This window comes from Stegodyphus dumicola, chromosome 1 (genome assembly GCF_044657685.1).
Source record: "Stegodyphus dumicola isolate Sdum_Otavi_A_Nest chromosome 1, ASM4465768v1".
NCBI classification, from domain to species: Eukaryota; Metazoa; Arthropoda; class Arachnida; order Araneae; family Eresidae; genus Stegodyphus; species Stegodyphus dumicola.
Genome location: NC_140768.1, coordinates 205,080,060 through 205,206,238, shown reverse-complemented (window position 1 = coordinate 205,206,238; position 126,179 = coordinate 205,080,060). Strand labels below are relative to the sequence as shown.

General features: G+C 32.9%; 1 protein-coding gene and 1 long non-coding RNA gene across 2 annotated transcripts; one reads left to right on the top strand and one right to left on the bottom strand.

Annotated features, from left to right (window-relative positions):
- The first annotated feature begins 12,432 nt into the window (after nt 1-12,432).
- Nucleotides 12,433-124,592, top strand: LOC118193062 (uncharacterized). The gene is made up of 2 exons (XR_015039690.1): nt 12,433-12,853; nt 124,367-124,592. It is a non-coding gene; the product is annotated as an uncharacterized LOC118193062 (long non-coding RNA).
- LOC146999447 (uncharacterized) lies at nt 45,645-56,109 on the bottom strand. The gene is made up of 2 exons (XM_085812180.1): nt 54,993-56,109; nt 45,645-45,730 (listed from the first exon to the last, which is right to left on the bottom strand). Exons 1-2 carry the CDS (start codon nt 56,107-56,109, stop codon nt 45,645-45,647), a joined length of 1,203 nt encoding a protein of 400 aa, XP_085668306.1.
- Nucleotides 124,593-126,179: the final 1,587 nt, after the last annotated feature.

The window sequence follows — 126,179 nt, the reverse complement described above, 5'->3', positions numbered from 1 at the left end:
TATTCACAAGAACGTCAGCAAGATTAAGTAACGCCACTTTTTCAGGAATTCAGAAACAGGAATGGGGATTTAAGGAATTTCACCACCCTTGTCAGAAGACAGCTTTTGATCAAAGTGATAATTATCGGCTCCTCAAACTGAAATTTGATCTTCCGCGAGTGAGATTTGACGACCATGATCGCGTGAAAAAATGTGCTGGAAAACATTTTGAGGAGAAACCCTTCCCATGGTTTTCCAGAGGCACAGAGTTGCTTATTAAACGACATGAAAAGTATATCGATTTACAATAGGATGATGTAAAAATATACTATTAAGTTTCCTTATTTCTTTTAGAAATACGTAAGACCGGACACTTTTCATCTACTTAGAGTTTGGTTTGGTCTGGTTTACTTGATTACGGCAAAGCGAAGGCTATCTGCCTAAGGAAAAGGATGCCTTCGTGGGGAGCGTTCTAAGGAAAACTGCTCACGTTACACATGCGAAAACACCCATGCAATCAGCCGGCTTGCTGGGATTCGCACCCCGGATCCAACTACCAGTGTTCAGCGACTTTAGTGTTCGGGTGTTAGTGAGTCTTGATATACTTATGTATACACTATTTGGAATGCATTTTTTGAATATTAAAATATATAAAGCTTAATAACAATCGCACAATATAAATCACTTGATTTTACCAGAAAATTATAGATTATATTTTTATGGCAATTGTTCATACTATCTGTTTTCTTCAACTTCAGAGTTTCCAATTAAGTTGACTAAAGAATGATGCGAATTACAACCGCTGTCGCAATTTTAATCAAAATATGTGATGAAAAGTGCATTTATCATAAATGTTAATGACACCTTTAACATCAGAAACGTCCTTGATGAAAGCTTTCCAAAATTGTTGATCTTATGCGTAATGAAGCGTCACGCTACCCCAAATATATCAGCACCTCCCTTGAGCGTGCGTTGCCACTGCAATATGTTTAACTTAATTTCTGCGAAGCCTGGCGCTTAACAATTTTCCGAAATGTTGCCATTCGGCAGAACATAAGACATTTAATTTATATTTAGAGTTTAAAAGCTTGTAACCGCTTAACAAACTGAGAGATTTAAATGCAGTACTTAATTTTTTTGCCCCAAAAGGGCTATTAGTCTCCAAATAGGATTTTGCATTGGTTTACTATAAATGGAGTCTAAGTTTTCAAATTGTTTCTCCCAAATATCCTTTCTTTGAATTTTTTTTTAAATAAATTAAATAATGAAGAATCTTTAAGTATGTATGTATGTTCCTCGCATTGTGGAAAAGACGACTATATCTACAGCCATCCAGTTCTGAATAACGTAGTCCTCAACACGAATATGTGCATCTCGAAGTCTGGATTTTGAATTTTTTTATTATTTGTTTTTCATATTTTATAAAACTTTAATGAACTTCTGATTAACAAACTCAATAATGTGAAAACAAGCAAAGGCAACTCGAAATTAGAATTTTTTTTCCACTGCGCGATCGGGAAGTTGTAAGATATTTATCTTTAAATTTAGTTAACAAACTCGGTTGTATGTAAGCAATATGTTGCCACTGGCGGGAATAAAATACATTTATCTTCCGCGCTCCAACGCATTGCCATTCAGTAAAGGCTAAGTTGCTTCGAAATTTAGTCTGAAATATTACTGAGCGATTTTAATAGGTTTAATAGCAAACAGTTTATTTTTTCTGGTTTTTAATGGGATTGAGTTAAATCAGGATGCATTTTAAAATCATAAGAAGTCCAGTTAGAAATATTCAATGTTATCATGAAATAACAGTAGGTAGACTCGTTGAAATCATTAAATACCTTTTATTTTTTTATTAGGGCTGTTTTGGGAGGCTAATTTATAAAGAAATAAAATAGCAAATATAAGAATGCGTATGGTAATCTCTAACTCCCTTTGCGAAATTTTTAAGAAGAATGGTGTTTTTAAATATTTTGTGATTTTGCTGTTGAATTTTATGTGGCAAAGAAAACAATGCTTAAAAATAAAGCTAGAATGATAAAACAAAAATTGGGTTAGCAGAAGTGAATGCAAAAGCAGACTGACAGACTGCGACTTCAGCAAGAGCGTAGAAAACCTTAACAAACCCTTTTGGTCGACGGTTAAAATCTGAAACCTTTCAGATTTTTTTTATTTCTTAATTTTTTAGATATGCTCCTTTTATTTATTTTTTACCAGAATGTTTTTCAAGCGTTACACACTTTTGGTACAGAATCCTTTTTTTTTTTTTTTTTTTTTTGGTTGCAAAATTTTCACAGCATCATAGACTTTTATTTACACTTTGCAGAAGTATTTCAAAATATTTTGAGAAACACAAAGGAAGAAAAAAAGATTAGCGATTATAAAAATAAATTATACCTTTTCTATAAAATGCAAAATTCGTTCACACTCAGTCCATTAAAAGTGAAAAATTTCAGATATCTTAAAGATAAGAAATTGCTGAATTTGGTGAAAACATATGGACTTTATCTCATTAACAAACGTATTGTAAAATATTACTTCGAACATGCAATTCATTCATTTCCGCTAAATCATAAACAAAGCAAAACAAGAATAATCTTATTAAATCTATGTTAAATAGACGTATGAGCATATATTTATACAGAATTTAAAATAAAATTACATCGTTATAAAAAGATATATGATATGTATTTAATATATTTATGACATGATTCAGTACTTATTTGTGTCATCGAATATAATTTTTAGTGAAACATAAATGGCAATTCAAATATTTTGTTATTTACAGAGCTTAAGCCTACTTTTGAGACTTATTTAGTTTTGTCTACTAATCAGCTTTTTAAAAAACTGACCGCAATTTTGTTCTTTTCTTGAACATTCGCAGAAACTGAACTAATTTATCACTTTATGTTATTATTAGTTTTTTGTTAAATTTCATAAAAGCTTTCACTCTAAAAAATATTATGAGATTTCTCCCTTCAGTTTACTTACTCTTCATAAAGTTTAGTATTTCACAATCAAAGGTGTATGAGAGTCTTGGCATTTAAGCCCTGATTATGAAAATTCTTAAAATTCTAACGACCCACCAGCGACCGAGCGGTAAAGACCCTGAACAATGGTAGTTCGGTTCGAGGTTCGAGCCCGCGAACGGGCTGGCTGCATGGGCGTTTCCGCAGTTTTCCCATGTGTAACGTGCATACGAGCCAGGTTCCTTTAGAAAATCCTCCACGAAGAAATCCCTCCCTTTAGGCAGATATCCCTCGTGTGCTTTGCCCCAATTAAATAATACAGTCCAGTTTCTTAAAATTCTAACATTAAATAATATCAAAAGAAATACCGTTAACAGTGCTGATAAAATCTGAAGATAAGTTGCTTATAGTTTTTGTCGTTTATCAGGAAGGCAATTTTTAATGCAATGCGTTATATTACTTCTCAAATTCTTACAGCAGGTTTGTTGAGTATAAGTTTCAAATCAATACTTAAACTCTTTAAAATTCGTTTTTAACCTTTTCTGGTTGTAGTAAAGCAAATCTTGTGTATTTTTGTAATTTATTCTCTGTTTGAGTTAGGATCATATAATTTCCTGATACTATCTAAACTATTTTAAATTGCATTATTCGAAAGTCATTTTTCAGTGTATGCTAAAATGTCATGGCTGTATTTTAACACTTACAAATGCACATAAAGATAGTATAACGGTTTAAAATATACTGAACTATAAATATTTTAATAAATTTGTAAGTTATATTATGAAGTACCAACAGGGAAAATCTAAAGTTATAAGCTTGACTCCGTTTTTGACCGATTTTTATTTAAACTAAAACTCTCGTGCACATTCTCTCAACTTTCTCATAACATCATGCGCGGAATAACGCATGCATTAAAGTTCGCAGAAGTTTTATCAGTTGATCCCGAAACAATAATTTTGCGCATATATTGTTAGTCATTTCTGGATAAAAGGGAAAGAAAGAAAATGTAAAAGAATCCAGATTTTGATGTCGCACAAAAATGTTTGTTAAAATTTCTTACGATCTCTTTAAGTTTTCAATTCATCCATCTGCTCTTGGACTCCTTCCTGTCCGGATTTTTTGAAGTCTGTATGTATGTACGTATGTTTCTCGATAAATCAAAAACGATTAGCCGTAGAATGTTGAAAGAATGTTGAAATTTTGTATAAAGAAGGCTATAACGTCTAGTTGTGTCCCTCCTTTTTTTATTGCTGTCGGCAGTATCAGATATTAAAAAATTAGAAGCACTTAGTAGGAATACTGAGACGTAGGAAATGCGGAAATACTGATGGCGTAGATACTTGATAGCTTAGGACGTAGATCCATATTAAAGACGAAGAATTCTAATTTCGTAGAATACTAAAATGTTGATTCCATGATGACTAGGAAACATGGCAGCCGATTAAGATTAAATATTCATTTTTATTTCAACTCACATTTGTGGTCACAACTTACTTACCACTCTAATTATGGCTATTCAAGAACATTTACATTTTTGAATACTATTGTAGTAGGAAGAAATTCAGCTCGTCAATGTCTGAACAGGCTGTTCAGACATTGACGTGGTGTTCAGAACAGCAAAGAGAGCTAGAAGCAAAGTACGCAATTATCCAGTATGGAGATTCACCAAGAGAAAGGTTTTTATTTAGGTTCGAAGGGTTTCATTTCTCGAAATGTTTAGTTTCCGAATTAGTCACGTCAACAGCGTTATGCAAGCCATGTGATATAGATTAATATAAAAATAGGGCAGTCGTTAAAGTTATTACTACTTTTAGAGTACAAAGAAGAAATACCTAAATTAAAAATGAGGACCAAAAAGCTATAACTAAATTAAATTATAAAGCTGAGTCTTTTAAATAATAGCTTTATTAGGCACTTTTCTTCATACTTTGCCTAAACAGCATCTATCATTCTAAAGAATATCTAGATATTATATACGATGCCTAGGCCATTTATGCAATAATTCTTATATTTCACAATTTGCCTAAAAACGACATGCATTATATAAAATGCCTAGGTATTCCATAGAATGCCGCATTTTCAAACTTTTCCAGCAACATATATATATATATATATATATATATATATACCTCTATATATATACCCTCTTTATCCTACTTAGTATACTTTGCCCCATCTTCGCAATCGTTAGTCATAGTGATATACTTCCAATCACAGAAATGTTTTAAATGACGAAAATGCTTATGATTTGGCAATGTGAAATTTAAAATAATTAATTGTGGACAAATAACAAATTTAACTTTTAATGTTGTCTCTTGGTTGGTATACTTATATTGATAAATTTTTTTACTAGTTATAAAAAAATAAAAATTATGAAAAGTTTGAATCCGGTACGACGAAAACTGAGCGGGATATTTAGTTCCAAAATTCGCAGTTTTTTAATGTTATTTTCAGCTTGGCTTGAGGGATCGGTTTAAAAGTTTAAATGAAGTGTAGCAAAAATGTGACTAATTTAATATACGCCGTACAAGGAAGTTATACGGTATTCACATCAGATATTTTTGTTAGGTTTCGAAAGAAGTCTTCGGGTTATTTCAAAGAAATTTTTGTTTTTGCTAAATCTGTGTTATTATAGAGGCTTTTTCTAAACAGGATAGTCTAGAAAACATTGCTTAAAAGATTGAGTTATAGTATACATATATGTAAGAAGCACGGATGGATAACAATTTATGAAACACTCTTATACTTATTATGGTGTTATAAATAACTAACTGTAAGTTATTTATAACATAGTTAAATAAATTATAGTTATTTATAACACAATAATACACAGTAACAAGAGTGCTTCATATTTTAGTATAAGACTATAGAATTAGTGCAAAGAATAAAACAGAACTTCATAGGAGGTATTTAAAAGAAGTAGTTCAGTAATAATATCATCAAAAGTGAATATAAAAAATTAAATATCATAGCAAAGTGGGCCGTATGAAACTTTCGGTTTCCTGACGTATGTAAAACTTATAACTGCGTGAAAGAATATAAGATTCTATATAAACATAATATTTTCGTTCTCTTGTCATTTGTTTATTTTCTCAAGTAGGATTTTTAATTTTGAAAAGCCTTTTTTTTTTTTTTTTTTTGCATTCTAAGCTTGGTTAGCTATAACACAACACAGAAGACCATGTTTTCAGCCTCTTTCAGGATTCGACTAGTCTTCTTCTTAAAACTTAATTATCTCTATCATTTTATATAAAATATTAGAAACTGGAATCTTCCTTCTGTTGAACATTTACACAGAGCTGCAAATTTAATTTTACTTTTACAACAATCTTATTGCTTGAAATATTGCGAAAAATAGCTATCTGTTTAATTTAGAATTTAAACAGCAAAAATCAGCGTTACATTTGGAAATTTTTACAGATTTTTCTGTGAAATTTTTCTATGAAAATTTGAAAATATAACGCTGAATTTTATTGTTTAAATTCTAAATTAATACTTGTTCGGCGTGGTATTTTATCTTAGCTATCTGTTTATGTTTTGTGCATATAAAATTTATCGAAACACCGTGTTTTAGAAAGAAGAAATTCATTCATGATTTTTAACAATTATAAAATAAAATTAAACAACTGTCTCTTCAAGAATTAACTGTACTAGATTAATTATATCTCTTAACAATTTTAGATCACCGTTCGATATTATTCAGACTCATTTTGGCCTAATAATAATGAAAAGATTTTAAAATATTGTGTCAATAACCAGAATTTGACACAAAAATATAAAAAAAAAATGTATTTTGAGAATAACACCTATCAACTGTCGGTTAAATGGGATAAAGCCACAAACATTACTAAAAGCAAAGTGTCAGAGAAGCAAATGTTCAAGAAAAGCCTTTATTTTACGGTCGTTATCTTTTCAGATTAATGTTAGACATTAGGCTTGAATATTAACTTGAAGGAAAGCTTTTTTTTGACCCGGGTCATTGTGTTTTATTAATCGTACTGATTACCCGTGATTGAAATAACGGTGGTGTACATTTGTTTTCTTTACCTTTCTACTTTTTTATTTCTTTACTTTTCTTTCTGTGTGTAATAGCATTGCAGCTCTCATACTTCTTTGTATTATTCCTACTTAGGTATAAAAGCAAGCCATTTCTTCCAGCTATTATTACTGCTTTGCACCTGTGACATATGGTGGTCGGTTAAATAACCTTATAAGAAACAACCAACACTGCCTGCAATAACGGACCAACTGGGAGGAAGCTAACACGAAACGTCAAGGGGTATAGAAGGTTAATTAAGTAATGGTGTATAGCAGTTTTAGTTTTATTTAATACGTCATGTCCTCTTCCTCAAAATAACATATGTGAATCTGATTTCCTAGACAAAAAGTACACTGATATGAATTTTTATTTTTGAGTTGATAAATCTATATAAATATATACGAGCGTCCGTGTGTTTGTCTTTGATACAAATCTACAGTTTTATAATGATTTTCCGATCTTTATGTGATGAAATTTGGTAAACGTGACCATTAAAATAAGCGGAAGGTCACTTCTATATAAATAAGATTTCTGAAAAACCTTCCTTCGGAATCCTCACCATTTATATACATATAAATTATGTATTAGGCTAGTATAAAAAAATCGGTTAAAAACTCAGCAATTTAAAAGCTTTGTGTTGCCATTCTGAAAAGAGTAAAATATATACTTTCAAATTTAATTTAAAAATGCCTCAGTATAAAAGAAATGTATTCTCACTCGAGTAAATATTTATTCATCACCACGAAGGCATGCCGGAACCATGCTACCATCACACCACGAAGACATGGCGGAAGCGGGGAGGAAATACCTTATATATTTTAATATAGCAATCTACTTGTTCTCCATTCAATTTTTTTTCTTGTAAAAGCATTTATACAAATTTATTGTATTACAGATAGTGATACGGTCTATTTTATCAGTTTTTCTTTCTCGAAGGTATTATTTTAGTGAATATGTAACTTAATTTTTTCTGTTGCTTATTATGTACATCTAATATTTGTGACACATTTTTCAGTGGATAAGAAAAAGATTTTTTCACCTTGTAAAATGTAATTGCTCAAATCGTCTCAGATGACAATAAGTTTGAGAAGAGGAAAATGACTGAAAAATTCAATGTTAGTAAACACAATATTATGGGCTTTAGTCATAAAAAAGGAGAATTGTAGAGACATTAGGTTATTTCAAAAGCAGGAGAGATGAAAAATGAACAATACCCTCGAGGGGACTCGAAGACCTCTCGAAAACGCGTCGAGCGTGCTGACCATTACACCACGAAGGCATGCTAAGAAGGCGGGAGAAGTACCTTATAAAATAATGTCTAAACCTGGAAAAGGAAATGCGGCAAAATAAGTTGGCACCAGGTTAGGATAAGTTAGGTTTAGTGATTAAAGCAAAGCAACTCGAGCGCCAACCGCCTAAGTGAGAGATGCCTTCGTAGAGGACTTCTTAAGTTAAATTGGCTCGTATCCATTTTACACGGGGAATTTCACGGAACCAAACATGTAGTTAGCCCGTTTCCTGAGATTTGATTCAGGTCGAACTACTAGCGTTCAGTGACTTAAACGCTCGGCCACTGGTGGTCAATCAATACAATACATATGATTAAAAATCTACGAAAATATGTTTATTAAATAGAACAGCATCCATAACAATGAACGTTCATGCGACTGGAAATATCAGACGCTACAGTGAGAACCATTTCATTTAACAATGTATGAGTAGTTTGCAGATCTAGAAAAGTGGTTAAAATTAAACCCATAGTTAAAGAGATATCTATTTATGTATTGAAAAAGGGATGGGGTATTTACCGAAGGGAATAAAATACGTAAAATCCACAAAGATACTTTGTTACACCTAAATCATTATTATTAAATTTTTGTTTGATGTTTCTACTTTTAGTTTTATTTAAAATTCTCAATACGCCTGTGTATTTTCTCGATAAAAATCAGGAAAAATGAAAGTGATTTTTTAAAATATGCTTTGGCGATTGTTGATTTTCTCTGGTAGTTATGAGTTTTATACTTAGCAGGTGACCAGAATATGATGTTATGTTTATACTCAGCAGACCTAAACATTCAACACCGTGATGGTCAGGAGTGTGATGATATTGCAGATTTAGAACGTTTATATATTATAGAATGAATTCTGAGACACGAACAAGACATCAATGTACTAAAACATTTGACCTGAGCTAAACCTGAAACTTATGACCTAAACATAAGATTATGATTTCAGAAAATGTTCCTTTCGTAAATCAGAGCGAACTATGTTACAAACCGAAAAATGTCTTTTTTGGCTTTTATTTCAAATATAAAAATATTTCCTTGTCTAACAAACAGTTCAGATATGAACCCGTTGGGAAATTTGCAGCCATTTGTTGAAATAAGGCCCACCAGAGGCCGAGCTGTAAAGTCCCCGAATACTGGTAGTTCGGTCCGAGGTTTTAATCTCGTAAACGGGCTGCCTATATGGGAGTTTTCGTGAGTTTCTCCATGTGTAACGTGTTAATACGAGCCAGTTCCCTTTCGAAAGTCCTCCACGAAGGAATCCCTTCCTTCCGTGTAGTGTTTTAGGGCAGAACATGTACACAGTCATAATAATTTGTTGAAACAAAACCGAAGCAAAAGATAATAATCCATTAAGTGGAGCTCATCTAAATTCATATTGAAATATGGTAGCATGACATGTTTATTGAAATAATTAAAAATTTCAAAAGACTTCCATACTAAGTATTTTTATTACATTGATGCATTTGAATTTTATATGCTAAATTTAACAATTTTGAAAAAATACATTTTTATTTTAATAAACTTTTCTTATCTGCACATGAAAGTAATTGGTATTTTTTAGTTAATTTTTTAATTCTACATAGAACAATAAAATGTCTGAATTATTTAAGCTAACTTGATAAATATTCATGAGTAAAGATGTTGAAGCTATAAAAACATTGAATAATAATAATAATAATGAGATAATGTGAATTAATTAAGTCATTAAATGATATTAATGAATAAGAATATTACATAACTCTACTTACTGCAGTCATAGCAATGCACTGCGGACAATAACTTAGTTTTTATTAATACAACGTATCATCATTTTAATAACCTAATTCAATTATTTATTTTCAAAGTAAGGTCACTATTAAGCGGCTCTGTTGGAAAATAAAATGAACTGTTCAATTAAAGTTATTTCCGGGGAAAAAATTGTTGTCTTTAATTTACTAAGATTCAGAGAACTTAATTAGTTACACTATTTCATAAAAGTAATATTTTTAATCGTAAGGGATCAATTAACAGCACTACAGAGCCTTAATTGCTAAATAAATATGATGTTTCTATAAAATAGAACAGCAGATAAGAAATTTGATGATAAACCTACTATAACAAATTCTATTAATTTATAGTTTATAAGGCATTTCTCCCGCTTTCTTAGCATATCTTTGTGGTGTAGTGGTTTGCACGCTGGGCGCGTATACAGAGATCCGCGGTTCGATTCCCGGCGAAGGCGTTGCTCATTTTTCATTTTGCCTGCTTCCAAAAATACCTAATGTCCCTACAGTGGTGACATCGAAAACGATGAAAATATGTGTCCGCGAACAAATCTTGAAAACAGGATTAGAATATGCATACGGAAACATCTATGCATACGGAGTTAGAAACTAAAAGATTACTAAACAAATCTCCAAGATTAAATACTAATTATATATATATTAATATTGTACATATATATTCCACTGGTGTCTGGACAGCATTTACTTTATATAATATCATTGAAGCTAGTTTATTCATAAAAACATTTATTGATTTTTCAAACCGTACTCTCTAATGGCCTATGCAATGTATTTTGGAAATCGTAATACTTTCACATTGAGTTTGATTTTTAATCCTTACATTACTTTTCATCAAAAACATTTCTCTCCATTTTCAAGTACAGTAATTTTTGGTTACAGCACTGTTCAGTGTAACGCGATATCGGATATTATACATGGCCTTATTTAAAATCACATGACGCGATCATATTACGCAATCTGGGAAATATAAGAGTTAAAAATAACTTAATAACTAATAACTGGTAACGAAACTTTATAAACTAGGAAAATAAATGATGAGAAAAAAAGAGGTAAGTATTTTAAGCTAAAAACTTTGAAAACGGTTAATACGTCGATGCAGTTTCTTGAACTAAAGTGAAGCACTTATATGAGACCAAATATCTAACTTGGCAAAATGGTTAAGAAGTTAAAAATTTAGAGAAAATTTCATCAAATATAATTTTATAAAGGCAGTTACAAAATTTATTTTACTAATGCAAAATGTATGTTTGATTTGCATAGCCATAGTCAGATAACGTGCTACGTATTTGCGTTTCAGATATTAAGATATTATTTATTCCATTTTATTACTCTTATTCGCTATTTTTGTCTTGCTTAGTTCATTTTTTAACAAAAATGTATAAAAAAGGTTTCTAAAGTATAATATGCGTACGTAGTTTGTAAATACTAGTCAAATGCTTGATTTTTTAATTGAAGATTCTTTCACTTTAATTATAAAGCGGATCTCTTTAATTGTGGTACCTGAAAAAGGTTTTAATTTTTACCCCACCACCCATGCATAAACTGCACTTATGTGTATATAAAATATGCATATGTATATGCGTAAGAGATATAGTCACGTCACTGGTATTTTCGTCATAAATAAATATAGTCTCTCTGTCTATATTTATTTTCGTAATAAATAAATATAGTCTCATTTAGTTTACTGGTAAAATATGTTAGCGAAATATCTCATTGAACTTATATTATAATAGTTTTCAATATTGTGTGTGGCTGATATAATAACGAACAAATTAAAATAACAATTCATATTTATAACTTTCTTTAAACTAATCTGTTTGTGTTTTAAACTTCGGTTCCGCACGAATTCTATCTTAGAGTGCCAGTAAACTATAGCCTGAACCATAAATGTGCCGAATATATAGAATACGTGCTATTATGCTGCAGAGACTATCATTAGTCCTTTACAGTGCGAACCAACAATCCTGGAATATTATCTCACGAACATTCTCTGGTCGAGACATTTTGACTACCAGAGATGACTTTCTCATTCCATCCCAAACATCGCTAGATAGCATCGAAAACCTATTACATATCATCACGTCCCTAATCGCCCCATCACTACGGAAGAACATTCCCTCTTCCTTCACTCCACCGGCATCCTTTAAATGAGCCACAAGTTTCCCGGGATCAAAATCCCCGACTTAATCCATCCCGGAATCTGAGCATCCCTACTACCCCATTCAAACTTCCGCGTCTCACCGCAGCACCTCTACTCTACTCTGTTTGGGTTCTCCACAAAAATGGTTCTTCTGTTCCTTCCTCCACACCGTCCCTTCTCAACCAGCGCCCTGTCGCACAACGCCACCTTTCGGCAAAGAACAATCTTCTCCGAAATCCCCCGTCTCTCGATCCGGTGTTCAAGCAGTCGGCATCCTGCCACACAACTTCTAGGATCTCGGCTAAGTTGAGTCCGGCCGGTGCACTGTTGCCAACAACTTAAACAGAGAAGCCACCTTTTGCCGGGTCCGGTCGGATTTTCTCAGTTGTCATCGGTGTCAGTTTTCCAAACGTTTGCAAAATTACTTTTAAGAAAAGTTTCGATGACTTGTGACTTATGACGTTGTAGTTGTCGAGTAGGATTCTTCACTTAGTGATTTTTGTATTTGTTTGTTAGAGAGTTGGTTCTTTTTCTGTGATTGAAGATGTATGTCGACTCACGGAATATAGGACCTTTTCTTGTACTGAAGATCATTTTCCTCGTGGTTTGCTGGGCTGGACTTCACACCTCCAGTGTCGTCGCTTCAGCTGACGGTAAGTTTCTGGTATTTTTATTTCGAGTTCACATTTTTGCGTCACAGAATTCAGTCAAACTTTTGGCAAGAATCTGGTTGCTATTTTAGCTGACGCGCTGAGTTTTTTCGGATGACATAAGTATTAGTTCCTGACGCCAGTTAAAAAACTTTCATATATAGTAAATTATTTGCATACTACTTTAGAAACTTTAAACATCTTTTGTTTTCTGCAGTTTTAGGAGAGTTTCAGCTAATGTGATGCAAAGATTTGTTTATTTTGATGTGCTGGTCTCTGAATTAAAAAAGAATTACATACACTAGTTTCACAGAATAAAGCCTATATTGTTCTACATCAACTGAAAAGATGCTTGACTGGTTTCCTTAATTTTGATTGAACTAGTTGAAGCAGTTTACTTTTTTTAACTCATTGTCAAAATTCGATCATTAGCAAAAGCATTTACGTTGTAATTTTAAAATATGTATTGATCTGCTGTTGTGACAAACTGTACTCCGAAATTTCCTTTTCCTATCCTGCATCTGTTTTCGAATTTTTATATGAAATGCATTAATAGATTACACATTTTCAATGGTACTATTCCGTACACTGTAAAACCGATAAATACTTACATATTTGTGGCAATGGTTTCAAGATTTAAGTCCGTTCGCCAGTTATGATTTTCAGGTTTTAAAAACTGTTTCTTCATTTTGAATTTATTCGGTATTTTATAATAATACGCAATATTTGGAAATTCAATTTTAGATCTAATTATAACTCGATTTAATTGCTGATAAAAGTACTTTAATATTCCTCCCCCTAAAATGCGATTTTTAATCAAAAGATGCTGAAGTTTCAAAACTGCAAATGATTCGAAGCATTTCAGGCTTTTGATTACGAAATGAAATTAATTTTAAAACTCAGTTAAAATATTACTGATTCAGAACTCTATATTATTTTGCAATGTCTTGTGACACATTGAATGTGGCTTTAAAATTAAAGCACGGTACAAATTTAAAATCCCAAACTATGTTACTCTGAATTCCTAATAATTTCAGTTTTTTTTATACCTTAATTGACTTCGATTTGCGGTTACGCTTGAATTTTCTGAGACACTCATCAGCCATGCAGCATTTCATAAATTTTGAGAAAGGAAAACGAAGCAATGTGAAAATAAATGACAGAAATAATGGATTGGAAAGCTGGCAAGAGTTGATTAAAACGTATTAAAAGAATTTAAACCTGTATAGGTATGTCAGATTAAATTATAGCACTAATTTATTTAGAATCTCCTTTTTAATTTGGTTATTTTTCTTTTTATATCCTTATAAAAGTAAAATGCTTCTAATATTATATATGTTTGTAATCTAGCATAAATGCTAATATAAAAGGTGAAGTGCGTCATTTCCAAATTAATGGTGGTTATATGACTCTCACATTATGTGGAAGATGTGTGTATTAATATAACGTCATAAATAAACTGGAGTTTGTTAACCAACAGTATAAAATTTAAGACTCTTATAACCTATATTAAAGACTTTACTATATTCATTTATTAAAAAATAAATTACTTTTACCATTCTTATGTAACGTCAAAGTTAGATAAGTCTTTTCAGCGAATACAATCTTTTTCTTTTTAATTCACCTTTTTTCATCATTCTTTGCGGACCTTTTAATTAATGTAATCTTGTTCTTTTCACGCCATCGTTCGGTTAGTTAACATGTAGTCTATTGCCTCGCTTTATCATCGTTTTGCAAAACAATTGATATGTAAAACTTGTACATTTCGAAACTGTTAGATAAAAAAGTTGTTTCTTGCTCTAAGTATTTTGAATGCATTTCAGTTTACATTAAACAGATACATTTTTTAAAAATAAAATAAAAACTAAAGTAAAATTTTAGAAAATCTTCTCTTGCTAATGAATTTCTAAGTTCAAGAAATGGAGAAATAATTAAATTTAAAAGATAAATTAAAGCTTTACGATTTTTCGAATATTAACACTGAGTATCGTAAAGAGTGCAGAAAAGAAATTAAATACGCTATTTTATCCGCATTGGAAACGTTTACGAAAGTGAGCGGGTGATACACTAGCGGGAGCTTATGTAAGGTAACGGTCCGTAAGTTTTGGAAATAGTTCACTACGGATGTTTTTAATGTCAATGTCACCGATTCTGATTTCTTGGCAACATCTGCTAGATTGTATTTGAATAAGTATTGAACATGAAAAATTATCCATAAAGTGCAGGAGTTGCTATGTAATTATTAGCATATATTTATTTTCTACTTTATTATTAGTCCGAAAGGGATTTATCCCTGAGAGACTATTATTTTCGTTTTGCGATTTTGCGTCGAATCACTCTCAATGTCCATTTTACTTTTCAAACTGTTGCCAACAAATATTATCGCGCTGTATTATATTTCAAGAAATTAAATAAAGAAGAATCTGGATAAATGTATGTATGTTTCTTTCATTGTGATAAAACAACGGCACCTAGAGCCATCAAATTTTGAATGACGTAATCCTACTGCGAGTATGGGTGCCTGGAAGTCCAAGTGTGAAAATTGGAATTTGTTTTGTTGTCTATTTCATATTTTGTAAAACTGTAACGAATTTTTGATTACCAAACTCAAGGATTTCAAAGCGAGCAATGGCAATATTGTACAGAAAATGCATTTTTAACTCCAGCGCGCGAGACTGCGCATCGGAAATTCTAAAGATATGCTCAGTTTAAAATTATTTTGTGATATTGCTCTTGAACTGAATTTTATGATTTAAGTGCGAAGAACGTGATATTTGATAAATAAAGGTAACACACAGAATGTTAAAAAACGGCCCTTTGGACGTAATTTAAAATCTGAAACTTAGATTAGAAACTAGATCTGAATCTTAAATCTGAAACTTAGATTTGAAACTTAGGTCTAAGCTTCATATTTAAGACAGAAACTTAGAAAAGAAACTTAGATCTTAGATTTTTTTAAAATTATTTTTTTGATTTACAATTTTTTTGTAGAGCACTGAATCTCACTTCGACACATTAAAATTTCAAACTTAAAAAAAATAACGGATATTTTGAGCTAATTGCTTTTTGATGTGCTGTCACGCTTAAACAATATTTTCGTATAATAATTTCGTTTATATCTGAAATTCGATAGGCAGTAAATAATTTCTGTTTCTATTTCGATAGTCTCGTTTCATATCAAAAGTACTTCCAAAACATATATAAAAACATATTTTACATTTAAATATTAAATATTTCGAATTTTATGAATTCGTATCTTCTTTGATTAGTTTATAAGGGCTGTTGATTTCGCTTTGGCATTTTGCATAGGTTAACTATAAAAGTCTGAATTACTTTTCAAATTGTTGCCTCCAAATATTAGAGCCCTGCATTATATTTAAAGAAATTAAATAATGAATCATCTGCATGAATGTATGTATGTTTCTTGTATTGTGAAAAACAACGGTACCCAGAGACATCAATTTTTTAATAACATAGTCCTCCACCCAAATCTAGCCCAAATCTGGTATATGTAATTTATTTTATTATCGATTTCAGATTTTGTAAAACTTTAACGAAATTTTGATCAACAAACTTCACGATTTTAAAGCATTCCATTAACATTAACATCGCGTGCATTTTCAAGCTCGGATATTTTATGCGCGAGGTTTCTTTACATTTCTTACTGGTATTATGTTGGTAGCGTAGCAACGCAAAGACGTGACAATGTCTATCGGCATTTTGCGTCAAATGACTTTGAATGTCTGTATCACTTTTCAAATCCCATTTCCAACCCCCTGTGAAAGGAACCGCCCATTTGGTGCTTAATATAAAGCCTGAAAGCTTTCAGATCGCACTTTTTTTTTGTTTTACTGTGGTTATAAAGAAATTAAAGAATCTAGAGCTATCAGGAATATAGATTTTGAACATAAAGTAATTCCTCTCAAATTCTTAAAGCCGTAACTTTGACACTGAAAAAACAATATTAATAAAATTTTGAAAAAATGCAATGAATAGAATACAAATTGGCAATACTACTTCTCCAGTTTTTGGAGATTGTTTGAAATGTCTACGAGCAATGATAATTTTATGCAAAATGTTTTTAAAACTGACATCTCTCTCTTGAATTTCGCAAAGAATGTCACTGTAGAGACATGTAGTTTATAGAAATATTGTACATCTAATTTATCACTTTAATTATGTTACGTTTCATTAGAAAAATTTTCTGTTATGTGGAATACCTAACAACAGTTTGAAAAATTAAGAATTTAAAAACGAAATAAAATGTTTCAGTTTCAAAAGTTAATTTTAAAAGTTAAAGTTAGTTTTAAAAGATAATTTTAAATATTTATTTTTTTAAATTTAGTTAATTACTCTCCTCCACCATCATTTTATAAAACATGAAACATCGAGTTATTCAAAATTCATAAATTCTAAAAGATAATATTTATGCATCGTATGAGTTGATTAGAACTTTTGTATGAGCATAATTTCGGAAAAATCATATATTCTAAAATATAATACTTATTCCTGTTATGACTGATTGAATTTTTCACATGATTTAACATCATTACATTTTGTGATAATCATCCATTTCGAAGCACTTTCTAAATGCGCATGTTTAGATGGGTACATCCAGGTATTTATATATTCCTATGGAAAATGCAACAGCATTTCTGTTACTTTTATTCCTGTAAGAATACAAAAAATTCAATTTCTAAGTTCATGGATTTGAAAGAAACACGATAGCTTCAGAAATAAAGGAAAAGCTTGATGCGTTTCTTGTCAATTTCAGTTTTATACTAGGATCATTTTTGAATTATTTCAGATGTTACAAATCCTTTTAAATCCAATATTGCCTTGAAAAATTTGTTATCAGATGACTTTTTTCCAAAATGCAATTTTGCAAAAGAAATAAACTCCCATTCTCTTCTATCTAGTCCGCATTATTTTTAGGGTGATCCATTTTAAAATTGTGCAGATGATTAAACTACGTTGTTCGTTTCAAGCGGCAAAAGCGTTTGAAGGAAAAGCTGTTTCACAAGTGGACTTCGTAAGTTCCGTAAAAATATTTTCAGAGCACACAGTTCTTAAATGACTAAAATTCTGCAAAGTAATGTAATTTTCTTCCGCGCATCGAAACATATCCGTTAATGACATACTCATGTTAGCTAACTGTTAGCAATCCTGATAAATGGAAATTGAATTTTCATGATTATTCAAGATGACTAAGTTATTCATATTATTCTAGTAATAAAAACGTCATATAATAACTGCAAAATTATTTTCGTATGATTTGTTTTAATACTGCTTCAATCTTAAACTCAAAACTTACTTTTTAGTTTCAAATTATATCTTCTTGACTGGTATAGATGATAGTAGAAGCTAACACTTCAGACGAAACCGAGGGTATCTGCCCAATATCCATCTTAGAGTGGCTGTATTTATGAGTTCGTTCCCCTTTTGAGGGTTACCTAGTATTTCCTCTGACTAAAGTTATCGGTGATGAGAAGACTAAACAGCCTATTGCTTCGGCCATTTCTCATGAATGTCTTCCAGCAAATGGTAGGTATTTGGGAAAACCTTAAAATGAACTGAGAGTAATTCAAATATGATATTAAAAGGTAACAGGGTTATTATTTCACCCAACAGAAACTCTTAAATATACTGTGCATTTTTGCAATTCTTTCATCAGTCGTTTTAAGTTTGTTGTTTCATATTCAAATATATATATGTATATACATGTATGTATTGACATTTTTCGCTGAAGATTCCAACTTCTGTTAATGTAATATTCTAATATTTAAGCATTCAACGGTCTTATTAAATTAAGAATTGATAAAATAATTTATCGAATTGTAAAGAAATAGTTATTTCGTAAAGAATCGGAATAACGTTTGAATGAAGATTTTTTTAAATGTGTCTTCATATAAAGAATTTTATTTGAAAACCAGTTTTTTTTCTTCATGTTAAATGTACTTAAAGAACATTTTGAAATATTTGAAAAGTATGTAGAGTGCGATTCGAAGTAAGTTAATTTTTAAAATGTAAATAATTCAATGACCTTTTATTATTTACTAATTCAAACGTAACAAGTAACATAACATGAAATAATGGGTCTACTCCTTAGGAATTTTACTATGCCTCTTTTAAAAAGTTCTTCATAAAAGTCGGTGAAGTTGGGTAGTCACCAAGTACCTGTTATTTCAGGTATTTTTATAACTTTATAAGTTTATAGAGACCGTATTCCTATCCAAGTGAAAAGACTATACATAAACAAGATTAGAGTCACCAAAATTTCGAACTTCACTAAAATTCTGAAGTTCTTGCACCAAGACTTTACGAAGCACCTTGGCACGAAAAATATGTATACTTTCGGTAAATGAACATGTTATATCCTTTATTCTCCAATAATATACATGTATTTTCGGAGCCAAGTTGCCAGAGTATTTTTTCCATTGAGGGAAAAAATACATTTCCTCGTGCATCACTAAGTATTACACGAGGCTTACATAAACGTAAGCAAAAAAGATACATCAACTTTAAATAACACAATTAATTCAAATATCTCTGACTAAAAGGAACAAACACACAAGTAAAAGAAAAAGTAATGTAGAAAAGAAAATCATTTACAACATTCAAAATAAACATTGATAAAGTTAATAAAAGCATGGTAGGACGAGGGTAAAGAAACAAAATCATGACATTTCGATTGCCAATAAATTCCAATTAGTTTTAGTCTACACTTTAGTGAATGTCTTGCATAATGAAGCAAATGGAAATCAAAAGATAGATGGAAGACTGCTGAACGCCGAGATCACAAATTGTAAGACGTCAGCTTAACCATCCAAGACAAAAACTAAACTTTCCATGCCCAGACAGAAATTGCGTAAAGTTAAAATTGAGAAATAAATTCTTATTTTCAGTCTTTCAAAGATAGTTGGAAAAAAAACTGCCTTATAATATTTATTTATCAGAAGCGATGTGATCATAATTCCATTGTTCAATCATTTTAGCTTTGAATGTTTTTTTAAATACGATTTTAGAATATTTACTTCAATATTAATATATTGTTTTAGTTTCATTCTTATCAAGCCAATCAGCTCTCTCGTTTCCATGAGTGCCGGTATGACCACGAACAAATGTAAAAAATAATAAAAAAAATCTGAAAGCTTTCAGATTTTACATTACACCCAAAGTTTAACGTTTTGTGTGTTACCTTTATTTATTAAATATCATGTTCTTCGCACTTGAAACATAAAATTCAGTTCAACAGCAACATCGCAAAATAATTTTAACCCTTAGAGCTCCGTTGGCTCCGGACGCTGTTGAGCAGTCCGTCATTTGTTCCGTAACTCCGTAGGCTCCGCTGCGGACCCCACTGTTTTTATCATAATTAGACTTAAGATGTTACGGAATCGTCGGCGTTGGCAATTGTTACCTGTAGTTAAAACGTGATCATTCTCGCTACTGTTACGATTGAAACATTATTTGACCTATTTTATGGTTAGCAACATGGAGAAAAATAATTATTGTGATGAGAATATAGAGTGATAGTGAAGAATGTGTTTGATTTTTCATTGTTAGAAGATATTATGGAAGACAATGTTAATTATAATTCTGACACTTCAAGTAGTGGTTCTGAATTTATACTACCAAAGAGACGACGAATGGTAGTTACTGAAAGTGAAAGCGAAGAGTTGCCGGAAGACTTAGATGAATGGCGCGAAGTCACGGAAGAATTAGATATTCCTGATAGAATACATTTTAGTGTATCTCCAAAGGTCACTGGACCCCAAATTCCTACAAATATTGTACAGCCGACGCAATACTTGAAATTAGTTTTCACAAACGAACTGGTAAATGAAATTATAAAAGAAACCAACAATAACGCAGAATATGTTCTAAAGGAAAACGAAATATCTAGTAATTCTATTTGGAAAACGTGGCGTGCAGTGGAAGAGGATGAGTTTTGGGCTTTTATTGGAGTTATTATCAATATGGGTACGATAACCCTGGCGAATATGCAGGATTATTGGCCTTTAAGGAGAATAGTTACATCCCTTTCTTTAGTAAAGTATGTATAAGAAAGAGATTTATGCAGATAATCTGGATGCTGCATTCAGCTGCGAAAATCTGCCGGAGTTTCTGGTAGGCAGTGGTAGAAAACGTGTGAAGTGCTAACTGTTAAAATGAGCACAGTTTTAGAATTTCCGAAACAGTCTCGCGCGCTGAAAATAAAATTTTTTTCCGTACAGTGTTGCCATTGCCATTTGAAATGGTTGAATGTGTTAATCAAAAATTCGTTAAAAGTTTATAAAATATAAAATAGATAATAAAACAAATTCCAAATTCCCCATTTGGGCTTCCAGATGCCCGTATTCGAGTGGAATCGTTCAATATTGAAAATTCGATGGTTTTAGGTACCGGTGTTTCATCACAATGCGAGAAACATACATACATTTATGCAGCTTCTTCATTAGTTATTTTCATTAAATAAAATGCAGGGCTATAATATTTGGTGACACCAATTTGAAAAGTGAACCGACATTTATTGTGAACCAACGTAAAATGCCAAAACGAAATTAATAATCCATTTGGACAAATTGCCCCTTTTGACTAAAAAGACTGAAATACCCTTCAGTAGATTCCCGACAGACTTCTGTATATTAACAATAATATCATTACATGATGAGATATTTTAGAAGGGTGGAGAGAGAATTTCTGCAGATTAAATAGGTGGAAATATGTCCATCCTGGTTTAGTATCCATCTAAATGCAAAATAAATACAGAGACGTTCAGGAATATAAACAGTACATTCATTTCTAATACGAAATTGGTGGTGCTCAATTTTTAACACTATTCTCAAAGATGACATAAGCCAGACCAACTCTGTCATCAATTTTACTACCATCCGTAGAGCAAACATTTGAGAAAGAATTTTCATCAATATCCATACTATCCCAAATTTGTGCTGGTTATCTTGTAGATGAATGAGGAAAAGAAGACAAAAGCATAGATGATCATAGTGAAAACTGGAGCAATTAAGAAAGATTATCCTTGTAACCTATGCAAAACAAAATAAACATATCCAACAGCGGAAATCCAGCAATAACCAAAACAGCATTTTAACTAATAATTCGATAATCATTAATAACACGTAGCAGAACATTGCCAGGGCAGAAAGCTCTTTTATTACTTACAGCATTACAGCAAGCGTTCATAACTAAAACCCGGTATATACTTTCAATAAAAAATGTTTTAAATTTATTAACTTTTAGAAAAAAATTAAAATAAAGATAAAAGGTTTTTTTTAATTGCATATTTACTATCAAAAATTAATTTGAATAAGAAATAAAGCTTATATATAAATTAAATATCTTATACTTCGGACAAGTTAAATTCTGCCACGAATTTTGCTGCTGACTCTGCGTAACTTTAAAAATTGGATTCTTGCAGAAAGAGTGCGAATCGAATATTAATCGATTTCTCTTCAGAATTTCAAGTATTTCTAGTTATTTATCATGCGGTTTCCTTTTGTTTTCTGAGCTGTCATAACTTTAAATAATGCTCTCTCACTACGATTCTTTCAGCGGTTTCTTTTGTGTTTTAAGTCTTGAACAAAAGAATTCAGGTAATGTTTAATTTTTCTGACAATGTATAGATCCAGTACATTTTCCATTGTACTGAATATTAATCTAATAAATAAATACAGCAGAATATCATTTCATTATGTTGTGATAAACAATGAAACGAAAATATCTATTGAATTACAATATGTGCATTCTGTTTGCGGGATTCGATTTGCATTATGTGATATGCACGGGAACAGTTAAGAAAATCGGCTACTTGTCGGTTAGGTTTGGCTTCTTTATTATGTCAAAGCAATCGAGGGCTATTCATATACTTTAGAAGAGATGCTTTGGGGAATATGCTAAAGAAATTTGCTTTGTATTCACTTTATACAAGAGGAAATTATCAAAACAAAATGGTACAAAGAGAACCCATTTCAAGATTAAAAAATCAGGTCCGAAAAGAACTACCAGAGTTTCCCGATTTTATCCACTGAGAAACTTATTATTCTTGCATTTTAATGTTAACGAATAATTTCGTGAAGCGTAATATAGTTAATGATGTATGCTTAGCATAACAGTAACAATATATATGTTTACAGAATAAGGAATGTTTAAATAAATAGCAAAATGCACACTTCAATAATGATAGCGATGGAAAAGAACTACCGAAAAGTTCAAAGAGCATTTAATTTGATATGTATACATTAGGAATTTTTTTGGAAACAGGAGAGATGAAAAATTAGCAACGCCCTCGCAGGGAATCTAATCACGGACCTCTGGAATACGAGCCCAGCGTTCAGACCACCACACCACGAAGGCATGCCAAAAAGGCGATAGAAATACCTTATAGACTATCTTGTTTCATTATTGAAAAGTATATTAGGGCTGTATGCCTAAGGGAGAAAATCCCTTCGTGAAGAACTTTCTAAAGGAAATTGGTTCTTATCCACATTACACATGCTAACGTGAAAACTCTCATGTAGCCGTTACGTCCGAGGGGAGTCAAGGCTTGGTGAACTGCTAGTATTCAGTCATCGCTCGGCCACTGGTTAGTAAAGAGGATTACAATGGGAAGTACTAACAAAACATTTCTTGTTGTTTGGTTGTCATTTGTATTATTAAATGCCACAGGAAAAAGTTGGGTATGTAGAAGTCTGACGTATGCATATAATTTGAATTAATGTTGCTTCACGTGGTTACATTTATTAGGAATTTTATTTATTAAATTATACTGCTTTGAACTTTACTTCTCAATCATCTGCTGGGTATCATATATACACGTCATTGACATTTTAATACTATAAAATGCTACTTTTTATTTCCAGTATTCGTACATTGTACATTTCACTATTAACATCTGAATTAAACACTTTGAATATTGTCTAACATCAAGCTGCTTTCTATAGAGAGAAGATTATAGGAAGCAGTTTGATGTTGAGATGTTTACCTTTGAGCATACTTTGTCATTGACAACTTCCAGAATGCAGAACTTGAGCGGAAATGTAAGCTCACTAGAATACTTTTATGAAGTGCCAAACATAGTAACTAAAACTCTGAAGTTCTTAAACTATTTTAATAGTTTAAGTAAAGAGATTACATTTAAGATGAAATAAATCTAATATATGTGGAGCATGGTTAAAGAGATTAGAACATTTGGGATTCGAAGAAGAAAATTCTTGCAGGAAAGCCTACATAAACAAAATATCTCGTCGTTACCAAAGCAGGAGATTTTTAGGCGCTCCGGTTTTATTAGTTCGAAAGAGTTTATGAACCCAGGGAGATGTACTTTCTAAAATTAACTTGCTTAAACAATTGATAGGAAGAAATTTTTATTAGAGAAATGCAATGAAAATCATCAAAGGGCCTAGAAAAAATATTCAGAAGAATCCAGAAAGCTCCTCATAAACAGATAAATGGTTGAAGGTATACTTTTATTTCATATCATAAAATATGTTGTGGTTCAGATAAGTGACAAATAAATTGTGGTTCAGATAAATGACAAATAAAACTAAATCATGAACTGTAGTTACGTTTATATGAGATATCCCTTTAATGTGGGTTAGTTTAGTTGGTATGGAAAGAAACATTTAGATAGGGCTCAGAGAAAAAATGTTTATTTTTTAAGTTTAATTGCACTTATATAAGAAATAAAGTACTTTAGAACATATGCCTCAGTTTATCTGTTAGGTAATTTAAGAAATTGCTGATAAAGGATTAATTTTTATTGAATTCATTTGTAGAATTTAAGCATCACAACGGAATAGTATAGAGAACTATTTGACGCTTAGTATTCTTCATGGAATTCAGAAACTCCCACTAAAACCATTTATCATGATTGTGAAACTCAAAAAGTGCATTGAGACTTCCATGAGATTTGTATTTTTGTAATTATTGCTGAGCATAATAGAGCTGTCTGTTTAAGAAAAGGGATGCTTTCGTGAAAAACCTTTCTAGAGAAGGATACGAATCTGGGTCGAATCATCAGTGTTCAGCGGTTTTAAGCCACAGATGAGTGCTCTTCGACTAGGATTCGAAAACTGTTTAAACTATTGCAATCCACTGTTTATCAATGACACTGCTGCAAATCAGCTACAGGAGCTAGAATACCTACCTGATCGCAAGCGAAAGTGCTCACGGATGTTTTTATAACATAAAGCTTATTAATATTTGTACATAATGCTTATTTATACTTTAGCACTTTGTTGTCGTCTTGTTTGGCATTATAGTAGGGCAGCCAGCGGCTATAGCAGGTTCGAATCCTAGACAATCCTGTTAAATCAGACCTCCAATGTGGTGCACCATCTGCAATAATCTCCGTGATGGGTCAGATAAATGGACTATGAATTTAGCTATTCCTGACAAATGTTTGAACTAGCAAGGATCTGGTCAATGGAATGAGAAAAATGATTTGCTGCTTTCAGCAATGGGTGATTGATTTTAAGTATGTTAAATCGCACGAGGTATCGCTCGAAACAAGGAATACCTTTATCGAAGATTTATTTTTAAACTTGGAAGTTATGTAACGTTGCACATGGGTAAAAGCTCTGGATCGTCTATGTTGTCAACCCGTTAGGTGGGACTCGAGTCTAGATCGAGCCATCTGTACTTAGAAAATACATCCACTTGCCCACTGGTGGGCACTTTCTCCATACAATGTATTAGAAAAAAATTTTGTCTTTTATTTGCAAATATTGGATGTGGGTATTATTGCATTAAATATTTAAATATAAATTTCAGGCACATGTTTCTAATCCCGAAGTTTCTTATAATATATTGCAAAATTTCAAAATAGCTTTGATTCTGTGAGTGTTAAGATTCTAAGAATATAACTATTAATTTTCTAGATGCTCTATATAGAGTTAAATTGCAGTTCGTACAATATGTACTATGATTTTTTATATATTGAAAACAGAAAAGATGTGTTCCTTTATGAATAAAATTCTCAGATATATTCAACAAATTGAGATATTTTTCGATACTTTTTATTTACCGAAAAACAAGATATTTTTCTGTGTAGGAAACTACGCGTCAAACGTATTCTGCAGAAAGAAGGATACATGCGCATATTAGCCACTGTTAAATTAAACATGGTGTTCCTATCTCTTATAATGATCTTCTTGTTTTCAAACCGCCGCTTTAATGTGTGCCAATGTATTTTCCCCTTTTATTATTAAGATAATTAATCTAAGAGATCCTCTGAAACGATAGGACTGTTTTACCATGGTGTCACTAAGCTGATGTCGAAAGTATGCTTTCTCGATGGAAGCATCAAGTTAATGCACAAATCATTCTCTAGAGAAAAGAGTTTTTATATGTTTTCCTATAACAAATAAGATCCAACTTGCGATTTTTCGAACATGTTTCGGAGCATCTGTGAAGAAGAAGCTGCTCGTTCTAACAATTATCGTTTTTATATTTGATTATAACAGTTATTCTACTCTTCGTGCCATGTGAAAATAGTAAGTACATATGTACGAAAAATTTTCTCATAGAAATATGGAGCGCCTTAAACTTATTAAAGCATGATGAATATTATATAGTTGGTCTTACCTGGTTATGACGAAGAACTCAAGGGCTATTTGCCTAAGGGGAGGAATGACTTCGACGAGGAATTTCTAAGGAACACCGTCTCGTACCCGAGGTACGTCGTTGTGGAGGACTTTCTAAGGAAAACTGGCTTGTATCCACGTTACACATGTAAAAACCAAGAAAACGTTCATGCAATCAGCTATTCACTTGAAATCGAATTTGCCTGAAAGCGACTTTACCGCTTGGTGCTGGTGGGCAAATGTTATACATATTGGAAGATTTATTTTAACAGTATAGAATCAAATAATCATTTAATTGTATCAAAACAGACTAAAGCTACATATTTAAGAAGTAATATGCCTTCTTGAAAGACATTTGAAAAGGAACTGGCTTATAATTACTCATTTGAGGCATGGCAAAACCACGAAAACGCGCATGTAGCTATTTTATTTATTAGGATTTTAAAGTGGATAGACTTAACCTTTACTTAGAGCAGAACGTATGGATATCAGATTTCGGAATTTTGGACTACTATCATCCGCAATCTTGAAACTATTTCTGTAAATGTCTCTATCTTATTTTCAGAAATTTTACAACTGTAAATATTTATTTTAAACTAATATTTGATTTTCTTCAAATATCAAAGCTGAGGCCAACATTTTTGAAGAGCTATTAACCACTTCTGTCTAAAATTCTTTCCCCAACAACACATTTTCCTTCGGGAATTAAATTATGGCTCACGTCTCACTTATTTTGTATCAACAAGCAGTTACGTACTGTTTAAAATGCGAAAGCCGTTCAATTTCTAAGGTAATACAATTTTAGCTTAGAATTCTATTACTAATATTACTGAAGATTACTTTTGTGTAAAAGTAATCTTCAGTTTCAACAGCACAAAATGTTTGACGTGAGAAGCAGCTTAATTACATTTTAACACGTCTACACTTTAAATTATAGTCTTAAGAAAGTGAGCTAATTTAATATCTCAATCTCTCATACCAATCACAGCCGTGGACGAAGGCTTTAATGTAAGATTCTTAAGCAAGAATTAGTCGTCATTTTACATTTTTAAGCTAATGACGGCTAATTATAATAATTGAATTAAATTCAATTTAAGACATGAGAATTTCATATATATTAATATCGCGATATTGTAAGTGAAATTATTAAAAATTACAGTAAAATATCTTCTATGATATTTTTAAATTAACTGTAAGGAGAGACGTAAATTTCGGTCCTTAGTCTGCTGAAATCTGAGCTGAAATTTAAAAAAAAATTAAGATCTCATTCAAACATTTACTAACTTTTAGTAAATACATAATTAACATTATTATAACAAATACGTATATTATCAGTAAAAATTTCAAGAACAGATTTTTATAAGAAATTAAGAACGTATGCGAACATGTAAAATATTTTTACCGAAAAAAGTATTGCTTAGCCACAAGAAACGAATTATTTAACAAACATTAATTTTTTTGAAATATAAAGGTAATTCAATAGTATTAAACAGAAAAAAATATTTTTATCTGACCGCATTATTCAACATAAAGTTAGTTTTCGAATACACTGAGAATTCGTTTCCAGAAAAGCGTATTTGGACAGCTTTCTGTTGCAGATATATAGTTTTGTATATTTTGGTAAGCGCGATAAAGTCATACCAAATACTTTCAAATGAATGCCGATATCTGAAATACGAAAGCAAAAATTTTCACATTTCACATGTGGAAATGTACTTTTCTATTGATACGCATTTTCCTTTTTACTTCCTTGTAAGAAGTAAAAAGGAAGTATTGTAATCGCGAAAAGTTTCAGGCAACATATTTCAACGAAAATATCCATTTTGACCGCTACCGAATGCAATTTAAGGATGTTTTTGCGTGATATCTGTGCGTAAGGACAGAATAAAAGACACCTTTCCTCCAAAAAATTATAAAACTGCTTTAAAATTAATTCTGAAGAGAATTTTTCGTGGCGTCTGTACGAACGTATGTACGTACGTTGCCTACGTACGTACGTACGTTTCTCGCATAATTCAAAAACGAGTAGCCTCAGAACGTTGAAATTTTGTATATAGGACTGCTATAACATGTAGATGTGCACCTCGTATTTTGGTTGCAATCGGCCGCACCAAACGTATATAAATATATTTATATATATCTCCACTCTGTTACCCGGCTCAGTGATCTCAGTATCTTTACTCTTATATGTTTGTAAATTGTACATATTTTGCTTTAAAAATGATTGAATTATGTTGTTTTTATCTTCCCTTTAAAAATGACTGAATTATGTTGTTTTTATCTTCCGGTTAAGGTTTTTATGCCTTTCGTAATTCTGGAAGCAATGTTTGTACAATTATCAACAATTTAAAAGCTGTTTATGTGCGGTTAAGTTTTAAATAACACGGCGGACATATTTGTTTATATTTGAAACAGCAGAATTGTAGATTTGTTACCAATCTAGAGAGACTAAGCTTCGCAACACAAAAATAACGCCTTCATTTATTATTGCGAATTAAATCATGCTTCATCCTTTTTGGAAGTTTTTCGAGGAAATAAGTGTTTAAGATTTACTTCGTAATTTTTAATTCAGATATTTTGAGTTTTTATGTATTTTTGCCTTGTCGCGAAGTGAGAGCTGAATTAATTGAATGAGAAATACTAAATCGTCTGTGAAAAACTGTTTCTTTTCTGCTTTGTTTGCTTAATTTCTTTCATACATCGTTTTAGCGTTATTATAGTATTTGAATAGAACATGTGGCAACGATAATTCTTCAAATGATATAAATTTTGTGCATTCAGAGTGTCGTTATAGTAAACAAATATAGTGAATTTTAAAGAGTGCATTTATTCTATTGTGGTTTATGCGCTGTCGACGAAGTAGATTTAATTCAATCAATTTAAATGAAATTCAAGAAAAAAGTGCGTATAATTTAATATTCCGTACAAGGAAGTCATGTGGTGCACACATCAGATTTTTTATTATAGTCATCTTCTCGCTGGCCACTATAGGCCCAGTAGCGGCCGAGAGGTAAAATAAGGCGGAAACACTGTAGTTGCGACCTGGGTTTGATTTCAGGCAAAAGGCCTGGCTGCAAGGGCGTTTTCGTGATTTTCTTCATGCGTATTGTGAATACAAGCCATTTCCCCTAGAAAGTCCTCCACGAAGGCATCTCTCACCTTAGGCAGATAGCTCCAGTGTGCTTTGCCATAAACTTCAACGAAGCCTGGTCACGGTGCGTTAGTCATTGTTTATATCATGATGTTATACGTTGAACAGTATGTATTTAAAATTATTCTAAAATGTCGTTATTAATAGATTTGAGTTACTGGTTAAACAATCTGACATTTTTCGACTGTATTTTCTTTCGTGTTTAATATAATGCATCAATCTTCATACATAACATAATTTAGTGATTGAAGTCGCAAGTGTATAGAAAAGATTTTAAATTCTACAAAAAGTAAAATAAAATGAAATGAAAGGAAATAAACTTTTACGTACTCCGAGAAGGAAAAATGTGTTTAAAAAATTTGTATGGTTGTTAAAAGAAGTTTGCACACTGTCCATATAAGAAATGCATAAAGTGATTTTATCCAGTATCCTATAACCGTTTTCTGGGCGTCTTTGTCATCAGATTTCTTCGGTCTTCGAAAGAAAAATTTTTCTTTGTTCTTGATGCAAAGTTTTAGGACAAATTTTCGCAATTAGATAATCTCTGGATCCTTTTTTCCACATTGTTTGGCTAATTTAACAATTTTCTGCTAGCAGGATAATTCTGTTATTAGAAATTTCTGAAATGCAAGGTTCAGGCAGTGGATTGAAGGGTCGTCCGATTAAAAAATTAACAGATTTCTATGTTATCGGGATCTGAAGGAACACGCTAAAAAGCACAATAAGAAAAATGTTCTCTTTGTTCCATTTTCTCTCTTTGTTTACAATTAATTAGAATGTGCTTAGTGTGATATTTTGTGGAATCTCGGTATGAAACTATAAAAGAATACATATCAGTTGGGATTACACATTTTTGAAACGACTTCGGGACTTCTTAATGTTCAACTGCAAAGAATATTGCTTTAGATTTTCAATATGATAGACTTTTTTATAGACCTCATCTTGATTTCCATGAAAGAAAAGCATTTCTTAAAATTTCCAGATGTATTGGTTTCCATTGTTTTCCTACTACTTTCCAGAGGACATCAGTCATGTTGGGTTCGAACTGGGATATGCTATTTTCAAGAAACGAAAGCCGCAATAATGTGAAACTTCGCAGGAGCACATTGAGAAGATATACATATGAAAAACCGGTATCAGACTTCATCTGTTCAAAGAATGCAGCGGTGCTTGCAGAAGTATGACTTGTTGCTTTGGTTTGTGGAAGTTTCCCTCTTTGAATGTCACAGGGATAAAGAAATGGAATTTCTTCGGTAATATGGGACATAAAACGTTCTTTGAGATAGTACGCTTAACAGCTTTCCCATTATTATTATTTTAATTTCGCATTGTAAGAGAATCCTCCAATAATCATAATTCCCTTATTGAAACTTTTTTTCATTGACGGAACTAAGTTTGTACATATTTTTCGTTCCTTTTCGATAATAAATAGACATTTTCTGTTGGAGTTATTTTGGTAAACCCATGCTTCACCAAGACTGACAATGTATTTTCATTTGTTTTCTGCTAATTAGCTTTTATACTGGCTTCTACAAAGCGTTTTATGTTAACCACATTCCTCGATAATAACTGATTAACATTGGATTTTATCTTCTCACCAATGACTTAAATTTAGAAACAAAGGAAACAGTAAGTGCCTTTTAGAGCGAACGTTTGGAGTCTTCTTTCCACGTAGAAGTAAAGGTTGACGGTTTTTTCCTTTCCGATTAGTAATGTTGCTTATTTTGCCCTTACAAATTTTAATGCCATGTTTTTCACAATGATTTTGAAACATGAAATAAAAATATTTCCCTTGGGAAAGGGCAAAACATATCCTAAAGCCGAAAGCTTGTTTACATGCGCCATTTTGAAAGAGTGTATAAATTTTAAAGTTCTCTTCTCTCTTTTTTTTTAATAATGGCCGAGCGCTTTATTTAATAGACATTAGCCTTGCGCCAACTGCAGTGATCGGAAATGGTGGCCATTTCATTATGGAAGCACCTAACAGGTGGTACCGTTGCCTCATATGAAGGGACGGGCAGTTACAACCATGCCTTCTCCTTCTCCGACCCATTGCTTCGGCAGTAAGGATTGCTAACTAAATTCTTTATAGAAATCGTTCTAAAATTTAAACATCCTCTGTATTTATAATGTATAAAATGGAATTTTCTATCCAAAATGTTAAGTAAGTATAATGTGCAAAATAGGTTTCTTTAAATACGAAACTAATTAATAAGCAGGTATTTAATGATGCGTAATGTTTTATGTCTTCAAATTGCTCTGTTCTTCCAATATTGTCCAAAATGTTTAGAAATTGTATTGTATACCTTGCGACGTGTAACTTAAAAAAAAATATATAGATAAGTGTTTAGTATGTGTGAAACATGATTTATACTTTGACATACTGTAATGATCTGCGTATCTATGTTATATAGTCTACTTTCCCACGGGATATGTGACCGATAACTTACAGCGGAAGGGTTGCCTATCCCCTGCTTTACTGTTCTGTACATGATTGGATTTTATTTGAGGCATTTATCTAAATTATATACGTATGAAAATTTTTTACAAAGCTTTACTGTATTTTAAACATATTTTAAAACGTATGACAGTTACAAGGAAGGATGATTGCAGTTAATGAACATAAAAGTTTTATTTATACCTTATTTTTAAAATTTAGAACAAGTAAAATAATTTATAATTTTTAAATGCTTAAAATTAAGTTTATTACACTTGAACCTTTGCTCTTTTGAACCGAAATTGCGGAAAATAAAGAAAATGATTCGCCGCTATAGCTAAGTATTGATTGCATCAATGTCAAGAAAAGTTACGAAACAGGTAGCTTTAGCCACGCATAATACTGGAGCCTTTCAAGATCGATATTCATCTTATTTAGTTCGCTGATGGATAAAATAAAAATAAGTGACGCAGATTATTAAAATGTCTTTTTGTTTTTCAATTATCTTTCAAAAATACTTTCAGTAAAATCCAATATTATACAACTAAGATACACAACGCAGTAAATAAAGAAATAAATTTGACGAAATAATTATTTACAACTACAATTTTCAGTTATATATCGCCAGCATTTTCTAAAAAATTTCATCTGGCCGTTTAACATTTTGCTTAGTTTTTGCAGCCCATGCTTTTAGCATATGATTTTCCTTATAAATTCTATAGAAAGTTTTTTAATCCTTTCTGAAACAGATATATTTTTACGTCTTGCGACTAAGTATAATCAATCCTTCTTATGCAATAATTGAGATTTTGTTGGTATTCTAACTTTTCGATCCGCTTATGAATTAAATCATAAAGGCTCTTCAGAAACATGATCTTTTCCCCCAAAACGCTGCAACATCTTAAGAAAACAAACAAAGGGAAAAATGACCTACCTTACTTACTTATTTTTATATAAGAAAATATAAAATACATGAAAAGGGGGAAAAATATGAAATCTGAAAACTTTCAGATTTTATATTTATACTTACTTTCAGATTAAATAATCTGAAAAGCTTTCAGATTTTACATTACGTCCAACGGGGCGTTTTTTTATTTACGTACACATAGAAGTTTCGTGAGCAACTGGGCTAATGTCCCTTTGAGCTAAAATATTTAAAAACAGCATATCTTCAGAATTTCTGATAGACAGGCTTCCCGCGCTTTAAATAAACATGTTTTTTTGTTGTTGTTGTTGATCGTTGAGGTTGTTAATCAAAAATTCGTTAACGTTTTACCAAATATGGAATAGATAATAAAAGAAATTCGAAAATAAAAATTCAGACGTCCAAGTGCCCATGTTCAGATGGAGGATTACGTTATTCAAAATTTGGTGGCTCTGGGTAACGGCGTTTTTTCATAATGCCAGAAACATACATAAATTCATGCAGATTTTTCATTATTTAATTTCTTTAAATATAACACAGGACGGTAAGATTTGATGGCAAAAATTTAAAAAGTGATTCACCGTTTATAGGCCGTCTTAAAACGTCACAAAATGCCGTTTTAATACTAATAGCTCTTCTGAGCTACCATCCCTTTGGACTAAAAATAATAAAGAAATCAAAGGAAAAATGAAAGAAAGCAAAATTTATTTCTATTTTTTATAAAGTTTCAAATAATTTCCTCTCATGCATGAAATCATGATTGGTGCAAAAGAAAAGTATTTTTGTAATATTCATCATAAAAAGAATCAAAGATAATCGGATTACGCAAAAACTATCGAACAGAAGCTCAGAGTTTTAGTTTTACAATTTCTCATGAAGAGCGTTTCAGCAAAATTTAATGCTTTTATATTCTTTGTGATTATAAAAAATTTAAAACCTCTTAAATTCAGCAAAAGTTATAAAAACCAAGAAGAGAAGAGAACCAAAAATAGTTTTAAAAATTAAAGACATGTGGTTGTTCTTAAAGGTAAGCCAAAATCATGTGATTATATTGTTATTGTTTTATTATTAAATTCTTCAGATTTTAAGGAAATATAGAATAATCAGCGAGAACTCATTTTGTTGATTATTTCACAAAAATATCGCACTTCAGTTATTTTTCCCAAGAAATTGCAGCATCATCGAGCTAACTTTTCAGTTTTAAATAATGACACATAACCGTAACATACAAATACGTTGCAACTGCAACAATCTATATATGTAAGGAAGAAAGGTGTTTGGTTGTCCTCTAATAACACAGTCAATACTACAGCTATCGTCACCAAACTTTCTACAATTCTTTTTTGGGTCCTCAAAACGGTCAACGTCCACTTTTTTCAAAAAAAAAAAAAAAAAAAAAAAAAAAAAAAAAAAAAAAAAAAAAGCTATAACCAGAGATATTGATTAAAATCTCGAAAAAACAATCATTTTCGCTCTTATTGTTCCAAACGGTAACAGTTTCGCAAGATGGAGATGAAAATCTGCTTTATTTCGAAAGTTGTTGCCACTGCTCACTTTCAAATCCTAGAGTGTGTTGTTTAAAAACTTCTCCGTTTTACGATGAAATAAAAATAGTATTGCCAAACAGTAAATACATTATTTCCCATTCCAAAAATACGTGAGAAGCCATTTCGGCCCTTCCCACCTTCGTACGATTTTAATCAGCCGAAATATTAATTAAAAACTGCAAAAGCGCTCATTTTCGCACTCATTTATCCGAGTGGCAACAGTCTCGCGCGTTGGATATAAAAATGCTTTATTTAGAAAGGTGTTGCTACTGCTCGCTTTCAAATCGTAGAGTTTGTTAATCAAAAATTTGTAAGTTTTACAAAATTTACACATATAAAGAATGTTTGTTCACGTTATTGATTGCTGATCAATTATGATAAATTTTTTTGCCACATTTAATCGACTAAATCTGAATATAGGTGAAATATTGAGTGGAACTGGAACTGTTCCGAGCGAAAGCGATTAGAAAGACGAAAATCATTAAAAACTGCGTGGCATTGTTGCTGATATAATGAGAGAGAATTAGCTTATTTTTCTATCGATTTTTTATGTGGGTACCATATCGCATCAGACTGAAAAATGTATGACTATGAATTGTATTTTTTGGGTCGTTATTAGAGTAGGTTACAGCAGTATCTCTCTGTTGTTAGATACAATACTCTCAATCTAACTTAACTGGCATCGAATACTTCCTCTAGTAATACATGATGAATGAAGATATATGCATTCGTCGAAAAGCGTTTAATAACTGTAAGACCAATCTTAAAAAAAAACTATTTAGCAGTCTTTCCAAATAATAAGTGACAACATTTATTACTATTACTAGCGGGCAAGACCGCCAGATGAGCTAGTTGCGGCCAAAACGAAACTTATATGTTCTATGTATACCTGCAAAGAAAATGTACAAAAACATTTCAATATGAATGGAATCAGTTCATATATTTTAATGATAATAAATAGGCCGCGCGATTGCATAAAAAATTTTACCCCACCTCTGTTTAGGAAAGACGGATTGCCGTTTTAAAATTCTTACCTCGTACTCACTTCGATGCAGCCTGCCGAACAGTAATGAAGCTAAGCGAAAACAGTAACTTGCAGGGTGCGAAAATTTAGTGTTTTCGAAGTTTTTAATTATTATCTCAGCTTTTTGTTGACTTGTTTATTTTGGATTTCCTTTCAGCTTTATGATAGCTTGACTAACTTCAGCTTTATCTTAGTCTTGACTTATTTTTTTACTGAAGAACCTCCCTGTAAACAATAATTCGAGTGAATACTTTAGAACGAGTGGGTATCAAATGGCCTTGCTTCTCGGTGTCTTTCAGTAAAACACGAATATTGCTCATAGATCAACATCTTGAGAAACCTAAAGCATTCCGTGACTGAAAAATGGTTGCGGTAAATACATTTCGTAAATAATGTTTTATTGCAAAACCAGGAAACAAAAACCTTTGACACTCCAGGTTAGTACGTATGACGTCATGATTTGAATTTAGTGTAATATAACAACGTTTTCTCAATATCAATAAAAGAATTAATGTGGCAATAACATACTGTGTCAGTTATTCTAACCTGAAACAGAAACGTTGCTAACACCAGCTATTTATCTAAAATGCTGTCATTAAGGAAACATTTCCGACATAGGATGACGTCGCATGCAATCGCGGGCTTCTTCACCGTCATATAACCTTATATAATAATAATATGTTTAATATTTGGCAATGCTATTTTTATTTCTTATTTTATAAAACTTACAAATTTTTGAATAAAAAACTCTACGATTTGAAAGCGAACAGTGGCAACACTTTTTGAAATTAAGCATTTTTTAACTCCAACGAGAGACTGTTGCCACTTGGAAAAATGAGTGTGAAAATAAGTGTTTTCAGAGTTTTTTAACTAACATCTCGGGTGATTAAAGTCGTACGAAGATGGGAATGGTCGATATGGCTCCACGCGAATTTTTGGAATCCGGAGTAATTTATTAAATGTTTGGCAGTGCTCTTTTTATTTCATATTTTCTAAAACTTAACAAATTTTGTATTAACAATCTGTACGATTTGAAAGCGAGCAATGGCAACACTTTTCGAAATAAAACAGATTTTTATCTCTAGCGTGCGAGACTGTTGCCACTTGGAAAAATGAGGTCGGAAATTAGCATTTTCAGAGATTTTAATTAATGTCAGTAGTCCCATTAATTCATATCTCGGCTGACTAATGTCAGTAATGTCGGTACGACTAATGTCGTACGAAGATGAGAATGGTCGAAATGGTTTCTCACGAAATTTGGAACCCTGGGGGGGGTGTACCTCTCTCGAAACTGAACTCCCACTCTGGAACTCCACTTTGGGAGAAGATGCTTCCACAAACAGGATGCGCACGCACTTCAATAGTATTAGGTATCTCAACTTGCTTTTCTTAAGATGTCGTTTGCTTACTGTCAGAATTTTCTATGCAGTTAATCGTTTGCTTTGATCCAGCGAACATTTGCTAACATAGATTCAAAAGAGTAGCATTAAAATTTGGTATGCGGCGAGAAAATAATAACAGAACTATTTAAAAAGTGTAATACAAGGATCAAGATAAAATACTTTCGGTTAATATGGACAATTTTATGATGCACTTGTATATATTGATCATACCTCATATAAAGATAAAAATTATATGTAATTCATTGTGAGGAAACAACCTAAACAATGATTCACGCAATAAATAAAAATACTAGTTATTATATCTAGGTAGTTATATTTCTCTTAGAATTTAAGAAATTTTCAGAACGTTAAAGAGTAATAAATATATGCTGCACTTTCATATAAATTAGTTTTAATTTAACAGATTAGTAAATGAAGGTGTACTATACTGTATTGCAAGTTTGTGTTCCTTAATTTAATTTTGTAAAAAAGGATCCTCTATTCTGTCCTTTATTTTCGTTATAAAGATGTCATGCAAAAACATCGTTAAATTGCATTCGATAGTAGTCAAAAATGGATGTTTTCGTTGAAATCTAATACCTGAAAATGTTTGCTATTAGAATACTTCCTTTACTTCGTACAAGGAAGTAGAAAATCAGGTTATTGAAAATCCAGGTTATTGAAATTCCAAAATTTGAATAATGAGAATTCTAATGTACATCAGAAAGTTTCTAACAGATGTAGCAAATATGTAATATTTTTAGGCCTAAATTTATTGCACTTTACTTACTTATGCAGATATTGGTTCAGTACTAAAAATGAAAAGTGAAGAAGAAAGGGATGAACTTTTTAAGACAAACTGACTCGTATTCACATTCCATATGGAGAAAACCACAAAATTGACTATACAGAGAGTCCATTAGTCTTGTATTGTACTCTCAGCACTCTGCGTTCTTATCCACTCGGCAACTAGTGGGGACAAATGTGTATGAGATATTTTATGTATGATTCAATTGTGCTACCACATACATACATCATATGAATAAATGGAGAAAATGAGGCAGACACATAAGACGGTTTAAATAAGATGGTTAAAACATCTGTTTTATTAAAATAATACCTGATCTCTAGTGTTCTGTTGCAGCAGGATAAGTTGTTCTTTAATCAACAAAACAATGGAGGGATCGTCTCATCCTCGAAAGATGAAACAAAGTATTACATGTCAGTCAGAATTCTTATCTACCAGTTGGGGAACCCCCAGTACTTTTTGAAGATATACACCATGATTGGGAATTTCAGTCTGTGGTTTATGTTGACAGGTGCTCGTAGTGTTGATCTAACCAGAACTGTTAACCAACTCGGAATAATTTCAATTTAATCGTAGGTTTCGCGTAAGTGTTCTAAGTCGATGCATTCTTTAAGGCCAGATATATCCCAGCTAAGTGCAATGTTAGGACTTCAAGTCTTAAGATAATTAGGCTTTAATGTAAAACCCTGAGCTCTAACTTGGAGTCTCTATGAAGATCTTAGCTCCAGCTTGGTTTCGTTATAAAGACCTTAGCTCCAGGATAGTTCACAGTATCTCTCTTCCGCAGATAAATACATAGCAACTGAAGTATGTGGTACCCATTGTTCAACTTTATATAAATTCTACTAAGCTATTAGACTACTGTAAGTTAACTTAACTAAAAGATTTTACATGATATTACCGATGTTATTACCACAAGGTTATTACCACAAGGTGTCCTGGATGGTTATCAAAACATTTATCGCAAGAAGGTAACCTCAATGTTTCAAAGAAGAAGTCTTACAGATTATTTCAGCATAAAATTCGTGTTGATCAAACAATTTTCATGAAGAGCTTTAGATTCAACTCTTCAGAATTTTTTAACTGTTAAAGATTCACTAAGCCTTAAAAATCTCCAAATGCCTGTTTAATTAGCAGATATAGATATGCTTGCTCCCATTAAATACGCAGCATTCCACAAAATACTACCTATTTTGTGTAAATGTGAGATGAGCCACTTTATCTCTGAGAGTTTAATTTTGAGTATTGTATTTAACTGAGTAAGAATTATTGTAAATTGTTTAGTTTAATTGATTTAACAATGGCCTGGTATGTATTTAACTTCTGTTTAGCAGCATCTAAATGTATATTTGATTTCACTCCAATATCCATTAGTGTTAATTTAATTTTCTGCATCCGTATTCAGAGTTAAGACAAACACTTTCATCGATTTAAATTACTGTGTGAATTCCGACTGTAATACTATAGTCTTATCTAAACGATATGGGATATTAAGTTTCAATTAAACAACTGAAACTAACATGTTTAAACATCGCATAAATAATTACGCATTTCTGCCAACCATGAAAAAGATTGTTAAAGGATCAACGTCAATCAGTGCGCATTATTGAGAATACATTATTAGTCTCAACTAAATCCCTTGAAACAACAATTTTCCACACTTCTGTTGCTTTGTCAATTGAGAAAAAAATAATTGTTGATTCTGATTCAAGCTTAAAATTCTAAATTAGTAGTATACTTTACAGAAACGCATAACAATTTACAACGTTTAAATAATTAAGTGCATTCATAATTCGGGATGCACTCTAAATCTCTAATTTCCTCGTTTAAATTCCTCGTGGAGCATCTTGGTTTTTCACTTGTTGAATCGCTTGTTGGAATACTTTAAAAATCTTACCACTTGTTGGAATATTTTAAACATCTAATTTCTATTTTTTGAAGTACTTTCGAAATGGTGCACTTTAGAATGAAGTTTAATGTCAGGGAACATAAAATAATCCGCAGAAGTCAAATCAATCTCGTAAAGCTGAAATTCATAAAAGAGTTGCATTTCATTCTACAAATGGAAAACGCTGCGTGACTATAGTCTCATTGGGCAACGGAATATCCTTGGTATTCAGACTCTGAGTTCACAAGAGTAAGCATTGGCTGCTAAACAATCTATCAAGAAAACTTTTATCTAAACACTTTTATGTGAACAGGCTATTCATCGAAAATTAAATTGAAATTCGTTATTAATAACTGCCGCCAGCGAATAAATTTCATTGACATCAGTGACAAAAACTCAGTCTTAAAACTTTGGAGATGAGCAGGCTCTGAAATATTACAATCAAGCATTTAGAAAAATGTCTTTAAAAATTTAGATATTGCTTATAATTATTCGAAACAACTCTATTCTCTAACGAACAACAATTAGCAGAAGATAACTGAATCCATATAACACATAATTTCAGATTATTGTTATTAAATCTTATACAAAAGTTGTTTAATAATATACTTCTCTAAGTATAAAGTGTTATCTAAGGATTTACACAATTAAGTATACTTTAAATGGCTGTTCGCAGGATCCGGTTGTTATTCATGTTGTATCCATATTACATGGAAGAAGGGTTGCCAGAGCCAATTCCAAAGAGAGGTTGGACTTCTATTTTCCACCCCAATTATGAAGAAGAGCATTCTGGGGGTGGTCCGGGGGTCTCCCACCCCGTTCCCCTTCCACCAAACCACACGGACGGACGTTCGGCTCGCCGCATATTTAGAGTGCCCCCGTGCTGCACAGACACTATACATTTACAAACATCCATGTCTTCTCCGGGATTCGAGGTCGGGCCCATTGTTACCGCAGTAGGCTCTCCTAACCACTGTACCGTGACGTAGGATCCAGTGTTAGTTACAATAAAAAAAAAGATAGAATTAAGTATACTTTCATTTTCACGTCGTGTTTTTGTTTAAAAATGAAGGAAATGATGTAAGTACTTTTATGAACCCCGTAGAAAGAAACACATTAGTGAAAAATATATAGTACATCATAGCGAAATGATTACACAAAAAATACATTTTTTTTTCATTCAACAAAATTACTCGTAATACCATCAAATTAGAATTACATACAAACAACGCAAACTATAATACATTACAACATACAAATAGCGCTCAAGTTGCACAATTAAGCAGTTACTGAAGCTACGCAAGTGTTTTACTGTAAATTTTGAAAATCAATTTTTTGCGGTACGAAAATAAATCATGAGAAGTATAGTTCATAAATGCATTATAAATATTGTTTCCTATTCGTATTTGTATAAATATTAAAGTCCAGAAATTTTTATTTTCACACCACAATGAAACTGCTATTTTTCGCTGCTTTTTCCCCTATTAGAGAAAGCCATGTAATTTTGAATTTTTTCGGAATTAATGTACATGTTTTAAAAACTAGTATTTTTTAAATACTTGTAACAGGATACGAAGCTATTTTACAAGTGGAAATATTGAAGAATGTTGTGTGCAAAAATTTCAATTTTGATAAATTTTTAAGATGTTTCCAAACGAAAAAGAAATGCCTTTTTGTATTTAATTTCAAAAATTAAAAAACGTCTCAAAAATAATAAACTGTGAATAAAGAAATTTCTATTTACTAAGATTATCAAATAAGAAAAGTAAGATATTATTTAAAAATGTAGCAAGTCGGAAGAATATTTCTAGTCTTTGTTAATTAAATAAGCAAAAGAGGTAGCATGTAAAAATTTCAGGGAAAAAATACCTTGAAGCGGGAATTTAGAACAATCCCAAATGAGGAAAGGGAACAATTCAAATAATCTAACAGAGAAATCAAACTAAATTGATTAAAAAAGTAAGGATTCTTAAAACGTATAACGATGGTGCATTAAACAGCGTCATGAGAATTGTTTTTGTTGAGAAATTTTCCTTTTTCTTTGGACTTAATCTCATATTAATGGATTTTACTTCACCTTACTGTAGATCCAAGAATTCGCAGCTGTGTTCATTCAAAGCAATCATTTTTTTCACTGTACGCCATTTCAGATTTTTAGCAACCAATTCTCTTGCGTTTAAATGCAAAATAGGATTTTACAATTTAGCTCAAAAATTCAAGACTTCGAAAACGGAAAATAATAGCATTGCATGAAACCGTGAAATATTAAAATAAATGTTCACATTTTTGCATTTTATAGTGGAATGAAGAAATTAAAATTCAGGCGGAACAAATTAATCACATATTCATCATCGTTTTTGACTTACATTTTTGTCTCGTTGTTAATATTTCCAGAGTTATTTAATATTTGATTAATTTTAGAACTTTCGAAATGAATCAATAAATACGTTGCAATGGGTATAAGGATAAAATGTATTGCAATTTGCGTTTTATTTTAATGGAGTTGTAATAAATTCCGTAATTCTGTAACTGGGGGCGTTCCAAATTCCGTAATAGGGGTCGTAATAATTTACGAACCCTGTTACTTAAGCAAGATTATTGACAAATCGTCATTGTATGCAGCAATCCGTTTCCAAACGGCTGGGATTCTTAATCATGGTCATTTATGGTGTACCCATCATGAGAAGATCTGTAAATAGGCAGCATGTTATTACTGTATTTCTAACGTAGCTCCTTTTTTCAACAAAACTTTTTTAAAAAATCTGATGTGTACACCACATGAATTCCTTGTACGGAATATTAAATTATACGTATTTTTCCTTATATTAAATTTATTGGATTCAAATAAATCTACTTCGTCGATTACGCATAAACCAAAAACGAATAAATGCACTCTTTAAAATTCACTATATTTGTTTACCACAGCGACACTCTGGCGCTAAGTTCACTAACACCTCATTCATTTTATAACTCAGAATGCACATAAGATATGTCATCTGAAGAATTATACAATTGTTGTCACATGTTCTGTTCAAATACTATAATAAATCTAAAACGATGTATAGAAGAAATTAAACAAAAAATCAAACAAAAAAAGAAACAGTTTTTAACAGACGATTCAAAATTTCTCATTCAATTAATTCAGTTATCACTTCGCAACAAGGCAAAAATACATAAAAACTCAAAATATATGTATTAAAAATTACGAAGTAAATCTTGAACAGTTATTTCCTCGAATAAATTCCAGAGTAGATGCTTTATCTTTATTGTTGCGAAGCTTAGTTTCTTTAGATTGGAAACAAATCCACTATTCTGTTACGTTTCAAATGTAAACAAATATGTCTACTATAGTAAAAATAATTAGGCTTAGCGAAACTTAAACAACTTTTAAATTGTTGATAATTCTACAAATATAGCATGCAGATTTACTAAACTCAAAACACCTTAAACGGAAGATAACAACATAATTGAACCATTTTTAACGCAAAAAAGGCGCAATTCACCACCATATAAGAATAAAAAACTGAGCTCACTGAGTCAAATAACAGAGAGGGAATATATATACATTTATTTATATAGTACTTTTGGTGCTGCCGGTTGCACCCAAAAAGGGAAATGCACATCTACATGTTACAGCAGTCCTATATACAAAATTTCAACGTTCTGAGGCTACTCGTTTTTGAGTTATGAGAGATACATACATACATACGTACGTATGTGCGTACAGACACCATGAAAAATTCTCTTCAGAATTCATTTTAAATGAGTTTTTAATTCGTTTGTTGAAATATTGTCCTTTTTCTGTCCTTACCTACAGATGTCACGCAAAAAATCGTTCAATTCCATTCGATAGCAGTCAAAATGGATATTTTCGTTGAAATACGGTACACGGAATTTTTCATGATTACAATACTTCCTTTACTTCATGCAAGGAAGTAAAAAGAACTGATCTGCAAAGGAATGTGAAAATGTGCTAAATAACGCTGTTGTCGACGTTGAGCTATTTGGCGACATTCGCGATATATGTTGGCGATTTAGTGATAATCATTTAAGTAATGGCGATCATAATAATCTTGAAGTACGATAAATTCACTTTTTGCCAGGGCGACTATTCTATACGAAGCTGAAGAATGTATAGTGACCATAAAATCTTTTAATCTCAAACTTTCAAGCATTGGTCTGAATATATCTTACTATATATTTTATTACAAGCTATATATTTATTACAAGCTTTTTTCATCTATATGACACGTATCTGAGGCAATATAACTTTCGCTGCTCAATTCCTACACCTCGTGGTTTTGTGCTATTTAAAAAACCAACCAACCATCCAATTCCTACACATAATCGCATAAACGGATTTTTACAAGGAAACATTTTATCGTGCAAATCGAAGGTCTTCTGAACATTATTTATGTCTTTGATATAGTTGACGTAGTTATTAGAGTTGTGGTAAACTATTTTTCATTATTAAGTAACAAAAAAGGGTAGGGGGAGGAACAATGATTTTCGTTTTTCGGATGGCAAAACAAAAATTAACTCAAGGAGCAATTTATTTTACTTCACATCATTTCCTATCATTTGTTTTTCCCCTTAACGAAGGAAGAAGATTTTTTTTATGCTTGAGTGCTCAGTTTTAATCATACTTGTCTGTTTTTCTAAGCTTAAAATTGCTTTTAGTTATCTAATTTTGATTTTTTTTAGTTAGTTACAACACATCACAATACTGAGCAAACTTATTCCCAAATGTTGATGAATAAGACTTTTAATTTACCTTTCAAGTTAAATCATTGCATAAATCGTAAGCGATTTGTTCAATAACAGCATACTTCTTAGGAACATTCTAAGAGTTATGATTTGATTACTTTAGTTATAACTGAGCATAAAAAGTGACTAATTGCCTACGTAGACGGATGCTTGTGAGACAACCTTCTACGGGAACTGTTCTCCAGTTACTTGATATACTGTTAGGAAAAGCACTGAAACTCATGCAGTCAGGTTGTTGGATTCGAATACTTAATTTAGGTTAAAACAGAAGAGGGAATGCATGAACTCCATACGAATTACAACTGAAGTGCCTTCTTGGAAATGGAATCTGATAGATTTTTGTTCCTGTTCAATTACCTTCAGTTTCTGAAGATGGCATTTGACTCGACAGATTTTAAGTATCCATATCTTGTAATAGAATAAGTTGGGATTAAAATCGAGACTAAATGCATGCCATAGTCAAAACGCATGTCAACAAGTTCCGCGTTCCATTAGCAATGCATACCCACTAAAACTTTCTACGGGGAATGACTATTTATTTGGGATAGAAGACCGCTTTTAGTTACTATCTAACGCACCAGCGCACAGTTTTCGTTGCCACATCTTCTTAATCTGTCCCCTTCTGCCTTTACATTTTGTCACATATTATACTTTAATCACCGTTTAAACATGCTATCATAACTCATATATAATTACAAACTTTCAAGAGTCTTGCTTTAATTTAAAATGATTAAATGTATGAACTCTTATTCTTCTCTTAAGTTTCTTTTTTAAAATGATTATGACCCTCTGAACTAGTAGTTGTTTTAAGATTTTGAGAGAGAAATAATACCATAATTAATATATGGATTAGTAATAAATCAAGGTAAATTAAATACAATTGAATAAAAGTACAGTAAATTAACACACCTCTGTCTCTTTGAAAAGATTTGGGAACAAATAGCTTAAAAATTCCATATTTTTCCAAAAATTTGCACGATAATTTAATTGTTAAAAATAAGCTCATAGCTACCTAAATTTTGTTAGTTTCCTGTTTGGTTTGTAAATGGCACTACTTTTACCTTAAAAGGAATAAGTCCTCCCAGTTGCAGTAATACAGTGTGTTTCAAAAAGAATATACGTATTTCGAATGCATATACTTATTAAACTGTATGATATACGAATGTGAAACTTTACACACATATGTACGAACCTCTCAAGTTCAGATTACAGATGTTCAATGTGTTCTCCATCAGCGACACGGACAATATCACATCGATACTCAAATTCCTCCCATACTCGGGCAAGCATGTCCGTCGTCACTGATGTTATGAGAATACGGATCCGGTTCTTCACCTCTTCCAGGTTCTGTGGGAGTGGTGGTACATAAACGTTGTCTTTAATACAAACCTACAGGAAGAAGTCACAGGGTGTCAAATCCGGTGACCGTGGATGTCATCTGAGACATGCTAAGCCGCCAGCTCTTTGACGACCAATTCAGATAATCACGCACTTGGCGACAACAGTAAGGGGGTGCCCCGTCTGGTTGAAAAATGAAGTTCCTTCATGCAGCCTCCGAAACAGTTTTGTTAGATAGCGAGATACTGCTGACCGTTAACCGAGTTTCCATCAAAGAAGAATGGGCTGTAAACAGATGATCGGGATATCGCACAAAACACATTTATTTTGGGCAAATCTCGTACATGTTCAATGGCTACATGCGGGTTCTGTCAGCCCCAAATTGGAACATTGTGTTTATTTGCATGACCACTAACAAGAAAAGTGGTTTCATCACCGAACACGATGCGTTATGCGAAAGTGTTATCATTGTCAATAACATCAATGATCTCGTTACAAAATGCCACACGTTTGCGTTTGTCATCAGGACGCAGAGCCTGTAACAAATGTAACTTGTACGGCTTCATAACCAACCGGCGTCTCAAAACACACCAAATTGTTGTTGCAGACAGTTGTAACTCCCGACTGGTACGACGAGTTGATTTTGAAGGACTATTTTGGAAAGCAGTTTGAATTCGTGCAACATTTTCGTCGGGAACACGAAGGCGGCCAGAACTCTTTCCTTTACATACATATCCTGTATTTACAAACTGTCGATACCATCTGCGAATGTTCCACCCATTCGAATGATCACTTTGGTACCTCAACCTGAAACGTCTTTGCACTGTGATCACGGAATTGCATTTGGCAAACTCGAGAACACAAAATGATTTCTGCTTCGGAGTAGCCATTTTAAACATGCGACGGTTACTACGCAAAACAGAAGACAACTGACATATAGTGGCTATTAATATAAACTAGACTATGTATTCGTTTCGCCAATAGCCGAGCCGAGGCGCAGTGATCGATAGTTTGGACAAAATAACACTTTGTAGTATGCATATTCTTTTTGAAACACGGATAAAAACAGATCTGTTAGGTTCGATTTAAAAACAAAAAGAGTAGACGGGATTTTAGAGGGCGATTTCATTCCCTTCTTTAAAAGAAAATACTGAATAAGCGTAATATATACATCAAAGAAATAAAACAGCAGTGCAATAAACTATGAATAAAATTATTATTTTTATAGAAAACCGCGTAGGTTGAGCTTTGCTCTGTGACCATTGGATTAAAGTGTTTAATTAATAGTGTTAACTAAATAGCGGTTTTGTATAGCAACAATAATTATGGTCTTTAGTAAAGATTTATTTACAAGGGATTTAAAGAAACGTCAAGATTATAATTTAGTATTTTATACTTAGCAGTTAGTACTTTATATTCCGAGTACTACAAAACGAAATTTCAGTCTTAATATTCAGCTCTTATTCTCAAAGCATATTTTTGAACAAAAATGTCTAAGCGAAGTTGTTTGTTTAATTGAATAAGGTAAAGCATACATACATGCTCTCTGCCTAATGAAATGGATGCTTTTCTAGAAGGTTGCCTAACGGAAAATTGGGTCACATTTACATTACATTTAAGAAAGAACACCTGCGCAAACAGCCTAGTTTCCAAGGTTTGGAATATGAGTAATTTATTCACGCTATCTGATGATTACTATTAGCTATATTTGAATAAGGTGTAATAGGAAATAAGAAATACTTTTTTAATTCTTGGAAGTACAGAATGTAAACTGCTTAAAAATTGTTTTGAAAATTTTAGTCGAAATGCAATAAAAATTGGGTAAAAGAGCTCCATGGAAGTAGGTTTAGATCGGTATACTAATGTATTGCGTTTGTGGAATATTTGCGTTGTTATATAACGAAAAGCAAACAAATTTGAAATTTGGAACTAGAAAAAAAAACTGAATTTTCATTAAAACTGCTTACATAATAAAAGCATCTTAAATGAAAGAGAATGACCTTAATTCTTCTTTTTGAACCTTCTTTTTAAACTCTTCTTTCTATTCTGAACAAGCTTATGAGAAATATGTAGCTCAAATTGTAAGGATCCTAAGTTTTACTAACGTTTATTTTATTTTAAATCTCTACTATCACTTCTTATTTTCTACTTCCGCCCAGAATTAAAAGCTTCAACTTATTTATGCAAATTTGTCTTGCTAACGCCAAGTACTTAAGTTGTGGCTTTTTGCCGAGCAAGAGAAAGGAAGGAGTTATTAGAAGCAGGCCGCTTGCCATAGTAGTTTTACTCGGTTGCTGGTTGCCTTCAAGGCCAGAGGTTTAGTCCTCTTGATAATTTCAAACGTATCGTAGTTTTAGCAGCTCTCTGTACTACATACGGACTTTGTTAAATAGCGGCCAATCTTAAAGTTAGGCACTTGTATATTAATCCAAAGTTAGTTTTAGTTAGAGTTTTAGTTAGTAGTTTTATATTCTTACATTCAGACCACAAGTGGTTGGTCTCTGTATTCCGAAGTTCCGGAAATCTCTGTAAAGATAGAAAAATAAAGGGTTTCGTATACCCTTTCTGTGTGTAATGTCTACTTCACAATTTATTGAACATAGCTTGAGTAAGCTCCCTGTTCCGAGTCAGGACAGTTCATGTTTCCAAGGCAAGTAAAGAGGAACACAAGTCCTGATAGTGGCGCCCGACGAAGAAGAATAACCATGGCCGAGTTTCAAGAAGAACCTGTAGTGCCTGCAGAAGGGGCTCAGAATCTAGAAATGCCAGCTGCCGCCCTGAAGGATTTGGGTACATCGTCCAGACCATGTGCGCATCGATGAAACCAGACGCAACCTTCAATGGAAACTCACCGGTAACCAGTTTTTTGGAAAAATTGGATGACCACTTCATGCTGTATCCAGTCCATGAATTCCAGAAAGTCACCTTAGCTACCAGCGCTTTGAGGGGCCAAGCACTTAATTGGTTTAAATGTATAGGCAGAAACCTCTTGGGTCAAGCGGGAAGTCCCACCTATAATTACGAAATTTTCAAGACTGCCTTAGTAAAAGCTTTCCCTGTCGTTGAAACTCTCTCAAGCTTTATTTTAAGAAACATTCACGTCTTTAAACTCTTGTATGGAAGCCGTCCGGATTCTGAGATAATCCAAGTGATTTTGCCGAGGTTACTTCCCCAAGTACAGGACTTTATTGAATTAAGGAATCCGACTACACTGGAAAAGGTATTTGAGCTAGCAATCCAGTTTGAAAGTAGAAGAACGGCGGACATTGAAAGAAGACGCCAGTATGAGCAACGAAGCCAATTTGGTGCGCCAAGACCACAGCAAAGGCAAGAACACGGCTACGGAAGCAAATCGAATCAGTGGGCAAGGAAACCTGAGTATTCAAAAACAACCGGCGAACGTCGACAGTTCAATAGTAAGCCAGAAAAAAAGTCTGAAGGCCAGCGGAAAAAGAAGGAAGGCATGGAAAGGAAGAAGTAAAATTTAAACTAAAACGAATTTCTGCTGACGGGAGGGTGCGGAAAACCGAAGGCCAAGAAAACCCCTCTTCCTTCAAGTTAAATACAGTTATTGTGAAAAATTTGACTCTTCCAAAGATTGAAGTTTTGGTGAACAACATCCCAGCCACCGCACTCCTGGATACAGGCGCGCAGTGCTCCTGTGTGGCAGAAGATTTTTTTAGGAAGTTCTTCCGTAGATACCGAATATATAATTCGGATAATACGACAGTGTTAGCTGCGCAGGGAGAAAGATGCAAATGCATAGGTAAAATACCATTATATATTCGCATTAAGGACGAGCAAGTAAAGATCATGTTTTTTATCGTAAAAAATTTACAAGCACATGTCATTTTAGGGATAGATTTTCTTTCAGAGGCAGAAGGAACGCTGGATTTCAACCAAGCGTCCCTTAAGCTGACCATTCAACCACTTCTGGAAGAAAAAAGAGAACCACCCACAGTAAACCTCAACCACCTGCCTAAGGGAGAGCAACAAAAAATTCGCCAAGTGGTAAGTGAATTTGCTTCGTTATTTAGTGATATTCCCGGATTTACTCAAGTTACTAACCATAGTATCGACACAGGAGATTCACTGCCAGTTCGCCACAAACCGTATCGGTACGATAAGAATAAAGAAAAAATAATACAGTGACACATTCGAGACATGTTACATAAAAAGATCATAACGCCCATCTCAAGTAGTTATGCTAGACCGGTTGTGTTATGTAAGAAAAATAATGACTATCCGGTAACACATCCGAAAAGGTGTCGTTTTGCAATTGACTATCGTAAATTAAACTCCATGACTAAATATCCGGTATATCCGTTACCTATTATTGAAGAAATTTTAAGGAATATAACTTCTACGAAATATATGACTACGTTAGACTTAACGACTGGTTATTTTCAAATAAGTGTTAAACCAGAAGATGTGTCTAAGACTGCTTTTATAACCAAGTCTGGCACTTATGCATTCTTGCGTATGCCGTTTGGCCTTTCAGGGGCACCGGCAACATTTCAGCGATGTATGGACATTGTGCTAAGGCCTGTTCTAGAAAAGACCACATTTATCTATTTAGACGATATCATTATTACTAGTGATAATCTGGACCAACATGTACAGGATTTAAGACAGGTGTTTTCATTATTAAAGGAAGCCGGTCTAAAAGTTAATGTCGAAAATTGCAAATTTGCAGCCCTTCAATTAAAATACTTAGCTTACAAAATATCTCAGAAAGGAATCGAGACGGACGAATCAAAAATAATCACTGCGCAAAAGTATCCGCCGCCAAATACGACGAAGAAGCTCTCTTCTTTTCTAGGACTTTGTTCATATTATAGATCCTTTATAAAAGATTTTGCAGCTATTGCTGAACCATTGTTAAAATTAAAAAGGAAAAAGGCAAGATTCTCGTGGACGGCCGAAGCCATTAGTGCTTTCGAAAAATTAAAGCATGCATTAACGCAAGCCCCTGTTTTGAAATTTCCTGAAAACGATGAGAATTTAGAAATTTCAGCGGATGCTTCGTTTATGCGGTAGGAGCTGTACTTTCGCAAAATCAGCAGCCCGTGGCATTTTTTAGTAGAACTTTAAATCAAACACAAAGAAATTATTCCGCGACTGAGAGAGAGGCACTTGCAGTTCTGTTAGCAGTGCAAAACTTCCGAGTCTATTTTGGAAGGGCGCCAATAACAGTGTATTCTGATCATGCGGCGGTAACTAGATTGTACTCAGGGAAAAACTTATCCCCAAGGTTAATAAGATGGGCACTCAAGTTACAAGAGTATAATTTGGTAATTAAGCACAACCCCGGAAAGGAAAATATCGTAGCAGATGCCCTATCCAGAATAAAAATGGATGAAGAAGGTAATACTGTAAAGGTGGCAATGCTCACAGCATGTACGATACATTCCCGAGAAACTGTAATAACCAAACTGGGTAAGGATCATGAATTTAAAAATATTTATGGTTATTTAAAGGATCCTGAAAATTTTAGCCACCAAGATATTGTGGCGATAAGAAATAGGGCGGCCCATTACGAACTAATAGATGATCTATTATTTTATACAAAAACTACGAATTCCAACAACGAATTTCGACCTGTTATCCCAGCTAGTCTTAGATTAAATATACTGCAGGAGTTACACGACTCCCCCGTTAGCTTCTCATGCTGGTATTCGAAAAACCATCCAACGCGTACGCGAAGCAGTATATTTTCCTGAGCTGCAAAAGTTAACAAGGACGTATGTCCAGTCCTGCCCAACATGTCAAGCAGTTAATTATATTAATTTCCGCCCGGCCGGGTTTCTAAATAGCATTAAATCGGAATTTCCAAATGAAATAATTGGCATCTATTTATTGGGCCCTTTCACAAAAAGTCAGTTAAATAAAAGTCGGTATCTCCTTGTTATGGTTGATCATTTTAGTAAGTGGACCGAAATTGTTCCCTTAAAACGAGCCTCCGCGAAATTAGTTACCGATTCTATTTTAAATAAATATATTTTAAAATACGGGGCGCCCCTAAAAGTTATATCGGATAATGGTCCTCAATTTGTAAGTAATATATTTGAAGACATGTGCCAAAAACTGGGCATACGTCATTTAAAAATGGTCCCGTATCGGCCGCAATCAAATATAGCGGAACGGGGCAATAGAAATATAGTGAAAATTATCCGTAGTTATGTTAAAAATTTTCATAAAAGCTGGGATAACAATGTCAATGAATTAGCTTTCGCCCTTAGGACCGCAAAACATGATACGATGGGCAAAACTCCTGATGAGTTATTTTTAGGCAGAAAGATTATAACGCCGTTAGATAAATTATTTTATGTTCAACAAAGAGCCCCAGAATTTAAAATGTCCGATATAGAAAAATTAATTAAAGAAGCAAAAAAGAACACTGAAGTAGCACAAAGAAAACAGAAGCTGTATTATGATATGAAACGACGGGGAGTAACTTATAAAGTAGGGGATGAAGTGTTAAAAATTAAGCATTCACTTTCTTCAGCACCAGAAGATAAAACTGCCAAATTTTATCCACGATTTGAAGGACCATATGTCATAGAAAAAGTAACTCAGGCTGTAGTGGTGTTAAAAGCCAGGAATGGTGAGCCAGGCACAATCTCCAGAGGTGGAACAACGACAATCACAAGGGCGAGCCATTAGTAGACAGGAGCAATTGAAAAGAAAGTTCCCCCTTGGAAAACTGAAGGTAACAAGAAAAAGAAGCCGTTCCACTGACCAGAAAAGAGAGGGCACGACGACCCCCAGAATGAAGAACGGAGAAGTACGACTAATGCAAAGAGAGCCAGGAGAAATGGCAGCAACTATAACACGGCTCCAAAACGGAAGATCTACCCATCGGATAGGAGTCTACGCAGCAAATGTTGACGAATTGAAGAAGGAAGACCAGCTGCAGATGCAAAGAAGCAAGAAAAATTTGAACAGCCAGCAACGAGATCCAGGCAACAACGAGAGACAGTTGTCCCGGTTCCGCCAAGACCAGCTGCCATCAAACGGCCGAGACCACAGGCAGATGCTAAAAAGAAGGTCTTCAAGGGTTACCGCACTGGAAGAAAAATAAAGCTCATGGAGGAAGGAAACGAAGGACGAACCCGCACAAGAAGGAAGACAAACCAGACGGTAGTCTTCGCTACTTTCCAGGACTGGGCAGAAAAAAGGATGTCTGAATATTACAAAGATAAGTAAAACTTTATGTTACTTTCAAACCTTAAGTTAATTTTTCATTCTTACTGCAAGTGGCAGAATTCAAGAAGTTTTACCTCATGTGAGGCCTACCTTTATTGCCAAAAAGGCGAGAAATGAGTTGTTACCTATTTTGGTATTGTTTTTCAATTACTCGCGAGTAAAAACTAAAATTAATGTATAATAGGAATGTGTAAATACTTGAATATTGTAAAAGCATTGATAACCTTTGAGAAAGGCCCCTTAAGAAAATTGTAAAAATTATTGTATAAAATTTTATTTAAAAGTTTCTGGCAAGAAAGAAGTTTTAATCTGAAAGACTTTTGAAATGTAGTATTTCAATGTAGAAGAAATGGGACTTGCTTGTAATAGGATAGAAGTTAACAATGTACTACTAATGTATGTTTTAAAATGCGTAAAATTAACGGCATGTTAATATGTCCCTATATACAATGTGAGCTGTTATCTTAAAAGTTAAGAAATACTGTGATATGTTAAAAGTGAAAATATTAGAGTAATGCCAAAAATTTTAACTTATTGGTGTGACTGTAAAAAGAGCAAATTATTGTGAATATGTGTTAAAGGTTGAATGAATGTAGTTAGGCTCTCTGACGCTACACTTCAGAGTTAGCCACTTTTCAGGATAGTACCTCAGGCTTTAGAGATGAATATAAGGTGTGTTCTGAGGTCTTGACATGTTGAATTTTAACACGCTAGTGTTTTGATTGCAGGCGGTAGTGTTGAACACTTGTACATAGACACGCTCGTCTTTGGTGTTTTTCTTTATAACACATGTCAGAGAGCACGGGGAGATAATTAAATAACGTCATGAATGAAATAAGAATTTTAAAAGAGAAATATAAATATTCATGTTACTTGCCATTTGATTGTGTAACATTTCATTAAGGGGTCACACGACCCTTGAATGAGTCGAAAGATGAATTTTTTTACCTTTTTTCAATCTTGTGCAACTTTTTTAATTCTTATCAAAAATACTCAATATTTTGTTCATTATTAATTTAATGTCTATTCTTTAATTAGATGTACTTGAAATTTGAAAATTATAATAAAAATTGTAAAAACAAATGTTAAATTATAAGACATTTTTCACATCTAATTAATCTGTACGCACACTGCGCGCACATGTACAAGAAATGTTTTGTACCAAAATGTTTAATTTTTCTTTTTTTATGCAGAAGAATGTTTGAGAATATAACTGAACTAAAAATATTACACAATTCATGCATTTTTAATTTTTTTATGATATATATATTAAATATAATTTTTTTGCTATATTTTGATTTTTACATACCTTATAAAATTGAAACATTTCATTAAAATACCAAAATTTTAGTTTAATTAATTTAGTGTTACATGATAATACTATGGTACAAATTTCAGAAAGATACATTAAAAAGTTTTTGAAATATCATGCGCGACGCATTAAAAAAATACGTTTTGAGATAAAGACCTGTAAAATTTGCATCGCTATAAAAATGAGTAACATTGTGACTTAACGAGTCTTAACTCGTACTATTTGGTACCTATTTTGTATTTTATGCTTTTTGTTTGTGTTTTGAATAAAGTTAATGACAGAATATATATTTATAATAAGGAAACTGCATCTGAAAAACAATTAACAATGCATTGTTTAATGAAAGTGATGACACAGTCAACCGTTATCAAGGATACATTATTGCAGATAAAGATATATTTTTCATATACATGAAAGAGAATGCAATGTGCAAACTGTGTTATAAAACTATAAATATTTCTGAGAATAAAAATATATTAATAATCAGTTTCTTGAACAAGATGTTTAAATTTTTGTCGACACACATAACTTATCACAAAATACTATTACTATTCATAATATTTATATACACAAATTAAAAACCTCCAGGTTCATACATTATTCCTTCTTGATCAATTTGCTGATGTTCTAAACTTGTTTTGGATCTTTTCCTTGCTTTTCGTGCTTCTATAGTGTTTTGCATTGCTCTCTTCTTAGCAGTATTTACACGTTTCATATCACTGCGAAGTTGAGATTTTATTGCATTTATACCTGGATGGATACCCATATGCCTCATGACAGATAGCCTACCCTTTTTGCCCACGTTAAATAAAATTGCTGCTTCATATACAGCAATTTCTGCAATTCGTTTCCCAGATCCAGAAGTTTTCGGACACATCTGCCATATGAGAGAATTAAAAGATTCATTCGGATTCTGAGTGAAGCTACCAAGGCATCGTTTCAAAAGATCTGGACTTGATAAAGCTTTAAAAACAGGTTTTATAACATCCATGACTGAAGATGGCAAAGTCACTTTATGATGAAATTTACCCACTGAGCCATTTGAAACTGCTTGTTGATATTTACACCATGAGTCTGCACCAGCAGGACAAAATGTATGTAACGGTTCAGCATCAGTTGATCTCGTATGAAAATAAACTGCCCAAATACCCTTACGCATTTCATCAACTGACAAAGCATTTGAGCGAATTGCATTTCCATAATACTGAGTCAGCCTATTTATCATGGTGTCTGTCAGTCGTCCTTTGCCTGATAAAGGTTTACCGTCCTCCAGCTTTTTACATCTATAGTCTTGTTTTAGCTTTCTCAGTCGAGTTCCCATTCTTTTTTGTACGTGACCAACACATTCAAGTTTTGAAACAGTTTCATCATCATATGGTTTGCTGTCATGTATAGCAGGGAATGTTCTAGAATCACCATCACCAATATAATTAATATATTTGAGACCTCTTTCAGCTTCTGATCTGTGAAAAATTTTTATCATACCATCGACTTCCATTTCTCCTGAAGAACCGATATGATTTTTCTGACAATTTGGCAAATGTTTCATTTGCCACTCTTCGAAAGCTTTCCCAGATTTTTTTGCTTTCCATAGATCACATCCTTTACAAGTGGACGAGAGAACTTCAACATCTAAAACCTTCCCTGTTTCAGCACCTATTACAGAACATACTCCAATATGTGAAGTATGTCCTCTCGTTTTCCATGTTCCATCACCACTTACGGTGACAGAATTTGATGCAGTTTTGCATGCCTCTTCTTCTGAAGCAATTTTCATACTTTGAATGGCGACAGTTTTTGAAGCTGCATTTATATGTTTGCAGATTTTGTCATAAGCATTCTGTGTCACAGGTTTACCCAGATCCATTACACCACAAAATGTTTCCAGAGGTTCCAGACCTTGACCAATGCATCGCATAGCATAAACAATTCGTCTGTTTAATTCAGGAACATTCTTGTGTTCACCAATCAACTTTGAATTATTGAATTCTGTTTTAAAACTACACTTTTCACATTTCACAGTAATTGTTGAAAATAATCCAAAGGGTTTTCTCTCAGAAATATTGACAGAATTACAGCACAATTTGCACATTACATTCTCTTTCAAAAATGTAAACAATATGTCTTTATCCATTATTATATAGCCATGAAAACGATTCATAATGTCAGTATCACTTTCATTAAATAATGCATTGTTAAGCTTTTTCTCGGATGCACTTTCTACATGTTCAATTTGAGTATTATTGTCATCACCTGATGAAACCAAGCTTTTATCAGAAAGTTCAGATCTGATATTCGTGTAGCGGTTGCCGTGGAAGCGACGTTTTTTAGCTCGCTTCCCAGAAGCTCTTTTATTATTTGCCATCACAAATATAATATATAAATATACTTATTATTGCAGAAAAAGACTAACGCATCAAAAATTCAATATACACCAAATAAATGCTGCAAACGTCAATACAACTTTGCAGAATCAAACGACGTAGTAATAGCTTACGGAAACACGATGTAAACATTCAGAATAAGTATTAAGTTGAGTAGAATCATTGCTACTGAGTGCTGACGAAATAAAAATAAGACTTGTAGGCTAGAATGTAGCAACACTCAGTTATATAACGGCTATGACAGCTGTGAGCAAATGGCGTGTCCCTTTAAATGTTTATTTACATACGTGATGAAGGATTCTCGTGTCAGTGACCTTTACGTTTTTAATGATATCTCCTAAACTACACGGAATATTTTAACACGGAGATGCAGAATGTTCAAAAATGAAAAGTGCGCAGAAATGTTCAAACTAAAACATATATGTTTTTCAAAAAATCGATATTTTTGAAGATTTAAAGGTCGTGAGACCCCTTAAACTAGTTTTCCTTCCAGATCTCTGGAAGGAACCAGATTTCAACTAGGAAATTCCTGTTTATAGATGCAGTACAGATGAAAATTACTTGTCCGTGGAGTTGATAATTTAAAAACGACTTTTTAATTTCTAGTTTCTAGAGAGAAATGTTTGTAAAAGATTGGCTTCGCGTTAGATTCTAGAACTAAAAGTTTTCAACAAGGTCGCTTTAGACCTCAGTTTCAAACGAATTAACTCTGGCGGGAAGTATGTAAGGATCCTAAGTTTTACTAACGTTTATTTTATTTTAAATCTTTACTATCACTTCTTTATTTCTACTTCCGGCCAGAATTAAAAGCTTTAACTTATTTATCAAGTACTTAAGTTGTGGCTTTTTGCCTAGCAAGAGAGAGGAAGGAGTTATTAGAAGCAGGCCGCTTGCCATAGTAGTTTTACTCGGTTGCTGGTTGCCTTCAAGGCCACAGATTTAGTCCTCTTGATGATTTCAAACGTATCGTAGTTTTAGCAGCTCTCTGTACTACATACGGATTTTGTTAAACAACGACCAATCTTAAAGTTAGGCACTTGTATATTAATCCAAATTTAGTTTAGTTAGAGTTTTAGTTAGTAGTTAGAGTTTTAGTTTTAGTTTTATATTCTTACGTTCAGACCACAAGTAGTTGGTCTCTGTATTCCGAAGTTCCGGAAATCTCTGTAAAGATAGAAAAATAAAGGGTTTCGTATACCCTTCCTGTGTGTATTGTCTACTTCACAATTTATTGAACATAGCTTGAGTAAGCTCCCTGTTCCGAGTCAGGACAGTTCATGTTTCCAAGGCAAGTAAAGAGGAACACAAGTCCTGATAAAATAACAAAATAAAACAAACAAGATGAAAATATAGGAAGAAGGAACTTTAGAGTCTTCTACTGAACAAAATGGAAATGTCAGATTTAAAAAAATATGAGATAATTCTGAGTCTTTGAGAAAATAAAATTTCATTAGACTTGAAATCAAAATTGTCAGATTTTTGTTTTAATGTAATGGGCCTCAAGGAAGTCAAATAACAGAGCATCTCACAATAATATTGTAACTGTAAATTTTGTTCTAAACGCCATAAAGTTCTGATATTTGATATAAATCTTATGTCCAAGAAAAGAGTTCATTTAATAAATTTTATAGTATTTATCATTGGTATATCCGTTAATTACTCATTTAAGTTAGATTTTACTATTTAGTGAAATGTAACTTAAATGGATATTTAACTTGTAATCAATGATTAATACTGAAACATTTAGCAAACATTTTCAGTTTAAGAATGTCTTCATATTCAAAAATAAATCAATGGACTTCAATTAATGATTTTAATTATCAAATAGTTTTTATTAGATTGTTTCAATATACCATGTCATTAATTTTTTTGTTCTGTCATTACAGTGTTAGTTTACACCGTATCATTATTATTTTTTGCTGATGGCATTACATTTGATGATTGCCGCTTGAATATTTATGTTATTTCTCCTATTGAAATAGTTTACATCCTTGGAAAATAGTTCAAATATTTTTAGATCTTTGACAAAACAAATATCATGTTAATTCTCCTTGCTTACAAATTTTCATGTAACCCATATAAATCAAAAGTACACTGTTTAATTTTAAAATACTGTCAACTATTTATAAATATCTAATATAATAATAGAAGACAAAGTACTATCAGGTTCAGTGTTCCGCCTTACTTTCTTTGGGAACATTCAAAAACCTGACTCAGAACAGGGAGCTTACTAAAGCTATGTTCAATAAATGTGGGAAGTAGACAAGATACACAGGAAGGGTATACGAAACCCTTTATTTTTCACTCTTTACAATGACTTCCGGACTTCGGAATACAGAGACCAACCACTTATGGTCTGAACGTAAGAATATAAAAATATTAACTAAACTCTAAATTAACTTTGGAATAATAAACAAGGGCCTACGTGGAAGATTGGCCGTATATTAACAGGAAGCCGTATGTAGTACAGAGAACTGTTAATACTACAATACGTATAAAATTATTAAGAGGATTAAACCTCTGCCTGGAAGGCAACCAGCAACCGACTAAAACTGCTAAGGCAAGCGGCCTGCTTCGACTAACTCCTTCCTCTCTCTCGCTTGGCAAAAAGCCACAACTTAAGTACTTGGCGTTCGATAGACAAATTTGCATAAATAAGTTAAAGCTTTTAATTCTGGCCGGAAGTAGAAAATAAGAAGTGATAGTAAAGATTTAAAATAAAATAAACGTTAGTAAAACTTAAGATCCTTACAGTACGACATAATTAATTTTATGATGGAACACAACGTACTGTAGAAATGAAGAATTGTACGCTAATTTATTATAGTAATGGATTTGTAACTTTGAAGGTCTACTTTTCAGAACCATTTTTGTGTTAGAATATAACAATTATTAAAGCTTCTTATTGGAAATCCACTCAAAGTGTGTGGACCTCAATAGATATGACTTGGAAGTAGATCTTCTACATGAAAGCAGCTCATATAGATGCTACCCATGAAAAGATCTCGAATAATAGCCAGCATATTCTAACACTGAAATTAGGTTGGAGGAATGACTCAGTTTTTAAATTTTGTCTCTTACTGGACTTGATTTTAGATATTCATTTAAAGAACTATAGTTTAATTGTTGTCTCACACTGAATTATGTGATTGTTGCAGTGTAAAGAAAGAGAGTATCCAGTATAGAAATAATATCGCATCCATATTGTGGCGGACAGCACTTCCATATAGTATTTGAATATACGCAGTTCCATTAGTTTTTTTTTCAAGTTCATTATGGCATATTGCATTAAGTTTAACAGAAGAAATAAAATACTCAGGACTTCTTCCAAATTCTAGGAATTTAGGTATAATGTTTCATTTCATCAATTTTATCAATATTATATTGCATTTTTCCAAGACGGTCTTCATTTAATTGAATGCACTTATCCTAACGAAAAACTGTACTTTTAAGTTGTACTCAAAAAACGTTCTTCATGCCTCCATTCTCCCTCCTTATGGCATGGTTAAACTCACAAATCGAACACCTCACAAAATTTTTTTAATGTGGGAAAAGAATTCTCCATTCAGACGTAGAACCAATTTCTTACATTTTCACGCTCTCTTTCCACAAAATGAAAAAGATTATCCTTCGCATCCTCCATGGTTCCAAAAACAGTGCTACAACAATGCGCTTGTACCAGCCAACTGAATCGGATTGAACAATATTGCATGGAATAGCTGCATAAATATTTCAAAAGTTGTCTCTGGCCGAGAGTATTGGCTATAAGTTCTAGGAATCGAAATAGAGCTCACTTTCTAGAACTTTAGAAACATCCCACGTAAATATCCGTAACTGAATTGGAGGGTCTTGTGGAACGATAAAGTAAAATAAAACTTTTGTCGAACACATTTCAATGAAATAATCATATTAAAAAAAAGCGCAGACTGTAAATTTATTTCATTTCAGATTTAAACGCATTCAGTACTTTTATTAAAAGCGATAAAAGATACAGAATATATATTCTACACCCGACAATATATAATATCGTACACTAGATATACCAGTGTAATAGATTTATTTTTATTTACTCTTTAAGTGAAACATGATGCTTGAATTCGTACCATACTACGTGAAAATTAAGGAATGAATTAAATTATTTTAGTTGCATTTACAAAACTACCCTCTACAGTAAGAATACAAAACATTAAATTAAAAAAAATATTCGATAATTTTCAGGAAGAATCTTTCTGTGATTTTATTTTGGAAGCGTTTGAAAACATAAAAGTAATTAATTGTGCGGTTTAGATATGGTATGGTATGGTATAATTGATTTTTCGGAATTCGGTTTAGAAGACCATTCTGTTACGAAATTCTTCTCTTGGATAATCATTTAAAACTTATTCTTTAATAGGCATAATTGAAAACTTTAATAGAAAAGTATCCAATTTGTCAAATTAGAGATGAATATTTGTACCTGAAATAAATCTGATGCACTAGACTCAAAATTGATGGAAAAAAATAGAGAAGAAACTTCAGCATCTAAAATATATGCCACTATGTTACAAATTAAAATAATTATAATATTGCATTACTTTGTAAATTAAAATCAACCTAATATTATATAGAATTGCTTACCCTTTCATTCCGAAAAGACAAGAGATTTGTACATAGGCAACTACGGTGGCAACGATGGAAATATTGCTATACATAAATTGGATTCTTCACCATGCACTTTTTAGTAGCAATCTGATGTTGGCAGCAATTGGTTTTTCGGATCAGTAACGAATTCAGAAATGAAAAAGTTCACCAACAACAACTCAAAGAACAGAATCACCCGCTATTTTTAGAATTCAGATTCATGATATTTTTCTGGAATCTCATTTCAGCCAAGAGATATATTTATCCTATATCTGGTAACACAAATCCACCTAGTTGATACTAGCTGTGGACATCGAAGATCGTTGCTAGAACTGACGATCTATAAAAGTCAATTTTGGAGAATATTATTGAAACTTTCAAGCACTTTTTTTACTTATATGTTTCCAAAGTAATTATAGGAATAAAATACGTGGCGAAGCTGCTCCATTTTATATCGTTCAAGATCCAGAAAATGTAGGTGATAAATGTGGTAGATATGTAAAAATATAAGGAAAATCTAGTTCCTAAATCATGATAAATTCATGTCAGAAATGAATTGTTTTTAAACTGATATTACAGTTTAGGAAATTTACTATCTTTCAATTAAAATGCGTTTAAAAACGGCGGATGGGGGGTAGAAAGGGCAAAGATATGTCGTGATATTTTGATCTGTTATAATTCAGAAAATGTATTTCTGGCATCTCACTTTATTTTTGAACCTACGTCATGTGCTACAACCAGGTAATCCATAAAACGATTCTTAACAGCTAAAAACTTAAAAGGAATTGTTCTGCATAGAATTGTGAAAGAGCAGTTATGGGAAAAAACCTAACATGTCTTGCAGTTCTTTTTGAATAGTGAGCTGCTTCCTTTGTCTTTTAAATAGAGTTTAGGAACGAGTCTGCAAAGTAGCTGCAATCGAATTCAGGCATGCAAATACATTCTTCAGACTCTATATATTATCAATATAATCAAAAATATGTCTCGAAATTATTCCGAATCTAACTCCACTAAATAAATAACTTTTGGATTCCTTCCTCATAAGCTTCTTAATTTTCCTAAAGATCACGTTCTAGATCTCTATTCTTGAAATGATCATCTGTCTCGAAGCATAGTAAATATAAAACTGTTGTATGGAGACTTTTTCCAGTTGATATTATCAATTTATGCATTACCTTAATTAACGCCTATAAAGCCTTAGTAATCCCCAAGCAAATGGGCTTCAGAAAACGTCTTATGTAACATTATGAAGATATTCCCATTTTTCATCATCTTTTACTATTTGCTTTTCATTGTCAACTGCAAACTTTGTAAGATTTTCTGTCGTTTTCCAGGGTGTTTACTTTCAGAACATGGGACCTTTATTGCGGTTCTAAGTTCTTTGTTATTTCACATTAGTGTGAAACGTCATTTTATTTCGACTTGGCAGTATTCTGACATCAAACATCAAAATTGCTTTTCCTGTTTTACTTCTGTCAAGGAACGACGCGGCGTCATCTCAAAACTATCAACAGCGTTTCTTAACATATTGACCACCAAAGGCAAATGAACTCTGGAATTGAACGCTCATTTAAATCCCACGATCAGTCTGGCCTCTTGAATGGGTGTTTTGGGGGTTTTTTCTTCTGTATAATCTAGGTACAAGTGAGGTTTTACGGCTTGGGGTGGGGGCATTGTTCAAAATAACAAAGCTAAACGGTAACAAATAAATGAATCAATGAACATGCCTTTATATTTATTATTTATCATAAATTAACTCCTCATGAAGATTTTTGCACCTATTTAATAACGAAATGATTTTTTAAGATGCAGCTAGGCATTTTCCCTAGATCGCTTGTTCCTGAAGCTTGCAACAAATAATTTTTATAAAGGCCAACGATTTAAACTGTTGAATAGCTACTGCACCAATGTTCTGTTTCTATACTTTGCCGTAAAAATCATGGGCACCAATGCAGTGTTACTACTTCCTCTTAGGGAGGAAACTAATGCAGAAACAGACAGGTGAAACCGCAACTAACTAAAAAAAAAAGCAACTGAGAAACTAAACTCTTAAGAGTTTGCTAATTACCAAACTTTTAGTGATCGTATAGGTAAAACGGTAATGCATTGCGTTGTGAAAATGCATCCGGGACCGCGCCGTGACAGGATCGAATAAACAACATGTAAAATCAATATATATATAAGAAAATCACCTAACAGATATAAAGAAAACATAAGTAATAGGTTTCCAGATTAAATACCAGTTTATTCAAATTCCTCACAATTAAAACTTAAATCTTATCCTAATCCGAGAGTCAAACTTCTTATTTTTGTTACAGTTACAATTTTCTTATTTTAGACACAGGGAATACATCAATTTGTCATTTTCTTTTGTTACATTTTAAATTCATGATTTGCAAATCTATTACATGACTCATTTAATTTAACGGGTACCCGATCTATAATTTCTAAGAGGTTAAGGAAAACATATTATTTGCAATTCACATCTGTTCTAAGGAAGATTACACAAACAACTATTATTATTACACCCTAATTTATATGAAAACCTTAAGGTTTGTCTCGGTAATTTAGAAGGGGAAAAAGGAAGCAATTCATTTTCAGTTGACTGAATTTAAGATTCAATTTTAGGTAAAGTTCTAATTTCCAAAAGTTCTAAGGAAAATTGAGAAAGCACTTATCTGTGATTTTGACGACTTGAAACGCACCCGGAAAGGTATTGGGCTGGCCTTGCATTCTGGGAGAAAATTCAAAGGGTTATAATTCCACCATAATTCCTAAGAAATTCATTCCGTAAGGGGAACACAGGCGTCTAAGGAGTCTCACGTTTTTCGGTGCCACTAGCCGCAATTCCTAATAACCCTCACTCCATTCCTTTTTCGGCAACACAATCCGCTCTCACAGCCTTGCAGAAAAACAAGCCCTCGAACCAGCACCCGAGCAGAATTTTCAAGATCGCAGTCAGGATCGCGCATGCGCGCCCTTCTTCACTTAGCCAACAACCGGACCCTCAATCGCCAAAAACCTGAATGACTTACATCGAAAGTCCAGTAGCAACCTCTGACCTTTCTGTCACGTACTTCCTGTCGTAAGGTCAACTACACAATGAAATTCCTTCTAGAACATTCTAAAGGACAAAGCGCGCGAAATCATGACTTAGCAAAAATTGCTTCCCTTTCCCTGCTTCTTTTCACAATGAATCAAAGCTTGTACAAAAATTGCAAATAAAAGAAAAATAAATAATATTCTTTTGAACTAAATAATATTCCCAGAAGCATCTGTTTTTCCCCAAAGTTAAAGCATTAAAATAAGTAATTCAGAATCAAATAAAATTAAGATTTCCATAAATCAGAAAATTATTCACCTAATTTTTAAAACGCTATCAGACAAATTCTCTACACAACATTCCTTTCCCCTAAGGAATTAAATTTTGGTGTACCAAAATTTAGAAGACAGACACTTCTTGAAATACCATGACTCATACTGTGCAATAAGGCTAAAGGATAACATAATGTAACAATAGTTCACACGACTCCTTGGTAACAGTGACGTTACTGACACATTAAATCTCAATCCAACATGTGGAAGCAAAACAACAAGATTAATCAAAGCAATTACTAATTAAAATACTCAATGAAGATCATCAAAAATAATTAATCAAAAACATCAATTAAATCACTTAATTAATTAAACCTAGAAATATTCAGAACACATACAAAAATAAAAATAAAAAAAAAATAAGGCGTTAATCACAAACAAAATATGTCTAAGATGAAGCATTCAGTAATTTTATGACAAAAAGAACTTCTCTTTTTTTTTCCTGTTCATTACATCACACTAGTGTTGCGGTCTCTGTGTGGCCACATTTCTGAACGTTTATTTATCTATTCATTCCTTTTCAGTCCATTAATGTAAACAATTTCACCTGAGGTCGAGCACATTCTACTATTGTGACAATTTCTGCTGAGCACAATCACGGAGTACATTAAATGAGTACGGAGTTGTCAATGCAAGCGAGGGAAAACCCTGTAGTTAGAAATCATTGTGTTAGCAACTCCCCCCTGCAGCCTTCAACGCGAGAAAGTGAAAGCAACAACCCCGTAATGTGAACTCAGCACAATACCCCTTAGTAGAGGATCACAATGCTCGAAAAACAAACAGCTGACTGATCGTTTAGTAGAATACAAGCCAAGAAACTTGACCTAAAAAGAAACCAGATTTCACCCCCCTACGTCTCACCTTCGACCAAGGAAGAACAATCCCTCTTCAAAGTTGAAGAAGACTTTATCTGTCAATTTTTCCCTGACGATATATAAGCCACTGAATGTGTTCGGATACTCACACCCGAAGAAAGAAATAATCTAATCCAATTGTTCACACCAAAAAAATGAAATAAATAAAATAAGATAATCAACGCGCCGCAGATACATAAAATACATTCCTGAGAAAATAAACACACTAATAATTCAAACAATTCCAAATAAAATATGTCACATGAATGTATTCAAACAAAGAGTAAAGACCCCTAAGTACTACGAAATTGAATAACTTCCAGGAATGAATCCCAAACAATCACGTCTAAGAACAGAAGCGGCCTGATCAGGGCCAAGCATTAGAATACAAAAGAACGTTACAACACAAGGAACCTCGGAACCAGCCGAAAATACCCCACACAAAAAATCAGAAAGAAAGAAAACGTGATTGTCCAAAAATTCAATCCAACCAAAATCAATTCCGAGAATTAACATAACGAATACGCTGTGCAAATACCAATTAGAATTTTATCCAAGACACACAAAAATAATACTAATACAACGTAATGCATATACAAAATAACGTTTGGCCAAACTGAAAAAATCAAACTATATACAAATATATATATATATATATATATTTCGCTAAATTCTGATTTACTGAGCCCAAAAAAAAAAAAAAAAAAAAAAAAAAAAAAAAAAAAATGCTTGCAAAGCCCTACATTACTAAGCAACAAAACCCTGCGAATCCCTACGTTTCAGGTTATAAGGAATATCAGCACATTGATTATGAATTCTCTCTGGAGCATCAGAGTTGCACGCCTGCAATGAAGGAAAGTTTATACGTTCAGGTACCTTTGTCAATCTATCCACATGTACTACCTGCGACTGCTGTGGGCTCGTAACTGACTCAATTTTAAAATTCACTTTGGTGACCTGTTCGACCACTCTAAATGGACCCTTATTGAACTTCGCAAATTTCTTAGTCAATCCAAGCCGCAACACAGGAGTATAAAGATACACCATATCCCCTATTTTAATATTTTTTGAAAAAACAAACTTGTCTCTAATCTTTTCCTGTCTTTCAGCCGCCTCCGTTAAGTTTTTATTTACTAAAGAGAAAACCCTGCGGAGTCTTAAAATTAAATCCCTAGAATAAGTGTCTGTGTCACGATAAGTCTTAAAGTCTGTTTGTGTCAACAAATCAATAGGTAAATTTAAATCTCTTCCATAAAGAAAAAATGCTGGGCAGTCCAGTAATGCGCTATGCCGTCCAGTTCTGTGCGCTAAAAGTGCGAAAGGCAAATGTCTGTCCCAATCTTCCTGTGTCTCACTCACAATGTGGCTGAGAGAATTTATTAGAGTAGCATTTAAGCGTTCAACGACTCCGTCAGACTGCGGGTGGTAACTGGTGGTGGTGTGCTTAGTGATGCCTAATTTCTGATATACTTCTTTTATGGCATGTGAAATAAAATTCGAGCACTACGTGTAAAGGCACACCGTGCGCCGAAATAAAAAGATCCAGTTTTTCTATGATAGATTCAGAAGTAAAGTCTTTCAAAGGATAAGCCTCGGGCCACCTCGTAAAATAATCAGTGATAACTAAGATGTATTTATTTCCCTGTAAAGTAATGGGTAAGGGACCAACAATGTCCATGGCTATTTTTTCTATCGGACGAGAAGCCACAGGCATTCTCAGAAGAGGAGCCTTGTGAGAAGGCCGGTGACCCTCTTTCCGATACAGGAATGACAAGATTTTACATAATTATGAATGTCCCTATACATGCCTTTCCAATAAAAGTATTTTTGATTACGTTGCAGTGTGCGATGGAACCCGGAATGCGCCGCCACCGGCGAATCGTGGTGCTCTTGCAGAATACGTGAAACTAAAGATCGTGGAACAACCATCCTGTGCAGTTTTTGCCAACGGGTACGTTGCTTAGCATATTCACAATATAAAATGCCATTAGGCATAAAAAATTTCAAAAAACGAGGACTAGGAGTCAAATTTTTTTTTTATATCTGAAATAATCTGCTTACACTGCATATCTGAACCCTGCTCTTCTTTGAACGTCTGTAATAAGTCTGGACTGACAGAATTTTGAACAAGATGCGTTACATTTACTGCTCTAGACAAGAAATCAGCTGTTACGTTCAATTTCCCTGGTTTATGTATTATTGTATAGTCAAATTGGGACAAGCCCATAATCCACCTAGCTATCCGGGAAGTGGGATCCTTCAATTTTAGTACGTGCGACAGCGACGCTTGATCTGAATAAATTGTGAACCTGTTCCCTAAAAGGTACTGGCGAAAAAAGGCAGTTGCCCAAACTACTGCTAAAACTTCCCTCAGGTGCTGCTGCTGATCCGGTGACAAGTGAGAAAGGTCAAATTCTCCCCCCCCACCACCACTCAAAATCCTCTCCTTTCTCCATGGTCGTCGTGTTATTCACGCAAGCAGTTTCTATTGAAGACACAGTAACAGGAAGAATAGATGCTAACTTAGTTCTTTTGTTAATATGAATAGTCTGTGGAGTAAAATTTGCTATCTTAACGTTAAAAGTCTTAGAATCATTATTTAAATTAACTGATCTTGCCACAGAGAATTTACTATAAGAGTTTTTATCAATAGGCTCTAATAGGACTGTGTCATGCGAATCATTAAACATAGGAGCAATAACCTTTACTATATTCTCAGAAAACGGCAAAAGTTTATGTTTACGAACTGCATAGCAATAATCCAAGGAATCTATCGGTCTCGGAAAGAGACAATTTGAACTGTCACACCAACGTAAAGTAAAATTTTGCCCAAGTAATTGTTTAGTGCTAAAATCCAGAATGAGTGCATTATCAAGTGAAAACTGTGTTCCTAAAATGGCACCATAGTGCAAAGAAAAATCCTTGTCCTTAATGAGAAATTCAACAGGAAAATTCCTGCCTTGCAATACTACGGGAAGTGAAACTTTTCGTGTGATTAAAACATTCTGATTAGAAATTCCTTTTAAATAAAGTTTACAAGGAGAAAATGAAACTTTATCCCCTAACCCTGCAATAATTTTTTCCTCTATAATATTAACCGTTGCTCCCGAATCTATCAAAAATTTAATTTCTGTCTGTAATATAGAACCCTCTACTATTGGTAATGAAGATTCTCCTGTAGTGACTACAAAGACGGATGGCACCTCCAAAAGGGCATTCGAGGATGAAATGGAAGTGTGTTTCTCCCCACCCTTTTCTAGTTTAAATTAAATGTCTGAGCTTGGTGATTCAATTTGCTACCAGTTGCACCTCGATCCTGAGATGCTACCGCCAAATGTTCGGGTGCCATATGAGAATTAAGTCTATTCGCCGTTCCTGCCTCTCTTTGTCGAAATCTGTGATCTGATCTGCCCTGCTCGTTATTAGACCTGCCATTTACATAACAATTTCTGCTTATGTGTCCTACCCGGTTACAACGGAAACATCTAGGCTGTAAGGATCTCGACTGAGGATTATGCACCATCAAAGATTGCATTTGGCTCTGCAAAGTATTCATCATCTGTGTCAACTGGGTTAAGTTCTGTTGTTGCAATCTAATAGCCTCTACAAGCTCTTCATTTTCACCTGAAAGAGTGTCCTTGGAATTTACCGTACCCGTAGTATGGACCGCCTTAACTTCCGCTGACTGAAAATCTGCCTCAGCATGGTTTTTTATCCACATCTCTTCCTCCAAAACTGCGTGGTTTTTCGCTGCTACAAATGATTTATGATTATGGGGCAAAAGCAGACGTCTAAGGTGCAAATGCAATCCTTCTAGAAAAACAGATAATAGCAATTCCTATCTCTGAGTCTCTGCTGCCGGATCGCCCTTCCTTTCTACTGGCACTGTTTTATAAGATAAAGCCTCGATACGCGCAGCGAATTGTCTGACTGACTCCCGCGGCTTTTGAAATGCCTGTATAAGGGAGCGAATATGGGAATGTAGACTTTGAACTGTTGTAAACCTGTCCTTCAAGGCACCTACCAGGTAGGAAAAACCAGCTTTGCTCCTCAAACGCGGATTATTCCTAACAAATTCCGCGGCTTCCCCCCCAAGTTTAACCCGAATTACCGTAACTTTATCTGACTCCGTCCATCCTACATGTGATGCTATCAGTTCGAGTCTATCTAAAAAGTCAGCTAGGCTAATGCTATTTTCTCCTCCCGTAAAAATAGGAACTGACTCCAGTGGGTCCAAGCCAAAAACTGAAGTACCCTTTACTCCCGGGGCTGTCTCTTCCAACATCTCTACTGATGGGTCAGGCTGTCTAGCAGAACGGCGCGTTTTCTTCGACATATCACCCTCTAATAGTTTTGAATCATTCAAAGAAGTTTCCATATTGTCAAGCTAATTTAATCAGCTGCCAGTTACGCGCAAAACTTAAAAAAAACTCCACTCATTGACAACTCCGGTACTTTTACAGAAAATATAAGTATCGATCCTTACATCTAGAAAACATACTGAGTATTTCGAAAGCCTCAAAATTTGAAATTCACAAACCTTCTTAACACATAATACTTTTGTACTAGTAACAACCTAACATGCACAGTATGAAATCATCGAATCACACCTACTGAAACACTATGTTTTTAGTTAATGTTATACCAAAGCAATTTACCTAACCTTAAATTCAATTCTTAAATTAAATTAGAGAATTAATATCCTGCAATAACCAGTAAGCAAACATAATTCAAATCAAAACCTTAATTAGTCCTCACACATAAAATTTAACACCCTCTTAAAACAGTAAGTTATACGAAATAAATAAATTCAAAAAATCAGTTACTGATTCGATCCTTCACTAAGCAGAGGTCACGGCACCAATGTTAAATAGCTACTGCACCAATGTTCTGTTTCTATACTTTGCCGTAAAAATCATGGGCACCAATGCAGTGTTACTACTTCCTCTTAGGGAGGAAACTAATGCAGAAACAGACAGGTGAAACCGCAACTAACTAAAAAAAGAGCAACTGAGAAACTAAACTCTTAAGAGTTTGCTAATTACCAAACTTTTAGTGATCGTATAGGTAAAACGGTAATGCATTGCGTTGTGAAAATGCATCCGGGACCGCGCCGTGAGAGGATCGAATAAACAACATGTAAAATCAATATATATATAAGAAAATCACCTAACAGATATAAAGAAAACATAAGTAATAGGTTTCCAGATTAAATACCAGTTTATTCAAATTCCTCACAATTAAAACTTAAATCTTATCCTAATCCGAGAGTCAAACTTCTTATTTTTTGTTACAGTTACAATTTTCTTATTTTAGACACAGGGAATACATCAATTTGTCATTTTCTTTTGTTACATTTTAAATTCATGATTTGCAAATCTATTACATGACTCATTTAATTTAACGGGTACCCGATCTATAATTTCTAAGAGGTTAAGGAAAACATATTATTTGCAATTCACATCTGTTCTAAGGAAGATTACACAAACAACTATTATTATTACACCCTAATTTATATGAAAACCTTAAGGTTTGTCTCGGTAATTTAGAAGGGGAAAAAGGAAGCAATTCATTTTCAGTTGACTGAATTTAAGATTCAATTTTAGGTAAAGTTCTAATTTCCAAAAGTTCTAAGGAAAATTGAGAAAGCACTTATCTGTGATTTTGACGACTTGAAACGCACCCGGAAAGGTATTGGGCTGGCCTTGCATTCTGGGAGAAAATTCAAAGGGTTATAATTCCACCATAATTCCTAAGAAATTCATTCCGTAAGGGGAACACTGGCGTCTAAGGAGTCTCACGTTTTTCGGTGCCACTAGCCGCAATTCCTAATAACCCTCACTCCATTCCTTTTTCGGCAACACAATCCGCTCTCACAGCCTTGCAGAAAAACAAGCCCTCGAACCAGCACCCGAGCAGAATTTTCAAGATCGCAGTCAGGATCGCGCATGCGCGCCCTTCTTCACTTAGCAAACAACCGGACCCTCAATCGCCAAAAACCTGAATGACTTACATCGAAAGTCCAGTAGTAACCTCTGACCTTTCTGTCACGTACTTCCTGTCGTAAGGTCAACTACACAATGAAATTCCTTCTAGAACATTCTAAAGGACAAAGCGCGCGAAATCATGACTTAGCAAAAATTGCTTCCCTTTCCCTGCTTCTTTTCACAATGAATCAAAGCTTGTACAAAAATTGCAAATAAAAGAAAAATAAATAATATTCTTTTGAACTAAATAATATTCCCAGAAGCATCTGTTTTTCCCCAAAGTTAAAGCATAAAAATAAATAATTCAGAATCAAATAAAATTAAGATTTCCATAAATCAGAAAATTATTCACCTAGTTTTTAAAACGCTATCAGACAAATTCTCTACACAACATTCCTTTCCCCTAAGGGATTAAATTTTGGTGTACCAAAATTTAGAAGACAGACACTTCTTGAAATACCATGACTCATACTGTGCAATAAGGCTAAAGGATAACATAATGTAACAATAGTTCACACGACTCCTTGCTAACAGTGACGTTACTGACACATTAAATCTCAATCCAACATGTGGAAGCAAAACAACAAGATTAATCAAAGCAATTACTAATTAAAATACTCGATGAAGATCATCAAAAATAATTAATCAAAAACATCAATTAAATCACTTTATTAATTAAACCTAGAAATATTCAGAACACATACAAAAATAAAAATAAAAAAATAAGGCGTTAATCACAAACAAAATATGTCTAAGATGAAGCATTCAGTAATTTTATGACAAAAAGAACTTCTCCTTTTTTTTTCCTGTTCATTACATCACGCTAGTGTTGCGGTCTCTGTGTGGCCACATTTCTGAACGTTTATTTATCTATTCATTCCTTTTCAGTCCATTAATGTAAACAATTTCACCTGAGGTCGAGCACATTCTACTATTGTGACAATTTCTGCTGAGCACAATCATGGAGTACATTAAATGAGTACGGAGTTGTCAATGCAAGCGAGGGAAAACCCTGTAGTTAGAAATCATTGTGTTAGCAACTCCCCCCTGCAGCCTTCAACGCGAGAAAGTGAAAGCAACAACCCCGTAATGTGAACTCAGCACAATACCCCTTAGTAGAGGATCACAATGCTCGAAAAACAAACAGCTGACTGATCGTTTAGTAGAATACAAGCCAAGAAACTTGACCTAAAAAGAAACCAGATTTCACCCCCCTACGTCTCACCTTCGACCAAGGAAGAACAATCCCTCTTCAAAGTTGAAGAAGACTTTATCTGTCAATTTTTCCCTGACGATATATAAGCCACTGAATGTGTTCGGATACTCACACCCGAAGAAAGAAATAATCTAATCCAATTGTTCACACCAAAAAAATGAAATAAATAAACGTCTCTCCAAGTCTCGCACGAAAAAGTGTCACGAAAAAAGTGATTCAAAGTCGAATTTTCTTCCTCTCCCTCACAAACGTGAGCTCCCACTATGGCTTCAATTATCGCCCCATCAATTTTGGCAAAATTTGCGTTTTCAACCCCTGAATGCGGAAATAAAGGTGATCGCGCATGCGCGCCCTCCTTCACTTAGCCAACAACCGGACCCTCAATCGCCAAAAACCTGAATGACTTACATCGAAAGTCCAGTAGCAACCTCTGACCTTTCTGTCACGTACTTCCTGTCGTAAGGTCAACTACACAATGAAATTCCTTCTAGAACATTCTAAAGGACAAAGCGCGCGAAATCATGACGTAGCAAAAATTGTTTCCCTTTCCCTGCTTCTTTTCACAATGAATCAAAACTTGTACAAAAATTGCAAATAAAAGAAAAATAAATAATATTCTTTTGAACTAAATAATATTCCCAGAAGCATCTGTTTTTCCCCAAAATTAAAGCATTAAAATAAATAATTCAGAATCAAATAAAATTAAAATTTCCATAAATCAGAAAATCATTCACCTAGTTTTTAAAACGCTATCAGACAAATTCTCTACACAACAAAACTTAGCTGGGGTTTGAAACTCGCATAGGGACGTTAATAACATCTTTTCAATTATTATGTATAAAATTATAATTTTTTTGTCTCTTTTACCTATAAATACGAAAATTTTAGTTACGAAAAAAAATATTTTTAATTTTCATGTCATACATTTAAACAGTCTCGTTTTAGGCAAAAAATCAGGATACATTTAATGCACATGCCTCAATATTACTTGCGTAAGAAGAAAGTCGAAATAAAATGGCTTATTTAATTTTAATCACGAAGCTTAGGATTTCTTTTCCTCTAAGCTCCTTTAAGATTTTTAAGATATATGCTCATTCCATTGTATCTGCTCATTTCTGGGATACAATTTGCAAGCTACTTTAAAATACTTCTGAGTTGATAAAAAAAGCAATAAAATTTGGACGACTTTTTAACATAAATAAGCGTTTACTATATAAAAATAAATAAATATTGATATTATTTATTTTGCTGTTTAATTATCATTATTATTACGCAAAGACAACTAAAATAGCAGTCATAATAATCAAGCAATACTTGTTTAAAGTATATTATTTTAATTATTTCCAAAATAAAATAATTAACAAGTATTCAAATAGAATTAATTCATTTAATAACTTAATTTAACAATTAATTAATGAATTAATTTAAGAATTTAAGGGTTTAGGCGCAAAATGCCTTTTCGAGACTAATATCCCATTCAGGACGAATATCCCTTTTGGGCTAATAAAAAAATCTAATGAGGACAATTCATGACCTATTAAATTATACATATTTTTTGCTGCATTTCATTTAAACTTATTTCCTCAAATTTCATTAGAGGTATATTTCTCATTCAATTAATTCAGTTCTCACTTCGTGGAAAAGTAAAAATACATAAAACTCAAAACATCTTCATTAAAAATTGTAAAAAAAACATAAAACACTAAATACAGTTAAAACAGAAAACAAAAGTTTAAAAAAATATTTTATAATTTAATCAGAGTTTCTACGCAAAAGCAAGCAATTCGGTCAGCGGGCAAGAAGGCAGAATTTTAGGTGCACAAAATCAAAAGTTTACCTTTGGTCCCACTCTGAAAAAAGACAATGAAGATGCAGAAACTGAATTCACTATTCTACTGAGTTTCAAATGTAAACAAATTGTGCTTCGTTAGATTTAACTCGCCACTTGAATTTTTAAATTCTACTATTATTGCATACCTAAAGGCCTTAAAACCTTTAACCAGAACATAAAAACCTCATAATTCGATCTCTATTAAAGAAAAAAATTAACAGTTTATCAACATATAAGAATAAAAAAGCTAAGCTCACTGAGCCAGGTTACAGAATGGGCATATATATATATATATATGTGTGTGTGTGTGTAAGCAAGGTAAAAAGAATATTCTATATGCTTTTGCTTAAAAGTCGGCGTGATACTGTGGTTCCGGTGAATAATTTTAACACAAGTTAAAATGAAGTGCAATGAAAAGTGTAAAAACAAGGTAAATGAAATTATTATGAGAGTAGTAACAAATAAAAAGCGAATTTAAAACTTAAATCAAATTGGAAGTAATATGTTGATTAAAGTTAAAACTATCTTAAAACATTTTGAATAGAAATACAAAAGTTATATAAGACATAAGCAAAATTACAAAAAGCGGTAAATGGTAAATTTGCCTAATTCGATTCTCATCATGGACTCTTCAGGGTAAATGAATAATGATTTTCGAATCCAGCTAATTACATATCGCGTTTCGTCAAAACAGAAGAATCGAGACTGTATATGAAACTTTTTGATTATTTAAGATAAAATAACCTGGATAAAAACTTTAGTCTCAATTTATCTGTTTCATTTCCCTATATATATATATATATATATTTATCTATGATTGCAACGAAAAACGGAAGTACACAATTGCATGTTATAGCAATCCCATATACAAGATTTCGATGTTCTACGGCTACTCTTTCTTGAGTTATGCGTGATACCTACCTACCTACGTACGTACGCAGGTACAGACGTCGGAAACGAAAATCTCTTCTGAAACCATTTTAAATCCATTTAACAATCGTTTTAGGCAAAAACAGTTCTTTACGCCATTCATACGCACAGATGTCATGCAAAAGCATTATTCAAATGGTTTAGAAAGCGCTTGAAATGAGTATTCTAGTTGAAATATCATACACCAAATTTTTCGCGATTACAATACTTTCTTTACTTCGTACAAGGAAATAAAACAAATTCAGGCAATTTGTCACCTGGATTTGAACATGAGATACACCAGTGTTCAAGAATTAGAATGATAAAATTTTGTAGCTGAAATTGGGCTCAAATTGTAGACTGTTGGATCGAGCTGCTGTATGCTTGTGTTCATAATTTAAAAGCCACTCTTGAAGGCATCTTTTCTTTATGTATCTTACGTATTTTCTTGCAATCATCTGTTCTTTATCAAGATAAAGTACTACTATATATTTATCAAAATCCTATAAGGAACTCCGAATAGGTTTCTAAAAAAATTCCCTGAATTTAACACAATCCGCCAAGTGTCTGTCAAACCTCAGACCATCTTTCTTGGACGTAACAGAAGAATACAAAGTGTTCAAATGTTTTAAACGCTTGCAGTTTGCTCGTTTGTTTTTTTATTTATAGCAAAATGAAAGCAAAATATTTGTTTAAAGGTTAAGGGTAGTCGTGCTTCATGAGGGAAAATTTGCTCGTATTTACGGTGTTCCTCAAGAATACATGAAAATGATCTAGGCAGGCATCCTGCTTAAATACTACGAAATGGCAAATTTTAAAACGTTCAAGAAGATAACTTTTAAAAAATCTGCATTTAAAGGGTAAATGACCTTTATTTTATATGTTCCATGATATGAGAAATAAAGTTTAAGATTTTTAAGTTCTTTTGATCTGTTTGTTTTTTGGTACTTACATACTATCGGCACTAGCAGAAATTGCAAAGTTTCAAAGCGCAGCAAACTCCGGCATAACAATTATACAGGCAATCATGCGCATGACACATACTGCTTCCTGCGTCGGCATTTTCGCATGCGTTGTTTTTGTTGTAATTCATGTTACCAATGGCTTTTATAGAAAAATTATTTTTTTTAAATTTTAAACTTGATTTTAAAACTTGTGCTTGTAGCTCCTACAGGAAAACAATAATTGCCGCAAAATTGCTACAGGAACAATTCTTTGAACGTTTCCTCAAAGCGATCGCTACGAAATTTCCACGACAATAAAAACAAAAACCTGTTTGTAACTACGTTTCCTGACTATCTTTCGAAATAAATGTATAGTTGAAAGAAGAATATATATATAATACATAATTTTTTACAATAAAAGTAATTGTTCTTTTTCTTCTGTAAAATTCACCAAACTGCGCCAAAGTGGTTGTCATTATATTTAAGGCACTTTTCTTTTTTTTTTTTTTAATTTTACGAGAAAAACGAAAGTCCTCAGAATGTAATGTAATATAAACGTTGCTGAAAATTTTGAATTTTTTCTAATATTCTTTCAAATTCTTAATTTTTATTCGATTATTAATCTTCTCTGAAATAATTGATAACTTTTTTCCTAGATAATTCATATTAATATTATATTGCTGGACTTATTTGACTACCAAAAGTTTTCACTAAATCATTCATGTATTTTGCCGAAATGATTTTCAAAGCGAGGAGTCAAATTTAGAAAACGTGTAACGCACATTTTCGATAGTTGGGAAAGACATTCATGTTTATGTTTTTATTCATGTTAATTTCGTAACTAATTAAGAAATTAGTTACGCCACACAGACGACCTACAGACTAAGCAAAAAAGCTTTATGTGGGTTGAATAGACACTAGACTACTCTAAAAATTCAACACTGGAAACCCCGCACTTTAAAAACACTGAGAATATAATTATGTCATTTTTTTCCGTCGACGCGATGTTAAGAGATTTCAACCTAGAATATCAATGATCAGAGAACTTTGCTCTGTCAGACACTTTAAGTAAACAGTCGCAAATTTACAATGAGTTCATTTCCTGATATTAATTGCATGGAGTAAAGAAATATTAAAACGTTAATTCCAAATAAGGATACTATTCATTAATAAAAATAATATTTGGAATAGTTTCATAATTAAAATATAAATTAAGATTATATTCTATTACGTCTGATTTTATGGAAATAATATTTCCTTTTAATCCCCCTTGGCTATATAAAACGAGGCAAATTACTATTTGAGTTCACCAAATGGACGCAGATTTTTATGAAGTCTGACAGGGTTATTTGGTAAAAATACAGCACGCGAGAATATTTGCTTAAGAAAAGGTATACCCTTGTGGAAAAATTGGTTACAAAAACTAGTTTGTATTTGTGTTGCAAATACAGAAAACAGTCAGTCTTTTATTTGCCTTCTTTGTAAATCAGAAGAGTTTTTCATTTGAAGCGATTTTTTGTTTTTCATTTCCCCTTCCCCCTGAAGAAAATTCCAAATTCTCTTTGAATATGAATGATAACATTAACAGAATTATTTAGTCACGAAAACGCATACTGTGCCTTTTTATCTAAGAGACTTGGTTTGGCTATCTGAATATGGCAAAGCACAGGAAGCCTACCTCCTAAGGAGTCATATGCCTTCATAAAGGAATTTTTAAAAGACAGTGACACGCATTCATGTTCTACTGAGGGAAACCACTTACACGTCCATGCACGCAGCTGGGTTTCCAGAAGAGCAACCTAGCTCGAACTACCAGCATTCATCGCTGTTAACGACTCGGTCGATTGTGGGCCCTTTGAATAAGAAGAATGATGCCTTCGTGGATGATTTTTAAGTGAATCTGATTTATATTTATATTACACCGGAGGAAAACCGTAAAAATAGCGCCCGTGCAAAACACCATAATTAATCTATTAGTTTCAACTAAACGCGCGTCGAGTTGCTAGTTTTTAATTGGTCCCTTTGAAAGACCGATGAGCCAAATCTCTGTCTACTGTTAAGGGTTAATTGCGGCTTTGGTACTTCTAAACAACAATCGCACCTTTTTCCCGAAATAACAAAATACAAATTCAGAATTTACGAATACAGAATAAATGAGAATACTGATAGACAGCAATGTTTCAAATTACACTAGTTCAATTAATTGCAAAAGTGTAATAAGTCCACTAATCGCAAAATGAATTAAGGTAGCTGAAATATTGGTACTTTGACTCCGCTTCGGAATCTGGAAAACAAGCTGGCTGAATGAATATTTTGCCTTACTTTCCACATGCATACATAAAGTAAATAAAAATAAGTTTTCTCTCAGAAAATTTTCCACATTCTCAAGTACACAGTACTCGTATTCGTTGCCATTTTCAGTCACTTATCCCAAGCAAAGAAATGACCATAGAGGTTTAGTACTCACAAGAAAGTTAATTTAGAGAATTGTTTAATTAGAGAATGAATTTAATTCCATTGTAAGGCAGAAAGAAACTCCATATTGACAAAGGAGAAAAACAGGTTTCTATGTAAAAATAACATGATTATTACAATTAAATGACTCGGATGAATTTCTTATTTACCCACCGAGTGTAGAATTATATTTTTCTATGAATACTGCAGCTTACATTATAATGTTATTTACCGCTGTTTTCTGACACTTTCAGTTTTTATAACGTAGCATTTCTTATGTATATCAGATATAGTCTTTCTGAGCTGAAATCTCGGCTAAATGAAGCATGGACTTAAGGTTTCGGCTTACTTCAAATGCACTTCTTTACAAAATTAATTATTTTGAACTTAACTTGAAAATATCTGATTTGGATACCACACCACTTCCGTATATGGCTTACTAAATTATGCACACATTTTGCTGCTATTCATTTAAAATTATTTCCTAAAACTTCATTGGAGATATATTTCTTATTTAATAAGCTCAGTTTAGAAATATATTTTCCATTCAATCAATTCAGTTTTTACTTTACAGCAAGCAAAAATACATAAAAGCTCAAAAGTCCTTCATTAAAAATTGTAAAACACAGAAAAACCTAAAACTCCAAATACAGTTAAAAAAACAATTTTTACAATTAAAATTAGAGTTTATACTCCAAAACAAGCAATTCGGTTATCAATAAGGAAGAGAAATTTTTCGGGGTACAAAACTAAAAGTTAACTTTTAGTTTTAGCCGCCCAGTTGGTATAGTGGTCAGGGAAGCTGACTGCGATGCCGAAGGACCTGGGTTCGAATCCCGGAGAAGGCATGGTTGTAACTGTCTGTCCCTTCATAGGTAAGGAGATGGTGGCCCACCTATTAGGTGCTTCCATAATAATGAGACCATCACATCCGGCCTTGTATATAAATTAATGGACTAGGTTACATTTGTAATTGTTCACAATCTGCCAGTGGGGGGAAATAAAAAACTTTTGGTTTCACTAGATAAAACGTCACCGAAGTTAGTGCACAAAATGGCTTACTACGCTATTTTACTAAGAGTTTTAAACGTAAGCAAATGGCAACCGCGTCTGGCCTGAGCCACTTAAACATTTAAATTGCTGATATTCTACAACTATAGCGTGCAGATTAACTAAAGATATAAAAAAAATCTGAAAGGTTTCAGATTTTAAATGATGCCCAGAAGGGCGTTTTTTAACTTTTTGTATTACCATTATTTATTAAATATCATGTTCTTCGCATTTAAACCATAAATTTCAGTTCAATAGCAATGTGGCAAAATAATTTTAAAATGGTCCTATCTTTAGAATTTCCGATACACAGTTCCGCGCACTGAAGATAAAAAGGTCACCCCTCTAGATTGTTGCCATTGCTCGCTTTCAAATCGCTGTTGAGATTGTTACTCAAAAATTCATTAAAGTTTTACAAAATACGAAATCGATAATAAAACAAATACCAAATTTCAAATTTGGGCTTCCACATGCCCATATTCGCAGTAGAATTACGTCATTTAAAATTCGATGGCTCTTTGTTCCGTTGTTTTATCAGAATGCGAGAAATATCTGTACATTTATGAGATTTTTCACTATTTAAGTTCTTCAAATATAATGCAGGACTCTAACATTTGGTGGCAACAGTTTGAAAAGTGAAACGGATATTTATAGTGATTCAACGCAAAATCGCAAAACGAAAACATAAGTCCTTCAGGGACAAAGCCCCTTTGGACTATAATTCTTAACCAACACATAAGAATAACATATTTTTTTTTTATTTTTAAAGCAAAAAAAGCCCAGTTTACAACCAGATAAAAGCTGAGCTGACCGAATCGAGTAACAGAGTGGAATATCTATATATATATATTTACATACGTTAGATGCAGCCAATTGCAGTGTAAACGGGCGATGCTCAAATAGGTGTTACAGCAGTCACATACACAAAATACGGCTACTCACTTTGCGTTATGCGAGATATATACATATGTACACTGTGCAAATGTGAAAAAAAAAAATTCTGTACCTTGCGTTCTACTGGGCTGATTGACGAAATTCAACTTGAGATTTTCATGTCTCGAAAGCGCGATTAGGTTATATGTTAGATTTATATATAGCATTGTTTGAATATAGTTATTTTGACACAAAATCGCACTTTTTCTGAAATGACATGCCAAATTTTTTCCATATTTCAATTCTACGACTAAAATTATGTCAAACTGGCAAGTTTTGCAAAGATCGCACGATTAGTTTTTAAAAATTAGCTTTCAAAATTATAGCTTCTCAATGTTAAGTGAATTTGATATAATTATTACGATATCTGTTTTTTATTAATCTTACTTGATTCCTTGTTCCAGGATTCTTTACGCTTAATCCAAATATAATTCGCCCTTTTTTTATGATTTATTTTTTTAATTTGTATTTTTAAATATTTTTATAAATTTTTATAAATTTTTTAAATATTTTTATAATTTTTGTATTATAACGTATAAACGTTTTACCATCACCTTAAAGTAGATGTATCTCTAATCATACATGCAAAAAAATAGAGTTTTTTATTCAAAATTTCGTAAGATATACGTGAATGTTTATTTTGACGTGTTTTGAAATTTGGCGCATTTACCTGCATTAAAAGCGATAATAACGAAAATGTGGTTTACGCAGTTTGTTAAATGTATTTGAAAGATTGAACGATTTACGTTTTCCACTCGTACATCAATGAGAAAAAAGGAAGTAAGTAGGTTACCATAAAATAAGAATTTTACCAAGTGAATTATTCTTGGCGCAAACTGAAAAAAATTACGCCAAAATAAATTTTTAAATTTTTGCATGTATTTCTCACCAGAAATTACAAAATTTAATATCTAGGCATAATTTGAGTCATAGAAAAAAATACAGAAAGTACTAAAATATAAAAGTACAGTGTACTAAAATATTTTTTGAATCCAGTTTAAATACATTTTACATTTCGTTTTGCAAAAGTCCTTTATTCTGTCCGTATCTACAGGTGTCACGTAACAAAATGGTTCAAATGGATTTGAAAGTGGTCAAAATGGATAGTTTCGTTAAAACATTATACCCGAAATTTTTTCGATTACAATACTTTCTTTACTTTGTAAGAAGACGTAAATAGAACAACTCTTCTCTTCCTTACAAATAAGTATTTAGAGGCAATTTTGCTATTATTAACAAAACTAATTTCATTGTAATATCGATGAATTACTTAAATATAGCATCCTATATAATAAATGCAGATCTTTTATGATGAATGAAAAAAGTGAATAAAATCAAATAGGCAAATTTAATAGTAAACAGAATTTAAGAGCAAATTTGAACAGCAAAGTTAAAATTACTCGTAGAGACTCCGAAGAATAAGTATTATTCCGTTTAACCATTTTTAACTCGCACTATTTCAGGCTGTTAGAAAAATAAAATTTCTTTCATGCATTTTTATATCTGTTTACTATTCCTGTTTTACCTTTCTTAGACTTGCTAAATTTGCTGAGATTAACTAAAGTAAAAATATAGTCTTCATCCGAGAGAGGTGGACCTCTTAAAATTAAAGTACAAAAACGAATCTTCGAAAATCGATAATGTACATGGACTTAAGAACTTCAAAATATTTTGAAAACATTTATGAAAATAACCTATGTAAAATCAACCTTGAATTTCTTCGTGAAAACAGCATTCTAAAAAAAAAAAAATGACAAAAAATCAGTGGCTGTTGAATAAAACATTTCATTTTTAACTCAACTCCTTTTAAAAAAGTAAAGAAGAAAACATTTTTCGTCAAGGTTATTATGTAATTTGTAACTAAATTATTCAAGGAAAAATGTTTTTCTTTTATAAATTCCTTGAAAACTTTCTTTGTAACAACTATTTTATTGCATAAATCCTTATGAGATGGTAACGAAAGAATCTATAAAAAAGGTTCTTTTCGATATTAACGTGATTAGATAGTGCATGTAACGCAGCTAAATAATCGTTTATTGGGATATAATTCAATTCTAGTTGCTGCAACAGTGTAATTCCAGGTTTTTTGGATGAAAAGCATATCTTTAAATATCTGCATAAAATGCATATCTTTTGTTGACAGATATACATTTTATGTAAAACATACATATGCTCAAATCTTAAAATTTATTAAATAACTGCCAAATAACTGCGTATTAATAATAAAATAACGTAATTGATAAATAGAACTGCTTCAGATTTAATGAAAAAACTAACTAAACGAATGTAAGACGATATCAAATGTAAGTCGACATTACGACTTTTGACAGAGGGCCTGTTTTCAAAATTTCAGACAGTGCAGATAAAGTTTTCAACTATATCAAACCAACTTTCAAGTGAATTTGTTCCTAAAATTTATAAACAAACGATTTTTAGCAATATAATAAATGACTGAAATCTTTCCGTGTGACTTTCTTCAATTTCATGAACAATATATAAAGGTGACAGTTTCTTTTGCTGGACTTTCATCTAATATTTCTCAAGCACCTAAAGTTTCTAAAGGGTATCCTGAAAACTCCTACATGAATTTTATTGCTTCCTAACCAAACCCAAAGATAACTGTATAGATTAAAAACATCTGTTTTATTATGCAAGCATATATTTAAAAAATAAAACAATTTAGAGGTAACAAGATGATATTAGAGCACTATAGTCATTTCCCAGTATTAAAGTAATTCGTTTTATGAAAATAATACTTACATTATATCACATTATTAACATATAATACTCATTGCGTTAGCATTTACACAGACAATAAAGTCTGTACCGTTAGTGCTTGAATTATACAGTTATTCGTCGCAGTTTTATTTACAGCGAGCACACGAATTTAGTAATAATTTCTTCTGAACCCTCATTCATCTTCTTGGGAAAATGCATTTCCAGTTTTCAAATTTATTTTCTCAAAGAATTTACTACTATTAATAGTGTTTCGCTTATTCAAAAGGGCATCATCATCGCAACAGGCTCATAAACTGCAGACGCTGTTATCTTATCCAAAGACACCTCCATCTTCAGTTGTCGAATTAAATGATTAGTTGGCCATTAATTGAAAATTTTTAATGCCTCATTACAAACACGTTGCTTCGTTCACTAGATAAATGGATTAGTTTTTCCGTTCTTCAATTATAAATTCTCCCAGTAACCACCAGCAGGAACTAAACCTACTTCCGTTATATAAAAAATAAATTTAAAGTAATCTAAAACCAAAAGGAAAAGCCAAGAAAATACAGGTTCATTCATTATGAAGGATTTATTACGTTTTGAAGTCATATTTTCAAGTTCATAAATTATAAATATTCTGGTTCATAAATTATGTATATTTAACTTAGCAAATGAAAAAGTAGTCAGTTTTTAATAACTCTAACAAACTTTCTTGGGACATATCATATAACCGTTATTAGATCCATTTTCAAAACGACTAGTTAACACAAAGCGCTTTGTGTTTTTGAGTGTTTACACTGTTTCGAACAAGTTGTGAACAAGTATTTCGAACACACTGCGATACAGATCCCCAAGCCGCTATTAGTATTCAGTACTTACGTATATTAAAAGCAACCGCCATAGTAGAAGTCGTTAAATTTTCAGACTGTGCCATACTCTTGCAACCATGCGCAGGATAGGTCTTCCGACAATTAATGCTCATAGCAATCGTTCAGTTAAGCAACGCCGCCATTTTCGTATGAGTTCTTTTTTGTTGTATTGCAAGTTTCAATGGTTTTTATTTACAAATCGTGATACTTTTTACCTTAGTTTTAAACATGATCTTGTGAAATTTGCCAGAAATCGAATAAACTGCGGTAAAAGTTCTGCAGAAATACAGAAATTTGCCAAAAAGTTTCTAAAAGGTAAATCAGTCTCCTAGATAGCTAATAAGTAAATCAATCTCCTAGATAGCTGCTTTTGCTGGGGATTGCAGGAAGCCGAGTCTCTGCAATTCTCTGATGTTTTTTCTAGCGAAAACAGATCACTATGTACTTCGGGAGAAGAACAGCCAAAAAATTACTCAGAGATTTGAAATAGAATGTAAGTGTTTTATTTTTCAATGCATCAAGTAATACATATTTAATTCAAATTTGTATTTTAAATTGCTAAAGTATGTTCGGTTAGAGTTGACTTTAGGGTACCCCATTGTATTATCGCGAAATTGTTGTTTCATTTATAGCCAAGTTGTTGTCTCATTTATGACAACCTAAGCAGTTGAATGCTATGGAAACCCTATTATGATGTAATTAGTTGCGGTGAATTTGAATCATGGTAAAAAATTTGGAAAGTATGTGTCGGATTTTTGGTAAGGGTTTGTGTATGATGGATTAGTACGTTGTTATTTTGTGGTTTACATGGTAAATTGGCTGATTGTGGTAAGATTAACTTATAGGGCTAAATGTGGAAAGTTTCTGTAGGATTTGAAAGAAAGCATTAATTGAGTGGTCTGTAAATGAAGGTTTACTTAGCCATTATTAAGTGTCCTGTTTAGAGGAAAGAAATTCGTATGGTCGAGCATCGCATATTTTCGAACGGAGGATACTTTTTACTCTTATTTTTGTGAATTTATGTGGCGACACCAGTACGCAAATGCTAGTTCAGATAATTTTGGGAAGTGTTTGGATGCTGTTAAGGAATTGTGTTTGACTGAAGACGCGTAAATTCGTAAATAAGGTAATTGGATATTTCCTTCGTGTAGTGTTAAGATGAATTTCCTTTTTTATGTTATTTCATTATTTGATTTAAAATGTAGTTTATTCAGATTATATATATTTTTTTGTTTTGCTTCTTTGACTTTTTAAGTGAATATAGTTCGATGTGTACATGGACGAAGTCAAGGGAGTGCGCAAAGCTTAGTTTGTGAAATTTTCGGATTTTTTAAGTGCAAAAATAGGTCGATGTGTACATGGATAAAGTCAAGCGAGTGTGCAATGTCATTTTTGTTCAATTCTGGGATTTGTTTTAAGTGAAAATAGGTCGACGTGTACATGGGTACCGAGTGTGTGCAATTCTTTGTTTTGCTATTTTGGATTTGTGTAGCGGCGATTTTTGCTCCAAAAATTCCCGCTACGCAAGCCAAAATAACAAGTCAAAGAATTGCACATATTCGGTATCCATATACCGCCAAAAATCGCCAAGTTTCGCCAGAGGTACCCTAAAGTATACTTTTACCGTATGTTCTATTTTCATATGTTGATAATACGATAAATATCGATAGTTTGGGAATCTTTCTTAAAAATGACTCGAAAACCACCAGCTTGCACCCTATAAGTAACTTTTACCTTTTCTTCTATAAAACGTAGGCAAATTCGTCGGAGTGTGTTCCAGCTCTATGGAATACGTATTTAACGAAAAACGATTGGTTTAATCCTAGTATCCGGTGCACACCGGATTTGGCTACTTTTGGCGACTTTATGATGAGCAGTAAAAACGGGACATGTACGATAAGTAGTAAACGGATTATTCAAAGAATATATGGCACTTACGTATTATCACAACCAGGTCAAAATTCGCATAAATTGCGAAATTTGGCAACCCTACGTGTTATACGTAGTTTTGTAAAAAGAGCATCTGGAGATTCACAATTTTTTCCTGCATTTTCGTGCAAATTTTTGTAATTTATGAGAAAATAGCAGTGTACATGGATAAAGTGAAGAGTGTGCGCAATGCCATTTTTGTGCAATTCTGGGATGTTTTTTTAAGTAAAAATAAGTCGACGTGTACATGGTTATGGCGAATACGGTTTTTAATCAGTGCTAAAAGCAATAGCCAAAAGATTTCCGCCGAAAAAATAATTCTGCAACTTATTCAAATTCGAAACCGGAAGGGTTTAATTGCTATTTTATATTTTAAAAGAAAATAATATAAAAAACTGTATTAAAAATTATCTGTAATTAATAAATGTACATTTTCTTTCTATTCATACTTGTTTACTCAAACTTACAAATAGCGTCAAAACTTACGAATAACGTCAACCTGGTTGCGATAATACGTAAGTACCGAATATATATAGTTATATATAGTATATATTGTATAGAATATAGACCTTCTTTGGATCATTTTTGGTGTTGGCGATAATTTTCAAAATCGTGCCAAAACTGTTCCGTATACTAGGATTTTACCAAACGATTTTTTGACTTATAGTTTAGGGCGATGGGTCAAACGTGTAATGGCACCAAAGTCGTATCATTAAATCCTAATTCAGATCCTTATTATATTCCAGCAGGTCATCAATTTGATGAGACATATATCTGCCCATTGTCAGTAAAAAGATTAAAAACATTAGTTACCTGTGCAAAATGCGAACTCCAAACCGACCATATTCCTGTAACTAAGTAATTGAAAACATGAATTATTCATAAAGGCCCTAAAAGTCAACAAATCACATTAGCCGCAAACTTGGTATTCTGATGACAACAATTTCAAAGAATTTGCGACGGCGATTGCTTTCGAAATCATACCGTTTGCAATTGCTGCAAGCATTTTACTTGCCTGCAAGAAGCATTGAAAGCCAATAGTTTTTATGCCAATCTAAGTTTGAGTAAAGTAGCAAAATTTCATTTTTGCAGAATGATAAATTAACGCAATGTCTAGATATATGGGACATTGAAAATTATTATAGTCTACTTAAAAAAGGATTCACTAAATGCAATATCTTAAAACGTGGATTTGTGGCATTATTACTAATTTTTGTAGGCCGCCAACTCGCTAAATGTAACAATTGTTGTGAATCTGTTTTTAAAACGATCGCGAAGAAATTTCCACTAGAACAATTGGAAGAAGAAAAGATAGTACTCTCATTAGTAGATTTATAATTTCATTTTAGAGATACATAAAACGATATATTATAATTTTTATAAAATTTCGAGATATATTTTAAATAAAACACAAAATATGAATACAATAATATGTACGTAGATAATAAATAATTACTTGCAAAGTTGTGATTTGTTTTAATAATCTTACCTTATTTTCGAGGAAGATAGATATTTTAGGCCTTACACGGCTCATTTGCTGCGTACTACACTGAACAATCAGGGTGACCAGTGAGAAAGCATAATTCCTTACTGCTTTTACTGTTCAGTTTGATACTGTGTCTTTGCAAATGCGTGAATTCTGAGAAACTACCTCCATCCACGCCGTCTCCAGACCTCCCCGAGTCTTCAATTTTAGAAGCAAAGCGCTTCAATCTCTTCTTTCTCCGTTAGGTACTTAACTCTGTTGGAGAATATTTTTACGGTTGCATCACAGGTCAGGCCCTAATGGGACTCTTTCAATAAGTGGCAAGAGTAGGGAACACTATCACGGCTGCAGGCCGGTATAAAAACCAAGTATCAAAGTATATAATCTTATCTAAGAGGACAGATACCAAAGTTTTTCATTTAATTTTACTTTTACGATATATTGAGAGAATTTTTTTTTAAACTCGACAAGAAGAAAAAAACTCAGTTAAAACCATTTTGGTACTTTTCCGTTTCGCCGGCGCAAATCTCGCCAAGCAAACTTTATTGGCGACAACATACAGTATACCCATAAAAAATATTTAAAAAATTTTAGTTCTAACAATTCTTTTTTTGAAGGCATAAACATTTTAATATCGCTTAAAACTTTATAAAAAGCCAATAAATAAAGACAATAAATTTGTAAAAAGACATTAATTTAAGAATTTACTATGCTTTCACGGTTCAACATTTCTGATTCGTCGGTTCATATCACGTGACCCCAAGCGATCTCATCTCACGTAAACTACTCTACAAAAATCTAATGCTCTCAGTAATTATCTACATTAATTTCAAGTTAAATCTTAATTTGGAACACAAGTTTAAATGCAAGAAATATTTCAATGCGTACGAATTCACTAATGCATTCTCATTAGAATTGATGAATTTAACCCTTGACTTTCCTTTTCTATATTTTCGGCTTCGGGTAAGAGCTGTGATTGCATCCTAATTGACTTAATTACCGAAAATGGCCTTAGACATAAAACTGAACTATCTGATAAAAATTCTATGTAATTATATTCCAGTATTAAAAGAAACAATCAATCTGATAAGAAAAAGCTGCGACTTGTTTTGAAAATGAGGCGTAAAAGATTACCAGCGAGAATATTCCGTTTGGCATCGGTTGTATCATTATTGGCGACTTTATCGCTTGCGCCGGCAAAACTGAAAAGTACCAACATTTTTTAAGATTTTCTCACATGTTTATTTTTATTTATTTATTTTTAAAATATAAACACTTTTCAGTATTAAACTGTCGTCCATTAACTCGATTTAAACTAATTAATGGCTCTAAAAGCATGACTTTGCCTTTAATTTTTCATTCGAATCCTTTTTATGTTTAGATGATGCTCTTATGGGGAACTTTCTAAAGGAAAATGTATGGTATCCCCATCATACATGAGAATGCCTGTTAACAAAAGTTTCAAAATATTTGATCTTTTATTTTCTGAGCTAAAATGTCCTATATAATATAAAACCTTGCGAATCACAAAATTGAGAAACTTACATTTCAAGTTCCAATTTAGTACTTCGTTATGTATTATAGACATAAGTAAATTGATTTTCAACACGTATTTTTATTATAGTACAGATATGAAGTTAATTAAACAGAATTACTATAATATTTGGCCGAAAGTTTCGAAAATAATGTTTTTGAAGAATTTTTTCAAAACACTAGTTTCTTGGTGCTTTACTTTTCAAAAGCCTTATAGTAAATGCATAACGTAACAGCTCTCGCTGTTTCCTTTTATCCTATCAAAATTATAAAATTGCTTTGCATTCTTCCAAGGATTAACATGTTTGAATTGAATACTGACTCTGTGTCAAATGAATAAATAAAATGAAACGATCGGGTAATAATATCTTATGCTGGTCTTTGGCATCGAATTACATTAAAAAGCTGCTTACCGTATTAATTGGGGACAACTTTCATGACCGTGGTGATTAACAATTTCCATCAGAGCCAGACATGTCTCGCTGCCATTCATCGCAATTATTATCCATTTAAATTACGTATCTCATCGGTACGCGGGTAGAATATTCGTGTAATCTTACGCTAATGAAATCATAGTTCCGTTCTGTAATCCCAGGAAAATTCTAAATGTGTGTTCCCGATGGACAGTTGTGGATTCCGAGAGTAGACCACCATTAAATTAAAGCATTCAAACTGCAAAGAGTTATCGCCTACAAATTTCATCGTTCATTAGCGAAGCTATGCCAATGTAATTAATCCGCCACTTGCAGGTTTACTGTGGAAACTGGATGCATAAGTCGAAGTTACATTCCTAACAAGTGAAGGGTTCGTCACTAAAATAGTGACAAAAATCTAGTTTGGTTTCCACAAACCAATGACCAAATTATTTCCGAAACAAAAGCAATCATATTTAGCCTACCAGTCTGGTATGCCGAGCACGAATATAACAGTTAAAATGATTTTATATTCTTAAGATTTATAGATTCAAAGGCGTTAAATAAAGAGCGAAAGTGGTTAAATGTGAATGGTTTATTCTCATTACAACTGTTAATTTAATCATAATTTCTTTTACAAATAATAAAAGCATGATATGCATTATTATGTCTTCTAGTTTACTATATAATTTTATAAGGAACAGTTTCTTAAACATTCTAAAATGCGGAGGACATGCTAAATCAATTTCACTAGAAGTTGGGGTACTTACATGCTATCACAACCATTTTAGTAGAAGTAGCCAAATTTTCAGAAAATACCAAACTGTGGCAAACATGCGCATAACCATTCTTTCGACAACCATGCTCATAACAGTCGCTTCAGTCAAGCAACGCCGTAATTCCAAAGGTTTTTATGCACAGATCGTGATATTATTTGCTTTATACTTAGTTTTAAAATATGAGTTTGTGGAATTTGCCAGTAATGCAAGAAGCTTCGGTAAAATTTCGACAGCAATACAGAAATTTCGCTGAAAATTTCTAAAGGGGAAAACAAGGAAGTGCGTGTTTAGATGGCTGCTGTTGCCGAAGATTGCATGAAGCCGAGTCTTCGCAGTTCTCTGATGTTTTTTGAGTGAAACCAAATCTCTGTGTTTTTCGGGAGAATAATAACTCCAAAAAATACAGAAAGAGTCGAAGAAGAATGTAAGTGTCTTATTTTTACATTTTTTATTCTACGCTATAATCCTTTTTTAATAATTCTAATTTGTATTTTAAATTGCTCAAATTTGTTTCATTTTTCATATATTTGATATTGTTTACTAAGGTTACCTATAAACACCGATAGTTTTGGAATCCTTCTAAAAATGAAGGCGAGAAACCTACTAACTTGCCCATGTTAAGTAGCTTTTACACTTTTACATTTTCATCCGTAAAAAAACCGACAAATTGCGCCAAGATGGCATCTTTTGTACGTAAATACCATTGGAGACGCTGGTTTATCCGCATTATAAAGACTTAATTTAATATTTCGGTAATCTAAGAATTTGAAGTCTATTTGGTTAATCTTTGGATTATGGTAACTTGCCGCTTTTGGGGGGGGGGAAATTTGGCGACCAACCCTGCTACAGCAACCTGCTAGTTTTTGTTTGGACGCCATATTCTTTTAAGTAAAGTTTTAGTTTAAGGTAAAGGCATGTTTTTCTTTTTTTTAACTCAACATTTTTTTCCAACAATCTGCTAGCCGAATTACGCTTATGCTAGAACTTTTATGGAACAAATGTGCTTAATCATGACGAAGATTAGGTGCGAAATTGGGAGAAAGTGCAGAATCGCAAACTGCTTGCCGCGTTTTTAAGAATTGCACATACACGGTATCCATGTACACGTCGAACTATTTTCACTTAAACATCCCAGAATTGCACAAAAATGGCATTGCGCACACTCTTGACTTTATACACTGCTCTGCCACTGCTAAAGTCCTAGCTAGTAACCTTATTGCCTTACCAAAATGTCGCCGAACTACCTGTTACCATATTCCAAAGATTAGCCGTTTATTTATATTTGTCAGTTGTAAATAATCTTTCCTTTTCATTTGAACTTTCTTCTTAAGCACCACAGGGTATGTAAAGACATGTTCAACAGCAAATATAAGAAGAATAAAATTTTATTTTTCGTCTCATAGTAACAGAAATTAATTCACGAACATATTGCAACAATTACAATTCATAAAATCAAAATATCCTATTTACTGGAATATAAAATCCAAATTTGTCCATTTTTGCTCCATTTTTTATAAACTATGTAACTAACGATAATTACAGTAGCCATTATAGTAGCTCAACTCTTATAATTAATTATCTCTAATTATAATAGTTGAGCGACTTCACTTTACCCTGCATCCACTACACTGGTTATTGTTATGCCTAGAAACAAATAGGTAACAATGTTTCATTAATATTTTTGAAATGTAAGGAAGGTGTTATATTCAAAGGGGCATTGTTCTCTGTTAATAGGGTATTTGATTAAAGGAAAATATACAAGGGCTCTTTGGCTAAGAAATGTCATGTATTTGTAGAGCGCATTCTAAAAAAAAATTTAAATGTCGTACAGTCAGCTCTGTGATATGAGTGGTTTCAAGATTAAGGCCGCTTTCGGTTTCTTATGAAAGAACTTGCAGTACTGAGTTTATATCGATTTTTTCAAGTGTAATGTAAACAATATTCAATTTGAAATTCCTTTGCGAAAGATTGAATCGGATTTAGATAAATATTTCAAAGCGCCTTAGGTTTAACGAATGGAATGCCTTAGAGGAGGACGTTCTTAGGAAAACTGCTTCTATCCATGTTCCATATGAAGAAAAACCCATAATGCCCCTGCACATCGTAAATTCGTTGCGATTTGGTTCTAAGGAAAATTGCCAGTGTCCGGATATCGCATCCTTTAGCCAACCGATGGGCATTTCAGGAAGATTTGGTTTGATTTAATTTATTACGGCAATGCGTACTAGGGCTATCTGCCTAAGCAAAGGGACGCCTTCGGTGGAGGGCATTCTAAGGGAAATTCGCTCGAATACACGTTGCACATGAGGAAAATCACGAAAACGCCCATACGGCCATCCTCCTCGCCTGGATTCGTAACCAGGTCGGAACAACCAGTGTTCAGCGATTTTACCACTGGGCAACTGGTGGGCCGCATTTGAGAAAGGAGTGCATCTCAAAATTAAAAAGCCTTCGTCATTTTTATCCACATCCCACCAACTATGTTTAGAAAATTCTTCGCTAAAATGCTCTCTCTGTTGTGTTAGAGATATTGCCTTCGTCTTTTCCTGCTGTTGAATAATATTTGTTCAAAAACTCCATATTTCAGCCATTACTCAGGAAGCCTAAAATATACTATATTATTGAAAAAAAATGAGTAATACTTCTATGTGTCTCAAAATATATGCATAATTCTACTGTATATGTTTACTGGGATATCTCTCCTTCGTAAAATATTGACTAAATTTATACAATGCGTCTAAAAGTATTAACTAAATTTTTACAATTAGTCTTAAAATGTAGAGTTAATCTCTACAGTGAGTTGTAGCACATGAACTAGATTTATACGAAGATAGCGTAGAGAATTATAGTACAGTATAAAATAAATTTCATTTTAAAATAACAAAAAATTATGAGTTGTGTTATGTGCCCGATTTTAAATGTAAGGAATGTAATTAACGTAAATAATGATACTTCCTGAGAAGAAACTGGATTAATTCATTGTGAGATCATTATGACGTCTGCACTATAAATAACGAGCATGCGCAAAAGTGATTTAAAAGTCTAAGGGAAGCAGATGAATGTGGTAGTAGTCTACTCATACTGGAGAATAGGTTTTCTGATCAAAATCTGATGCATTCCAAACACTTTATATGCTCCTTGTAAGTCTCAAAAGCTTTTGAAATCGTTTTCTATACCATCATCTAACTGATACATCAAAATTTAATTTAACTTTATTTAAAATTTACACAATTCTATATTATATTTCCCTTATAATCATAGTCTCGGTTTAACATAACCTACATGACGGGCTAAACTTGTTGCTTTTTATGCCGCTCGTAAATTAGAAAATTAATTAAAAACTAAATATCGGTATAATTTAGTCTATTTTATTCATACCTATGAGAAACGAAACAGCAATAAGTGCATAGTCCAACGAAATTAGCGCTCTGTAGCGAAATCGATCCTCACTCCATTTATCTTAGCCGCGCCGGGCTTAAATCGTCCAATAATAGGGAACAAACAACTATGGGAGATTTTAATTAATTTGTTCTGCCTGAGCTTCTTGTCGCACACGTTGCGTATGCTATGGATTCAAAGAAGCTCCTTCCCACTTCCATTAATACCAACAAAGACCACATTTTAACTGCTTTGTTGCATCACAGCGTAAGATGAGACATTTTAGATGACCTCAAGAACCACAGTGCGGAAGAAATTCTAAGAAACTTCGCCTAATCAATAAAACTTGTCCAGATTCTGCTTGAAGATTTTCTTTAAAAATTTACTCTGGTTAACTTTAACCGGGGCGCTCTTTTAGAGTTTTTGATTTTTCAAGCGTTGAAAGGCGACGAGGATTTGGGAGTTTCATGTTATTATTATAATTTTAAAACTAAGAGGTCTCTATGAGAAGAGATTAAACATATTAAAATGATTTAATGTACTGTTAATTATTTCTTTCTAGAATTGATGAGATAATAACATACTTCTGTTTATTAGATACCTACGTTTAAATACTTGAGTATTCATTATCTAATGAGAAATTTGTAATAATGCATCACATTTCAACAGTTTTAATGTCAATAAATGCATGAATTGTGTGAAGAATTAAATATATATTTGCAGGTTTTCAGAGACCTGAGTCATTTTTTTACGACTGAAATTATATTGACTCTCTCACTTTAAATCCGTATAAAACCTGAACTGAATATATGAACACCTAAATCAATCACACCACTAAACAATCAATTATGCTATTAAAAACGACTGCATGTAGTGGATTTCTCATTGGGAAAGTGCTTTGTAAGGTCTGAGTTTGATTAGAATATCGTGTTATGCCTCGAATAAGAAGTCTAAATGCTTAGAAGGAAGTGTCGGAATTCGATAGAAGCAGGATCCTTGCTTATCGAGAGTGTGACATCGCCCGTCGCACTGGTCGACATCCAACAACTGTCATGCGAATATGGAATCAGTGGGTTGAAGAGGGTCATACTTAACGGCATGCTGGATCTCAACGCCCTCCCATGAATAATGCCAGAGAGGGCAGACATATTGCGAGGTCAGTCCTGCAAAACCGTACAACCACATCATGGACCATTAATCAGGAGATAGGCATGTTTGCAGCACTCCCAGTATCCGCTCGTATGGTTCGTCGATGTTACCATCAGCGTGGACTATCAGCACTGCGCTCATTACTTCGGCTTCCCTTGAAAATGCAGCATAAAGAGAGACGGCGATTCTGGTGCGCTGAACGACAAAGCTGGATACAGGAGTGGTACAATGTCGTCTTTTCAGATGAGTCCCGGTTTCGCGTGCAGTATTCGGATGGCCGTATATGTTTCTGGACACTTCGAGAAGACCACACGTCGCTTTCTTGCATTCGATATCGGCATAGGGGCCCTGCACCTAGTGTGATAGTTTGGGCAGACATTGGGTACATGACACGCACATATCTAGTTCGGATCGAGAGTAATCTGAACACAAATAGGTACATTTCTGTCATCTTAGATCTAGTGGTTGTGCCCTGTCTTCTAGGACTGGCAAACGCCATCTTCTAACAAGATAATGCAAGACCACATGTTGTATGTCTCGTTCTGATCTTTCTCGATGCACAGGATATTCTATTCCTGTCCTGGTCTGCACGGTCTCTAGATCTGTCACCCATTGAAAACATCCGGTCATTGGTTGCTGAGAGACAGGCCCACCAACCCTCTCCAGCTAATACGGGTGATGAAGTGTGGCATAGACTTAAAGCAGCTTGGAATAAGTTGCCCGTTTCTGTATTCTAAGCCTAGTTCGACTCCATGCCTAACCACATAATGGCCATTTTAGCTGCCAGAGTTGGCAGTTGCTTCTACTAATTTCGCATCCCTGTAAACCCCCAAACGGCTTACAAATTTAATCATTTTGTCTTCAGGTCATACTGTTTATATACATTATATATCTTTTTTGGATTTTCTTTCCTTCATGTTACAATGTTAATGGCCAGCAGTGTACTAGAATTCACTGGAATCGTTAACATTTGTTTAGCATCTGCAAGCCAGTAATTTTAGCTGTCAAATACCAGCCCAATTTGGGTCTTAGAGGGAGTTTCCGAGGTTATCATTCCTCTTTTTTTGCCATTTCCCATGCAAGAAACTTTCAGATTTGACATAGTCATAGTTACAGACACGACAGCCCCAAAACTGAATCTAACTCGAGATTTAAAGTTAGGTCCATCGGTGTTATATTCACTGCACTAACAATTACTTAATCAGACTCTTGGTGAGCTTAAAAATGCTAGGAAGAACCGATAAGTTTTAACACGTATGATATATTTTTTTATTTCACTCCGTCAGCTGGTGGGCGTCAGGGCCCACCAGCGGCCGAGCGGTAAAATCGCTGAACACTGGTAGTTCGGCCCGAGGTTCGAATCCCGCAAACGGGCTGGCTGCATAGGCGTTTTCGTAGTTTCCCCCCTGCGTAACGTGTATACGAGCCAGTTTCCCTTAGAAAGTCCTCCACGAAGGCATCCCTTCCTTTAGGCAGATATCCCTAGTGTGCTTTGCCGTATTTACAATACACCAATCTTCTGGGCGTCAAATGGTAGGTTGCAAGTTTGCAAACTGTAGATGAGTTGGCAAGTACTGAATTTAGCGTGATAGACCAGGTTTCCTTAATAAGCCATAAGAATGCATTCGCTTGTTAGTGTCTTTTACAATTAAAAATCGAAAATCGATTTTTAATTGTAAAAGACATGCTTTCTAGTATGAAACCATCACGCAGCAGAAATCTAATTGAAACTTGCAAGGAATTGGTAAAGTGCTCAATAGCTTATTAGATTCATTACAGAAAAACACGCGAGGATTATCTGTCTAATTGGAGGGTTACCTTCATGTACTTTCTAAGGAAAATTGGACTATGATCGGATTAGACAAGAGAAAAACGTCAAACCCGGAAACTGTAATGCAGACTGCCTGTTCGCCCGGATAGCCAGCTTTTAGTTATCTTACTCATTCGACCGTTGGGTGGAATCGCATGCTATTGTTTTGTAGTGCAGTAACTCTCCAGATGGTGAATTCTCAGCTATGGGAGGTATGATATAGCATATGAAACTTCCAAAAGTTACATTTAGGAACTTGGTGGTAAGATTGCAGAAATGCGTCTAAGAACTCAACTCTTAGAGGTAAAATTATTTAAGGCATGTAATTTGACTGTTGATTAATTTTTATTTGTTTCTCTATTCAAGCTTTCGCCAAAGAAGGATAATATACTATATTTCTCATCATATTTCATAGCTGTTACCAGGTCCACGTGTGGATGAATGATTAAAATGCTGAAGTCAATAGTTTGCTCGGAGTTTGAATTTTGATGAAGGGGTTGGCTGAATAGACGCTTGTGTTTTTCCTGACCTGTAAAGGTAAAGATAAACCACATTTCCTTTAAATGTCCTGCACAAAGGTATCCTTTCTCTTAGGCTGATAATCGTAATATACGTTGCCGTTATGCAAGTATTACGATCCATTTGTAATTGTTACCAACAATAATTATAGTTAATGAGCAATGAATGAAGCCTGTGTATTATTAGAAAAAAACTTTCAAATATATTCAGCATTGAGGTAATAATACATGATATTCTAGAATCACCTTGAGGCTTTAATATATTTACTGCTGTTTAAAATACCGTAAACGAGTTATTGCATAATTAAAACTCAGGAGTAACCTGTGAATTGATAATAAATACTTTAAAGCATCTATGTGTAATCCATCAAACTAAAATCTTGGTGAATAGTCTATATCTTCCTTCAAAACTGTATTCTGTTTTTTTTTTCTACGATTAGAATACGTAAGCTATTTCAGTTATATTTGGAGCTATTTCAGTTATATTTCAGTTATATTTGGAGCAATGTATTTAATTTATAAGCACTCTTTCCAGAAATTTTACTGCCGCGAGAGCTTACAATATATTTCAGACTTTTGGCGCCAGTTTTGCTAACATACAGAAACTATCAGACTACTGTTCTAAATCATACACAGCATGAATAGTTGCGAACATTTCACTTTAAATTTTGCCTTCAGTACTTTTTTAAATTGTTCTTTATTTTGAGATGTACTTGCAGACATTAACATCTGGCAAGACGTTTCGGCAGGCATTGTGATGTAGAGATTTCCCAGAAAGAATTCTAAATTAAAGTCAGCTATGCAAAATTAAATGCCAAAATACTTTTTAATCGTAATTGGTTGAATTTCACCCCATGATTTGTTTCATTGTTTAGTTAATTCTTTCGTTGATGACATTTCAAGATTAATTAAATACAATGGATACTGGATGTTTGATTAAATACAATGAAATAATAGTAATATGCGCGTGTTTTAGTATTTAATAAATCTATTTTAATTGAACTCTGAGTTTAATTTTGCATGAAAGTCAAATGCAAAGCTATGCAAATTAATGATATTTCAGCTAAAGTCACTGATTTATGAGATGTAACATTCTTCTCTTTTAAATCGTCGATATTAATTTTAAGAAGAAATTCAAGTCTGACTGTTGAATTAATAAAGCATTGTTCTGATTTAAATTAATCGTTGCTGATGAGATTTAGAAAGTAGGTTTCATTCACTTCAATAAATGTAATAAATTTCGCAATTATTAAACACGATAAAATGAACATTTTTTGAAAGAATGAGTTACAGGAAAGAATATAACAGTTTAGCATCATTTTGAGTAATTAAGATTCCACATTAGTCGGCCAGTGGCCAAACGGTAAAGTCGCTGAATATTGTATTTCTACTTAGGTTCCAAATCTAGAAACGGGCTATTTGTGTGGTGGTTTTTCTTACGTGTAACGTAGATAGGAAGCAGTTTCGTTTAGAAAGTCCTCCAGGATTACATAAATTCCCCTAGGTAGATAGCTCTTGTGTGCTTTGCCGTAAACAAATAAACCAAAATAGATGTCACGTTTAATAAAATTTTCTTAAATGATAATTTTCGTGAGCTTCGTCTTTATCTGTGTAAAGGGGACAATATTATTGTGTAGCACATTCTGAGGAAAAGTGGCTTGTTTTCATGTCAGTAATAGGAAAATTTACGAAAATGCCTATGAAATTATCTTCTTTGCTAGGATTTGAACCCGAGTCGAATCAGCAGTGTTCAGTGTCTTAGCAAACTGCAGACTAGTGGGCTCATTTAATAAGAAAATAAGCATTATATATATATATTTTTTAATTTTAGGATTTCTACAACTTCTTGCATGCTAAACTACAAAAATTCTGTGAGAATAAATAAAATTTTTAAAAAAAAAAAAAGTTATTAATTTTTGAATAACGAAATAAATATGGCTGTCGGAAATATTTTATGAATTTAGATGAAATAAACAATTTATTTTATAAATTATTAATTTATTTCTGTATTCAAATATAGCAATTAAATTTGCGACTTTAAATATTTATTTAGAAACAGATAAAACTGTATAATTACTAATTTAACTCAGCTGATGTTATTTCGTTAATTATTGCCGTTGTATTTTTTATCTAGTAATACTTCTACAACACGCAGCATAATGAAAGAAATCCAAGGTTTATGATTTTAAAAGTGTAATTTGATTTATAATGTATGACAGACTGTGTTTTACAGTGCGCACCACATTTCCTCGCATTAAAACGACATCGTTGAAGTATTTATTTAATTGTGGGGTAAGTGTTTAGATAGTATTGTCCTGAACATGGAGCTGCAGTTTTGAAATCTATAGTCACCAAGAAGTTTCTTTATATTTGAGAAGAGGTGAACAACATTTAATTCTAGGTAAAAGATAAATGCTGCAGTCTTTTCAGTGGAAGATGTTGGACCATCTGGCTGTAGTCCTGATCGAGCGGCAAGTGATTTTCACCTCTTCCCATTTCTCAAGGGACAGGTTAGTAGTTACAGGTTTCAGAGTTAGGAATGTGTGAAAAGAGAAATGACGAAATGTCTCTTTTTAGAGGAGATAAAAGTTTATTAAGCTGAGCATCGATTAGAGCAAGATTCACTTCTCTAAAAAATGGCTCATTTGACATAGCGATTACATGAGAAAAGTATCTGTCATGCTACGCAGTGTGCAATAAATAATATCCAAGTGTTGGTTTGAAGTAATAACCTATATGTTCGTTCTTGCTGAATTTTAATTTGGTGATGATGATTGTTTTCGCGTAGTGGGAAACTTGGTTCCTTACCAGAGAGCACACGTGCTCTAAGTTAAACGTAAACATTAATGAGTGCTTTCCTTGACCTTTACAAAACAGATGAACAGGATATGCCAACCTAAAACATGCAGGGAACAAGCATAATATGAAGAAGATGGGATGGATGAAAGTTGATTAACTTGACTGGTATATTCGCAGGTAGTTGGCGGTAACAGTTCCACAGGAAACTTCATATAAATGCTAGTTTGAATATTTAGATTCCTATCTCCATTGTAATCTTCGACAGATCCTTCCAATATCAGGATTCTGTACATCATATCGCATACCATGCTGAAGAGAATTATCGCTACTGTCCACGTAGATATCTAGGAAGTCTGGAGTACACGTAATCTTCTGCGGCCCGCAAAGACACCTTGGCTTCTGCCTTGGCAGTGTGTATAGCGTTGAACTTTATGTGTCATCAACACTTCACAGCAGCAAGGGAGAAATGCAAATTTCCCAACAGTTCTGTTGAATCACTACTATTCTATATATTCATAAACTGTATATCTAAAATTGTTTTAACGTTGCATGTTTTATTTAAATTCATAAAAAATAAAACAAAATTACTTAGCTAATGCTCACCAGCGGTTGAGCGGTAAAGTCCCTGAACACTGGTAGTTTGGTCCGAGGATCGAATCCCGCTGACTGGGTGGCTGCATGGGCGTTTTTGTGTTTTTTTTCCATGTGTAACCTGTTAATACGAGCCAGTTACCCTTAAAAAGTCCTCCATGAAGTCCATCCCTCCCTTTTGTGTAGTTAGTGCCTTAAGGCAGAACACGTAAATAATAATAACAATTACATAGCTATCACAATATTTTTGGTCATAATGTGAAAAAACTGAAATGGTGGAGCTCCTAACAATAGTAAGTTTTCAGTCAAAACTCTCAGAAAAAAGTTTGAACGAACATCTATCATTTTTACAGTATTATGTCTGTTTTTCTTTGTATTTCTATTAATGTCCCAATCCACTATAAGCTATGTCTCTTGTCTGACCGTAACTTTACAACAAGTTTATGAACTTTAACATTGCGAGAAGCGCAGAATTGCATCTGTCGCTAACATTCACTTTGGTCCCTTTGTAGGTGACAGGATGACTTTGACCTTCTCCGTCCTAATTTAGAAAGGAAACATCCGAAAGACGGACGCAGCGGGTTCCTACCGCTTTTTCCCTACCACCAAGCCTCTCGAGAGAACTTCCGTCCCGTCTTGTATTTTAAGTGCTTTCATATCTCCCATACACTGTACACTAACAATTATGCAAGCCTCCTCTAGGATATGAGTCTGGGCCTAATGATACGACAACCAGCACCTCTACATACTGTATTAAATAGAAAAGCATGTCCTAACATATTTCATTCATTTGCTCATTATAATTTTTATTTTTAATTACATGTAACAGAAAATATTCAGATTATGTTAAAAATATTTTAAATTAGAAACTTTTAATTTATTAAGTTTTCTATACATTTTATTTTAAGCTCTTCCATGTACAGAATGCGGAAAAGTTAAAAGGAGGGGAGCAAAAGAAAATCAACGCATCTGAACGTAGGAAATTTATTTTTTCCATTCAGCGTTACAACAGCTTAAGCTTGACATAAGCTTTTGTTAAGTCTTCCGAAATATATGTACAATGGCATAAATTTGCTACATTTCATTTAAATTTCAATTAAATCGAAACACGATCTTACAATAAATTGTTGCTGCTAACAACGTAGTATTGAATTTTCTGATTTAAGAATACATCATTGTTTTTTATTTAATCACTATTCTGTGTATCTAAAAATAACTAAAGCTCAAGTCATTTTGCATATATGATAAAATAATGTTACATTTTTATTCCGTAAATATATTTAAGCAAGGATTTTTTTCTTTAAATTAGCAGACATTTGAATTATTTATATATATAAATGCCCTCATTTCAATGTTATTTATTGCTTTAAAAATTTGCTGAGAAAAGTTAAATGTACAATACATAAATCAAAAACAAATAATTTTTCCACTTTATCAAACATAATATACTATATAAATAGATTTGCTTAAATTTTTTTAATTCTTGTAATCATTATCAAAAGAAAGACCAACATCTTTTTAGTTAGAAAACTTCGAGAGTGTAAGTGCTTTTTGAAGACTTCAGTAAGTGACCATCCATTTAATCCAACAAGAATAGCCGGACATTCTTTGTGACTTTAACCCCATCAACGTTCACGACGGCAATAAATTGTCTTCGCTGCGAACGTAAATGAGGTCTGTTTTCTTCTGCGAGTGGGTTATCTGTCGGGGAGTCGGAAAGGATGTGAGAGTGTCCCAATAATTAGACTAATTATTCGCCACGCCTTGGACTCCTCTTTTATAGCCTTGAGAGAAATGGAACGGATGAGTAAAAAAAATCATCTGCGAATTTCGCAGCAAATTTCATTTGTGGGCACGCTATAAATTGTTATTTAAGCTTGATTTAAGAGATTTAATTTTTTTTCCCAGGCTATTTTTCCCTCCTTTTTGCATGCCATCGTGGTGTAACGATAGCACACTCGCCGCGTATTCGAGAGGTCCAGGTTCGAGTCCCGGCTAGGACATTGCTTATTTCTCATGTCTCCTACTTCAAAATAATCTAATGCCTCCAGCAGTCTAATTAAGAAAGGTCCTCAGGTTTGAAATAAGGTGCTCAATAAAGAGGGTTTTTTCCCAACGTGTAATTCCAAGTCCAATGAGTTAAAAGCAAAATTCAGAGTAACAAACTATCGCATTGGCTATTAACCAGATGATTTCTTAAATAGTCTTGTTTTTTTCATCATTAAAAAGGGCTTACGAGTGGTGGAGTAGCTAACACCGCTGAATACTTGTAGTCAGACGTGTGTTTAATCCCTAGCGAATGGCTTTCATGTTCATGATTTCTACGTGTGGAATATAACTACAAGTTAGTTTCGTTTTTATAATCCTCATGAAAATATTCTTTCTTTCAGATAGAGAATCCTCATGTACATTTCCGTACTTAAATATCCGAACCTCAGGAAGCAAATATTTCAAAATCTAAAAAAACTTAGTCGACTTCGAAACTTAGTCGGATATTTAAGTACGACTAAGAAATTTATATTAAAATATTTCAAAATCTAAAAACACTTAGTCGAAACACGATAACCATCAGTGTAAGAAGCGATTTGCCTTCATGGAGAACATTTTAAGGAAAACTGGTTGGCATTATTACGATTATTTACGACATTATTACGTAAATTATTTACGGCATTATTATGATTATTACGATTATTAACGGCATTATTACGTATTTGGTATTATTAAGATTATTTACGACATTATTACGATGAACGATTTATGAAACCGTTCATCAAATCTGCCCTTTCTCTAAGATTCTAATGCGAGTGGTATTATTAAAGTTCAGCTGCCTTATCCGATCATCGATAACTGATGAGCTTATGATATGCTAATTTATAAGAGGTTAAGTAGTATAAATTAAAATCGTTTTACATTGTTTGCTGCAGTTTTGTTGTTTTCATTTCCTATGCAAAGAACTTTTATTTTGCTTTGAATCAATGGAATTTGATTTAAGTCTTCGACATGAAAAAATGCTTTAGGAAAACACTAATAATTATTTAGAAACAATACATGAAAATGCATTTCAGGCGGGGATAAACAATGCTTTGAGTTCTACACTGCCTGCTGTTTTCATTTCGTATAAAGTTTTTTGTTTTGCTTCGAATAATTTGAATCTAATTTAAGACTTACACCTAAAAATGTTTTAGTATAATAATATCAGCTTAGGAAATAAGATATGCATGTATATTTATGCGCATTAACACATTTCGTTTGGTTGAACAACACTTAGAGTAGTATTAATATAATATTTTTCATTTTAGATAGAAATTTGTATAATGGAGTTATTAAAAATAAATGATTTTATAATGTCATGACACATTATATTCATGGTACATGAGATAATATTAAGCAAAAAAAAAAAAAAAAAATATTACTTTAACAATTTTCTAGAAGTCTCACCAAATCCTTAAACATTATAACATAGTTAGTTGCTAGTTAGGTGCTTATGAATTCAGAATTTATTAGAATATTTTAAATTATAAAAATCTAAAAAACATACAAATTATGCTAGTTCTGTGCCATGCTATGATTACTGTAAGCTGAATAATCTCGAACTGCGTAAAGCATTTGTATAGACGTCATTCTGATTATTTTTACATGAAGTACATTCCTATATTGCAAAGTATCCATTTTAAAAGCTAATAGGAAAAAGAAAGACTTATTTTTCTCAGTACTTAGCGAAAATTCGGTACAGCATTTCAGTTTTTTTTTTTTTTTTTTTTTTTTTTGAAAATAGAATAGTTGTAACACCTTTAGTGATTTATATTTTATAGAAGTGTATTTTAAGAATACGGAAACACTGTAAAATAGAGCCATGTTTCTGATTAAAATATGGAAGTTGTTGTTTTGAATTTTTGAAGGTTTGTCAAAGTGATACGCAGTAGTATAAAAACATGGATGATGCCTACTAAAGGAGTAAGCACGCGTGCTGTAAGTTGAAAATATAAGATTTAATGGGTGCTGTTCTTGAGCTTAATAAAATTGAGGAACATATAATGTCAAACTATGACACGTTAGTAAAACAATATGATTAATAACAGATGAATGTATACTTGACTGGTACAACATCAGTTGAGCCTACTTGACAGTTTATTTAGTTAGGCTGGTACTTGGCTGCGTAGTAAATTATCCAAGATGCTATGCTAGATTTCTGTTACAATCTAGTCTTCTGTAGCTATATGGCACAGCAGGTTTTCATGCCTTGAAATCACCATACCACTCTGGAATGATTCATGGATTTTGGCCACGTCGATAAGGCACATCGGGAGGACACAGTCTTCACCACCATCGGGAGCACACATAGTCTTCACCACCATCTGAAGTCTGTTGTTGCTAATGCTCATTTGTCTGACATATAAGTCAGCGCATGCCCGTGATATTCCTCGTGGCAAGAGGCGCAAGATTACACCTGTCTTTGGCAACAATCTTGAGCACCTTACAGCTGTCAGTGCGACTTAGCTCAGTTCCGCCCGCAATTTTGATGGAGAGCACCCCGGTAGGACGGATCTGAATATCTTCCCCAACGGCAGCTAGTGACGCTAATCACTATACCGGTTGGGCGACGGACACACAGCCTTCACTTCACATCGGAAGGCTTTTATTGCGAAATTATTTACTTAACCTTCTTTTGCTCAGCGCAGCCGAAAGGGAGAAAATGTAAATTTCCAACAGAAGTAAATGATGTAATTTATGAAGAGTTATCATATGCCCTACGCACGGTGTACTGGTTGCATTTTTCATGGGAGCTGTTTTAAAATTCAATATAGATATCGTTTTATATAAAGTTGAATTTTTCTCCTTAAATCTTGTCTAACGGTCAAACTAATCATCGTAGACCTTTAATCTTTAAACCATCAAGTAAATCAGAAAATAATTTTTCAAACGAATGGTAAGTACTGGTAGTTCGACCTCGCTCAGAACTCTGCAAAAGAGCTCACTGCATGGCAGTTTCTGTGATTCTTTTCATGTATACTTTTAAAAATAGCAAGTTTCTTTCAGAACATCTTCCAAAATAATACGCTGTCTTTAAACATACAGCTTAGTGTGCTTTCATATATTCTAATAAAACAAATCAAATCTAATGCAATTTGAGGAATATTTGTAATTTTTCAAAAATTGTTAAATTTTTTGCTAAGAGAAATGGATTTTTAAATAAATATACTGAACCCCTCATTGTTTAAAGTCTGTAAATTTACGTTCTAACGAAACTGGATTTCTAAATAAAAAAAATTAAATTGAACTGAATTTAATCTCTCACCAGTTTAGAAAATATAATATATTATGTTCAGAAAAGTTTCTTTTTTTTTCCTACTTTACCAAGCTCCGGAGATTAAAATGTGTAAAACAGGTGCAAAAAAAAACCTTCTTTAATTACACCTTTTTTTATAAAAACGCTAACTAAAAATAATTTTGTTAACTATTATAATTTTCTCTGTTATCTGTGAATGAAAATAAAATCATTTCGATCTCAAATATCATTGGGTCAGGACATTACAAAAAATTTAAAGATACAACAGAACTAATAAACCTAAAATGGCTTATATAAGAGCGATTGCTTAAATTTATCTTTGACGATTTTGATTTAAAATCCGCCGTTGCTAATTCCTAGTATATTTTTTTAGCATGCTCTGAGACAAAAAAATAAAATGAAAAATCATAAACTCGTAAAAGTATATTGCAAAACTTGCGTACCCAAATTTTACTTGCAAATGCATTGCCGAGTTTCAATTTATCTTGATTTACTGCAATAGAATTCCAGCAATTAAGAGGCCTTTTAAGCTTTAAACTGTTTATAGAGCATTTCTCTTTACACCTCAAGAGATTTATTCATGGGCGAATCCAGCGCAAAATCTTTATTTTGCGAAAAAAAGAAGCGAAAGTTCCTTCCAGACATTAAGAAAAGTTCGTTAATCCAGGTGCAGACGATGCAGAGAGATTTGGGCGGATTCGTTTGGGAAGGATTCCAGCTGGCCCCCTGTCCTTGACGCTCTTGATGGACGACCCTTTGCGTTTCGCTCACCAGTTATGTCCGCAAATTATATCGACCTACTTTAGGGCCATATTATTATCATATATCTAAGCGCATTGTTCAGCTTAAGTTATCACGTTCTGGACAGGTCTCGGCAAGGAGTCGGAGAAATAAATCTTTGTGTGATCTTAACTACCTTGAGGATGTATCGTATTTCTGCGTGCTTGCGTTTCACCCTGTGGAGAGAAAAATTATCTGAGTGTTTTAGATACACGTGTAACTCGTTTTATTACATTCTGGTTTACTGTTGTTTCACGGATAACTCTTTTTTAGTCCTGTGCTGAGCCACTTGTATTGGCGCCATTTTGCAAACCATTTTTGTTTGCTTTGTGTCTCTGCTTCACATTCTGGCAAATTATATAATATTTAAAACGTTTTGTTACAGATTGTTCCCCAAAGTGCGTACGCATAACATCGGTTTGTTCTAGCACTGTTTTATTTTCAAAATTTAAAACAATCAATGGAAAGAATAATTGATTTGTCAATTCCTGTTTCTAAATGCAACTCCGTCGAACCGAAAAGTTCTTTCTTGGAAGCTGTGCCTCCTTTGCACATCTTGCCAAATATCACTTGTCACACATGCACTTTTCGTTTCGGATATCTTCATTGAGAGTATGAATTATTACTGGATTGTAACTTTTCTAATGGGAGAGCTTCGCAATGTGATGGAAAAATAGTTACCTAACGACTCGCTTTCTTCACATGCATTTTTTTTAATTTTAGAAATACGTTTGCAGCAACGTTTCTTACCTTGTGAAGCGCTTCGATGTTCACCGACTTTTCCATGAAAAACATGAATACTTTCATTTACTTCATACTTATCGTTAATTTGAGTGATGCTTAAAGTTACCTGAGTGGATCTGTTTGAATATTTCTATCCAACTGTCTTTAGAGCATTTTCAAATGTTCAGTACTTTCAGGATACTTTAACAGCACTTTCAAACATTCAGTAACACTTAAGGATGAATTTTCTCTGATAAAGTATAAATTCATTCATTATTTAAAATTAGTTAAACCTAAATAGAAGCGAAAATAAATGATTTCTGTATGTACTTTTAGTGTTTCTTTGATGTGTAACACTAAGTTCTTTTTTTAGAACATTCTATATTCATCTTAAGCTGAACGATTGTCAAATGATAGCTTGTAAATTTTTTGAGTCTAATACTGTAATTATTACAAAAGAAGCATATTAAAAATTGTTTTAGTTTATAAAATGTAATAATATTTCTCTCTCTCTCTTTTTTAAGACTAGTACAGTATTTTTATAAATATTGTAACTTTAATGCATACAATCGTAATTATCATATTCTTTCACAGTTTGTCACAAATATTATAATAAATTTAGGATTATTAGTAAACACATAATTGCTTTAAGTAAAAGGAAGTGTTGGAAGCTATGTATTAAAATCAAAAAACAGAAATTGCTGATCATAGAATGTATGCAGAGATAGACGAAAGCTAAAGCTGTAATAATAATCTACGCTTTTAATAATGAATAGTTTTAATATGGACATTAATTAATACGCTTTTAATAGATGGAAAACCTTTACTGTTGATTACAGAATATAATAAACGAAACGCTTTCAAGCACTAGTGGAAAATGTTACGAACAGTTTTAATTACGATGGTTGTTTATTACTGTGAGCTGAAACCGAATACTCAGTACCTCGAAGAATATTTTATATCGTTAAAATAGTGTGACTTAGACCGTGTAGTTAATTAGGTACATTAATTTATGCGTTTATGTCACTTTAGTTTTTATTTGATTAAACAGCATTTAATTAGTGGAGAAGTACTTATCTGAACAGAGGTACATTTTGGATTATTCAGGTAAAATGCTTCTGTTTACTGAATATATACGCCAACAGGTGCACATTTACCAGTAACAAATAATTTTAACTGCTCTGTATAGTAGTGACTAATGTTAGTTAGCAGAGTTTTATAAAATCTTAGATTTTGTTGTGTTAATTAGACACTAATAATTTACTTTTGTGTGTTACGTACTACATACTTCTTGTTGCTTTTATTTTTGTAACGTGACTTATTTCAAATTATATGTATATGGATATAGTATTGTTGCGTTTTTTCTTTTCTGACACCAGTTATTACGTTATTTTCTTCCTTCACGTTCGTACGGGGTTATTGAGGATTTGGAGTGAATAATGACAATACTACTTGATAAAGTATCGAAACACATTTTTATTGGCCAGTATTCCCAGGACAGCTCCAAAACACGTTTTTACAATCGTCGATGAACTACTACTGTATAAACACGATGACACGATCAGCGACACAGCCTTCAGGCTATCAGGCTATCACGGTGAAGACAGCTTCAATTGAAAGCATCAGAGTACAGCTCCCGACTCTGCTTGGTCGTTCTCGGAACTAAACGTACTCTCGAGACTTTCCACGCGATGCACTCGACGATACACAACAGTATAACTCTCGACTCAGCACAGTCTAAGACAAAACTCGACGATGCACTAATTCGCGATACACTAAAAGACTCTCTCAATGCACATGACGACCAATTCGGCGCTAGACTTCGAGACACTCGCTACACCAGGCACACACTATCTCGCACTCTATGCGAGGCACTCTCACTGACTGTGGATCAGCAGGATTTATATAGCTTTCGGCTTGTGTTCAAGAAGATTCTGGGTTAAACCGTTTAGAATTCGTTCCAGAAGATTCTCCATCCGTCCATGGCATGTCGCCAATTTTGTCGCCAAATATAGCCAGCTGGGCGATTTCTCACCAACTGTGGCAACTTTGCCTTCCTTGTCATTTATGGCAACCCTAAACCTTCTTTGCGGGGAAGCTATTGTTGAATATCTGAAAATTATTAGTGTTTAATACTTTTTAACTTTGAACTTTGACTCAACTTATGGTGCGGACAAATTAACTAAAAAAATAATATAATCGGAACAAATCTAATTCATAATATATCAAAGATCAATCGAATAAACAATCGTAAAGTGGTAGTACAAATTAAATCTTCGGTTAGCGTTGTGAGTAACCTATGCAAAAGGAAAAATCAATAACCTAAATTCAAGAAAACTCCATGTTTCTTAAAAGCCTTCAGGCTCAAACAAATGAAGGGACATGACAGACCACAGTAAATTACACACTAAATTAAACAAATGAAACATAGAATATATATCAAATACATTTATTAATTTCTAGAATATTCAAAAATATGATAACTGGGTAAACTGATCAGTCCCCTACAAATTAACCTTAAGATGTGAATTAGCATATATATAATTTTAAATCTTACACTCATGTTGAGTGTAGGTGTACTAACTTTTTTTAACATTCCATAACTCATAATTTAGGTGATTGTACCAGTTTTCTAATTATTCGTTTACAGGTATATGTAAATAACTTGTCATTACTTAAATCTTCAAATCATTTCGTTTACAAGTACATTAATATAACGAGTAATTATTTAATTATTCTATTCACTTCGTTTACACGTATATTAATATAAGTATCATTACTCGGTTACAGTTTAAATAGAAAAGACAGAATAAAAGGGTGAAGTTCATACATCAAACTCCTAATTTCTCGCGTGTGCCATCATCGACGGATAAATACGGAGTTTTAAATAGTTCAACAGATAGTCCTGTTTATTTCGTTGACTGATTAATACGGAGTGTTAATAGTTCAACAGATCGTCCAACTCATTTCTTTGACCATTCGAAGAAATCCACAAAACCCAAATCGTGCTGCTTGCCGTATGCAGGTCAATGATACACACTGCATTCAAGAACACTTCAGTAAAGTCAAAACCCCAGGAAAAATACTGGTATCAGGCAGCTTTCTTTTTTTAAATCATGAACACTCTTAATCAGGAACGCTGACGCTTCAAAAAATCAAGAACCAAGGAATACATAGGTATCTGGATGCTTCTTTTAAATCCCGAACAGTCTTTATCAGGAACGCTTCAATAAACCAGAAAAAAACGCCTTGAAAGACCTAAACTGGAAAGGCACTAGTAAGGATTAACAAGAAACCCATTGGTATCTGCATCACTGTGAGAATACCTATTTATAATTCTCGGAAAATTATAATGGAGAAACGACGATGCTATAAATTTTTGCGATGAGCTCTAGCACCTTTTTTAATGTAATTTCTCATCTGATCAAAACCGGGAATCCATAGCCTCAGCTCGCTGGTACACGCCGCTCGCGTGAGCAAGACCCCTAAGGGGTCAAGCCCTCACGTTTTTTCTTTTTTCTTTTTCAAAAATCAGAATTCGAATGAACTCTAGCCTGGTGCAAGCACCCAGGAAATCTCGGTTTCTCCGCCTCTGTAAGTTCATAGGCCTACAAAAAATCATCAAATTAAATCTTACCAATCCTAGAATTTTACTTTATCTAGACTGAGAAAATGACACCCCATGACTAATCAAAAACAAGAAAAATCTCACAATGAGCCAACATCTGTACTCAGAAAAAACGTGGGAAACAAAGTGGACCCCCCAACTAACAAGCGGAACTAAGCTTTACTAGAATCCAATTACCTAAGCTTAGTACAACCCCACTGTTTTGAAGCAGACAAAATTGAAACTATAAATAAGCGAAAGGAAGACTATTTTCGTTTCAAACGCCATTAGTAAAAGGCGACAACACAACACCCTACTGTCTCCACTGTCAGTAAAATGGCCATAAACCAATAAACCAGATGTGTTTCCTCGCAACCGTCTCTCGCCTTTGTTACAATTCCTACTCAAGAAAAACGAGTTAAATAAAGCCTTAACAACTTAAGAATACTTTTTCCCGGATTAAAATATACCTCAATACAAATAAAAATATTAGAATAATAATAACGTAAAATACATATTAATAATTAAAATTCGCAACATAGCACTATCTCACCACGCCTGTGCATTTCGTAACAATATTTATTTATATCACTTAACGCTTAGATTATTCATTGAGAAATCCTTCACTTTCAGTATTAGACGGGAGATGATACTATGTAGGTTTAATTCTGCCTCCACCGTGTAGTGGCCAAATGGGTAAGACCGCTAAACGCTAGTAGATCTTCCTGGACTTCAATGCCAGCTATATGTGTATATTTGTGGTTTCTCCATGTGTAATCTAAATACGATCCATTTTCCTTTAGGAATCCCACTTTATCTAAAGTGTTTAACTGATGAAAGCTGGTGTTTCTTGTTACGAAAGTTACGTTTAGAAAAGAGGATGAATCGTGAAAGACGAAATAGGTTTGTGTGGCATATAGCTAATCGGCCCGATTTTGAGCGGGGGACGAATCGAGAAAGATGAATCGCCACTAAACCTGGTTATGTAGAAAATTTCATGATTTTTTCCCTTGAATAGTATGGGCTGATCCAGGTTTCCTTAAGGAGACATCTGAAAGGGCACAGATTGCTAACTCTCATATACTTTGACTGGTCTCATTCATCAATTTAAATGAGATCCACCTCTTGCCTTTTAACGATAGAGTACTGTATTCTGCTACGATAATAACTCAAAATTCTCAGATAATATAAAAGTAATTAAACTAAATTTACGAATGATTTAATAACGCAATTTTAGATGCCCTTGACAAAATATATCTAATTTGATATCTTCCCTTTCTTCTCTGTCTCTCGCCTTATGTACTTAGTTCAAACAGCTAACAAATTGAGATTGTGATTTTCTTAAAGCCGCAAATTTAATGTGGGACAGCCTTGGAAGTTTAATTTTAATCGAAAAAGAATTTCTGCAATTTTTCGCGTCTCTGCCTGAAGAACTCCCGGAGGTACACACACTGGCAATGAAGTTAAAAATCCCCTCATTAAACACATCATGAAATAAAGTCTGGCCAAGAAAACTTTCCAAACAGTTTTGTGTCTCCAACCACAGAATGAATTTAGAAATTCTCCGAAGGCGAAAAGTTAGTTTCCTGAATAATACGAACGAAAAGGGAAACCGACTTATTTCTTGGCACACCGCCAGAGGAGCTTGGAGATGTGTTCTCTTTTTTGCCCTTAATTTGTTTAACTTTCGACGTTAAGAATGAAAAGTTGATGAAAAATATGGTGCCCTATATTAAATCGTAGGGGTTACATTATCGAAATGATTTAAGCGGGATATAACGTCTAATATATATGGGAAACTTAAATCGCACGAAGTGATATTCGTGTAATAAAAGCTGGAAAAAGACGAAGCTATTTTTCTAGCTTTAAATAAAATTTATTTTGCCCTTTTCGCTTTGCGTTTTTTATTTCTTTGAGGTGTTTTGGAACTTGAGCGATTCTGAATAGAATGAAGAAATTAAACTAACTAAAACGAATATTTCAAACATCTGGTACTTAAATTATTTTTCCGTATTATTAAGTAGTTGGTTAATAAGTTTTAATTTAGCACGGTATTATTTATTCTTATCGTATTTCACTGCATTATTATTTATTAAAATTTATCTTATTTATTATTCATTTATTAAATTTAATTTCTCATTGTATTACTTTACAAATTCCAAATTTTGGCTTGTTATTCAAAATTGAATGGCTCTAGAGGTACCGTTGTTGTATCACAATGCGAGAAACCAATATACATTTATGCAGATTTTTCATTATTTAATTTATTTAAATATATTACAGAGCTGTAATATTTGGTGGCACCAATTTAAAAAGTGATTCGCCATTTGTATTGAATCAACGCAAAATGCCAAAACGAAATTAATAGCCTTTCTGTGAAAATTACCCCTTTGGGCTAAAACAGGAGAGAAAAATCGAGAAAGTTATTTAACATTAAAAGTTCTTATGAAACAAAATTTAAAATCTAAGTTTAATAAAATGCAGGTTTAAGACGCCAATTTTTAAAAATTATTTTATTTAAAATGAATACTAATTAGTAAACATATTTATAATTGCTTAAAATGTAGCGATTATCTCGAATTCTGAAATTCTTTTCTCAGTGTATTCTATCACCAACGATTGTGTGGTAAAATCGATGAACACTAGTAGTTCGACCCGTTTTTGAGCCACAGTGAACGGGTGGGTTGAATCCAAATTTTCGTCGCTTTTTCCATTTGTCTAACACGTATATGCCAATTCTTTTATAACGCAAACACGAATCAGTTTCCCTTAAAAATAGACGGATAGCAACTATGCGCTTCGCTTTAACACAAATAATGTAATCTAATCCTCTATATAATTTCGTTAAAATATTTGAGTTTCAAATGTTTGCATTTTTTCGGAGTTTTCCTAAACCAAAGCTAGAAAAACATGAAATTTATTTGAAAAATTTGTCAAAAGAGGAGACAAATTTATTTGAAAATTTAACGCATAGATATAGAAATGTTTAATTCTTTCCAAGAAAATAACGGTTCAGCAGAAAAGATGTCTATGACGTGATACTAGTGATCCTAGACCGTTAAAAGAGTAAACTTTGCGTTGTGTCTAATGAACATTTCTATTTATGCACCAGAGAAGTTTTGAAATAAATTCTTTAATTCTAGCGTCGTAAAGATTTGAATGGTGAAAACGAATGTCCAAAGATTCAAATTTTGAAATTTAGAAAATTTTCAGAAAAATTCTCTATTACTGCGAAATTTTATCATAGTTTCTTCCACTGTTGGCAAATTCCACAAGCTCATATTTTAAAACTAAATTTAAGGTAAAATATCACAACTTGGATTACCACAAAATAGAACGCATACTAAAATGGTGGCGTTGTTTGACTGAAACGATTGTTATGAGCATGGTTGCCGAAAGAATGGTTATGCGCATGTTTGGCACAGTATGAAAATTTCGCGACTTCTACTAAGATGATTGCGATAGCACGTAAGTACCTATCTCTTTTCTAAACCAGTTAAATTTGCACAATTTGGGTAAAAATAAGTTACATATGAGAATTTTATGCTAACGCTTACGTTTTACAATGAATGAATTAATTATTCTTTTAAATTTGAATAATTCACCAAGTCCAGTCTCTCAGAAATAATAATCAGTCAAAGGAGTTTAACAACCGAATTTAAGCCTACTTAAGCTCTTAAAATCAGAAATAATGAAACTGTAGACCAGTAAAGAGCAATCGTGCATTTTCTTAATTTTTTTTCTGATTAAATGTTATGTATTAGGTCTTCAAATCAGAGACAAGTAAAGAAAAAACTATTAAATGTTTGAAGCTTACATTTCATTAGCTTTGGAAGTTCTGCTCATACATATCCTGACTAGTTTATACCATCACAAGGAAATAACGATTTTCGAAATTGGTTAGTGATAAGTACTTTACCGTATTCAGATAATAAAGCAAACAAACTAATAAAGGCTTTAATGATATAAAAGTTTGATTATTGCAAAACACTTGAGGGCTATTTGTATAAGCGGAAGAAGGCTTTCGTGAAAGTTTTTTAGCTTAATCGCTTACGGTAAAGCACTAGAGAGCTATCTGCTTAAAGAAAGGGATGCTTTCGTGGAGAACTTTCTAAGCGAAGCTGACTCGTATACACAAGAAAAGGAGGGATGTCTTCGTGAAGGGCCTTTTAAGGGTAACTGGCTCGTATTAACCCGTTACACATGGGAAAACTACGGAAACGTCCGTGCAGCCAGCTCGTTCGCCGTATTCGAACCTCGCACCGAACGACCACTATTCAGCGACTTTACCGCTCGTCCGCTTATGGGCACCTTTGTGAACGATGACCTAAGGGAATTTGATTTGTATTTTTATTAAACATAAGGGAAATATAGGAAAAACATCTACAAAGGCAGCTGGTTTGCAAGATTCAAACCCAGATCAAAATATTACGGTAGAGTGATCTTAGAAATTCGAATATAGTTTAGCAAATTGTGAGTAAAGACACGAATACGGTTGTAATTAATGTTAAATTAGTCAAAAGATATTCATTTAGAAAATTGTATTTGACGAAACATAATAGTTCTGACTTAAGTCGAAACTTATTTTGTAATCAAAACGAATGGAATGTAAAAATGGACTCGATGAAGCTAAAAGATTTTTTTTACTACAAATAAATAAATAAAGTAATTAAGTAAAATTTTAAAAATTAAGAAGTAAAAATAAAAACTAAAAACTAATAATAAAAGAGATAACTGAACAAAAAATTAAAAAGCAATCTGAGATGTTTTTTTCATCATGGTGTTCATTTGCAAAGTATTATAATACCGTTGGTACTCTGAGCTGATCTATGGAGTGACAGATTTCTAAAATTTAAGTAATTATTTGCCATTTTTATCACTTTCAATGAAAATCATCGTATGCTTTCTGAATCTTGAGTATCAGTTTTGGAACTTATTAATATTTTGTACAACAGCTACCTGCTTCTTGAAATAAATAATAGAATAAAATATACTTATTTAAGGTGATAGTGTTGCGAACGTTTCATCAGCTCCCATAGTGAACTGAATTATCTCTATCTGTATTTAATTAGGGCAATACTATTAGAATTACCATTTTGAACTTACTTAATCATGGTTTCGAATTTCTCCTTGGAATACTCTATATCTCATTAAATGTGGAGCTGCTTTGAACTCAAGAGGACAGAACTTAGAGCAGTTAATCTTATCCCGCGGCAACATCAGTTATATGAAACACCAGCTGTTGCTATTTCCGTTTTTAAATGATAGTGTATCATCTTTTGTGCAAATGTACCACAGTGGAGTGTTAATTTGTGAAATTTTGTATCCAAATTATTCAAGAATTCACGTACAGTGTATTACAGAGAAGAGTGAATAATTAATATTCTACAGCGACTCCGCTCTATTAACGAAGCTAATTTAGTGGAGTTTTTTCCTGTTGAGTCTAAGATAAAGCCCATTTCGGAAGCGAGGAATTAACTGTGGAATGTTAAATGAAATATGAGCAGAGATACGAAAACGAACTATGGAACAAGGTTGGAAAGGATATGTGAAACTTTTCTAAGCAGTATACTATGTTTAATTAAAGTAAAGATTAACCTATTTAAAGATACATAGCTGCTCTTGAAAAGAATTTGGAGAATTTTAGTAATACATTGTCGCTCGCAGGAAACTGGTGGAAAATATTTTATAAATCTTTTTTATGGTTAGGTTTGGCTTATTTAATCATGGCAAAACACTCAAGGCCAACCTGCCTAAAGAGAGCGGTGCCTTCCTGAAGGACTTTCTTAAGGGAAACTGGCTCGTGTACGCCTTACGTATGCGAAAAACTACGAAAATGCCCATGCAGGATTCGAACCCTTAACCAAACGTTCATATTTATAGCTAAATATTTTTTGAAAGAAAGAAAATGCTGGACATGATGCCTATTATTAAATTATTTTGATGTAACTAAATTTTTGACTGGACACGGGCGCTTCCTGGTATATCTCTCCAGATTGAAATTTCATTTTTTATTTAATAGCAACTCTGTAAAAAATTGCATTTACGTAACTGTCTACTTCCAGTGATAAAACTGTTTTCATTAAAATTAATTTTTACTTTTATCTTACTTTTTTAGAAACTTTGGAACTGGGCAAAAAGTAAAAAATATAGAGCCTGTAGTTACCTTTCCTAAAGAATTTTGTCAAGAAATTTTCAGAGATATAGTAGAGAAGAGCTTGCTTCTTGAGCACACAGTATTTTTTTAAATATCATGTGACTGCTCTATAACACTAATTAAACTTATAGAAAGGTTATGAGAAAAATCTACTAGTATCCGATGTGAAATGATAATAATAAAAAGAATATGTACATATATATATATAGATGATAATTGAGGTATATAACAATGATATGTACAAAAATGATGATATATATATATATATAGATGATAATATTGATAGATAATACAGATAGGTAATATATATAGAGATAATAGGAATATCTCTATATGTATTACCGAATCTCTCTATACTCTTCATGCAGGAAAGATGTATATATATATCTTTCCTGCATAAAAAGAAAGTGTTCAGTATTCCACTTTTCGTTTTCAAAAGAATAATATTTTTACTATATTAACTCGTGTAACTTGTTCTTCTATTAAGTAAGCACAGTATTCACAGACTGATAAAACCCTATTATTTTATTTTTAGCATGATTTAAACACTTGCTTTCATGTTGCATACGGTTCTGAACGCTTCTCGAAGATTCTTAAAACTTTCCTTGTCGTTTCTATGTTATTGCTACAAGATATCAACATTAATTTTTCAGATACGCAAGTATCCATAGGGATATAAGAAATTTTAAATAAGGTGAATCTCAAAACACTATTTAATCTTACAATAAGTATGTAAAAGTGATTTATATTTATGTATGATAGATACTAGATAAAAAAAATGAACTTTCTTCTGGTCTGCGTCCGTCAATGGTCTGAAGACTTTCTTTTGTACTTTTCTCTTTCCGTTTCGTTCAGGGGATGTTTTCTGTAAGGCTCTTGGAAATCATTGATTGGTTTGAAAATGCCTGGACTAAATCATCCACATTATACAGAAATACCTATACTATGTATTTTGGCATAGTAGTGTCGAAGTAAAATTTTAAAATTAGAAATACATTTTTAAAAAATAGATCGTTTAACAAAATTTAGTGTGCAAATAATAGAATCCTTTTATTTTATGTTTCCTAAAAATAAATAGACAAAATAGATTTTTTTCCCTTTTAAAATCTGAATAAAATCAGCAGTCGACATACACCCTTATAATAGTTAGTTTTATTTAATTGTTTCTCTTTTTCTTTTGTACTCTTTATACTCTTTACGTCCAGTATTTATTTAGAACAGTTTTCTCAGACTCAGGTGTTGCTATATTTTTATTTAAATGATTTGCATTATGAAAAACATAACAATTTATTTAAATAACTTTAATTACTTTTAAAGTATTAGAAAACTTAATTACTTTGAAATAAAGCCTCATACGTGCGATACTGCATATACAAATGCCCACGTAACGTTAAATACTATTAAGCCTCAAATGAGAGTTTCGAATTTTGTATTTTACCATCATTTATTTCAACTATTTGTTGCCATCTAGCGAGAAATAAATTTCTCGATTCTTTAATTCTCTCTGAAGCTTTATTTATTGTGTGAGCTGACTGTGTCATGAATTCTAAAGCATTTCATTTCCTACAAAAAGCACATCATTCTTCAATAACAAAGAATAAAAATATTTTTAATAGTTTAGAAAGGTAAATAAAAACAACTTCTCTATTCTGTCATCATTTTTGCTCCTTTTGTGGGCGGATTTTATCATTTGTGATGTTATGCTTGAAATAAAGTAGAAAAGCATTGAAAAATATTCGTTTTTGTTTACATTTTGCTAGCTCTCGTTGATAAAAAGTTTGAGAACCCCTTTTGGCATGCTGCCTTGCTTATATTTATTCTGAGTTTCCTGTGCGTCTGCATTAGCATTTGAATAGACTTGCTTCAGGAAACACTATTTTCAGAGCACTACATTAACCTTCAAATTTCAGCACAATATTTTATTATTAGCTTTCAAAAATACAAACTTGCCTTCTTCACATTATTTAAAATGAACATAAACATTTAACATTAATAATGAAAATAGATGTGCTCTATTATTAACGGTGGTTTGATGATATGAACAAAAATCTTACAACAAAAAAGAACATGCGATCCATTTGTGTTATATATCTGTAATTAAATACTTCTTTTACTGGTAATTTTTTTTGTTCATTATTATTTTTTATAAACTTCTATTATTTTTTTATGCTGCCATTTTTTGTTGTTCAGAAACCAATATGTCTGATAGTTTTTGTTCTACCCACTTCATTCTAATCTTTTACGCTGTTCTCTATCATGCTTGTTTCCTATCATGCTTGTTTCCTATCATGCTGTTACCTATCATGTGGAAATTGTGTTCACATGGCAAATTTTGGAGATAAGGCTACATTAAGAGTAATCGTCAAACGTATTTTGTTTCTGTATGTGTATGCCACTGTGATGGCATACACATACAGAAACAGATTGATCCTGCAATTAGTTATAACTGATTCTACTCTACGCTCTGCCGAATTTGTCATTAGGTTTTCAAATATTTTACAAAAACTTTGCGTAGATGGTTCTGAATATTATACGTGAAAAAAAACTCAATCTATTTGAGAACTGCTTTACTAAAATTTTACAAAATATGGACATTATTTTCAATTCTTAGTTCTATAAATTGAAAGAAAAACTAGAGTGCTCTTACTTCGCAAAGTTAATTTGTAATTTTAGATTTTGTGTGAATAATTCTTATAAAAATGCTATTTCTGTATCTTATTCTCAGAGATATTTGAAACGAAATTACCGATCTACATTATTTTTCCAAAATTGGGAACTTCTATAATTTCAAGATTTGTGAGAAAAAAATTTCGACAATTGTCCCAGAAAGTTTCATCTCATGTAAAATAGCACTTATTATTAAATGCTAAAGTGTCCTTATTTTGTTAAAAAAAGCCTTTGTTATTAAACATGGCCCTTAATTTTTTATGAAAATGTTTATTTCTGATTTACTATTCGCTAGATATGCATTCTGATTTAAGCATTGTGAATATTTTATTCATTGCAACTTTGCTGAGTAAGAAAAAGAGATAAAACTAGAAATTTTAAAGATTGTTGCTGGCATGAAGCATTGGGAGTATTTTTAAATTATGTACGCTGTCTTAAACAGTACTTTAACTGGAGTTAAATACTGTAATTGAAATAGAATCGAAACATGGAGAAAAGTCCGAGTCAAAATACCTATATTAAAACAGCGCTATATATAAATCTAATACATATCTTAAGTCGTGCTTTCGAGACATGAAAAACGTAAGTTGAATTTCCATCAATCGGCCCAGCAGAACGGGAGACATAGAACTGTCAAATTTTTTTTAATATTTTTTTATTTCATTATTTTTTACGCAGTGTACCTAAAGAGCTCTTCGTTAGTAAATGTGTCCATTAAAGTAAATTTTATTACCAAATGAATCTCTCATTTATTTAAATTTTAGGGAATTCTGTTGCATTGGATTGATTATGAACTGAACAGCAATAATGTGAAGATATTTGCATTTTTTAAAATTCCAATATTGAATAGGATATATTTTATATTATCTGTATTCACTGGAAGAAATTTTGAGAGAAATAGCAAAGTTACGATGGTTGTATTAAAGTAGATCTCGTTCACGTACACATCGAGACTTTAGATGATATTTAAAAAAATGAGATTCCTTTAAACGCATAAACGAGAAGAGTTGTTTGTAAAAAACTTAAAATGCTCTTGTATATATTAATCATATTCATCATGACATCACCAGATTGTAGGCAGGTACCTTTTTTGTATGTGTTTATTTATGGAAATGTAAAAATGTATAATGGTGAGTTTTAATATAGTAAGATAGAAGAATGATTTCAGGTCCATTTAATTAATGTTCAAAACAGTACATTTTTTAATTTATGTCTGCAATAGGTCTCCAATGTGATTTTTATGGTTAAAAGGTTTTTTTTTTTTTTTTAATTTCTAGGGGTACTGACTTCCATTTCTTTTCAGTTATTTTCCAGAGTCCATCAATCGTGGTGGGTTTGCGTATAGAAAGAGCTCCTTTCGTGAGACCAAAGGCGCAATAGTCTGTAGGTGAAACAATAGGGTATTTTGCAGGGAAACGTTGAAAAGGTGTACAGAGTGTCTCAAAAGGTCGTTGCCAAACTTAACATACCGTTCGCATTTTCGGACGCAAATTCCTGTCAAAATCTTGTTTGTCATGGTGTGACAGACCAGCATGTTAAGTTTGGCAGTGACGAGTTTCGAGACGCCCTATATATGCAATATCTGTATCCGTCTTAATTTTTTTCAGAGAATGCAGTGATACCTTTCTAGTTGACTTGTTGTTCTGTCTATTGCTCTTTGAAAGTCTTTGCATAAATAAATGAAATTTCTTCTGCAAATATCGAACGTAAAACTTTCTCTTGATAGTATGTATGGTTTAGCCTCTTTTACCACTTTTCTAATTTTAAATTTCACATTGTAAGAGAATCCTACGTTAATCAAAAACCCTTTACTGAAATATTCTTTGCCCTGACGGGTTCCGATTCATATATTTTTCTTTTCGTTTTCGGTAATAAATAGAGCATTTTTTATTACAGCCATTTAGGTAAACTCATGTTTTATTAAGATTCAAAATCAATTAATTAAATTAATTGTAATTTAATTAATCTCCTGCTAAATAGTTTTCATAGAGGGTTTTCTACGCTGAGACACATGCCTCTGCAAAAGCTGGTGAACGTTATGTTTTTCAACGTTTTTTAAGTTGTAAAGCTGTTTACTTAACTTTAGAACACTAGAAACAGTAAATACACTGAGAGAAAAAATGTCAAGTAACAAGTATGTTTAATAAATAAGCCATATTAATAAATATATATAAAGTTCGATTAACATCGATTAGCTAAAATTTTGTAAGCTGATTTGTTAAAAACTATTCTTGCAATTTTTACAAACTTAGCAGTTTGTCATAATTTGAGTCGTAGAATCAAAATATGGAAAAAATATAAATATGGAATGGAATATGGCATGCCATTTCAGAAAAGTCCGATTCCGAGCAAAAATGACAAAAATTCTTTCAAATCCAGTGTCAAAATAACTATATTAGAACAATGCTATACATATCCTAAGTCTAATACATGTACTAAATCGGGGATTCGAGACATGAAAAACGCAAGTTAAATTTCGTCAGTCGGCCCAGTAGAACGGGACATACAGAACTGTTGTTCCCATTTTCTTTTTAATTCCTTGTACGAAGTAAAAAAGGAAGAATTGCAATCGCGAAAAGTTTCACACAGCATATTTCAATGAAAATATCCAATATGACCACTTTCGAATGCAATTTAACGATGTATTTGCGTGATATCTGTACGTAAGGACAGAAGAAAAGACTCTTTTTCTCCAAAAAAATTAAAAAACCGCTTTAAAATGAATTCTGAAGAGAATTTTTCGTGGTGTCTGTACGAACGTATGCATGTGAACGAACGTACGTATCTCGCATAACTCAAAAACGAATAGCCTCAGAACTTTGAAACTTTGCATATAGTACTACTATAACATGTAGATGTGCACCTCGTATTTTGGTTGCAATCGGCCACACCAAACGTATATAAATATATTTATATATATATCCACTCTGTTACCCAGCTCAGTGATCTCAGTTTCTTTACTCTTATATGTTTGTAAATTGTACATTTTTTGCTTTACAAATGATTGAATTATATTGTTCTTATCTTCCGGTTAAGGTTTTTATGCCTTTGGTAAATCTGTATGCAGTATTTTTAGAATTATCAACAATTTTAAAGTTGTTTAAGTGTCGCTAAGCCTAATAATGTTTTTGATGGCGGCCATTGCTTGTTTACATTTGAAACAACAGAGTAGTGGATTTGTTGCCAATCTAGAGAAACGTAGCTTCGCAACAACAAAGATAACGCCTTCATTTATTATTGCGAATTAAATCATGCTTAATCCTTTCTGGAATTTTTTCGAGGAAATAAGTGCTTAAGATTTACTTCGTAATTTTTAATACAGATATTTTGAGTTTTTATGTATTTTTGCCTTGTCGCGAAGTGAGAACTGAATTAATTGAATGAGAAATACTAACTAAATTGTCTGTGAAAAAACTGTTTCTTTTTTGTTTTGTTTGCTTAATTTCTTTTATACATCGTTCTAGCTTTATTATAGTATTTGAATAGAACATGTGGCAACGATTAGATAATTCTTTAAATGATATAAATTTTGTGCATTCTGAGTTATAATATGAACGAAATATAATACTGTTAAGTGAACTTAGCGGCAGAGTGTCGCTATGGTAATAGAGTGAATTTTAAAGAATACATTTATTCTATTGTGGTTTATGCGCTGTCGGCGAAGTAGGTTTAATTCATTCCTATAAGTTTAAACAAAATGCAAGAAAAGATGCGTATACTTTAATATTCCTTACAAGGAAGTCATGTGGTGTACACATCAGATTTTTTCTCAAAGTGCATCAGCCCGAAAGGGTTATTAATCTCGTTTTGGCATTTTGCGTTGAAAACTTTAAATGTCGGTTCACTTTTCAAACTGTTGCCACCAAATATGCCAGTCCGATCCATGAAAGGAAGAAGCTGAGTTGGTCTTGCAGTTCATTCCGAGTTCTACTCTTGTTGATCGAGTCATTGCATAGAATTTTTCTGTAATATGTAAATATAATTTAATTTTCCTTATAAATTCCTCTAAGAAAACATCCTTTATTAGGATGTAACTCCATTTGCATACTGTTTAACTAAATATTTCAATCTGTCACTGCTTTTGTTTTCATTAAATTCCAGTTACCATATTTCCCATGCTGAATTCAGAATGAGGAACTACGAAGTTGGAATAAGGCATGTGTCATAAAATTAAAAATTTCAGGTTCTCAGTAAATACAAAAGAATTTTTTTGTATAAAATTTAAGCCTTTAAATGTATTATAAAGCTAAGTACATATAAAAACATTTAATGGTTTTCAGAATTTGCTGTAAGTTTGCCTATGAATGAGCAATGTCAAAAGTATTCTTTGTAAAAGATTTTTCTTAAATCCAATGTTTGATCATTTTTCAGAACTAAGGTGGGACACGACAGAAGCTGACAGACGGGAAAAGAAAAAACTCGGAGCCTCAATGCGAATGAATAAAACTGTATGTTGTGAAATAAAAGTGAATTTCATCAGAGAAATATTTTCAGCTATTGGAAGAATGAGAGAAATGTTTAAAAGAGAATAATGTATTACTAAAGTGCTTAATTTTAAGCTTAAAGAATTAGCTTATTAAAAATGTTTTAGGAATTTATTTAAAATTTAATTTTTCATTTTTCATTTAAACGCGTACAGTTTCTACTTCATTGTATTCTTACTTGTCTTGATTTTAAAATTCTTTGAGATACGCAATCATGCACTTAATTAAAATTTATTGTATAAATGTAAAATCCAAAGAAATATTTTTCATTTCATAAAGAATAGTTTAGATTATGGGTACACTGGTGAAAATTATAATTTCAGTTGAATTTAAAGTATTTCAGTAATTCTAAAGATATTGTCTAATATCTTATAAATTCACATTCAGGAATATACGTTCAGCAACTCGGAACTAGCCACCATATTCCACAGGAATTTCTTTGCGTTGTTTACTCAATCAATAATCTTACTAGATACAAAGAGATAAACTACTCTAAACTATTTCTCCCTGTTTTCGGATAAGTGAAGCACGACACTATAAGCAGTAGTATTTATATGAGAGAGAAATTATTGCGCTGAAACATTAAGCCTTAAGATTGGTTTTTCTGAAGCCGGTATGTACGAAAATTCGTCTCTGCCATGGAATTGACAACATTTTATGCTAAATGAGACACGCGTGTACTTGTATGTGTGTAGAAAAGCTACTTCCGTTTTCGTTGGTAAGACAGAAAATGACTTCAGATAAATATCAATTAAAATGTTTTATTTATTTACAATTAAGCACATTCATAGTATGTTTTTTGGATTGCTGCATGGTTAAGACAGCTGTCTTTAAGACTAAGCTGCCCATCAACGTCAGACAGTGGTTAGAGCCGATAATCTTAGTGATCTGCCCGTATTGAGTTACCAGTGTAACGACTGAACTAAACGTCTGTGTTGGGTTTTACGATTTTTATCAAGTGCAAGAAAAATACATATCAGTTTCCTATCAAAAATTGCTTAATAAAGGCATTTCACACCTCATTGATAAACTGCTTTTCTATTATGTACCTTCTTGCAGTTTGAGTCACAGCGCGCAATAGTTATTAATAGCTCTTGGCAATAGTTATTAAAATATCCTATCTACGAAGAGCAAAGTCATGACCATGAAAGTCTTTGTGTATTGTTAATTCACACTGATATCGTGACTAAGGCACATACGCTTGAGTTAGCCTTTTTCCTCTCTGTTTACTTTACTTATGAAAGCAAATTACTCAAGAGCTACCTGTGATAGAAAGGAATGCATTCATGAATCACATTATAAAAGGTACTGGTAAGTAATCATGTTGAACTTGGCCAAAATAACAGACATTCCATGCAATCCACTGTTAGAAAGTAAGGTAAAATCTATCAGTTTTCAGAAAAAAATGCGTAATATTCATGTTTTGTTAAGATAGTGATATATCAGCAAACAAAATTAGAATCACTGGCAGAGCTTAAACAGGCTGATAAGCACCATCTGCAAGTGGATCAGCTACTCTGCAGCTGGAGTAAAGTAAAGTTACTATAGTCTTAGAACAGTATGGAATCACGCATTTAAAAGTGATAATAATATTGCGTAGCTCCCTAACGAAATAATACTGGTAAAGTAGTTCTGCTCATAACAGCATCAGCCAATTTAACTGTAACATTTTGTCTGTGTAGTTTATTAAAATGTTCTAA

What these genes read in the sequence shown, in the direction of transcription:
- LOC146999447 (XM_085812180.1), bottom strand. Translation starts at nt 56,109, where the DNA reads ATGGATCTGGGTAAACCTGTGACACAGAATGCTTATGACAAAATCTGC. An exon ending in GCATATGGGTATCCATCCAG is followed by an intron (nt 45,731 to 54,992) that starts GTATAAATGCAA and finishes CCACTCCCACAG; the next exon opens with AACCTGGAAGAGGTGAAGAA.